The 142,835-nt window shown below is 42.9% G+C and overlaps 10 protein-coding genes across 16 annotated transcripts in view; 1 reads left to right on the forward strand and 9 right to left on the reverse strand.

Moving 5' to 3' along the window:
- Positions 1-1,674: 1,674 nt before the first annotated feature.
- Positions 1,675-114,785, reverse strand: LOC307129486 (collagen alpha-3(VI) chain-like). Of its 3 annotated transcripts, XM_079821938.1 has the most exons (48): positions 114,565-114,731; positions 107,775-107,883; positions 105,333-105,929; positions 104,148-104,741; positions 103,306-103,917; positions 101,184-101,789; positions 20,387-20,992; positions 17,921-18,532; positions 17,153-17,752; positions 16,445-17,059; positions 16,013-16,347; positions 15,804-15,882; positions 15,429-15,574; positions 15,201-15,293; positions 15,031-15,084; positions 14,576-14,647; positions 14,466-14,492; positions 14,286-14,330; positions 14,100-14,153; positions 13,936-13,998; positions 13,754-13,819; positions 13,328-13,381; positions 12,982-13,017; positions 12,791-12,853; positions 12,536-12,598; positions 12,250-12,312; positions 11,855-11,917; positions 11,575-11,625; positions 11,440-11,475; positions 11,235-11,297; positions 11,091-11,153; positions 10,743-10,775; positions 10,596-10,632; positions 10,444-10,455; positions 9,841-10,334; positions 8,672-8,774; positions 7,825-8,526; positions 7,601-7,715; positions 7,400-7,452; positions 7,042-7,302; positions 6,205-6,285; positions 5,942-6,022; positions 5,674-5,754; positions 5,254-5,334; positions 3,883-4,068; positions 3,350-3,412; positions 2,590-2,778; positions 1,675-2,501 (listed from the first exon to the last, which is right to left on the reverse strand). In XM_079821938.1, exons 2-48 carry the CDS (start codon positions 107,869-107,871, stop codon positions 2,461-2,463), a joined length of 9,141 nt encoding a protein of 3,046 aa, XP_079678064.1. In that variant the 5' UTR covers positions 107,872-107,883; positions 114,565-114,731; the 3' UTR covers positions 1,675-2,460. The 3 variants fall into 3 exon arrangements, with proteins under 3 accessions (XP_079678064.1, XP_079678065.1, XP_079678066.1); XM_079821939.1 differs by lacking the exon at positions 105,333-105,929 and having other exon boundaries at positions 114,565-114,785; XM_079821940.1 differs by lacking the exons at positions 20,387-20,992; positions 105,333-105,929 and having other exon boundaries at positions 114,565-114,785.
- Positions 24,910-25,692, reverse strand: LOC307129407 (collagen alpha-3(VI) chain-like; the record flags this gene model as incomplete). Its single annotated transcript, XM_079821803.1, has 1 exon — positions 24,910-25,692. Exon 1 carries the CDS (start codon positions 25,615-25,617, stop codon positions 24,910-24,912), a length of 708 nt encoding a protein of 235 aa, XP_079677929.1. The 5' UTR covers positions 25,618-25,692.
- Positions 25,676-27,619, reverse strand: LOC307129410 (collagen alpha-3(VI) chain-like; the record flags this gene model as incomplete). Its single annotated transcript, XM_079821806.1, has 3 exons — positions 25,676-26,454; positions 26,944-27,521; positions 27,615-27,619. The coding sequence occupies 3 exons, from the start codon at positions 27,617-27,619 to the stop codon at positions 25,799-25,801; spliced, it is 1,239 nt and encodes a 412-aa protein (XP_079677932.1). The 3' UTR covers positions 25,676-25,798.
- Positions 27,615-57,417, reverse strand: LOC307129413 (uncharacterized protein). Its single transcript, XM_079821811.1, has 34 exons — positions 56,724-57,417; positions 55,927-56,526; positions 55,144-55,740; positions 54,055-54,654; positions 53,199-53,798; positions 52,402-53,001; positions 51,619-52,215; positions 50,530-51,129; positions 49,674-50,273; positions 48,877-49,476; positions 48,094-48,690; positions 47,005-47,604; positions 46,149-46,748; positions 45,352-45,951; positions 44,569-45,165; positions 43,480-44,079; positions 42,624-43,223; positions 41,827-42,426; positions 41,044-41,640; positions 39,955-40,554; positions 39,099-39,698; positions 38,302-38,901; positions 37,519-38,115; positions 36,430-37,029; positions 35,574-36,173; positions 34,777-35,376; positions 33,994-34,590; positions 32,905-33,504; positions 32,049-32,648; positions 31,252-31,851; positions 30,469-31,065; positions 29,380-29,979; positions 28,524-29,123; positions 27,615-28,326 (listed from the first exon to the last, which is right to left on the reverse strand). Exons 1-34 carry the CDS (start codon positions 57,340-57,342, stop codon positions 27,638-27,640), a joined length of 20,484 nt encoding a protein of 6,827 aa, XP_079677937.1. The 5' UTR covers positions 57,343-57,417; the 3' UTR covers positions 27,615-27,637.
- Positions 57,401-64,467, reverse strand: LOC307129414 (collagen alpha-3(VI) chain-like). Its single transcript, XM_079821812.1, has 8 exons — positions 63,774-64,467; positions 62,977-63,576; positions 62,194-62,790; positions 61,105-61,704; positions 60,249-60,848; positions 59,452-60,051; positions 58,669-59,265; positions 57,401-58,179 (listed from the first exon to the last, which is right to left on the reverse strand). The coding sequence occupies exons 1-8, from the start codon at positions 64,390-64,392 to the stop codon at positions 57,524-57,526; spliced, it is 4,869 nt and encodes a 1,622-aa protein (XP_079677938.1). The 5' UTR covers positions 64,393-64,467; the 3' UTR covers positions 57,401-57,523.
- On the reverse strand, positions 66,390-72,268 carry LOC307129415 (collagen alpha-3(VI) chain-like; the record flags this gene model as incomplete). The annotated part of the gene is made up of 7 exons (XM_079821813.1): positions 66,390-67,101; positions 67,299-67,898; positions 68,155-68,754; positions 69,244-69,840; positions 70,027-70,626; positions 70,824-71,423; positions 71,680-72,268. The coding sequence occupies 7 exons, from the start codon at positions 72,266-72,268 to the stop codon at positions 66,413-66,415; spliced, it is 4,275 nt and encodes a 1,424-aa protein (XP_079677939.1). The 3' UTR covers positions 66,390-66,412.
- On the reverse strand, positions 72,695-75,041 carry LOC307129419 (collagen alpha-3(VI) chain-like; the record flags this gene model as incomplete). Its single annotated transcript, XM_079821818.1, has 3 exons — positions 74,348-75,041; positions 73,510-74,151; positions 72,695-73,365 (listed from the first exon to the last, which is right to left on the reverse strand). The coding sequence occupies exons 1-3, from the start codon at positions 74,964-74,966 to the stop codon at positions 72,695-72,697; spliced, it is 1,932 nt and encodes a 643-aa protein (XP_079677944.1). The 5' UTR covers positions 74,967-75,041.
- Positions 76,964-82,091, reverse strand: LOC307129420 (collagen alpha-3(VI) chain-like). Its single transcript, XM_079821819.1, has 6 exons — positions 81,398-82,091; positions 80,559-81,200; positions 79,818-80,414; positions 78,703-79,448; positions 77,873-78,467; positions 76,964-77,675 (listed from the first exon to the last, which is right to left on the reverse strand). The coding sequence occupies exons 1-6, from the start codon at positions 82,014-82,016 to the stop codon at positions 76,987-76,989; spliced, it is 3,888 nt and encodes a 1,295-aa protein (XP_079677945.1). The 5' UTR covers positions 82,017-82,091; the 3' UTR covers positions 76,964-76,986.
- LOC307129421 (collagen alpha-3(VI) chain-like) lies at positions 82,198-99,824 on the reverse strand (the record flags this gene model as incomplete). Its single annotated transcript, XM_079821820.1, has 19 exons — positions 82,198-82,853; positions 83,343-83,939; positions 84,084-84,725; positions 84,923-85,522; positions 85,779-86,378; positions 86,868-87,464; positions 87,651-88,250; positions 88,448-89,047; positions 89,304-89,903; positions 90,393-90,989; positions 91,176-91,775; positions 91,973-92,572; positions 95,799-96,389; positions 96,570-96,768; positions 96,958-97,157; positions 97,362-97,649; positions 98,056-98,655; positions 98,802-98,858; positions 99,332-99,824. The coding sequence occupies 19 exons, from the start codon at positions 99,822-99,824 to the stop codon at positions 82,198-82,200; spliced, it is 9,717 nt and encodes a 3,238-aa protein (XP_079677946.1).
- An 11,397-nt stretch (positions 114,786-126,182) lies between the features above and the next one.
- The window catches only part of mlphb (melanophilin b), a 17,774-nt gene continuing 1,121 nt past the window's right edge, over positions 126,183-142,835 (forward strand). Inside the window, exons 1-14 of one of the 5 annotated variants that reach the window (XM_079821180.1) lie at positions 126,185-126,260; positions 127,805-127,947; positions 133,047-133,268; positions 133,991-134,130; positions 135,353-135,394; positions 136,378-136,442; positions 137,781-137,873; positions 138,481-138,649; positions 138,975-139,186; positions 139,387-139,485; positions 141,646-141,885; positions 142,022-142,168; positions 142,282-142,353; positions 142,563-142,602. In XM_079821180.1, coding sequence (XP_079677306.1) covers positions 127,805-127,947; positions 133,047-133,268; positions 133,991-134,130; positions 135,353-135,394; positions 136,378-136,442; positions 137,781-137,873; positions 138,481-138,649; positions 138,975-139,186; positions 139,387-139,485; positions 141,646-141,885; positions 142,022-142,168; positions 142,282-142,353; positions 142,563-142,602 — 1,684 coding nt within the window. In that variant the 5' untranslated portion in view covers positions 126,185-126,260. Of the gene's footprint in view, positions 126,261-127,786; positions 127,948-133,046; positions 133,269-133,990; positions 134,131-135,352; positions 135,395-136,377; positions 136,443-137,780; positions 137,874-138,480; positions 138,650-138,974; positions 139,187-139,386; positions 139,486-141,645; positions 141,886-142,021; positions 142,169-142,281; positions 142,491-142,562; positions 142,603-142,835 lie in introns of those variants that run through there. The other 4 variants (XM_079821179.1, XM_079821182.1, XM_079821181.1 and 1 more) reach the window with 4 other exon arrangements.

Here is a 142,835-nt window from a genome sequence, read left to right on the forward strand (position 1 = left end):
AGCGATACCATTTTGCAGCGTTCGCTATAGTAAAGTTGGCCAAGTGGAGTGTGCTGGTGTGAGTGGAGGCAGGGCTAATTTGCATATTCCGCTTATATGAAGCAAGGGTGTGGTTAGATTCAAGCTATTTTAAGGCATGAATCATTTTTGCCCACAGGAAAAAAATGTCATTTTGGTGATCAAAGATTAGTTTTAAGGGATACAATTATTGACTACAGGGGGACTTTAAAAGCAATTTTTCTTTAAATGGTTACAGATTCAGAGGCACTGTATGAATATAATTCTGTTTTGACAATTCATTTCAGCCCTATTAATAGTAAATTCCTCTTGCTTTTCTTTAAAATGTAAGATGTTTTTTTGCATTTAGTTGACACTTTTATCCAAAGCAACATTGCACTGAAGGCACACATTGTATTCAACAGTGCATTGTGCATTCATTTTGTGTAGTACATAAGAAATAATAACTTCTGTTATAAGAAAAAAAATAACTAAATAGGACCATAGTACTTTATAAAACATAGAGCAACTGAAACATGAGACATTGATGAAGTGCAGAATGACAAACACATTAAATCATTGCATAAAATCAGGATAAAAAAAATTCACAATATAAAAATGGTAAAATACAACAGCGATGAAAATGAAAAACTGGCATTCAGCTCTGCAGGAACCTACTGGAAAGCACTGATGCAATTCTTATCCAGTAAACCTCAGCATGGGAAGGGGGCCAGAGGGACTGCTGCAAAGCCCACAAGGCCACGTGCAGATTGTTCAGGACTGAACATAATGCATATATGCTGTTGTGATGGATTTACAAACAGACTGGCAGAGAAAAATGCAACACATGTGCATAACAAATCAGGCTGAGGTGCTATGTAAAGTGTTTACATGGTGATATAAGACGTGCCGACTGACGCACAGCTTAAGAATGGAAAAACAGATAATAATTCATGCATTATCGCCTCAGCTGTTGATGGAGATTATACACTTTCCCATTTTAAGCAATTTACTAATAACCTTATTTTGTGAATATAAATAACTGGAACCGGTTTCAGATGTTTAATAAGGAAGTGCTCCTATGAAAACAAGCTGCATTTTTAAATTCAGAACTTCTAAAAGTGGGTCACATAGAGTTCAGAGTGAAATGTTCCTAAAGTTCTATGGCAACTGGAGATAACAAACTTTGATTTATAAAACGTCTGTTGATGAAGCTGCCTTTCCTCCCCAAACTGTCTTGATTTGGGATAATTTCCATCGTGATAAAATAAAAATACAACTGTTCAAAGGAGAGAGAGGAAATTGCAGCCTTGGTGCAACAGATGAAATCAGAAGCTTGCCTCTTTTTGACATACACTCAGGTTCCTGAACTTTGAATGCGTTGATTCATTTGATTTGATTTTTCAAAGTCTGAACCATGTATCAAGTTGTGGAAACATGCATGCAGGTTAAAGGAAGGAGACAATCTTGTTCATGGAACTATGAAATATAAGCTGCTAATGCTTACTGCATTAAACACAATGCTCTCCCTTGTGCATGCAAAGGTCACATCTGTCCATTTCATTTCTTGTTCTCTTATCATAAAAAGGACATTTTTCTCAGAATTACTCACAGCATTAAAATCACTTTTAAGCTTCTAATGCATTACAAATAGTAAAGAAAGAAAGGACAAAGTTTTATATAAAGACTCATTTATTTATATCTTCCCTTTCCAAGTGAAACAAAGTTAACAAAAAAAACAAAACAAAAAAAAACACCGACCCAAAAAATACAGTTTGAAAAGTACATTCTGGTTGCTTTTTGAAATCAAAACTTGTGTGTTCAGAACTTGTGCAATGATTCCAAAAATGCAGTTATTTTAAAAAATGACATTTGGATTCAGATGATGGTCATTTTATAATTGCCTAATTTGCAAACATCAACATAGCATTTGCTTGGAGATTCAGTGGAGTCAGTGGAGATCTCCAGCGGTTTGACCAGAAAGAGCAATTAAGATTCTTCCTTCCAAGCCGTAAAAACGTAAAAAGGGGACTGCAGTAGGAGCAGACTTTACTAAATGGAACTAAACATGTGAACCTGTCTCATAACTACACAGATTTATTGATTTGTTTTGATCAAGATATCTCCTCAAACAAACCATGTGATTAAAACAGAAAAACATTCTTTAAAAAATAAAACATAAAAAAGCTATTTTGCCCTGGACATTTACACTGGGTTTCATTCAAACCCATACACACAAATAAAACAATTAAAACAATATTAAAGAAACTGTAGCACCAGTACGAAACAAAGAAACTTGTTCTGCTTTTTTTCTTATGTGGAAAATACTACTTCAAGGTTTTCTTTGGATCAAATCCTTTGGCAGGGTCCAGTGCAGGCATCTTGGCTGTGGTGAAGCTTCTAGTTTTAGGTGCTATTTCCTCTGAGTGTTGTCAGCGGTTAGCTTACAGTCTCCATTAGTTCCTATGTTTTAACTGCAGCGATGATCCCTTGTTTAACAGGTGCTGTTAAAAACAAATGATGTTAAAGTCCTGCCTTAAATCAATCTTTACACTATCACTTTGACATGGAATTTTTTTGAAGTAATCTCACCCGCTTTCCCACAGGCCTTCTCACACTCATCTTGTGTATCAAAGCGATTCTGGTTCCCTCCACAACCTCCGTACCAGAAGCGAGTACAGTTTCCACTAAGTGGGTCATAATGCCATTTAAGCATAAATTTAGCACAGGAGCCTTCTTCTTTTGGTAGCTTGCAGATATCCACGCTGGAGTGCAGGGCAGCTGTTAGAGAGCATAGGGAGGAGGCGAAAATGGCAGAATTTAATTCAATATCTAATTATTAGCAAAATCCTTTCAGATATTCTGGACTTCAGTGAGATTTTGGAAAATTTGCACGTTTGTTTTGTTAACTAGATGGCTTCAAGGTTTGTCCTCTGTGGACGCTGGCATTTTATAAGTTATGTCATCTGCAACATTGTTCACTTGATACAACATTTACACTATGCTTCTTTCGAGAGGTCATCAAAAAGTGTTTTGTGGTAAAGTATTGTTCACTAAGGAAAGTGAGTTGCATAACAAGTGTCTCAACATTTTCAAAGGTCTTTGGCAAAAAGGCCGTTCTTAACCTTCACATGGGGCCATATTCTGCATATATATTATTATCCATGAATTCTGTATCTTGTGTAAAACAATATACATCCATCAGAGATCACTACAAATAATCTGATCTCTTCTGAACTGCAAATGTATTACTCCCAGTACAGCATATTTTTAAATAAGTGGCCTAGAACTTGAACATTTCATCCCTCTTGAAACATTTTCAAGAGGTTTCTAGGTGAACCGGTGAACTGACCTGGAGCTGGTGCTGGGGGGAGAACAGCTTTGACCTGCTCTTCACTTGCTTTATGCTCAGCCACTGTGGTAGTAAGAAAAAAAGAATTGAGTTTTCAATAATTTCCTTCTTTCCTTTCCTAAAAATCTTTCATTTTATTGTACTCCCTTTTAAGAGTACTTGGTAGTAGCCACGAGGGAAAGTCTCTATAGTAATACATACAACAGTTATAGCTGGGGAGTTACTGGGTGAATCATACAATTATATCTGAGTAAGGCACTGCTTTTAGTGTGCTGTAAATTATTTAGATTAAATAAATCATCCTATTGACAAGTAGTCTAATTTTGTAGAAAGAGTTTGTTCTAATTTAATCCTATTTTGGGATTTCAGAGTTTTAGACCTTGACATGAGTACTGCAACCTTTAAACTGCTTTTACAGTCTGATTTTATTAATTCATCATTTCTTTGCTCAATCATGAAGTCTCCTAAATTGAGAGAACAGGGAAAATCGATTGCTGCAGTGTTCGGGTCAAGGGGTTAAAGGGCGCACATACCTGTCTTCATGCAGCGTTTGAGGCAATCTGCCTCAGTCTCAAATCTATTGTCATTTCCTCCACAACCTCCATACCAGAACTGTGTACAGATTCCATTCTTTCTGTCAAAGTACCACTTAGCTTGGTAATCTTTGCATGGCAGTCCAGTGTCAAAGTCAAGTGAGCAAGGGTCCATTAAATTGTTAACTGAAACATGCAAACACAGAAACAAACAAAGAGGGTTTATCATGAAAGGGGAAAGACAAAGACAGTTAGTGTTGTCAGTAAAATGAACATATAGTCTGTAAATATTAGGTGATTGTTATAGCTCATTTAAAGGGATTAGCTAATTATTTGAACGGGTTAGCAAAATCACGACTATGCAAACCATGTGTCAATTTCAAATCAAAGCTTGATTTCAAACGGTAATGTTAAGCCTTTCACTTTAGTATTATCAGCACTGTTGGTCCAAGTACCATGATAAAAAAACAGAGACCCTTTTTGAAAAAGCACTTTGAAACACATATACTGTTGTTTCCAGTTCATTTGATTTATATGCTGTACACCCGCCATCTGCAGGTAATTAGTGTGATGTCAGTCTCATTAACTGTGTCTGTGCTAGGGCCATTTCACAAATGTTAGCTTCATAACCCCTATTGAGTAAACATGCCTTTTATGTGAAACAACCATTGTTTTCCTTCAAAGTAAGTATTGCACTTTGTTAGTGGGTTATCAAGTCAAATGACGTGTAGTTCAATATACTCTAGGTTAGTTTATTTATTTATTTTTTAGATGCATTCATGTTAAAAGTCAAACTGCCCTGAATGAGCAGGGGGTTCCCTATTACCAATTTATGAGACAATTATCTCATTGCTTTGCTATGCCAAATGCCTCCATCAGAACAGAATGAAGAAATAATTCACAGCACAGATTCTCCAATACTTCAACACTACAAAACACCCTTTAACGTGCAGTTTTCTAAGCTGTTCTGACATGTATATTTACAAGTTTAACTGTTATTTCATCCTTTAAACAACCAGTACAAAGAATATTGTATATGCAGACATGTCATTGTTGATCTTGCACTAAGCTGATACACAAGAAACCTCTAATGCCATGGGGTTTTTTTATTATCCCAAAACACCCACAATGTTGCTTTGATGTATGATTTAAACAAGATGTTCACAAAAATCCAAATATAAAACTTGTCTGAGAATCTCACAAACAAGTAAATGAAAAACATTCATTCATTTATGCTGACGCATGTGCTGTTTGTTTGTGGAGCGGAATCACAGAAAATATCACGTTTTACATATTAGGCTAAATTGGACATGTACATTTTTTTTTTCTGGTATACAGTAGACCATAGGGTTAATCGTCTGCATCACTTACCCATTTCTGGTTTACTTAAAGGTGCAGTGGACACTATCCCCATTGCTTCACTCGGAACAAGAACCTTTTGTTCTGCTGTTTCTGTTCAAAATGTCCAATATGAAAATAATTAGATCTCACGGAGAGCATTGTTTTCAGCCAACCATAATGTATTCATATTTAAACAGCAAACTATATAACAGTACTAAAGCAAGGGCCATCAAAATAAACAAAGGGGAATACACTAAGAATGAATTACATCGGTTGATTCCAATTACAATTCTGTCAGGACCACTATCATCAAAGATGATTGACAATTTGCATATAGTTTGGATTGGTGGTATGGTTCTGTTCTGGGCAAGATCCATGCAGCCTAGCTTATCCAACCCTTAAAAAGCCTCTTGTTTATATGTTATAGAGAAAATACTTGGCGTTTCTTACTCATTTCGGATTTACTTAAGGGTGCAGAGGGCCCAATCTCCATTGCTTCACTTGGAGCAATAACCTTCTGTTCTGCTGAATCTGTTCAAAAGAAATTGGAGGTTAGCTAAATCCTGCAGGGATCACAGTTTACAGTAATCATAAATGCATTCATACTTATCAAACTCTGAATTATGTAGGGCACAGTCTATCAAAATACAGTATTCACACCGCGTTCTATGTTACATCATATTCAGGAAAAACTGTAATCTTCTATTCTGTCACTTACTAATTTCTGGTTTACTCAAGGGTGCAGTGGACATCAACTCAATCATTTCACTGGCATTAAGATTTTTCTGTTCTGCTGATTCTGTTAAAAATGACAAATTTGAGGTTTACTTTTAACAGTGCTCAGTTTTCTGGCAAGATTTTAAGCATTCAAAGGGTGATTTAAAAAATATATCTTTCTCTATTTGCTCTTCACATGATACTAATCAAATGTGCAAAAAAAAACAAACATGCAATCTGTGGAGCAAAGTCACTGTCACTTACTTGTTTCTGGTTTACTCAAGGGTGCAGTGGGCACAATCCCCATGACGTCACTTACAGTAAGGACCTTCGGCTGTGCTGATTCTGTTCAAAAGGATGAATATGAGGTTAATATCATCCTGCAGAGCTCAACATTAAAAGAACAGGTCACAAAAAAAAGTAAATTAATTCAACAATTCACTCTACTGACGTTGGAAACCTGTATGATTTTTCATGATCAGGGAACATGAAAGATGCTAATTAGCAGGACATCCAGTCTATTTTTTTTAATGAATTAAAATAAATTAGAACTAGGGCTGACCAATCCCCCAAAAAGCTCTAAAACGTAGTCCATATGTCTTGCACTATATAAGTCAAAGCCACCCAATAAGTTTGTGAGAAACAGACCATAAGTTGCTGTTCATGGAAAATGTTGTCTTCACAGATTGCAAATCAACTTCACTAACCAAATAAAGTTTTAGTGCCGTTTCTTCTCCTTTTGTGGAGTTTAGCATACTGTGTTTATAGCTGTATGCAGATGAGGAAACTCTTGTTTCATCTGTCATAAAAATATACCACAAATAATCTGCAGCATCATTTCTGTATAACAACTCAAATGAATCTAGAAAATCTGTTAAATAACTTAATTTGTGTTCCACTGAAATAGTAAAGAAATCATACTGCTTTTTAGGGGAGTAGATTACAATTAAATGTTTTAACCAACTGGTCCTTTAAGGCATATCTTTTCATGTCATTTCATATCTTTTCATACTTATCATAATCTTAACTACATGACAGTACGTTGCTTTAATTCATGACCACATAAACAGTAATTTATGTGAAAAAACATCATGGGCTTACTTGTGGGAACAATGCCTTTGTATGTGCTGGCAACATGACCATTCACATTGTGAGTGTTGACCACTACGTGATAGGTTTGGGCTGCCTCCAGCTCAGTAATGGAGAGATGGCTGCCGGTCACATTTTTTCTCAGTACCAGGCTATGATCCTTCAGACGAGTCACAGTAACCTCATGGGTTGCCTTAGAATCGCCACTCAACCACTGTAGGGAGAATCCACTGGAGGTGACGTTAACCAGATGCAGTTCCTCCATACCTGTTTCTGGACAAAAACACATTCACACAATGTGACATGACTTAAACCCTAAACATTGTTTTATAAACAAATACACGCAACGTACAGTGCATACTGTCAGTACCTTTATGTTTTCTCTCATGAACCTCCTGCTGTCCATAATGCTTCTGGGGTTTCCTGGAAAAAGACGTAATAGAGATATTCACACAGTATATTAACAAACTTAGTATTAACATGAATGCAATTAATTAGCAACTCATACAGTACTGCCTGTCTATGCAGGAGCAACAGGTTTACAGGGAACACTTCTCATATGTATACTCACTCCTCTGTTTGTGGTAAAGTGAACGGCACTTTGTGTGGCTGGTCACTCTGAGGATCACTATGTGACCACTGGCACTTCTTAGAGACTTCAGGCGACAAGTAGAAAGCATTTTCAACTATAGAGAAAGAATAAAGTAACTGTCAGTAACAGGCTAATACATCATTGGACATAACATGCAACTTTCCTAAACATTTTGAGAACGTTAAATGATTTCTCTAACTTACGGCCGAGGTACTTGGGCAACAGTCTGGCAAATGTCTGAATATGGTCATCATAGAAGCCTGTAGGTCTATCCACCCTCTTAAAAAACACATCTGAAGGCTCGCTTGCCATTTGGGCCAGGACACGGATATCACCTGCACTGAACAGCTTTCCAACTGCCATCACCACTATGAAGTACCCTTTGCATTTAACTTCAGTGGCAGCCCTTATTATCCTCTCCTCATGCAGTTCAACTGGTCCAGTCACCAACAGAACTAATACCTTCAAGTGGCGGGGATGTGGCGCCTTCTCAAACACATGTTCAACGGTGCCTTCAAGAGCAGCTGCAAGGGCACGCCCTCCCTCCAGCTGGTGCATCTTATCCTGTAAGAAGCTTCGGACACTGTCTGGTGACTTGTGATCTGTCAAACCAAAGGCCACGCTGATGGGAATGCCACTACCATTGTGCAAGTATTCATAAGGTGCATGCTGGACAAGTGCCACTCGAGCATGGTGGGTAGTGCTGGTTGGCTCAGGGGACATCTCTAGCTGTTCTATCATTAGAGCCACATATTGCTTTATCTCTAAGAAGACGGAGGGCCAGGTGCTCTCTGAGCTATCGAGAATGAAGGCCATGTCGATGTCCAAGTCAGTGGCGGGATTCCTCCGGTCTCGGATTCCACTTGGAGGAATATAATCACAGATCTGATCTGGGGCACAGAAGTCTAAAAGAATTGTGACAGATGAAATATTACATTCAAAAATTCTCTTTTGCTACTGTTTTGCCAAAGTTTATATTCATATGATTTAAATTAGTTTGGTGGATTTTCTTTTTATGTTCAACGGCCGTAAACATGATAACAGTTTTACCCAGGCAGATATGGCAGGTCATGATCTTCTTGATTACATTGTTGTATTCAGCACTTCCAGGTGAAGGTAGGACAATAATTTGGGCTAATGCAGTGTTGTTAAGCTGAAACAGAGTAAATGTGACAATGATATGCTTTAATTTACACCAAATATCTAATCAGAACATCGGTTATGTCAAGTTTTCACTTTCCTACTGTAGCACTAAAACACTTGAAGGTGAAGGTGTGAAGGACTAAAACACTTCACCGAAGGTGTGAAGTTACTTGATATATTTTTTAAATCACAGTTGTTGAGCATATGATCTGAAATTTTTAAGCTAAGTATTAAAAGATTAGTTCACTTTAAAATGAAAATTACCCCATGATATACTCACCCTCAAGACATCCTGGGTGTATATGACTTTCTTCTTTCTGATGAACACAATCGGAGATATATTAATAAATATCCTGATGTTTCCAAGCTTTATAATGGCAGTGAACGGGGCTCACAATTTTGAAGCTCAAAAAAGTGCATCCATCCATCATAAATGTACTCCGCACGGCTCCGGGGGGTTAATAAATCCTTCTGACGTGAAAACATTTTTAAAGAAAAATATCCATATTTAAAACGTATTAAAGTAAAATATCTAGCTCCCGCCAGACCGCTTTCCGGTATCAACTTACGGAAAAAGCGTAACTGACGTGACATATGATGTAGGACGTAGCGTAAGTGTTTTGAACTTCGAGAGGCGTCACACCCCATTCAGAGCCATTCACTGTCATTATAAAGCTAGGAATCAGGATATTTATTAATATAACTCTGATTGTGTTCATCAGAAAGAAGAAAGTCATATACACTTAGGATGGCTTGAGAGTGAGTAAATCAGGGAGTAATTGTCATTTTAAAGTGAACTAATCCTTTAAGGCAGAGGCCAACACCAAAGTAAAGTTACACAATATATATATTTCAGTACATAGAGGTCAAGCTTATACTGTATACTGAGGCAATAAAACAACTACTCTCACGATGGCCCATCATGGGAACAGAATTCTAAAGTGTAAAGACAGAGGGCATTCATACAAGGACAGCTGATGAAGCCACATAGATGAGTGACTAAATGGAAAAGGAATGAAACTAGTTCTTATTCTTAAAGACACCAATTACAATATTTGCCCTTCTGCTGCTCCTACCTTCAAGGCTCTTGTGAGTTGACGATCTTCGCGGTTAAGAAGGAATACAGAGGAAATTCCTGCATCGTAGAGGCGCAGAGCAGCGTCACTGAATTCTTGTGTGACAGTAACAGGGCCGTTGACAAAGAAAACAGCAACCTTGCGCACAAGGAAGCCACTGCGAACTCTCTTGAAGGTGTTCTGTGCAACAAAGTTCATGGCTGCATCCAAGCTGCGCTTCTTACGGGTCAGCAGAGCCTGGAGCCCTTGAACTCGCTCAACAAGTGCGCGCTTCTTCTGGGTATCTGCAAAGCGTATCTCGGTAGTCACCTCATTGTTGTAGAGTGCTAGAGCAACACGGGCACCTCGGGGACAATTGCTCTCAGCAATAGTGATGTCACTGACCAAGCGAAGAACAGTGTCCCGCATGTTGTTGAAAGCAGGGCGTGATACACCATCTGATGCATCCAGGGCAAAGGCCAACTCAGTGGGGTATAGGGGACATTCCTGAGCACCTAAGGAATTAAATATTCAAAAGCTGAACTGGAAGTTATTATGTAATGAGGGTTTTAAACTCTATCAGCACAGTGCAAATGCAGAATAAATTGTTCAATATTCACTTACCATAACAGCAAGCTAAAAAAAATAAAAAAATAAATAAGAATAAGAAAGATTTCAAAACCTTAAAGGATAACTATAAGAAAGTCAACAACTAGTCAATTAAAACTATAACTCAAACTATAAGAATGGCAATACTGGAGAGTCAATATACTTACGACAGTTATCCCTAATTTTCTTGACCAGATCACATTGCTGTAAGGACAAAAAAAAAAAAAATGTTTTAGCATTAATTTTCCAAAAGTTTAAGTAGGAATAAACAATAAAGACAATTATATAAAGTGAAAGAAAGGAAAAGTACATACCACTGCACCAACTCCTCTGGGTCCTTTAAGACCCTGTTTTTAACAAAAGAAAAAAATCAGGGGTGAAAAAAAAGAAACACTTTCTCAACAGCTGAACGCAGCTGGGTAGAGTAATCTGGATTTATTCCAAAGAGCATTTTTGGCGCCAAACTAATGTCTGTCACTAGTTTTTTCAAAATCAACAGCTTGAGCAAATTGCACACTTTGTAAGAAAGTACATCCCAAGTTTCATGGCTCAACTGAGCTACATTGTTAATTTAAAGTACTCATTCCTGTATTGAAAGATTTTTTAACAGAATTTATCTGAAAACGTCAAAAAACAGTATTGTATCAAAGCGTGGCGCTTACATAGGGCCCAGGGTATCCAATATCTCCCTTTTGACCAGGCCCACCACGTCCTCCTGAGGTACCCTACACAAACATATTATCTGTCATTACTGGCAATATGGACATAATGACCTCATAAAAAACAGTTCAATCAAGATTACTCACCCTCTGGCCATTGTTTCCTCTAGGTCCAGGTCCTCCTTTTGAACCAGGGTCACCTGCCTCACCCTTTCAATCGATTAAGATTTAACATTTAGTTACTTCTATTGTTTTGCACAGCAGAACTTTAAGGGAGTACATTAGTATGAAAACTATTGAATATCCTGTAAAACATTCAAGGCTGCAGTGCAGACAACTTCAGTAATCTCACCTTTAGACCAAGAAAACCAGGGAAACCTTCATCACCCTAAAACAACATTACATTATGTTTAGAGTAAAATACATTTTGAGTAAATAGTACTTAAGCACTATACTAACAAATTGTTATACACAAACACACACTCACCTTTCTTCCTTTAGGACCAGGTACGCCAAACCCATCTCGTCCATCCTCACCCTGTATACACAGGAAATCTAATTTGTATTCTGAATTTAACTACCGACCTAGACCAATCTGCTAATATACAGTAGATTGGTCTGATAAATGTGTTATATGTTTTGAAATTGAAATGCTAATGTTTATAATTATTCTATCTATTCATCAATGTCTCACTACTATGCTAATGTTATTATTTTTGCTATAATGTATTTGGTATGACTGGTGCAGACTGTGACTCCATACTTACAGGCTCCCCACGGGGTCCCTGGGGTCCAACAACACCTTTAGGTCCTGACTCCCCTGGTTCACCCTTTAAAGTGAAGAAATTTTTTTATTTAATATATTTTTATAAATAATAAGGTATAAAAGGTGCAATGGTGATACACAGAGAAGTTAAGATAGCTAAGATAACCCTAGTGTAACAGCTGAAAGAGCACCCTACTTCTCACACTATGCACTGAAAAAAAGTGAGTTAATTTCCTCTGCCCAAATTGTACAAATACAAACTCTCCATAAACTTTGCTTTAGGTCGACAGTGAGATGTTTTCTTTAAAAAATTGCTTAAGCTTGCCAATGGTAACTGGAGTATGAGAGTGTAACTGTTTTGGCAAAGGAATTGCTGATGCTAAAGATGACCAGTACCTTACGGCCAAGAGCACCTCTTCTACCCTTTTCTCCAGCAGGTCCTGGCAGTCCTCCTGGTCCCTAAAAATAAATAGAAAATAAGATGAATGCTTTCCTCATATAAAGCACAATATTTTTCTTTTCATTTGTTAAGTAATAAACTCAAAACATGTTTAGTGAAAGTCTAAAAATGTTAAAGTTATTAAAAATGTTGTCTGCAGCCAAATTCATAATCCTTGTTACAATCACTTTTTTAGTAGCAGAGAAAACAAGGAAAAGAACATGCTTAAACTTCTTCTCTTACCCTTGGACCAGGGTTTCCATCCTCTCCTCTAACACCAGGTGCTCCAATTGGTCCAGCGGGACCCTAAAATAAGTACAGATACGTAATATTTCTATTATGTATTATATATTTTCTATTTGATAATAAAACTGCAGGACAAGTGTGCAAATATGCATGAAAAAAGTAACCAGATTGGAACCATTATGTTTGCATATCTAACATGTCATGGGGTCATTTGTTTTGCACAACTGCTTTTTACAACTTTGAAAAATTTACCCGAGGTCCTCCAATTCCCGTCTCTCCTGCTAAGCCATCACTTCCGGGCCTTCCAGCCGCACCCTAAAGATGCAACAGTGCCATCAATAAAAAAACAACAACAGTTGAAGAAGTTCTTATTGGATTTCTATGGGAGTGTTAAAATAAAGTTTATTTCCATCAATGACATGGAATAGCTTATGTCTACTTACAGCTTGACCAGGAGGTCCCCTTCTACCATTAGAGCCCTTTTTCAAAAGAGAAGGTGAATAATATTATGAACAGAACATCTGTCAATCACCATTTCATGGTCTGATACAAAACATTTCAAATCATGTATTGCGATAGATAATAGGGCTTAAACTTGAGGTAACAAGTACTAATCTGAATGGTTATTAAAGCCAAATGATATATTTAAATTAGTTTATCTCATAATAGTGTACACATTTCTTTGGACTCTTTAGGTTCTAAACATTTGATTGAGCTGAGGGGTTTTAAGAGAATATTTATGAACTGGTTAAGTTAGAAAAGATGATCCCTTTGGTCAAGGAAGCTTACCAGTCTGCCTGGTTCACCAGGACCTCCCTTATTTCCGTCCACCCCTGGCTCTCCCTAAAGAAAACACTTCAATGAACTCCAAAAATTGCATTACAGTTGTGCATTTTATTCACAAAGATACAAACACACATTTTATAGAACACACTGTCACAACGTGCAGAAACTAGTAAGTCTTACAGCTATGACCATGGCCAGAAATTAAAATTACATATAATGAGAAATAATAGTCTAATTGAATGAGTAGTAATTAATATAACAGCTTATTTGACTATAGGGCAGAACTATAAATGAAACTAAGCTGAAGCTTTTTACTTTACTATATTGATGCATGAACATTTTCTATGGTCCTGACCAGGCACAATCAAATAAATAGAAGAATCCACCAGAATGACTGATAAACTAAGTTAAAAAAATAATTGACCATACCGCTGGGCCAGCATCGCCTGGGTCACCTTTTGGTCCCCTCTGGTTGTTGTCTATTCCTGGGGTGCCCTATAACAAAAAGAACAACAACATAACATTTTTTCTTATTGAATGAACTCATTCTGAATTACGACAAATTCTTGAGTAATTAAGACAGAGGACATTTCTGACTATATATAACATACTGGATCACCACGTATTCCAGTCTGACCAACATCTCCTGCCTGGCCTTTGGTCCCTTTAGGCCCCTAGAAACACACACAAAAAATATCAGATAAACTCTTATTTTTTTTATTTTACATTTGTTCTCCACATGACTCTATCCACGACTATATTCTATATGACTTACCCTTTGGCCAGGGTTTCCTCTATCTCCTGGAGGGCCAACAACACCACTTTTTCCCTGAAAGACAACAACAGATTTTAACTGGCATTCACCGAGAACACTGACTGCAAACCATTGTACAATGTATCACTGAAAAAGGTTTTCTGGGGAAAAAAAAGCATTAAACATGTTTACGAGACAGCAGCTAACCTCTTCTCCATTGATTCCATCTAAACCAATCTCTCCAATTTCACCCTAAAAGAAAAATGTTTTATTAATTAAACATATTCTTTTAATGTGATGAAATGTAAATGTTAATGCTAATTACAGTAATATATATTCAATATTCAACACAAGTAATATATATATATATATAAAAGGAGTTCTTACTTTTTCACCATTGTATCCTCGAGATCCCTAGAAAAAAATTGGATAAGTCAATCAATATGTTTTAGCCATAATATGCCTTCTTAAGTGAGATTTACTTGAAGTGTACTCACTTTAACACCTCTTTGACCTGGACATCCTTGGAATCCTTGAGTTCCATTTACACCAGGTGGACCTCTCTCTCCCTGTAAAAATATAGATGATCACAATCATGAGAACAGACCACATGCACAAACATTTGACAACATGTTACCTTCTAATTAAACAATGCACATTGAGTTAATGACAATGGCCAACTTTAAGGTTGCTGATAGATTCATAAATCATCACATTATTTGTAATCTGATTACATAACATGCATTACTTGTAACATGCTACCCCAACACTGTACAAAGATACTGTATGTATAGGATCTGTCTATTTATTCTTTTTATTAGTGTATTCTGGAAAATAGGTTTAAGTGTAGTAAGAAACTGGAAAATTAGAATCAAATGAGAAGCTACATGTGGAATCACACGACAAAAGAGAGTGAAAAAAGATGCCTGGTAGATAACTAATATATGCTCACCGGACCACCTTCATCACCTGGATGTCCACTGAAGCCCTGACCACCAGATTGACCCTATAGACAATAACACATGGACACATGGACATGAGTCAACACTGAGAAAATATCAGAATTTTCACCTTTGTTCTAGCCTAAAATATGTTGTTTCTTAAAAGAAGAATGAATTTGACCTTTGGTCCAGGAACACCAGCAGCTCCTCTGTCCCCTCTCTGGCCATTACACTTGCATGGAACAGAACAGCATTCCCGCTCAGCAATGTTATCCTTAAAAAGAGATTATTATAATTATTTTTTTTACAATTATAATCATATTAGATAAACATATTTATCTATTTTTGCCATTGAGGTAGGTCATCCCTTAGTTTGCCTATTTAACTGAGCAATGAGGATAGTTCTTACCAGTTCTTCTAGAAGCTCATAATCCAAGTCCATGAGGTTGACACGCAGAGGTCGTGTGTACCTGAAGCCACGCCCAAATTCCAGGAGAACAGCTTCTTCAAATCGTGGTACTTTCTCCAGTGCAACAAGAATGAAACTACTAACACCTTAAAAAAAGAAAGAAAAGCAATATTGAAATGTGAGTGGTAACATATTGTGAGATGTCATCTGGTGACATTCTAAAAGTATCAGAGAATAAAGACATAAATAAACTGATACAATAATAATCAATAAAGAAACTTATTGTATTATTAAAATCTACTGATAATTGATTGTGAAGTTACGTAGTTCATCATACATTTTCATATTTACATGTATAATCATGATTATGCTTACCAGCTAAACGCATCTGTTCAACTCGCTCTTTCAGAATGTTGTACTGGGCATCTAATCCATCAGTTAGGTGGATCACAACCTTTATGAATGTAAAACCACAATTAATTTAATTTATAGCACAGATAATTTTTTATAAATATACAGAGATAATACATACATTATGGTTAGATTTTGAGGTTAAAGCTTTGCCTTGAAAGAAAAGGATGTACCTTGATACTGTCTGAAGGCTGATTCTTCAATCTATCAGCATATGCCTTGATTGTGGCACCATTCAGAACAAAAGGTCCACGATTTCGGAGGGCCTTGAAGGGCTCAAGAAGCTCTGTGTGTCTGTTGGTGAAGTCCAGCTGAACAGGCTCTGAGGCAGAGTCCATCGCTAACATGCCCACTTGTATTGAGGGAGCCTGGCCAGAAGTACAGCTGATGGGCTGTATCTGGGTAATGCGTTGAAGAATAGCAGCCACCTTTGACTCTAGTGATCTCTGAGCAAGAAAAATGTTCTGAGCAGCCACATCAAACCCCACAAGAACATCCAACTTGCATGCTGCCAGGGAGTAAAAAGAGATGGGGATTGATGACAATCAAGAGTAAAACTCTGTTCAGAACACTTAAACTGAACATTTAAACTTAAACAAACAAACCTCTTGGAGCATCCTTTACTCCAGTGCACAGTCCTATTCCTTTCACCTCATCATCAAGTGTTTCCAAAATCTGCTCATTCAGCTCAGAGAGCCCTTGGAAGGTGCTGGCCCGGGCCACTGTAGTAGCTTCACTGCCCAAATTATTGATCTCGTCCTCAATATCACCCACCCCAACAGCATAGATGCGCACACCACTGGCTTTGAGACCTAATGCGGCTGTTTTGCTGTCATCCCTTGACCGTCCACCAGTGACTACCATTAGGATCTGTTGAATTCCCTCATCCTTCCGACTGCCTCTTTCTTTTACAAAATGTGTTCTCTGAACATGGCGAATGGCATTGCCTGTTTTAATTTCTCGACCTCCCTTGTACTCTACTAGAGTTATAGCATTGATAATATCATCCTTATTTTTGTAGGTGTTGAGGAAGAATACATCGGTCACATCAGTAGCATAATGTGCTAGACCAATCTGAAGTTTGTCTCTCTCGGTAAAGAACAGGTCAATTAAATTGAGAATGAATTCCATGACCTCTTTGAAATTTTCCTTGCCAAGATTGATTGAGCCATCAACCAAAAAGACAATGTCAGCAGCCTTGGCCTGTGGGAGTCCAGAAGCTACGGGGAAACCAGACAAAATAAAAAAAAATTATAATACACTCATCATGTACAGTATGTCTAACATAACAATAACATTAATGCTCCACTTACTTGGCTCTTCAAACTCAGTGGGAGGTTCCACTGTAATCGTTCCATTAAGTCTGGCAATAAACTTGCTCTCTATGTTTGGAAGATTTGGGAAAGTAGACACTTGCAGGACGTCATCAGAAGTGGTGGCAATTTGTGCGAGCTGTCTTGTGTCTGCATTTTCTGTACCAATTCCTATACAATTGACCTGAGCGCCTTTGAGAATTGAGCCAGAAATGGATACATCAGATGTTGACCTTCCACCAGTGAGCACAACCAAGTGCTGGGAAGCCTGTGCTAGACGTACCCCAGCAGAAGCCTGGAGCTCATTTCGAAGCACATAGTTTATTGCCTCAGCTAGGTCAGCACCACGTCCACCCATGTGACGCAGTCTTTTAATTGCAGAGATGACAGATTGCTTGTTGTCGTGGGAGTTCAAAGAGAATTCAGTTTTAGGTCTTTGACCATACTGTACCAGAGCCACGCGAACTTGGTCAGGTCGTACATCAAGCTGATCAACCACTTTCAAGATAAAGTCGCGAATGTGAGCAACACCACTTTGTCCAACACTGTCGGAGCCATCAATGAGGAAGATGATGTCCTTTCTTCCAAAATTAAGTGTGACTGATAAGAAACAAAAATGAAATTAACTAGTACATTTACTGCATATTCTATTAAAGTTATGTGCTTGTGTAAAAATAAGCATGACATGACTAAATTGGACATGAAATATTTTGATAATGTTGATTAACCGGAAATAACTTTTTAATAAAATCAGAAAAAGCAGAATACCTCTTGGAACAGGGGGGGTCGAAATTTCATCTCTGGTCATGGTACTGACTTTGGTCAAAAGTTGTTGTTCCACACTTGGAAGTTCCCGGAAGTCTCTAATGGTGTATGTTAGTTCTGGACTAAAAGAAATTAATCTTAGCTCCTCTGCATCAGCATTATGAGCTCCAACTGCTAAGGGAGCAACACGGCTTAACTTCAGTTGGTTAGCAGGACCAGATACGTCATCATTCGACTTTCCCCCGGTTACCAGGATGAGAAACTGGGGCACACCCTCTTCTACACGGCTTCCAGCAGATCTTTGATAGATGTTCTTTGATACATATTCCAGAGCTTTGCCAGTGTTAAGCTGATTGCCACCTTTGCTTTTCATTCTTCGTATTGCTTGACGAACTTCCTCCTTGGTGGAGTACTCATTGAGGAGAAATTCCATTTTGGTATCATCACTGTACTGCACAACTGAGACCCTCACATTGTCGAGACCCACATCCAACTTCTCCACCACTCGCTGAACCATGTCTCTTATGGCAGGGAACTCAGCACGCATCTTTGTTGTGCCATCAATAAGGAAAACAACATCCCTCTTATCTCCACGAGGTACTGAAATTGTAACATCTGTTTTGAAATAAAGAGAAAAAAAAACATATATATATATATATAAAATAATTATGACAATAACAATAGCCATAACAATAATAAATATACATTAATTAATACACAAATTAAACTGAGAGTCTGACCTAGTGGTAATTTCATCAGCTATTGTTTTATTTAGTTTTAGACATTCTCTTGATTTGTGCTTATAGCTGAAAGTGCAACAATAAATACATTTCTCAAATGACAACAATCCTTGTGATTATATTTTTGAGCAAAATAATCGGGATTATCAATGCAGCATGACGAAAACATGACTACGTTTTTTCATTGACAAAAACTAGACTAAAATGCTCAGACATTTAGTCGACTAAAACTTGACTAAACAAAAAAAGGACAAGGTTGACTAAATATGATAAAAAACTAAAAAGCACATTTCACACAGAGTTGCACAAATTTAAAGACCCCCTGTGGTGAAAATCAAGTTTTTAATGTTGTTTATATGTCTATGTGGTGTTTTAAATACGCTTTAAGTCAAATCATGCGCAAATTCATAAGTCAACAATATGCTGAGTATTTTCTCCTTAAAACTGCAGTGAAAAGAAGACGCTGGTGTTTCTTATGTCACAAACTAACTTGTAACCAATCGTGTCAACGTGTGGGCGGGCTTTAGCATAACGTTAACTATGCTGCAAAGCAGGGGAATCTCAAGAGAAGCCAGATTATCCTGGTATATTTTTCTATTGATATGAAAAATCTAGTTGATTTAGCAATATAGCAGGTGAATTATGTATATGATGTATATTATGTTATGATGAACTATATTCTCCACCGACGTTCTAAATTGTTCAAGGCATTTCTAAGGATACTGATCTTTAGAAGCCAGCTGTCTGACTCTGAGATGGAAAACAGGAACATGGTTTGTGTAACATTAGCAACACATTATTACCTGTTTGATAACATAGTCAAGCAAAAGGCTAATCATATTAATTACCGTTATGTGTCCGACGTTATAGAGAGCAATACATAAAACTCATTACCATTCTGATACATAGACTTGTAGGCAAGCCTGTATGAGTGAGTGGAGACGGGATCATTTGCATATTCATGGTATTTTCCAAAATGCAAGATGTTAGTCAATCATAACAGTAGTTGAAATCTTAAATGAAAGGCAGCAACAAAACTGAGCTTTTTTATTTAAATAAATATGGTCAGAAATGGGTATAAAATTATCATGTCTTGCTAAATTACGACTGTTTGTTGTGTAAAGAATCTCAGCGACTATATATACTGAAGGGGGTGGATTTACAATCCCTCTTCTTGTATTATATAAAGAACTGGAAATCATAGTTTTCTTGAAACCAATGTATCTATTCTGGTGTTTATGTTATGGGCAATGTCTGTATTTGGCATCAGAGAGGTGACTGAGGGTCTGACCCATGTCAGGAATGCAGTAACAGTGCATACTCATTTAGCCTGCCTTCCAGAGAATAAATATGTGCTTTGTTTTGTCAAAGGTTAACAACACATTACATGTATTCACTAATGCATTTGCATCCTTGCTTGTTTATATTAGAGGCATGTGACCATGCCAAAAGGATAGTCTTCAGAAGAGTTCAACAGCAGCCCTGATGAGAAGAGTCCTTCTTTATGATTCACCTGTGACACTTACCAAACAATGTCAAATATAATGTCTATAAATTATGTTATTTGCATAGGGAACAGAACACCATGTTCATATGCTGCTAGAACTATCTGTACTGTTAATCTATCCGGACCTGTAGAAATGATGTCAACTGATTATACATATGACATAATTATTAGTGTTTCTGTGTCTTAAGTTAGTTAAACCAATTATGAAATGATTGCAATTACCTGTAGGGTATACAGGGCGCAAATTGGCTAACTCCTCACTAGATAGCTCAGTCAGGGTGGTGATGAGCGTGTCCTGAATTGTATAAAGTCCAGGCAAGTCATCAACTGTGTAGGCAAATCTGGGGACATAGGAAGTCACTTGCAATTCCTGAGTGCTCACGTCTCTTGTTCCTATGCTAAGGGGGACAATTCCTGACTGCTTCAGTGCAGTTGCAGATTTTCTTATATTGTCTGTTGCTTTTCCTCCTGAAACCACAACAACAAATTGTGGAACTCCCTCCTGTTTCCTTCCACCACGTCCAGAAGCCAGAACTTCACGTCCAACAAAGTCAATTGCCTGACCAAGGTTGCGCTGTCTCCCACCACGTTGTCGGAGTTCCTTGATGCCATTTAGGACACCTTCTTTGGTCCTATGTGAGTTGAGGTATATGTCTGCATATGGAGAATCTCCATACTGCACGACGCCTACTCGGATCTTGTTCTCACCAACATTGAGGTTCTCCACAACTCTGCGCACAAACTCCTGGATAATTGGGAACTCTCTGCCAACACCTTCAGAGCCATCAATCACAAAGACGATGTCCTTCTTGGGTCCTTCTGACTCCACTAAAATTAAAATAAAAATAAAATAAAAAATTAATATAAAATTATGCTGATTGGATGAGGGACAGTCTGTAAAATTAAAAAATCCTTACAAAAAACAGAGATATGAATATAATTACATAAACAACCCTTTTCCCTAAATCATTGAACATGACTAATTTGCACTTGATTCCAACATCTATTTGTAAGACATCATATCAGCAAGTGAAGTTTGTTCTGTTACTTTTCCTGGAATTGACAGATGTGCCATGTGTAATTTTCAACTGAATTTTTAAAACCAAAATTGTTAAGATGAATTTGTGTAGATAATAAGATGGTATTTTCAAAAAACAATAATAAAAAACAAAAATAACAACAACAACAAAAACAACATCGACAACAACAATAACAACAACAAAAGCAACAAACTAATATTTTAGAACTGAACTTTAGAAGGTGAATATTACTGTGTGAAATGGTTTGCAAATGAAATGTTCACTGCTTAAAAACGCAAACAGGATAAAATTGTAGTCTTGGAAAGAAAAAAAACAACAACAATAACAACAAACTAATATATTGGAACTGAATTTTAGAAGGTGAATATTTATTACTGTGTGAAATGGTTTGCAAATGAAATGTTCACTGCTGAAATATGCAAACAATACAAGATTGTAGTCTTGGAAGGAAAATGTTAAAATTTTTAAAATAAAAACAGTCACTCTGATTTTAATGGGAAAAACAGAAGAATAAATTGAACATTACATATTCACAAAACGTGAAAATAATAATAGAACAATCTGACTGCACCACAGAGATGGTGGAGCATGCAAACATGCATACATACATATAATTTAGCATACCTCATTTAACATACAATGTAAAATATAATTCCTCTCTAAAAAAAGCTTATAAAAATTAAGGTGTATCCATTTCAAAACAGTAATGTTTCGGAAAAAAACACAAAGATGAAACCTCTGTGCTCATTAAATGAAGAAAACATATGAATAAAGAAATATGGGAACAATTTGAAACTCTCTATGCAAAGATGCCAACTGAAAAAAATCATACATTCACTAAGGTGTGCTGTGTGGTTGTCAGCGTGCTGCAAGGTGGTTGAATGATGCTTCGTACTGACCAAAGTATAATACCCATACTACAGGTTCTATGACATTATGGTACATAGATATGTTTTGGGTTCCTCCATCAATACAAGATTGGACATTTTTGCTAATTTTGTTGAACCAGAAGATTGTGAAGGATAATTCACGCAAAGGTGTTTACATACTAGTGGTGATACTTACCTTAGAAAGTACCATAAACAGTGAAAGGCAATACAGCAAGAATGTTTTTTTTTTTCTTACCTATTACAGTAGTAGTGATGGGTGTGTCATCTACAAGTACTACATTAATGTTGGTGAAAAGCTTCTGCTGGAGAGTGGAAAGGTCAGCGAAGTCACCCACTGAGAGTGCATAACTAGGCTTATGGGAGATCTTCTGGAGTTCCCTGCTGTCTGAGCTCCTCGAGCCTATGGCAAAGATAAGCACTCCCAGCTCCTTCAGGGATGAGGCTGGTGTGTCAACATTATCAGACGACTTTCCACCACTCAGCAGAATCAGTAACTGAGGCACACCTTCTGCAAGTCTGCTTCCAGAGGAGGCAGTGAAGACATTGTCCCTCACGTACTGCAGAGCTGCCCCTGTGTTGAGGGGCCTCCCTCCTTTGTGCCTCAGACCCCTGAGCGTGTCAAGCACGTCATCCTTTCTTGAGTATGTGTTCAGATAGAAATGGGCCTCTGGATCTCTGCTGTACTGGATCACAGACACACGGTCTCTATTCTCTGACACATTCAGTCTCTCCACCATCCTCTCAACAAAGGCACGCATTGCAGGGAAAGAGCTCCTTGTGCCATCTGAACCATCCAGCAGGAACACTACATCCCTCCTAGCCATCCTTCGCTCAGCTATGGGTAATGGAATGGAACACAAAGTCACGTGAGCCCTGAGTATCTGATAATTTCTGTGGGCGTATGCGTGCTCTAGTCGGCAACTACAAAAGGGAAACAACGCTCCTGTCCTTTCAGCTATTTTACAGCCAATCTAAGGGTCGAATGTTATTACTGTCTGATAAAATAGCATCTCATTTTGGTCAGAGTAAAACTGCCTAAACTTAGTGAATAGGACATGACAAAATGAGATCTATAATTTAAAGGATCTTTTCATCAAAAGACATAAACTTTGCTCCCAAAACTGATGAACGAGCGAACGAACAAACACTTGAAAATTCAACACTGCTTAACACCCCAAAGAGTTCAAACCCATGGCTTGTTAGGATAATTTCCCACGCCTCTGCTAGCACACATTGCTAACATAAACCGATTAGGGCCTATGGCTCGCTTTGCAAGGAGGGCTCAGTGTGCTGTATTCTAGGGACGTGTGTGAATCTGTCTTACCCGCCAAAGTAGGTGTCATCGGCTTGACTTGTACAAGCACATCGTTGAGGGAGCTGATAAACTGCTGCTGGACACTGGGAAGGTCAGAGAATTCATTGATAGACTGTGCATAGGTAGGATCGGCGGCAATTCTCTGCACCTCTCTGCTCGAATTTCTGGTGCCGATGCCAAAAATCAAGATTCCGCTCTCTTTCAGGGCAGAGGCAGGTGTATCTATGTTATCGCTTGACCTTCCTCCACTGAGGAGGATAAGAATCTGAGGGACACCCTCTTGCTTTCTACTCCCCGCAGAGGCGGTGAAGACACTGTCCCTCACGTACTGGAGAGCTGCCCCCGTGTTGAGGGGTCTCCCTCCTCTATGCCTCAGACCTCTGACAGTGTTCAGGATCTCCCCTTTTGTTGCGTAGGTATTCAGATAGAAATTGACCTCAGCGTCTCTACTGTACTGCATCACAGAGACACGGTCTCTGTTTGCCTCTATGTTGAATTGCTCCACTACTCTTTGCACAAATTCACGCACCGCTGGGAACGTATTTCTAGTGCCATCTGAACCGTCCAGCAGAAACACTACGTCCTTTCTGGGTGTGGCGTCATCAGCTAGGAAAAGAAAACATCGTCATTAACACAGAGTACTTTTAAACATCTTTAGAATGTCACATTAGTTGGACCACCTCATCGACTACCTAAGCTGTGGTTAATGGTCCCACTGCTCACAACTACTTAGGGAGATCAACAAAGCACAGCCTCTGAGCTGGCTGTCGTAAAGTTCTGCTATGCACATACCGGTGAGAGTCGGGGAAGTTGGAGTGATGGGAGTTGCAACCGCCTGGACAGAGGCCAGCAGCTGCTCTTGGACATTTGGAAGCTCACTGAAGTCGGACACGGAAATAGCGTAATTGGGGTCGTATGAGACTCTCTGCAGTTCTCTGCTATCAGATCCCCTCGATCCAATTCCAAAGGTCAAGACGCCAAGCTCTTTCAGAGAGGAGGCTGCTGCATCAACACTGTCGAATGACCTTCCCCCGCTAAGCAGGATAAGTATCTGCGGCACACCCTCCAGCCGTCTGCTGCCGGTGGAGGCAGTAAAGACATTGTCTCTGACGTACTGGAGCGCTGCCCCCGTGTAGAGGGGTCTACCTCCTTTGTGTTTCAGACCTCTGACACGGTCAAGAACGTCTTCCTTCGTCGTGTAGCTATTCAGATAGAAATGGACCTCGGCTTCTCTACTGTACTGCACCACAGAAACACGGTCTCTGTTTGCCTCTATGGTGAATTGCTCCACTACTCTTTGCACAAAATCACGCATAGCTGGGAAAGAATTCCTAGTGCCATCTGAACCGTCCAGCAGAAACACTACGTCCTTTCTGGGTGTGACGTAATCAGCTAGGAGGGGGGAAAAACAGCATCATTAACACCAAGTAATGTCGATTACGTTCACAGACCTTCAGAATGACACATCAGTTCATCGCCCCATTACCGCTCTAAGCCCCATTAACTGTCTAAGCTGTTCGTAAACAAAGTAGGGACATCAAGTAGATAGACAAAACACAGCGTATTGTAAAGTTCTGCCATGCGCGTACCGGTAACAGTCGGTGTAGTTGGAGTGATGGGAATTGAAACAGACTGGACAGAGGCCAGCAGCTGCTCTTGGACATTTGGAAGCTCACTGAAGTCGGACACGGAAAGAGCATAATTGGGGTCGTATGAAATTCTCTGCAATTCTCTGCTGTCAGAGCCCCTCGATCCTATTCCAAAGGTCAAGATGCCAAGCTCTTTCAGAGAGGAGGCTGCTGCCTCAACACTGTCAAATGACCTTCCCCCGCTAAGCAAAACCAGTATCTGCGGCACACCCTCCAACCGCCTGCTGCCGGAGGAGGCAGTAAAGACGTTGTCTCTGACGTACTGGAGCGCTGCCCCCGTGTAGAGGGGTCTGCCTCCTTTGTGCCGCAGACCTCTGACACCGTCAAGAATTTCTTCCTTTGTCGTGTACGTGTTTAGATAGAAATGGGCTTCTGGGTCTCTGCTGTACTGGACCACAGAAACGCGGTCTCTGTTCTCAGCTACTTCCAGTTTCTCCACCATTTTTTGCACAAATTCTTTCATTGCTGGGAACCCATTCCTAGTGGCATCCGATCCATCCAGCAGGAAGACAACATCTCTCCTCTGTCTACGGCCCTCAGCTAAGAAACAGACATTCATGGGTCAGATGGGGGGCATTGTAAGGAGAAAATTAAAACACAATGCATTACACACTTGGTGCTCAACCCTGCTTTTTGTGTTTTCGCTATCGTGTCACCTCCCGTTAAGTTTTATTCTTCAGGAAGAAGTACATTTTCTTCTGCAACTCATTAGAACTACAGGAACAATAAGGCACATGCCTCTACGACCATAATAAAATGGGAGGAATTACAGGGAGGCGGTTAAGCTTTTTCTTACCTATCGTCGTGGTAGTGATAGACGGGCCCTCTACAAAGACCGTGTTAATGTTGCTGAAAAGCTGTTGTTGGACACTGGGAAGGTCAGCGAAGTCACCCACTGAGAGTGCATAACTAGGCTCATGGGAGATCTTCTGGAGTTCCCTGCTGTCTGAGCTCCTCGAGCCTATGGCAAAGATAAGCACTCCCAGCTCCTTCAGGGATGAGGCTGGTGTGTCAACATTATCAGACGACTTTCCACCACTCAGCAGAATCAGTAACTGAGGCACACCTTCTGCAAGTCTGCTTCCAGAGGAGGCAGTGAAGACATTGTCCCTCACGTACTGCAGAGCTGCCCCTGTGTTGAGGGGCCTCCCTCCTTTTTGCCTCAGACCCCTGAGCGTGTCAAGCACGTCCTCCTTTCTTGAGTATGTGTTCAGATAGAAATGGGCCTCTGGATCTCTGCTGTACTGGATCACAGACAAACGGTCTCTATTCTCTGACACATTCAGTCTCTCCACCATCCTCTCAACAAAGGCTCGCATTGCAGGGAAAGAGCTCCTTGTGCCATCTGAACCATCCAGCAGGAACACTACATCCCTCCTAGCCATCCTTCGCTCAGCTATGGGTAATGGAATGGAACACAAAGTCACGTGAGCCCTGAGTATCTGATAATTTCTGTGGGCGTATGCGTGCTCTAGTCGGCAACTACAAAAGGGAAACAACGCTCCTGTCCTTTCAGCTATTTTACAGCCAATCTAAGGGTCGAATGTTATTACTGTCTGCTAAAATAGCATCTCATTTTGGTCAGAGTAAAACTGCCTAAACTTAGTGAATAGGACATGACAAAATGAGGTCTATAATTTAAAGGATCTTTTCATCAAAAGACATAAACTTTGCTCCCAAAACTGATGAACGAGCGAACGAACAAACACTTGAAAATTCAACACTGCTTAACACCCCAAAGAGTTCAAACCCATGGCTTGTTAGGATAATTTCCCACGCCTCTGCTAGCACACATTGCTAACATAAACCGATTAGGGCCTATGGCTCGCTTTGCAAGGAGGGCTCAGTGTGCTGTATTCTAGGGACGTGTGTGAATCTGTCTTACCCGCCACAGTAGGTGTCATCGGCTTGACTTGTACAAGCACATCGTTGAGGGAGCTGATAAACTGCTGCTGGACACTGGGAAGGTCAGAGAATTCATTGATAGACTGTGCATAGGTAGGATCGGCGGCAATTCTCTGCACCTCTCTGCTCGAATTTCTGGTGCCGATGCCAAAAATCAAGATTCCGCTCTCTTTCAGGGCAGAGGCAGGTGTATCTATGTTATCGCTTGACCTTCCTCCACTGAGGAGGATAAGAATCTGAGGGACACCCTCTTGCTTTCTACTCCCCGCAGAGGCGGTGAAGACACTGTCCCTCACGTACTGGAGAGCTGCCCCCGTGTTGAGGGGTCTCCCTCCTCTATGCCTCAGACCTCTGACAGTGTTCAGGATCTCCCCTTTTGTTGCGTAGGTATTCAGATAGAAATTGACCTCAGCGTCTCTACTGTACTGCACCACAGAGACACGGTCTCTGTTTGCCTCTATGTTGAATTGCTCCACTACTCTTTGCACAAATTCACGCACCGCTGGGAACGTATTTCTAGTGCCATCTGAACCGTCCAGCAGAAACACTACGTCCTTTCTGGGTATGGCGTCATCAGCTAGGAAAAGAAAACATCGTCATTAACACCGAGTATTTTTAAACATCTTTAGAATGTCACATTAGTTGGACCACCTCATCGACTACCTAAGCTGTGGTTAATGGTCCCACTGCTCACAACTACTTAGGGAGATCAACAAAGCACAGCCTCTGAGCTGGCTGTCGTAAAGTTCTGCTATGCACATACCGGTGAGAGTCGGGGAAGTTGGAGTGATGGGAGTTGCAACCGCCTGGACAGAGGCCAGCAGCTGCTCTTGGACATTTGGAAGCTCACTGAAGTCGGACACGGAAATAGCGTAATTGGGGTCGTATGAGACTCTCTGCAGTTCTCTGCTATCAGATCCCCTCGATCCAATTCCAAAGGTCAAGACGCCATGCTCTTTCAGAGAGGAGGCTGCTGCATCAACACTGTCGAATGACCTTCCCCCGCTAAGCAGGATAAGTATCTGCGGCACACCCTCCAGCCGTCTGCTGCCGGTGGAGGCAGTAAAGACATTGTCTCTGACGTACTGGAGCGCTGCCCCCGTGTAGAGGGGTCTACCTCCTTTGTGTTTCAGACCTCTGACACGGTCAAGAACGTCTTCCTTCGTCGTGTAGCTATTCAGATAGAAATGGACCTCGGCTTCTCTACTGTACTGCACCACAGAAACACGGTCTCTGTTTGCCTCTATGGTGAATTGCTCCACTACTCTTTGCACAAAATCACGCATAGCTGGGAAAGAATTCCTAGTGCCATCTGAACCGTCCAGCAGAAACACTACGTCCTTTCTGGGTGTGACGTAATCAGCTAGGAGGGGGGAAAAACAGCATCATTAACACCAAGTAATGTCGATTACGTTCACAGACCTTCAGAATGACACATCAGTTCATCGCCCCATTACCACTCTAAGCCCCATTAACTGTCTAAGCTGTTCGTAAACAAAGTAGGGACATCAAGTAGATAGACAAAACACAGCGTATTGTAAAGTTCTGCCATGCACGTACCGGTAACAGTCGGTGTAGTTGGAGTGATGGGAATTGAAACAGACTGGACAGAGGCCAGCAGCTGCTCTTGGACATTTGGAAGCTCACTGAAGTCGGACACGGAAAGAGCATAATTGGGGTCGTATGAAATTCTCTGCAATTCTCTGCTGTCAGAGCCCCTCGATCCTATTCCAAAGGTCAAGATGCCAAGCTCTTTCAGAGAGGAGGCTGCTGCCTCAACACTGTCAAATGACCTTCCCCCGCTAAGCAAAACCAGTATCTGCGGCACACCCTCCAACCGCCTGCTGCCGGAGGAGGCAGTAAAGACGTTGTCTCTGACGTACTGGAGCGCTGCCCCCGTGTAGAGGGGTCTGCCTCCTTTGTGCCGCAGACCTCTGACACCGTCAAGAATTTCTTCTTTTGTCGTGTACGTGTTTAGATAGAAATGGGCTTCTGGGTCTCTGCTGTACTGGACCACAGAAACGCGGTCTCTGTTCTCAGCTACTTCCAGTTTCTCCACCATTTTTTGCACAAATTCTTTCATTGCTGGGAACCCATTCCTAGTGGCATCCGATCCATCCAGCAGGAAGACAACATCTCTCCTCTGTCTACGGCCCTCAGCTAAGAAACAGACATTCATGGGTCAGATGGGGGGCATTGTAAGGAGAAAATTAAAACACAATGCATTACACACTTGGTGCTCAACCCTGCTTTTTGGGTTTTCGCTATCGTGTCACCTCCCGTTAAGTTTTATTCTTCAGGAAGAAGTACATTTTCTTCTGCAACTCATTAGAACTACAGGAACAATAAGGCACATGCCTCTACGACCATAATAAAATGGGAGGAATTACAGGGAGGCGGTTAAGCTTTTTCTTACCTATCGTCGTGGTAGTGATAGACGGGCCCTCTACAAAGACCGTGTTAATGTTGCTGAAAAGCTGTTGTTGGACACTGGGAAGGTCAGCGAAGTCACCCACTGAGAGTGCATAACTAGGCTCATGGGAGATCTTCTGGAGTTCCCTGCTGTCTGAGCTCCTCGAGCCTATGGCAAAGATAAGCACTCCCAGCTCCTTCAGGGATGAGGCTGGTGTGTCAACATTATCAGACGACTTTCCACCACTCAGCAGAATCAGTAACTGAGGCACACCTTCTGCAAGTCTGCTTCCAGAGGAGGCAGTGAAGACATTGTCCCTCACGTACTGCAGAGCTGCCCCTGTGTTGAGGGGCCTCCCTCCTTTGTGCCTCAGACCCCTGAGCGTGTCAAGCACGTCATCCTTTCTTGAGTATGTGTTCAGATAGAAATGGGCCTCTGGATCTCTGCTGTACTGGATCACAGACACACGGTCTCTATTCTCTGACACATTCAGTCTCTCCACCATCCTCTCAACAAAGGCACGCATTGCAGGGAAAGAGCTCCTTGTGCCATCTGAACCATCCAGCAGGAACACTACATCCCTCCTAGCCATCCTTCGCTCAGCTATGGGTAATGGAATGGAACACAAAGTCACATGAGCCCTGAGTATCTGATAATTTCTGTGGGCGTATGCGTGCTCTAGTCGGCAACTACAAAAGGGAAACAACGCTCCTGTCCTTTCAGCTATTTTACAGCCAATCTAAGGGTCGAATGTTATTACTGTCTGCTAAAATAGCATCTCATTTTGGTCAGAGTAAAACTGCCTAAACTTAGTGAATAGGACATGACAAAATGAGGTCTATAATTTAAAGGATCTTTTCATCAAAAGACATAAACTTTGCTCCCAAAACTGATGAACGAGCGAACGAACAAACACTTGAAAATTCAACACTGCTTAACACCCCAAAGAGTTCAAACCCATGGCTTGTTAGGATAATTTCCCACGCCTCTGCTAGCACACATTGCTAACATAAACCGATTAGGGCCTATGGCTCGCTTTGCAAGGAGGGCTCAGTGTGCTGTATTCTAGGGACGTGTGTGAATCTGTCTTACCCGCCACAGTAGGTGTCATCGGCTTGACTTGTACAAGCACATCGTTGAGGGAGCTGATAAACTGCTGCTGGACACTGGGAAGGTCAGAGAATTCATTGATAGACTGTGCATAGGTAGGATCGGCGGCAATTCTCTGCACCTCTCTGCTCGAATTTCTGGTGCCGATGCCAAAAATCAAGATTCCGCTCTCTTTCAGGGCAGAGGCAGGTGTATCTATGTTATCGCTTGACCTTCCTCCACTGAGGAGGATAAGAATCTGAGGGACACCCTCTTGCTTTCTACTCCCCGCAGAGGCGGTGAAGACACTGTCCCTCACGTACTGGAGAGCTGCCCCCGTGTTGAGGGGTCTCCCTCCTCTATGCCTCAGACCTCTGACAGTGTTCAGGATCTCCCCTTTTGTTGCGTAGGTATTCAGATAGAAATTGACCTCAGCGTCTCTACTGTACTGCACCACAGAGACACGGTCTCTGTTTGCCTCTATGTTGAATTGCTCCACTACTCTTTGCACAAATTCACGCACCGCTGGGAACGTATTTCTAGTGCCATCTGAACCGTCCAGCAGAAACACTACGTCCTTTCTGGGTATGGCGTCATCAGCTAGGAAAAGAAAACATCGTCATTAACACCGAGTATTTTTAAACATCTTTAGAATGTCACATTAGTTGGACCACCTCATCGACTACCTAAGCTGTGGTTAATGGTCCCACTGCTCACAACTACTTAGGGAGATCAACAAAGCACAGCCTCTGAGCTGGCTGTCGTAAAGTTCTGCTATGCACATACCGGTGAGAGTCGGGGAAGTTGGAGTGATGGGAGTTGCAACCGCCTGGACAGAGGCCAGCAGCTGCTCTTGGACATTTGGAAGCTCACTGAAGTCGGACACGGAAATAGCGTAATTGGGGTCGTATGAGACTCTCTGCAGTTCTCTGCTATCAGATCCCCTCGATCCAATTCCAAAGGTCAAGACGCCATGCTCTTTCAGAGAGGAGGCTGCTGCATCAACACTGTCGAATGACCTTCCCCCGCTAAGCAGGATAAGTATCTGCGGCACACCCTCCAGCCGTCTGCTGCCGGTGGCGGCAGTAAAGACATTGTCTCTGACGTACTGGAGCGCTGCCCCCGTGTAGAGGGGTCTACCTCCTTTGTGTTTCAGACCTCTGACACGGTCAAGAACGTCTTCCTTCGTCGTGTAGCTATTCAGATAGAAATGGACCTCGGCTTCTCTACTGTACTGCACCACAGAAACACGGTCTCTGTTTGCCTCTATGGTGAATTGCTCCACTACTCTTTGCACAAAATCACGCATAGCTGGGAAAGAATTCCTAGTGCCATCTGAACCGTCCAGCAGAAACACTACGTCCTTTCTGGGTGTGACGTAATCAGCTAGGAGGGGGGAAAAACAGCATCATTAACACCAAGTAATGTCGATTACGTTCACAGACCTTCAGAATGACACATCAGTTCATCGCCCCATTACCGCTCTAAGCCCCATTAACTGTCTAAGCTGTTCGTAAACAAAGTAGGGACATCAAGTAGATAGACAAAACACAGCGTATTGTAAAGTTCTGCCATGCACGTACCGGTAACAGTCGGTGTAGTTGGAGTGATGGGAATTGAAACAGACTGGACAGAGGCCAGCAGCTGCTCTTGGACATTTGGAAGCTCACTGAAGTCGGACACGGAAAGAGCATAATTGGGGTCGTATGAAATTCTCTGCAATTCTCTGCTGTCAGAGCCCCTCGATCCTATTCCAAAGGTCAAGATGCCAAGCTCTTTCAGAGAGGAGGCTGCTGCCTCAACACTGTCAAATGACCTTCCCCCGCTAAGCAAAACCAGTATCTGCGGCACACCCTCCAACCGCCTGCTGCCGGAGGAGGCAGTAAAGACGTTGTCTCTGACGTACTGGAGCGCTGCCCCCGTGTAGAGGGGTCTGCCTCCTTTGTGCCGCAGACCTCTGACACCGTCAAGAATTTCTTCTTTTGTCGTGTACGTGTTTAGATAGAAATGGGCTTCTGGGTCTCTGCTGTACTGGACCACAGAAACGCGGTCTCTGTTCTCAGCTACTTCCAGTTTCTCCACCATTTTTTGCACAAATTCTTTCATTGCTGGGAACCCATTCCTAGTGGCATCCGATCCATCCAGCAGGAAGACAACATCTCTCCTCTGTCTACGGCCCTCAGCTAAGAAACAGACATTCATGGGTCAGATGGGGGGCATTGTAAGGAGAAAATTAAAACACAATGCATTACACACTTGGTGCTCAACCCTGCTTTTTGGGTTTTCGCTATCGTGTCACCTCCCGTTAAGTTTTATTCTTCAGGAAGAAGTACATTTTCTTCTGCAACTCATTAGAACTACAGGAACAATAAGGCACATGCCTCTACGACCATAATAAAATGGGAGGAATTACAGGGAGGCGGTTAAGCTTTTTCTTACCTATCGTCGTGGTAGTGATAGACGGGCCCTCTACAAAGACCGTGTTAATGTTGCTGAAAAGCTGTTGTTGGACACTGGGAAGGTCAGCGAAGTCACCCACTGAGAGTGCATAACTAGGCTCATGGGAGATCTTCTGGAGTTCCCTGCTGTCTGAGCTCCTCGAGCCTATGGCAAAGATAAGCACTCCCAGCTCCTTCAGGGATGAGGCTGGTGTGTCAACATTATCAGACGACTTTCCACCACTCAGCAGAATCAGTAACTGAGGCACACCTTCTGCAAGTCTGCTTCCAGAGGAGGCAGTGAAGACATTGTCCCTCACGTACTGCAGAGCTGCCCCTGTGTTGAGGGGCCTCCCTCCTTTGTGCCTCAGACCCCTGAGCGTGTCAAGCACGTCATCCTTTCTTGAGTATGTGTTCAGATAGAAATGGGCCTCTGGATCTCTGCTGTACTGGATCACAGACACACGGTCTCTATTCTCTGACACATTCAGTCTCTCCACCATCCTCTCAACAAAGGCACGCATTGCAGGGAAAGAGCTCCTTGTGCCATCTGAACCATCCAGCAGGAACACTACATCCCTCCTAGCCATCCTTCGCTCAGCTATGGGTAATGGAATGGAACACAAAGTCACGTGAGCCCTGAGTATCTGATAATTTCTGTGGGCGTATGCGTGCTCTAGTCGGCAACTACAAAAGGGAAACAACGCTCCTGTCCTTTCAGCTATTTTACAGCCAATCTAAGGGTCGAATGTTATTACTGTCTGCTAAAATAGCATCTCATTTTGGTCAGAGTAAAACTGCCTAAACTTAGTGAATAGGACATGACAAAATGAGGTCTATAATTTAAAGGATCTTTTCATCAAAAGACATAAACTTTGCTCCCAAAACTGATGAACGAGCGAACGAACAAACACTTGAAAATTCAACACTGCTTAACACCCCAAAGAGTTCAAACCCATGGCTTGTTAGGATAATTTCCCACGCCTCTGCTAGCACACATTGCTAACATAAACCGATTAGGGCCTATGGCTCGCTTTGCAAGGAGGGCTCAGTGTGCTGTATTCTAGGGACGTGTGTGAATCTGTCTTACCCGCCACAGTAGGTGTCATCGGCTTGACTTGTACAAGCACATCGTTGAGGGAGCTGATAAACTGCTGCTGGACACTGGGAAGGTCAGAGAATTCATTGATAGACTGTGCATAGGTAGGATCGGCGGCAATTCTCTGCACCTCTCTGCTCGAATTTCTGGTGCCGATGCCAAAAATCAAGATTCCGCTCTCTTTCAGGGCAGAGGCAGGTGTATCTATGTTATCGCTTGACCTTCCTCCACTGAGGAGGATAAGAATCTGAGGGACACCCTCTTGCTTTCTACTCCCCGCAGAGGCGGTGAAGACACTGTCCCTCACGTACTGGAGAGCTGCCCCCGTGTTGAGGGGTCTCCCTCCTCTATGCCTCAGACCTCTGACAGTGTTCAGGATCTCCCCTTTTGTTGCGTAGGTATTCAGATAGAAATTGACCTCAGCGTCTCTACTGTACTGCACCACAGAGACACGGTCTCTGTTTGCCTCTATGTTGAATTGCTCCACTACTCTTTGCACAAATTCACGCACCGCTGGGAACGTATTTCTAGTGCCATCTGAACCGTCCAGCAGAAACACTACGTCCTTTCTGGGTATGGCGTCATCAGCTAGGAAAAGAAAACATCGTCATTAACACCGAGTATTTTTAAACATCTTTAGAATGTCACATTAGTTGGACCACCTCATCGACTACCTAAGCTGTGGTTAATGGTCCCACTGCTCACAACTACTTAGGGAGATCAACAAAGCACAGCCTCTGAGCTGGCTGTCGTAAAGTTCTGCTATGCACATACCGGTGAGAGTCGGGGAAGTTGGAGTGATGGGAGTTGCAACCGCCTGGACAGAGGCCAGCAGCTGCTCTTGGACATTTGGAAGCTCACTGAAGTCGGACACGGAAATAGCGTAATTGGGGTCGTATGAGACTCTCTGCAGTTCTCTGCTATCAGATCCCCTCGATCCAATTCCAAAGGTCAAGACGCCATGCTCTTTCAGAGAGGAGGCTGCTGCATCAACACTGTCGAATGACCTTCCCCCGCTAAGCAGGATAAGTATCTGCGGCACACCCTCCAGCCGTCTGCTGCCGGTGGAGGCAGTAAAGACATTGTCTCTGACGTACTGGAGCGCTGCCCCCGTGTAGAGGGGTCTACCTCCTTTGTGTTTCAGACCTCTGACACGGTCAAGAACGTCTTCCTTCGTCGTGTAGCTATTCAGATAGAAATGGACCTCGGCTTCTCTACTGTACTGCACCACAGAAACACGGTCTCTGTTTGCCTCTATGGTGAATTGCTCCACTACTCTTTGCACAAAATCACGCATAGCTGGGAAAGAATTCCTAGTGCCATCTGAACCGTCCAGCAGAAACACTACGTCCTTTCTGGGTGTGACGTAATCAGCTAGGAGGGGGGAAAAACAGCATCATTAACACCAAGTAATGTCGATTACGTTCACAGACCTTCAGAATGACACATCAGTTCATCGCCCCATTACCGCTCTAAGCCCCATTAACTGTCTAAGCTCTTCGTAAACAAAGTAGGGACATCAAGTAGATAGACAAAACACAGCGTATTGTAAAGTTCTGCCATGCACGTACCGGTAACAGTCGGTGTAGTTGGAGTGATGGGAATTGAAACAGACTGGACAGAGGCCAGCAGCTGCTCTTGGACATTTGGAAGCTCACTGAAGTCGGACACGGAAAGAGCATAATTGGGGTCGTATGAAATTCTCTGCAATTCTCTGCTGTCAGAGCCCCTCGATCCTATTCCAAAGGTCAAGATGCCAAGCTCTTTCAGAGAGGAGGCTGCTGCCTCAACACTGTCAAATGACCTTCCCCCGCTAAGCAAAACCAGTATCTGCGGCACACCCTCCAACCGCCTGCTGCCGGAGGAGGCAGTAAAGACGTTGTCTCTGACGTACTGGAGCGCTGCCCCCGTGTAGAGGGGTCTGCCTCCTTTGTGCCGCAGACCTCTGACACCGTCAAGAATTTCTTCTTTTGTCGTGTACGTGTTTAGATAGAAATGGGCTTCTGGGTCTCTGCTGTACTGGACCACAGAAACGCGGTCTCTGTTCTCAGCTACTTCCAGTTTCTCCACCATTTTTTGCACAAATTCTTTCATTGCTGGGAACCCATTCCTAGTGGCATCCGATCCATCCAGCAGGAAGACAACATCTCTCCTCTGTCTACGGCCCTCAGCTAAGAAACAGACATTCATGGGTCAGATGGGGGGCATTGTAAGGAGAAAATTAAAACACAATGCATTACACACTTGGTGCTCAACCCTGCTTTTTGGGTTTTCGCTATCGTGTCACCTCCCGTTAAGTTTTATTCTTCAGGAAGAAGTACATTTTCTTCTGCAACTCATTAGAACTACAGGAACAATAAGGCACATGCCTCTACGACCATAATAAAATGGGAGGAATTACAGGGAGGCGGTTAAGCTTTTTCTTACCTATCGTCGTGGTAGTGATAGACGGGCCCTCTACAAAGACCGTGTTAATGTTGCTGAAAAGCTGTTGTTGGACACTGGGAAGGTCAGCGAAGTCACCCACTGAGAGTGCATAACTAGGCTCATGGGAGATCTTCTGGAGTTCCCTGCTGTCTGAGCTCCTCGAGCCTATGGCAAAGATAAGCACTCCCAGCTCCTTCAGGGATGAGGCTGGTGTGTCAACATTATCAGACGACTTTCCACCACTCAGCAGAATCAGTAACTGAGGCACACCTTCTGCAAGTCTGCTTCCAGAGGAGGCAGTGAAGACATTGTCCCTCACGTACTGCAGAGCTGCCCCTGTGTTGAGGGGCCTCCCTCCTTTGTGCCTCAGACCCCTGAGCGTGTCAAGCACGTCATCCTTTCTTGAGTATGTGTTCAGATAGAAATGGGCCTCTGGATCTCTGCTGTACTGGATCACAGACACACGGTCTCTATTCTCTGACACATTCAGTCTCTCCACCATCCTCTCAACAAAGGCACGCATTGCAGGGAAAGAGCTCCTTGTGCCATCTGAACCATCCAGCAGGAACACTACATCCCTCCTAGCCATCCTTCGCTCAGCTATGGGTAATGGAATGGAACACAAAGTCACATGAGCCCTGAGTATCTGATAATTTCTGTGGGCGTATGCGTGCTCTAGTCGGCAACTACAAAAGGGAAACAACGCTCCTGTCCTTTCAGCTATTTTACAGCCAATCTAAGGGTCGAATGTTATTACTGTCTGCTAAAATAGCATCTCATTTTGGTCAGAGTAAAACTGCCTAAACTTAGTGAATAGGACATGACAAAATGAGGTCTATAATTTAAAGGATCTTTTCATCAAAAGACATAAACTTTGCTCCCAAAACTGATGAACGAGCGAACGAACAAACACTTGAAAATTCAACACTGCTTAACACCCCAAAGAGTTCAAACCCATGGCTTGTTAGGATAATTTCCCACGCCTCTGCTAGCACACATTGCTAACATAAACCGATTAGGGCCTATGGCTCGCTTTGCAAGGAGGGCTCAGTGTGCTGTATTCTAGGGACGTGTGTGAATCTGTCTTACCCGCCACAGTAGGTGTCATCGGCTTGACTTGTACAAGCACATCGTTGAGGGAGCTGATAAACTGCTGCTGGACACTGGGAAGGTCAGAGAATTCATTGATAGACTGTGCATAGGTAGGATCGGCGGCAATTCTCTGCACCTCTCTGCTCGAATTTCTGGTGCCGATGCCAAAAATCAAGATTCCGCTCTCTTTCAGGGCAGAGGCAGGTGTATCTATGTTATCGCTTGACCTTCCTCCACTGAGGAGGATAAGAATCTGAGGGACACCCTCTTGCTTTCTACTCCCCGCAGAGGCGGTGAAGACACTGTCCCTCACGTACTGGAGAGCTGCCCCCGTGTTGAGGGGTCTCCCTCCTCTATGCCTCAGACCTCTGACAGTGTTCAGGATCTCCCCTTTTGTTGCGTAGGTATTCAGATAGAAATTGACCTCAGCGTCTCTACTGTACTGCACCACAGAGACACGGTCTCTGTTTGCCTCTATGTTGAATTGCTCCACTACTCTTTGCACAAATTCACGCACCGCTGGGAACGTATTTCTAGTGCCATCTGAACCGTCCAGCAGAAACACTACGTCCTTTCTGGGTATGGCGTCATCAGCTAGGAAAAGAAAACATCGTCATTAACACCGAGTATTTTTAAACATCTTTAGAATGTCACATTAGTTGGACCACCTCATCGACTACCTAAGCTGTGGTTAATGGTCCCACTGCTCACAACTACTTAGGGAGATCAACAAAGCACAGCCTCTGAGCTGGCTGTCGTAAAGTTCTGCTATGCACATACCGGTGAGAGTCGGGGAAGTTGGAGTGATGGGAGTTGCAACCGCCTGGACAGAGGCCAGCAGCTGCTCTTGGACATTTGGAAGCTCACTGAAGTCGGACACGGAAATAGCGTAATTGGGGTCGTATGAGACTCTCTGCAGTTCTCTGCTATCAGATCCCCTCGATCCAATTCCAAAGGTCAAGACGCCATGCTCTTTCAGAGAGGAGGCTGCTGCATCAACACTGTCGAATGACCTTCCCCCGCTAAGCAGGATAAGTATCTGCGGCACACCCTCCAGCCGTCTGCTGCCGGTGGAGGCAGTAAAGACATTGTCTCTGACGTACTGGAGCGCTGCCCCCGTGTAGAGGGGTCTACCTCCTTTGTGTTTCAGACCTCTGACACGGTCAAGAACGTCTTCCTTCGTCGTGTAGCTATTCAGATAGAAATGGACCTCGGCTTCTCTACTGTACTGCACCACAGAAACACGGTCTCTGTTTGCCTCTATGGTGAATTGCTCCACTACTCTTTGCACAAAATCACGCATAGCTGGGAAAGAATTCCTAGTGCCATCTGAACCGTCCAGCAGAAACACTACGTCCTTTCTGGGTGTGACGTAATCAGCTAGGAGGGGGGAAAAACAGCATCATTAACACCAAGTAATGTCGATTACGTTCACAGACCTTCAGAATGACACATCAGTTCATCGCCCCATTACCGCTCTAAGCCCCATTAACTGTCTAAGCTGTTCGTAAACAAAGTAGGGACATCAAGTAGATAGACAAAACACAGCGTATTGTAAAGTTCTGCCATGCACGTACCGGTAACAGTCGGTGTAGTTGGAGTGATGGGAATTGAAACAGACTGGACAGAGGCCAGCAGCTGCTCTTGGACATTTGGAAGCTCACTGAAGTCGGACACGGAAAGAGCATAATTGGGGTCGTATGAAATTCTCTGCAATTCTCTGCTGTCAGAGCCCCTCGATCCTATTCCAAAGGTCAAGATGCCAAGCTCTTTCAGAGAGGAGGCTGCTGCCTCAACACTGTCAAATGACCTTCCCCCGCTAAGCAAAACCAGTATCTGCGGCACACCCTCCAACCGCCTGCTGCCGGAGGAGGCAGTAAAGACGTTGTCTCTGACGTACTGGAGCGCTGCCCCCGTGTAGAGGGGTCTGCCTCCTTTGTGCCGCAGACCTCTGACACCGTCAAGAATTTCTTCTTTTGTCGTGTACGTGTTTAGATAGAAATGGGCTTCTGGGTCTCTGCTGTACTGGACCACAGAAACGCGGTCTCTGTTCTCAGCTACTTCCAGTTTCTCCACCATTTTTTGCACAAATTCTTTCATTGCTGGGAACCCATTCCTAGTGGCATCCGATCCATCCAGCAGGAAGACAACATCTCTCCTCTGTCTACGGCCCTCAGCTAAGAAACAGACATTCATGGGTCAGATGGGGGGCATTGTAAGGAGAAAATTAAAACACAATGCATTACACACTTGGTGCTCAACCCTGCTTTTTGTGTTTTCGCTATCGTGTCACCTCCCGTTAAGTTTTATTCTTCAGGAAGAAGTACATTTTCTTCTGCAACTCATTAGAACTACAGGAACAATAAGGCACATGCCTCTACGACCATAATAAAATGGGAGGAATTACAGGGAGGCGGTTAAGCTTTTTCTTACCTATCGTCGTGGTAGTGATAGACGGGCCCTCTACAAAGACCGTGTTAATGTTGCTGAAAAGCTGTTGTTGGACACTGGGAAGGTCAGCGAAGTCACCCACTGAGAGTGCATAACTAGGCTCATGGGAGATCTTCTGGAGTTCCCTGCTGTCTGAGCTCCTCGAGCCTATGGCAAAGATAAGCACTCCCAGCTCCTTCAGGGATGAGGCTGGTGTGTCAACATTATCAGACGACTTTCCACCACTCAGCAGAATCAGTAACTGAGGCACACCTTCTGCAAGTCTGCTTCCAGAGGAGGCAGTGAAGACATTGTCCCTCACGTACTGCAGAGCTGCCCCTGTGTTGAGGGGCCTCCCTCCTTTGTGCCTCAGACCCCTGAGCGTGTCAAGCACGTCATCCTTTCTTGAGTATGTGTTCAGATAGAAATGGGCCTCTGGATCTCTGCTGTACTGGATCACAGACACACGGTCTCTATTCTCTGACACATTCAGTCTCTCCACCATCCTCTCAACAAAGGCACGCATTGCAGGGAAAGAGCTCCTTGTGCCATCTGAACCATCCAGCAGGAACACTACATCCCTCCTAGCCATCCTTCGCTCAGCTATGGGTAATGGAATGGAACACAAAGTCACATGAGCCCTGAGTATCTGATAATTTCTGTGGGCGTATGCGTGCTCTAGTCGGCAACTACAAAAGGGAAACAACGCTCCTGTCCTTTCAGCTATTTTACAGCCAATCTAAGGGTCGAATGTTATTACTGTCTGCTAAAATAGCATCTCATTTTGGTCAGAGTAAAACTGCCTAAACTTAGTGAATAGGACATGACAAAATGAGGTCTATAATTTAAAGGATCTTTTCATCAAAAGACATAAACTTTGCTCCCAAAACTGATGAACGAGCGAACGAACAAACACTTGAAAATTCAACACTGCTTAACACCCCAAAGAGTTCAAACCCATGGCTTGTTAGGATAATTTCCCACGCCTCTGCTAGCACACATTGCTAACATAAACCGATTAGGGCCTATGGCTCGCTTTGCAAGGAGGGCTCAGTGTGCTGTATTCTAGGGACGTGTGTGAATCTGTCTTACCCGCCACAGTAGGTGTCATCGGCTTGACTTGTACAAGCACATCGTTGAGGGAGCTGATAAACTGCTGCTGGACACTGGGAAGGTCAGAGAATTCATTGATAGACTGTGCATAGGTAGGATCGGCGGCAATTCTCTGCACCTCTCTGCTCGAATTTCTGGTGCCGATGCCAAAAATCAAGATTCCGCTCTCTTTCAGGGCAGAGGCAGGTGTATCTATGTTATCGCTTGACCTTCCTCCACTGAGGAGGATAAGAATCTGAGGGACACCCTCTTGCTTTCTACTCCCCGCAGAGGCGGTGAAGACACTGTCCCTCACGTACTGGAGAGCTGCCCCCGTGTTGAGGGGTCTCCCTCCTCTATGCCTCAGACCTCTGACAGTGTTCAGGATCTCCCCTTTTGTTGCGTAGGTATTCAGATAGAAATTGACCTCAGCGTCTCTACTGTACTGCACCACAGAGACACGGTCTCTGTTTGCCTCTATGTTGAATTGCTCCACTACTCTTTGCACAAATTCACGCACCGCTGGGAACGTATTTCTAGTGCCATCTGAACCGTCCAGCAGAAACACTACGTCCTTTCTGGGTATGGCGTCATCAGCTAGGAAAAGAAAACATCGTCATTAACACCGAGTATTTTTAAACATCTTTAGAATGTCACATTAGTTGGACCACCTCATCGACTACCTAAGCTGTGGTTAATGGTCCCACTGCTCACAACTACTTAGGGAGATCAACAAAGCACAGCCTCTGAGCTGGCTGTCGTAAAGTTCTGCTATGCACATACCGGTGAGAGTCGGGGAAGTTGGAGTGATGGGAGTTGCAACCGCCTGGACAGAGGCCAGCAGCTGCTCTTGGACATTTGGAAGCTCACTGAAGTCGGACACGGAAATAGCGTAATTGGGGTCGTATGAGACTCTCTGCAGTTCTCTGCTATCAGATCCCCTCGATCCAATTCCAAAGGTCAAGACGCCATGCTCTTTCAGAGAGGAGGCTGCTGCATCAACACTGTCGAATGACCTTCCCCCGCTAAGCAGGATAAGTATCTGCGGCACACCCTCCAGCCGTCTGCTGCCGGTGGAGGCAGTAAAGACATTGTCTCTGACGTACTGGAGCGCTGCCCCCGTGTAGAGGGGTCTACCTCCTTTGTGTTTCAGACCTCTGACACGGTCAAGAACGTCTTCCTTCGTCGTGTAGCTATTCAGATAGAAATGGACCTCGGCTTCTCTACTGTACTGCACCACAGAAACACGGTCTCTGTTTGCCTCTATGGTGAATTGCTCCACTACTCTTTGCACAAAATCACGCATAGCTGGGAAAGAATTCCTAGTGCCATCTGAACCGTCCAGCAGAAACACTACGTCCTTTCTGGGTGTGACGTAATCAGCTAGGAGGGGGGAAAAACAGCATCATTAACACCAAGTAATGTCGATTACGTTCACAGACCTTCAGAATGACACATCAGTTCATCGCCCCATTACCGCTCTAAGCCCCATTAACTGTCTAAGCTGTTCGTAAACAAAGTAGGGACATCAAGTAGATAGACAAAACACAGCGTATTGTAAAGTTCTGCCATGCACGTACCGGTAACAGTCGGTGTAGTTGGAGTGATGGGAATTGAAACAGACTGGACAGAGGCCAGCAGCTGCTCTTGGACATTTGGAAGCTCACTGAAGTCGGACACGGAAAGAGCATAATTGGGGTCGTATGAAATTCTCTGCAATTCTCTGCTGTCAGAGCCCCTCGATCCTATTCCAAAGGTCAAGATGCCAAGCTCTTTCAGAGAGGAGGCTGCTGCCTCAACACTGTCAAATGACCTTCCCCCGCTAAGCAAAACCAGTATCTGCGGCACACCCTCCAACCGCCTGCTGCCGGAGGAGGCAGTAAAGACGTTGTCTCTGACGTACTGGAGCGCTGCCCCCGTGTAGAGGGGTCTGCCTCCTTTGTGCCGCAGACCTCTGACACCGTCAAGAATTTCTTCTTTTGTCGTGTACGTGTTTAGATAGAAATGGGCTTCTGGGTCTCTGCTGTACTGGACCACAGAAACGCGGTCTCTGTTCTCAGCTACTTCCAGTTTCTCCACCATTTTTTGCACAAATTCTTTCATTGCTGGGAACCCATTCCTAGTGGCATCCGATCCATCCAGCAGGAAGACAACATCTCTCCTCTGTCTACGGCCCTCAGCTAAGAAACAGACATTCATGGGTCAGATGGGGGGCATTGTAAGGAGAAAATTAAAACACAATGCATTACACACTTGGTGCTCAACCCTGCTTTTTGTGTTTTCGCTATCGTGTCACCTCCCGTTAAGTTTTATTCTTCAGGAAGAAGTACATTTTCTTCTGCAACTCATTAGAACTACAGGAACAATAAGGCACATGCCTCTACGACCATAATAAAATGGGAGGAATTACAGGGAGGCGGTTAAGCTTTTTCTTACCTATCGTCGTGGTAGTGATAGACGGGCCCTCTACAAAGACCGTGTTAATGTTGCTGAAAAGCTGTTGTTGGACACTGGGAAGGTCAGCAAAGTCACCCACTGAGAGTGCATAACTAGGCTCATGGGAGATCTTCTGGAGTTCCCTGCTGTCTGAGCTCCTCGAGCCTATGGCAAAGATAAGCACTCCCAGCTCCTTCAGGGATGAGGCTGGTGTGTCAACATTATCAGACGACTTTCCACCACTCAGCAGAATCAGTAACTGAGGCACACCTTCTGCAAGTCTGCTTCCAGAGGAGGCAGTGAAGACATTGTCCCTCACGTACTGCAGAGCTGCCCCTGTGTTGAGGGGCCTCCCTCCTTTGTGCCTCAGACCCCTGAGCGTGTCAAGCACGTCATCCTTTCTTGAGTATGTGTTCAGATAGAAATGGGCCTCTGGATCTCTGCTGTACTGGATCACAGACACACGGTCTCTATTCTCTGACACATTCAGTCTCTCCACCATCCTCTCAACAAAGGCACGCATTGCAGGGAAAGAGCTCCTTCTGCCATCTGAACCATCCAGCAGGAACACTACATCCCTCCTAGCCATCCTTCGCTCAGCTATGGGTAATGGAATGGAACACAAAGTCACATGAGCCCTGAGTATCTGATAATTTCTGTGGGCGTATGCGTGCTCTAGTCGGCAACTACAAAAGGGAAACAACGCTCCTGTCCTTTCAGCTATTTTACAGCCAATCTAAGGGTCGAATGTTATTACTGTCTGCTAAAATAGCATCTCATTTTGGTCAGAGTAAAACTGCCTAAACTTAGTGAATAGGACATGACAAAATGAGGTCTATAATTTAAAGGATCTTTTCATCAAAAGACATAAACTTTGCTCCCAAAACTGATGAACGAGCGAACGAACAAACACTTGAAAATTCAACACTGCTTAACACCCCAAAGAGTTCAAACCCATGGCTTGTTAGGATAATTTCCCACGCCTCTGCTAGCACACATTGCTAACATAAACCGATTAGGGCCTATGGCTCGCTTTGCAAGGAGGGCTCAGTGTGCTGTATTCTAGGGACGTGTGTGAATCTGTCTTACCCGCCACAGTAGGTGTCATCGGCTTGACTTGTACAAGCACATCGTTGAGGGAGCTGATAAACTGCTGCTGGACACTGGGAAGGTCAGAGAATTCATTGATAGACTGTGCATAGGTAGGATCGGCGGCAATTCTCTGCACCTCTCTGCTCGAATTTCTGGTGCCGATGCCAAAAATCAAGATTCCGCTCTCTTTCAGGGCAGAGGCAGGTGTATCTATGTTATCGCTTGACCTTCCTCCACTGAGGAGGATAAGAATCTGAGGGACACCCTCTTGCTTTCTACTCCCCGCAGAGGCGGTGAAGACACTGTCCCTCACGTACTGGAGAGCTGCCCCCGTGTTGAGGGGTCTCCCTCCTCTATGCCTCAGACCTCTGACAGTGTTCAGGATCTCCCCTTTTGTTGCGTAGGTATTCAGATAGAAATTGACCTCAGCGTCTCTACTGTACTGCACCACAGAGACACGGTCTCTGTTTGCCTCTATGTTGAATTGCTCCACTACTCTTTGCACAAATTCACGCACCGCTGGGAACGTATTTCTAGTGCCATCTGAACCGTCCAGCAGAAACACTACGTCCTTTCTGGGTATGGCGTCATCAGCTAGGAAAAGAAAACATCGTCATTAACACCGAGTATTTTTAAACATCTTTAGAATGTCACATTAGTTGGACCACCTCATCGACTACCTAAGCTGTGGTTAATGGTCCCACTGCTCACAACTACTTAGGGAGATCAACAAAGCACAGCCTCTGAGCTGGCTGTCGTAAAGTTCTGCTATGCACATACCGGTGAGAGTCGGGGAAGTTGGAGTGATGGGAGTTGCAACCGCCTGGACAGAGGCCAGCAGCTGCTCTTGGACATTTGGAAGCTCACTGAAGTCGGACACGGAAATAGCGTAATTGGGGTCGTATGAGACTCTCTGCAGTTCTCTGCTATCAGATCCCCTCGATCCAATTCCAAAGGTCAAGACGCCATGCTCTTTCAGAGAGGAGGCTGCTGCATCAACACTGTCGAATGACCTTCCCCCGCTAAGCAGGATAAGTATCTGCGGCACACCCTCCAGCCGTCTGCTGCCGGTGGAGGCAGTAAAGACATTGTCTCTGACGTACTGGAGCGCTGCCCCCGTGTAGAGGGGTCTACCTCCTTTGTGTTTCAGACCTCTGACACGGTCAAGAACGTCTTCCTTCGTCGTGTAGCTATTCAGATAGAAATGGACCTCGGCTTCTCTACTGTACTGCACCACAGAAACACGGTCTCTGTTTGCCTCTATGGTGAATTGCTCCACTACTCTTTGCACAAAATCACGCATAGCTGGGAAAGAATTCCTAGTGCCATCTGAACCGTCCAGCAGAAACACTACGTCCTTTCTGGGTGTGACGTAATCAGCTAGGAGGGGGGAAAAACAGCATCATTAACACCAAGTAATGTCGATTACGTTCACAGACCTTCAGAATGACACATCAGTTCATCGCCCCATTACCGCTCTAAGCCCCATTAACTGTCTAAGCTCTTCGTAAACAAAGTAGGGACATCAAGTAGATAGACAAAACACAGCGTATTGTAAAGTTCTGCCATGCACGTACCGGTAACAGTCGGTGTAGTTGGAGTGATGGGAATTGAAACAGACTGGACAGAGGCCAGCAGCTGCTCTTGGACATTTGGAAGCTCACTGAAGTCGGACACGGAAAGAGCATAATTGGGGTCGTATGAAATTCTCTGCAATTCTCTGCTGTCAGAGCCCCTCGATCCTATTCCAAAGGTCAAGATGCCAAGCTCTTTCAGAGAGGAGGCTGCTGCCTCAACACTGTCAAATGACCTTCCCCCGCTAAGCAAAACCAGTATCTGCGGCACACCCTCCAACCGCCTGCTGCCGGAGGAGGCAGTAAAGACGTTGTCTCTGACGTACTGGAGCGCTGCCCCCGTGTAGAGGGGTCTGCCTCCTTTGTGCCGCAGACCTCTGACACCGTCAAGAATTTCTTCTTTTGTCGTGTACGTGTTTAGATAGAAATGGGCTTCTGGGTCTCTGCTGTACTGGACCACAGAAACGCGGTCTCTGTTCTCAGCTACTTCCAGTTTCTCCACCATTTTTTGCACAAATTCTTTCATTGCTGGGAACCCATTCCTAGTGGCATCCGATCCATCCAGCAGGAAGACAACATCTCTCCTCTGTCTACGGCCCTCAGCTAAGAAACAGACATTCATGGGTCAGATGGGGGGCATTGTAAGGAGAAAATTAAAACACAATGCATTACACACTTGGTGCTCAACCCTGCTTTTTGGGTTTTCGCTATCGTGTCACCTCCCGTTAAGTTTTATTCTTCAGGAAGAAGTACATTTTCTTCTGCAACTCATTAGAACTACAGGAACAATAAGGCACATGCCTCTACGACCATAATAAAATGGGAGGAATTACAGGGAGGCGGTTAAGCTTTTTCTTACCTATCGTCGTGGTAGTGATAGACGGGCCCTCTACAAAGACCGTGTTAATGTTGCTGAAAAGCTGTTGTTGGACACTGGGAAGGTCAGCGAAGTCACCCACTGAGAGTGCATAACTAGGCTCATGGGAGATCTTCTGGAGTTCCCTGCTGTCTGAGCTCCTCGAGCCTATGGCAAAGATAAGCACTCCCAGCTCCTTCAGGGATGAGGCTGGTGTGTCAACATTATCAGACGACTTTCCACCACTCAGCAGAATCAGTAACTGAGGCACACCTTCTGCAAGTCTGCTTCCAGAGGAGGCAGTGAAGACATTGTCCCTCACGTACTGCAGAGCTGCCCCTGTGTTGAGGGGCCTCCCTCCTTTGTGCCTCAGACCCCTGAGCGTGTCAAGCACGTCATCCTTTCTTGAGTATGTGTTCAGATAGAAATGGGCCTCTGGATCTCTGCTGTACTGGATCACAGACACACGGTCTCTATTCTCTGACACATTCAGTCTCTCCACCATCCTCTCAACAAAGGCACGCATTGCAGGGAAAGAGCTCCTTGTGCCATCTGAACCATCCAGCAGGAACACTACATCCCTCCTAGCCATCCTTCGCTCAGCTATGGGTAATGGAATGGAACACAAAGTCACATGAGCCCTGAGTATCTGATAATTTCTGTGGGCGTATGCGTGCTCTAGTCGGCAACTACAAAAGGGAAACAACGCTCCTGTCCTTTCAGCTATTTTACAGCCAATCTAAGGGTCGAATGTTATTACTGTCTGCTAAAATAGCATCTCATTTTGGTCAGAGTAAAACTGCCTAAACTTAGTGAATAGGACATGACAAAATGAGGTCTATAATTTAAAGGATCTTTTCATCAAAAGACATAAACTTTGCTCCCAAAACTGATGAACGAGCGAACGAACAAACACTTGAAAATTCAACACTGCTTAACACCCCAAAGAGTTCAAACCCATGGCTTGTTAGGATAATTTCCCACGCCTCTGCTAGCACACATTGCTAACATAAACCGATTAGGGCCTATGGCTCGCTTTGCAAGGAGGGCTCAGTGTGCTGTATTCTAGGGACGTGTGTGAATCTGTCTTACCCGCCACAGTAGGTGTCATCGGCTTGACTTGTACAAGCACATCGTTGAGGGAGCTGATAAACTGCTGCTGGACACTGGGAAGGTCAGAGAATTCATTGATAGACTGTGCATAGGTAGGATCGGCGGCAATTCTCTGCACCTCTCTGCTCGAATTTCTGGTGCCGATGCCAAAAATCAAGATTCCGCTCTCTTTCAGGGCAGAGGCAGGTGTATCTATGTTATCGCTTGACCTTCCTCCACTGAGGAGGATAAGAATCTGAGGGACACCCTCTTGCTTTCTACTCCCCGCAGAGGCGGTGAAGACACTGTCCCTCACGTACTGGAGAGCTGCCCCCGTGTTGAGGGGTCTCCCTCCTCTATGCCTCAGACCTCTGACAGTGTTCAGGATCTCCCCTTTTGTTGCGTAGGTATTCAGATAGAAATTGACCTCAGCGTCTCTACTGTACTGCACCACAGAGACACGGTCTCTGTTTGCCTCTATGTTGAATTGCTCCACTACTCTTTGCACAAATTCACGCACCGCTGGGAACGTATTTCTAGTGCCATCTGAACCGTCCAGCAGAAACACTACGTCCTTTCTGGGTATGGCGTCATCAGCTAGGAAAAGAAAACATCGTCATTAACACCGAGTATTTTTAAACATCTTTAGAATGTCACATTAGTTGGACCACCTCATCGACTACCTAAGCTGTGGTTAATGGTCCCACTGCTCACAACTACTTAGGGAGATCAACAAAGCACAGCCTCTGAGCTGGCTGTCGTAAAGTTCTGCTATGCACATACCGGTGAGAGTCGGGGAAGTTGGAGTGATGGGAGTTGCAACCGCCTGGACAGAGGCCAGCAGCTGCTCTTGGACATTTGGAAGCTCACTGAAGTCGGACACGGAAATAGCGTAATTGGGGTCGTATGAGACTCTCTGCAGTTCTCTGCTATCAGATCCCCTCGATCCAATTCCAAAGGTCAAGACGCCATGCTCTTTCAGAGAGGAGGCTGCTGCATCAACACTGTCGAATGACCTTCCCCCGCTAAGCAGGATAAGTATCTGCGGCACACCCTCCAGCCGTCTGCTGCCGGTGGAGGCAGTAAAGACATTGTCTCTGACGTACTGGAGCGCTGCCCCCGTGTAGAGGGGTCTACCTCCTTTGTGTTTCAGACCTCTGACACGGTCAAGAACGTCTTCCTTCGTCGTGTAGCTATTCAGATAGAAATGGACCTCGGCTTCTCTACTGTACTGCACCACAGAAACACGGTCTCTGTTTGCCTCTATGGTGAATTGCTCCACTACTCTTTGCACAAAATCACGCATAGCTGGGAAAGAATTCCTAGTGCCATCTGAACCGTCCAGCAGAAACACTACGTCCTTTCTGGGTGTGACGTAATCAGCTAGGAGGGGGGAAAAACAGCATCATTAACACCAAGTAATGTCGATTACGTTCACAGACCTTCAGAATGACACATCAGTTCATCGCCCCATTACCGCTCTAAGCCCCATTAACTGTCTAAGCTGTTCGTAAACAAAGTAGGGACATCAAGTAGATAGACAAAACACAGCGTATTGTAAAGTTCTGCCATGCACGTACCGGTAACAGTCGGTGTAGTTGGAGTGATGGGAATTGAAACAGACTGGACAGAGGCCAGCAGCTGCTCTTGGACATTTGGAAGCTCACTGAAGTCGGACACGGAAAGAGCATAATTGGGGTCGTATGAAATTCTCTGCAATTCTCTGCTGTCAGAGCCCCTCGATCCTATTCCAAAGGTCAAGATGCCAAGCTCTTTCAGAGAGGAGGCTGCTGCCTCAACACTGTCAAATGACCTTCCCCCGCTAAGCAAAACCAGTATCTGCGGCACACCCTCCAACCGCCTGCTGCCGGAGGAGGCAGTAAAGACGTTGTCTCTGACGTACTGGAGCGCTGCCCCCGTGTAGAGGGGTCTGCCTCCTTTGTGCCGCAGACCTCTGACACCGTCAAGAATTTCTTCTTTTGTCGTGTACGTGTTTAGATAGAAATGGGCTTCTGGGTCTCTGCTGTACTGGACCACAGAAACGCGGTCTCTGTTCTCAGCTACTTCCAGTTTCTCCACCATTTTTTGCACAAATTCTTTCATTGCTGGGAACCCATTCCTAGTGGCATCCGATCCATCCAGCAGGAAGACAACATCTCTCCTCTGTCTACGGCCCTCAGCTAAGAAACAGACATTCATGGGTCAGATGGGGGGCATTGTAAGGAGAAAATTAAAACACAATGCATTACACACTTGGTGCTCAACCCTGCTTTTTGTGTTTTCGCTATCGTGTCACCTCCCGTTAAGTTTTATTCTTCAGGAAGAAGTACATTTTCTTCTGCAACTCATTAGAACTACAGGAACAATAAGGCACATGCCTCTACGACCATAATAAAATGGGAGGAATTACAGGGAGGCGGTTAAGCTTTTTCTTACCTATCGTCGTGGTAGTGATAGACGGGCCCTCTACAAAGACCGTGTTAATGTTGCTGAAAAGCTGTTGTTGGACACTGGGAAGGTCAGCGAAGTCACCCACTGAGAGTGCATAACTAGGCTCATGGGAGATCTTCTGGAGTTCCCTGCTGTCTGAGCTCCTCGAGCCTATGGCAAAGATAAGCACTCCCAGCTCCTTCAGGGATGAGGCTGGTGTGTCAACATTATCAGACGACTTTCCACCACTCAGCAGAATCAGTAACTGAGGCACACCTTCTGCAAGTCTGCTTCCAGAGGAGGCAGTGAAGACATTGTCCCTCACGTACTGCAGAGCTGCCCCTGTGTTGAGGGGCCTCCCTCCTTTGTGCCTCAGACCCCTGAGCGTGTCAAGCACGTCATCCTTTCTTGAGTATGTGTTCAGATAGAAATGGGCCTCTGGATCTCTGCTGTACTGGATCACAGACACACGGTCTCTATTCTCTGACACATTCAGTCTCTCCACCATCCTCTCAACAAAGGCACGCATTGCAGGGAAAGAGCTCCTTGTGCCATCTGAACCATCCAGCAGGAACACTACATCCCTCCTAGCCATCCTTCGCTCAGCTATGGGTAATGGAATGGAACACAAAGTCACATGAGCCCTGAGTATCTGATAATTTCTGTGGGCGTATGCGTGCTCTAGTCGGCAACTACAAAAGGGAAACAACGCTCCTGTCCTTTCAGCTATTTTACAGCCAATCTAAGGGTCGAATGTTATTACTGTCTGCTAAAATAGCATCTCATTTTGGTCAGAGTAAAACTGCCTAAACTTAGTGAATAGGACATGACAAAATGAGGTCTATAATTTAAAGGATCTTTTCATCAAAAGACATAAACTTTGCTCCCAAAACTGATGAACGAGCGAACGAACAAACACTTGAAAATTCAACACTGCTTAACACCCCAAAGAGTTCAAACCCATGGCTTGTTAGGATAATTTCCCACGCCTCTGCTAGCACACATTGCTAACATAAACCGATTAGGGCCTATGGCTCGCTTTGCAAGGAGGGCTCAGTGTGCTGTATTCTAGGGACGTGTGTGAATCTGTCTTACCCGCCACAGTAGGTGTCATCGGCTTGACTTGTACAAGCACATCGTTGAGGGAGCTGATAAACTGCTGCTGGACACTGGGAAGGTCAGAGAATTCATTGATAGACTGTGCATAGGTAGGATCGGCGGCAATTCTCTGCACCTCTCTGCTCGAATTTCTGGTGCCGATGCCAAAAATCAAGATTCCGCTCTCTTTCAGGGCAGAGGCAGGTGTATCTATGTTATCGCTTGACCTTCCTCCACTGAGGAGGATAAGAATCTGAGGGACACCCTCTTGCTTTCTACTCCCCGCAGAGGCGGTGAAGACACTGTCCCTCACGTACTGGAGAGCTGCCCCCGTGTTGAGGGGTCTCCCTCCTCTATGCCTCAGACCTCTGACAGTGTTCAGGATCTCCCCTTTTGTTGCGTAGGTATTCAGATAGAAATTGACCTCAGCGTCTCTACTGTACTGCACCACAGAGACACGGTCTCTGTTTGCCTCTATGTTGAATTGCTCCACTACTCTTTGCACAAATTCACGCACCGCTGGGAACGTATTTCTAGTGCCATCTGAACCGTCCAGCAGAAACACTACGTCCTTTCTGGGTATGGCGTCATCAGCTAGGAAAAGAAAACATCGTCATTAACACCGAGTATTTTTAAACATCTTTAGAATGTCACATTAGTTGGACCACCTCATCGACTACCTAAGCTGTGGTTAATGGTCCCACTGCTCACAACTACTTAGGGAGATCAACAAAGCACAGCCTCTGAGCTGGCTGTCGTAAAGTTCTGCTATGCACATACCGGTGAGAGTCGGGGAAGTTGGAGTGATGGGAGTTGCAACCGCCTGGACAGAGGCCAGCAGCTGCTCTTGGACATTTGGAAGCTCACTGAAGTCGGACACGGAAATAGCGTAATTGGGGTCGTATGAGACTCTCTGCAGTTCTCTGCTATCAGATCCCCTCGATCCAATTCCAAAGGTCAAGACGCCATGCTCTTTCAGAGAGGAGGCTGCTGCATCAACACTGTCGAATGACCTTCCCCCGCTAAGCAGGATAAGTATCTGCGGCACACCCTCCAGCCGTCTGCTGCCGGTGGAGGCAGTAAAGACATTGTCTCTGACGTACTGGAGCGCTGCCCCCGTGTAGAGGGGTCTACCTCCTTTGTGTTTCAGACCTCTGACACGGTCAAGAACGTCTTCCTTCGTCGTGTAGCTATTCAGATAGAAATGGACCTCGGCTTCTCTACTGTACTGCACCACAGAAACACGGTCTCTGTTTGCCTCTATGGTGAATTGCTCCACTACTCTTTGCACAAAATCACGCATAGCTGGGAAAGAATTCCTAGTGCCATCTGAACCGTCCAGCAGAAACACTACGTCCTTTCTGGGTGTGACGTAATCAGCTAGGAGGGGGGAAAAACAGCATCATTAACACCAAGTAATGTCGATTACGTTCACAGACCTTCAGAATGACACATCAGTTCATCGCCCCATTACCGCTCTAAGCCCCATTAACTGTCTAAGCTGTTCGTAAACAAAGTAGGGACATCAAGTAGATAGACAAAACACAGCGTATTGTAAAGTTCTGCCATGCACGTACCGGTAACAGTCGGTGTAGTTGGAGTGATGGGAATTGAAACAGACTGGACAGAGGCCAGCAGCTGCTCTTGGACATTTGGAAGCTCACTGAAGTCGGACACGGAAAGAGCATAATTGGGGTCGTATGAAATTCTCTGCAATTCTCTGCTGTCAGAGCCCCTCGATCCTATTCCAAAGGTCAAGATGCCAAGCTCTTTCAGAGAGGAGGCTGCTGCCTCAACACTGTCAAATGACCTTCCCCCGCTAAGCAAAACCAGTATCTGCGGCACACCCTCCAACCGCCTGCTGCCGGAGGAGGCAGTAAAGACGTTGTCTCTGACGTACTGGAGCGCTGCCCCCGTGTAGAGGGGTCTGCCTCCTTTGTGCCGCAGACCTCTGACACCGTCAAGAATTTCTTCCTTTGTCGTGTACGTGTTTAGATAGAAATGGGCTTCTGGGTCTCTGCTGTACTGGACCACAGAAACGCGGTCTCTGTTCTCAGCTACTTCCAGTTTCTCCACCATTTTTTGCACAAATTCTTTCATTGCTGGGAACCCATTCCTAGTGGCATCCGATCCATCCAGCAGGAAGACAACATCTCTCCTCTGTCTACGGCCCTCAGCTAAGAAACAGACATTCATGGGTCAGATGGGGGGCATTGTAAGGAGAAAATTAAAACACAATGCATTACACACTTGGTGCTCAACCCTGCTTTTTGTGTTTTCGCTATCGTGTCACCTCCCGTTAAGTTTTATTCTTCAGGAAGAAGTACATTTTCTTCTGCAACTCATTAGAACTACAGGAACAATAAGGCACATGCCTCTACGACCATAATAAAATGGGAGGAATTACAGGGAGGCGGTTAAGCTTTTTCTTACCTATCGTCGTGGTAGTGATAGACGGGCCCTCTACAAAGACCGTGTTAATGTTGCTGAAAAGCTGTTGTTGGACACTGGGAAGGTCAGCGAAGTCACCCACTGAGAGTGCATAACTAGGCTCATGGGAGATCTTCTGGAGTTCCCTGCTGTCTGAGCTCCTCGAGCCTATGGCAAAGATAAGCACTCCCAGCTCCTTCAGGGATGAGGCTGGTGTGTCAACATTATCAGACGACTTTCCACCACTCAGCAGAATCAGTAACTGAGGCACACCTTCTGCAAGTCTGCTTCCAGAGGAGGCAGTGAAGACATTGTCCCTCACGTACTGCAGAGCTGCCCCTGTGTTGAGGGGCCTCCCTCCTTTGTGCCTCAGACCCCTGAGCGTGTCAAGCACGTCATCCTTTCTTGAGTATGTGTTCAGATAGAAATGGGCCTCTGGATCTCTGCTGTACTGGATCACAGACACACGGTCTCTATTCTCTGACACATTCAGTCTCTCCACCATCCTCTCAACAAAGGCACGCATTGCAGGGAAAGAGCTCCTTGTGCCATCTGAACCATCCAGCAGGAACACTACATCCCTCCTAGCCATCCTTCGCTCAGCTATGGGTAATGGAATGGAACACAAAGTCACATGAGCCCTGAGTATCTGATAATTTCTGTGGGCGTATGCGTGCTCTAGTCGGCAACTACAAAAGGGAAACAACGCTCCTGTCCTTTCAGCTATTTTACAGCCAATCTAAGGGTCGAATGTTATTACTGTCTGATAAAATAGCATCTCATTTTGGTCAGAGTAAAACTGCCTAAACTTAGTGAATAGGACATGACAAAATGAGGTCTATAATTTAAAGGATCTTTTCATCAAAAGACATAAACTTTGCTCCCAAAACTGATGAACGAGCGAACGAACAAACACTTGAAAATTCAACACTGCTTAACACCCCAAAGAGTTCAAACCCATGGCTTGTTAGGATAATTTCCCACGCCTCTGCTAGCACACATTGCTAACATAAACCGATTAGGGCCTATGGCTCGCTTTGCAAGGAGGGCTCAGTGTGCTGTATTCTAGGGACGTGTGTGAATCTGTCTTACCCGCCACAGTAGGTGTCATCGGCTTGACTTGTACAAGCACATCGTTGAGGGAGCTGATAAACTGCTGCTGGACACTGGGAAGGTCAGAGAATTCATTGATAGACTGTGCATAGGTAGGATCGGCGGCAATTCTCTGCACCTCTCTGCTCGAATTTCTGGTGCCGATGCCAAAAATCAAGATTCCGCTCTCTTTCAGGGCAGAGGCAGGTGTATCTATGTTATCGCTTGACCTTCCTCCACTGAGGAGGATAAGAATCTGAGGGACACCCTCTTGCTTTCTACTCCCCGCAGAGGCGGTGAAGACACTGTCCCTCACGTACTGGAGAGCTGCCCCCGTGTTGAGGGGTCTCCCTCCTCTATGCCTCAGACCTCTGACAGTGTTCAGGATCTCCCCTTTTGTTGCGTAGGTATTCAGATAGAAATTGACCTCAGCGTCTCTACTGTACTGCACCACAGAGACACGGTCTCTGTTTGCCTCTATGTTGAATTGCTCCACTACTCTTTGCACTAATTCACGCACCGCTGGGAACGTATTTCTAGTGCCATCTGAACCGTCCAGCAGAAACACTACGTCCTTTCTGGGTATGGCGTCATCAGCTAGGAAAAGAAAACATCGTCATTAACACCGAGTATTTTTAAACATCTTTAGAATGTCACATTAGTTGGACCACCTCATCGACTACCTAAGCTGTGGTTAATGGTCCCACTGCTCACAACTACTTAGGGAGATCAACAAAGCACAGCCTCTGAGCTGGCTGTCGTAAAGTTCTGCTATGCACATACCGGTGAGAGTCGGGGAAGTTGGAGTGATTGGAGTTGCAACCGCCTGGACAGAGGCCAGCAGCTGCTCTTGGACATTTGGAAGCTCACTGAAGTCGGACACGGAAATAGCGTAATTGGGGTCGTATGAGACTCTCTGCAGTTCTCTGCTATCAGATCCCCTCGATCCAATTCCAAAGGTCAAGACGCCAAGCTCTTTCAGAGAGGAGGCTGCTGCATCAACACTGTCGAATGACCTTCCCCCGCTAAGCAGGATAAGTATCTGCGGCACACCCTCCAGCCGTCTGCTGCCGGTGGAGGCAGTAAAGACATTGTCTCTGACGTACTGGAGCGCTGCCCCCGTGTAGAGGGGTCTACCTCCTTTGTGTTTCAGACCTCTGACACGGTCAAGAACGTCTTCCTTCGTCGTGTAGCTATTCAGATAGAAATGGACCTCGGCTTCTCTACTGTACTGCACCACAGAAACACGGTCTCTGTTTGCCTCTATGGTGAATTGCTCCACTACTCTTTGCACAAAATCACGCATAGCTGGGAAAGAATTCCTAGTGCCATCTGAACCGTCCAGCAGAAACACTACGTCCTTTCTGGGTGTGACGTAATCAGCTAGGAGGGGGGAAAAACAGCATCATTAACACCAAGTAATGTCGATTACGTTCACAGACCTTCAGAATGACACATCAGTTCATCGCCCCATTACCGCTCTAAGCCCCATTAACTGTCTAAGCTGTTCGTAAACAAAGTAGGGACATCAAGTAGATAGACAAAACACAGCGTATTGTAAAGTTCTGCCATGCACGTACCGGTAACAGTCGGTGTAGTTGGAGTGATGGGAATTGAAACAGACTGGACAGAGGCCAGCAGCTGCTCTTGGACATTTGGAAGCTCACTGAAGTCGGACACGGAAAGAGCATAATTGGGGTCGTATGAAATTCTCTGCAATTCTCTGCTGTCAGAGCCCCTCGATCCTATTCCAAAGGTCAAGATGCCAAGCTCTTTCAGAGAGGAGGCTGCTGCCTCAACACTGTCAAATGACCTTCCCCCGCTAAGCAAAACCAGTATCTGCGGCACACCCTCCAACCGCCTGCTGCCGGAGGAGGCAGTAAAGACGTTGTCTCTGACGTACTGGAGCGCTGCCCCCGTGTAGAGGGGTCTGCCTCCTTTGTGCCGCAGACCTCTGACACCGTCAAGAATTTCTTCCTTTGTCGTGTACGTGTTTAGATAGAAATGGGCTTCTGGGTCTCTGCTGTACTGGACCACAGAAACGCGGTCTCTGTTCTCAGCTACTTCCAGTTTCTCCACCATTTTTTGCACAAATTCTTTCATTGCTGGGAACCCATTCCTAGTGGCATCCGATCCATCCAGCAGGAAGACAACATCTCTCCTCTGTCTACGGCCCTCAGCTAAGAAACAGACATTCATGGGTCAGATGGGGGGCATTGTAAGGAGAAAATTAAAACACAATGCATTACACACTTGGTGCTCAACCCTGCTTTTTGTGTTTTCGCTATCGTGTCACCTCCCGTTAAGTTTTATTCTTCAGGAAGAAGTACATTTTCTTCTGCAACTCATTAGAACTACAGGAACAATAAGGCACATGCCTCTACGACCATAATAAAATGGGAGGAATTACAGGGAGGCGGTTAAGCTTTTTCTTACCTATCGTCGTGGTAGTGATAGACGGGCCCTCTACAAAGACCGTGTTAATGTTGCTGAAAAGCTGTTGTTGGACACTGGGAAGGTCAGCGAAGTCACCCACTGAGAGTGCATAACTAGGCTCATGGGAGATCTTCTGGAGTTCCCTGCTGTCTGAGCTCCTCGAGCCTATGGCAAAGATAAGCACTCCCAGCTCCTTCAGGGATGAGGCTGGTGTGTCAACATTATCAGACGACTTTCCACCACTCAGCAGAATCAGTAACTGAGGCACACCTTCTGCAAGTCTGCTTCCAGAGGAGGCAGTGAAGACATTGTCCCTCACGTACTGCAGAGCTGCCCCTGTGTTGAGGGGCCTCCCTCCTTTGTGCCTCAGACCCCTGAGCGTGTCAAGCACGTCATCCTTTCTTGAGTATGTGTTCAGATAGAAATGGGCCTCTGGATCTCTGCTGTACTGGATCACAGACACACGGTCTCTATTCTCTGACACATTCAGTCTCTCCACCATCCTCTCAACAAAGGCACGCATTGCAGGGAAAGAGCTCCTTGTGCCATCTGAACCATCCAGCAGGAACACTACATCCCTCCTAGCCATCCTTCGCTCAGCTATGGGTAATGGAATGGAACACAAAGTCACATGAGCCCTGAGTATCTGATAATTTCTGTGGGCGTATGCGTGCTCTAGTCGGCAACTACAAAAGGGAAACAACGCTCCTGTCCTTTCAGCTATTTTACAGCCAATCTAAGGGTCGAATGTTATTACTGTCTGATAAAATAGCATCTCATTTTGGTCAGAGTAAAACTGCCTAAACTTAGTGAATAGGACATGACAAAATGAGGTCTATAATTTAAAGGATCTTTTCATCAAAAGACATAAACTTTGCTCCCAAAACTGATGAACGAGCGAACGAACAAACACTTGAAAATTCAACACTGCTTAACACCCCAAAGAGTTCAAACCCATGGCTTGTTAGGATAATTTCCCACGCCTCTGCTAGCACACATTGCTAACATAAACCGATTAGGGCCTATGGCTCGCTTTGCAAGGAGGGCTCAGTGTGCTGTATTCTAGGGACGTGTGTGAATCTGTCTTACCCGCCACAGTAGGTGTCATCGGCTTGACTTGTACAAGCACATCGTTGAGGGAGCTGATAAACTGCTGCTGGACACTGGGAAGGTCAGAGAATTCATTGATAGACTGTGCATAGGTAGGATCGGCGGCAATTCTCTGCACCTCTCTGCTCGAATTTCTGGTGCCGATGCCAAAAATCAAGATTCCGCTCTCTTTCAGGGCAGAGGCAGGTGTATCTATGTTATCGCTTGACCTTCCTCCACTGAGGAGGATAAGAATCTGAGGGACACCCTCTTGCTTTCTACTCCCCGCAGAGGCGGTGAAGACACTGTCCCTCACGTACTGGAGAGCTGCCCCCGTGTTGAGGGGTCTCCCTCCTCTATGCCTCAGACCTCTGACAGTGTTCAGGATCTCCCCTTTTGTTGCGTAGGTATTCAGATAGAAATTGACCTCAGCGTCTCTACTGTACTGCACCACAGAGACACGGTCTCTGTTTGCCTCTATGTTGAATTGCTCCACTACTCTTTGCACTAATTCACGCACCGCTGGGAACGTATTTCTAGTGCCATCTGAACCGTCCAGCAGAAACACTACGTCCTTTCTGGGTATGGCGTCATCAGCTAGGAAAAGAAAACATCGTCATTAACACCGAGTATTTTTAAACATCTTTAGAATGTCACATTAGTTGGACCACCTCATCGACTACCTAAGCTGTGGTTAATGGTCCCACTGCTCACAACTACTTAGGGAGATCAACAAAGCACAGCCTCTGAGCTGGCTGTCGTAAAGTTCTGCTATGCACATACCGGTGAGAGTCGGGGAAGTTGGAGTGATTGGAGTTGCAACCGCCTGGACAGAGGCCAGCAGCTGCTCTTGGACATTTGGAAGCTCACTGAAGTCGGACACGGAAATAGCGTAATTGGGGTCGTATGAGACTCTCTGCAGTTCTCTGCTATCAGATCCCCTCGATCCAATTCCAAAGGTCAAGACGCCAAGCTCTTTCAGAGAGGAGGCTGCTGCATCAACACTGTCGAATGACCTTCCCCCGCTAAGCAGGATAAGTATCTGCGGCACACCCTCCAGCCGTCTGCTGCCGGTGGAGGCAGTAAAGACATTGTCTCTGACGTACTGGAGCGCTGCCCCCGTGTAGAGGGGTCTACCTCCTTTGTGTTTCAGACCTCTGACACGGTCAAGAACGTCTTCCTTCGTCGTGTAGCTATTCAGATAGAAATGGACCTCGGCTTCTCTACTGTACTGCACCACAGAAACACGGTCTCTGTTTGCCTCTATGGTGAATTGCTCCACTACTCTTTGCACAAAATCACGCATAGCTGGGAAAGAATTCCTAGTGCCATCTGAACCGTCCAGCAGAAACACTACGTCCTTTCTGGGTGTGACGTAATCAGCTAGGAGGGGGGAAAAACAGCATCATTAACACCAAGTAATGTCGATTACGTTCACAGACCTTCAGAATGACACATCAGTTCATCGCCCCATTACCGCTCTAAGCCCCATTAACTGTCTAAGCTGTTCGTAAACAAAGTAGGGACATCAAGTAGATAGACAAAACACAGCGTATTGTAAAGTTCTGCCATGCATGTACCGGTAACAGTCGGTGTAGTTGGAGTGATGGGAATTGAAACAGACTGGACAGAGGCCAGCAGCTGCTCTTGGACATTTGGAAGCTCACTGAAGTCGGACACGGAAAGAGCATAATTGGGGTCGTATGAAATTCTCTGCAATTCTCTGCTGTCAGAGCCCCTCGATCCTATTCCAAAGGTCAAGATGCCAAGCTCTTTCAGAGAGGAGGCTGCTGCCTCAACACTGTCAAATGACCTTCCCCCGCTAAGCAAAACCAGTATCTGCGGCACACCCTCCAACCGCCTGCTGCCGGAGGAGGCAGTAAAGACGTTGTCTCTGACGTACTGGAGCGCTGCCCCCGTGTAGAGGGGTCTGCCTCCTTTGTGCCGCAGACCTCTGACACCGTCAAGAATTTCTTCCTTTGTCGTGTACGTGTTTAGATAGAAATGGGCTTCTGGGTCTCTGCTGTACTGGACCACAGAAACGCGGTCTCTGTTCTCAGCTACTTCCAGTTTCTCCACCATTTTTTGCACAAATTCTTTCATTGCTGGGAACCCATTCCTAGTGGCATCCGATCCATCCAGCAGGAAGACAACATCTCTCCTCTGTCTACGGCCCTCAGCTAAGAAACAGACATTCATGGGTCAGATGGGGGGCATTGTAAGGAGAAAATTAAAACACAATGCATTACACACTTGGTGCTCAACCCTGCTTTTTGTGTTTTCGCTATCGTGTCACCTCCCGTTAAGTTTTATTCTTCAGGAAGAAGTACATTTTCTTCTGCAACTCATTAGAACTACAGGAACAATAAGGCACATGCCTCTACGACCATAATAAAATGGGAGGAATTACAGGGAGGCGGTTAAGCTTTTTCTTACCTATCGTCGTGGTAGTGATAGACGGGCCCTCTACAAAGACCGTGTTAATGTTGCTGAAAAGCTGTTGTTGGACACTGGGAAGGTCAGCGAAGTCACCCACTGAGAGTGCATAACTAGGCTCATGGGAGATCTTCTGGAGTTCCCTGCTGTCTGAGCTCCTCGAGCCTATGGCAAAGATAAGCACTCCCAGCTCCTTCAGGGATGAGGCTGGTGTGTCAACATTATCAGACGACTTTCCACCACTCAGCAGAATCAGTAACTGAGGCACACCTTCTGCAAGTCTGCTTCCAGAGGAGGCAGTGAAGACATTGTCCCTCACGTACTGCAGAGCTGCCCCTGTGTTGAGGGGCCTCCCTCCTTTGTGCCTCAGACCCCTGAGCGTGTCAAGCACGTCATCCTTTCTTGAGTATGTGTTCAGATAGAAATGGGCCTCTGGATCTCTGCTGTACTGGATCACAGACACACGGTCTCTATTCTCTGACACATTCAGTCTCTCCACCATCCTCTCAACAAAGGCACGCATTGCAGGGAAAGAGCTCCTTGTGCCATCTGAACCATCCAGCAGGAACACTACATCCCTCCTAGCCATCCTTCGCTCAGCTATGGGTAATGGAATGGAACACAAAGTCACATGAGCCCTGAGTATCTGATAATTTCTGTGGGCGTATGCGTGCTCTAGTCGGCAACTACAAAAGGGAAACAACGCTCCTGTCCTTTCAGCTATTTTACAGCCAATCTAAGGGTCGAATGTTATTACTGTCTGATAAAATAGCATCTCATTTTGGTCAGAGTAAAACTGCCTAAACTTAGTGAATAGGACATGACAAAATGAGGTCTATAATTTAAAGGATCTTTTCATCAAAAGACATAAACTTTGCTCCCAAAACTGATGAACGAGCGAACGAACAAACACTTGAAAATTCAACACTGCTTAACACCCCAAAGAGTTCAAACCCATGGCTTGTTAGGATAATTTCCCACGCCTCTGCTAGCACACATTGCTAACATAAACCGATTAGGGCCTATGGCTCGCTTTGCAAGGAGGGCTCAGTGTGCTGTATTCTAGGGACGTGTGTGAATCTGTCTTACCCGCCACAGTAGGTGTCATCGGCTTGACTTGTACAAGCACATCGTTGAGGGAGCTGATAAACTGCTGCTGGACACTGGGAAGGTCAGAGAATTCATTGATAGACTGTGCATAGGTAGGATCGGCGGCAATTCTCTGCACCTCTCTGCTCGAATTTCTGGTGCCGATGCCAAAAATCAAGATTCCACTCTCTTTCAGGGCAGAGGCAGGTGTATCTATGTTATCGCTTGACCTTCCTCCACTGAGGAGGATAAGAATCTGAGGGACACCCTCTTGCTTTCTACTCCCCGCAGAGGCGGTGAAGACACTGTCCCTCACGTACTGGAGAGCTGCCCCCGTGTTGAGGGGTCTCCCTCCTCTATGCCTCAGACCTCTGACAGTGTTCAGGATCTCCCCTTTTGTTGCGTAGGTATTCAGATAGAAATTGACCTCAGCGTCTCTACTGTACTGCACCACAGAGACACGGTCTCTGTTTGCCTCTATGTTGAATTGCTCCACTACTCTTTGCACAAATTCACGCACCGCTGGGAACGTATTTCTAGTGCCATCTGAACCGTCCAGCAGAAACACTACGTCCTTTCTGGGTATGGCGTCATCAGCTAGGAAAAGAAAACATCGTCATTAACACCGAGTATTTTTAAACATCTTTAGAATGTCACATTAGTTGGACCACCTCATCGACTACCTAAGCTGTGGTTAATGGTCCCACTGCTCACAACTACTTAGGGAGATCAACAAAGCACAGCCTCTGAGCTGGCTGTCGTAAAGTTCTGCTATGCACATACCGGTGAGAGTCGGGGAAGTTGGAGTGATGGGAGTTGCAACCGCCTGGACAGAGGCCAGCAGCTGCTCTTGGACATTTGGAAGCTCACTGAAGTCGGACACGGAAATAGCGTAATTGGGGTCGTATGAGACTCTCTGCAGTTCTCTGCTATCAGATCCCCTTGATCCAATTCCAAAGGTCAAGACGCCAAGCTCTTTCAGAGAGGAGGCTGCTGCATCAACACTGTCGAATGACCTTCCCCCACTAAGCAGGATAAGTATCTGCGGCACACCCTCCAGCCGTCTGCTGCCGGTGGAGGCAGTAAAGACATTGTCTCTGACGTACTGGAGTGCTGCCCCCGTGTAGAGGGGTCTACCTCCTTTGTGTTTCAGACCTCTGACACGGTCAAGAACGTCTTCCTTCGTCGTGTAGCTATTCAGATAGAAATGGACCTCGGCTTCTCTACTGTACTGCACCACAGAAACACGGTCTCTGTTTGCCTCTATGGTGAATTGCTCCACTACTCTTTGCACAAAATCACGCATAGCTGGGAAAGAATTCCTAGTGCCATCTGAACCGTCCAGCAGAAACACTACGTCCTTTCTGGGTGTGACGTAATCAGCTAGGAGGGGGGAAAAACAGCATCATTAACACCAAGTAATGTCGATTACGTTCACAGACCTTCAGAATGACACATCAGTTCATCGCCCCATTACCGCTCTAAGCCCCATTAACTGTCTAAGCTGTTCGTAAACAAAGTAGGGACATCAAGTAGATAGACAAAACACAGCGTATTGTAAAGTTCTGCCATGCACGTACCGGTAACAGTCGGTGTAGTTGGAGTGATGGGAATTGAAACAGACTGGACAGAGGCCAGCAGCTGCTCTTGGACATTTGGAAGCTCACTGAAGTCGGAAACGGAAAGAGCATAATTGGGGTCGTATGAAATTCTCTGCAATTCTCTGCTGTCAGAGCCCCTCGATCCTATTCCAAAGGTCAAGATGCCAAGCTCTTTCAGAGAGGAGGCTGCTGCCTCAACACTGTCAAATGACCTTCCCCCGCTAAGCAAAACCAGTATCTGCGGCACACCCTCCAACCGCCTGCTGCCGGAGGAGGCAGTAAAGACGTTGTCTCTGACGTACTGGAGCGCTGCCCCCGTGTAGAGGGGTCTGCCTCCTTTGTGCCGCAGACCTCTGACACCGTCAAGAATTTCTTCCTTTGTCGTGTACGTGTTTAGATAGAAATGGGCTTCTGGGTCTCTGCTGTACTGGACCACAGAAACGCGGTCTCTGTTCTCAGCTACTTCCAGTTTCTCCACCATTTTTTGCACAAATTCTTTCATTGCTGGGAACCCATTCCTAGTGGCATCCGATCCATCCAGCAGGAAGACAACATCTCTCCTCTGTCTACGGCCCTCAGCTAAGAAACAGACATTCATGGGTCAGATGGGGGGCATTGTAAGGAGAAAATTAAAACACAATGCATTACACACTTGGTGCTCAACCCTGCTTTTTGTGTTTTCGCTATCGTGTCACCTCCCGTTAAGTTTTATTCTTCAGGAAGAAGTACATTTTCTTCTGCAACTCATTAGAACTACAGGAACAATAAGGCACATGCCTCTACGACCATAATAAAATGGGAGGAATTACAGGGAGGCGGTTAAGCTTTTTCTTACCTATCGTCGTGGTAGTGATAGACGGGCCCTCTACAAAGACCGTGTTAATGTTGCTGAAAAGCTGTTGTTGGACACTGGGAAGGTCAGCGAAGTCACCCACTGAGAGTGCATAACTAGGCTCATGGGAGATCTTCTGGAGTTCCCTGCTGTCTGAGCTCCTCGAGCCTATGGCAAAGATAAGCACTCCCAGCTCCTTCAGGGATGAGGCTGGTGTGTCAACATTATCAGACGACTTTCCACCACTCAGCAGAATCAGTAACTGAGGCACACCTTCTGCAAGTCTGCTTCCAGAGGAGGCAGTGAAGACATTGTCCCTCACGTACTGCAGAGCTGCCCCTGTGTTGAGGGGCCTCCCTCCTTTTTGCCTCAGACCCCTGAGCGTGTCAAGCACGTCCTCCTTTCTTGAGTATGTGTTCAGATAGAAATGGGCCTCTGGATCTCTGCTGTACTGGATCACAGACACACGGTCTCTATTCTCTGACACATTCAGTCTCTCCACCATCCTCTCAACAAAGGCACGCATTGCAGGGAAAGAGCTCCTTGTGCCATCTGAACCATCCAGCAGGAACACTACATCCCTCCTAGCCATCCTTCGCTCAGCTATGGGTAATGGAATGGAACACAAAGTCACGTGAGCCCTGAGTATCTGATAATTTCTGTGGGCGTATGCGTGCTCTAGTCGGCAACTACAAAAGGGAAACAACGCTCCTGTCCTTTCAGCTATTTTACAGCCAATCTAAGGGTCGAATGTTATTACTGTCTGCTAAAATAGCATCTCATTTTGGTCAGAGTAAAACTGCCTAAACTTAGTGAATAGGACATGACAAAATGAGGTCTATAATTTAAAGGATCTTTTCATCAAAAGACATAAACTTTGCTCCCAAAACTGATGAACGAGCGAACGAACAAACACTTGAAAATTCAACACTGCTTAACACCCCAAAGAGTTCAAACCCATGGCTTGTTAGGATAATTTCCCACGCCTCTGCTAGCACACATTGCTAACATAAACCGATTAGGGCCTATGGCTCGCTTTGCAAGGAGGGCTCAGTGTGCTGTATTCTAGGGACGTGTGTGAATCTGTCTTACCCGCCACAGTAGGTGTCATCGGCTTGACTTGTACAAGCACATCGTTGAGGGAGCTGATAAACTGCTGCTGGACACTGGGAAGGTCAGAGAATTCATTGATAGACTGTGCATAGGTAGGATCGGCGGCAATTCTCTGCACCTCTCTGCTCGAATTTCTGGTGCCGATGCCAAAAATCAAGATTCCGCTCTCTTTCAGGGCAGAGGCAGGTGTATCTATGTTATCGCTTGACCTTCCTCCACTGAGGAGGATAAGAATCTGAGGGACACCCTCTTGCTTTCTACTCCCCGCAGAGGCGGTGAAGACACTGTCCCTCACGTACTGGAGAGCTGCCCCCGTGTTGAGGGGTCTCCCTCCTCTATGCCTCAGACCTCTGACAGTGTTCAGGATCTCCCCTTTTGTTGCGTAGGTATTCAGATAGAAATTGACCTCAGCGTCTCTACTGTACTGCACCACAGAGACACGGTCTCTGTTTGCCTCTATGTTGAATTGCTCCACTACTCTTTGCACTAATTCACGCACCGCTGGGAACGTATTTCTAGTGCCATCTGAACCGTCCAGCAGAAACACTACGTCCTTTCTGGGTATGGCGTCATCAGCTAGGAAAAGAAAACATCGTCATTAACACCGAGTATTTTTAAACATCTTTAGAATGTCACATTAGTTGGACCACCTCATCGACTACCTAAGCTGTGGTTAATGGTCCCACTGCTCACAACTACTTAGGGAGATCAACAAAGCACAGCCTCTGAGCTGGCTGTCGTAAAGTTCTGCTATGCACATACCGGTGAGAGTCGGGGAAGTTGGAGTGATGGGAGTTGCAACCGCCTGGACAGAGGCCAGCAGCTGCTCTTGGACATTTGGAAGCTCACTGAAGTCGGACACGGAAATAGCGTAATTGGGGTCGTATGAGACTCTCTGCAGTTCTCTGCTATCAGATCCCCTCGATCCAATTCCAAAGGTCAAGACGCCAAGCTCTTTCAGAGAGGAGGCTGCTGCATCAACACTGTCGAATGACCTTCCCCCACTAAGCAGGATAAGTATCTGCGGCACACCCTCCAGCCGTCTGCTGCCGGTGGAGGCAGTAAAGACATTGTCTCTGACGTACTGGAGCGCTGCCCCCGTGTAGAGGGGTCTACCTCCTTTGTGTTTCAGACCTCTGACACGGTCAAGAACGTCTTCCTTCGTCGTGTAGCTATTCAGATAGAAATGGACCTCGGCTTCTCTACTGTACTGCACCACAGAAACACGGTCTCTGTTTGCCTCTATGGTGAATTGCTCCACTACTCTTTGCACAAAATCACGCATTGCTGGGAAAGAATTCCTAGTGCCATCTGAACCGTCCAGCAGAAACACTACGTCCTTTCTGGGTGTGACGTAATCAGCTAGGAGGGGGGAAAAACAGCATCATTAACACCAAGTAATGTCGATTTCGTTCACAGACCTTCAGAATGACACATCAGTTCATCGCCCCATTACCGCTCTAAGCCCCATTAACTGTCTAAGCTGTTCGTAAACAAAGTAGGGACATCAAGTAGATAGACAAAACACAGCGTATTGTAAAGTTCTGCCATGCACGTACCGGTAACAGTCGGTGTAGTTGGAGTGATGGGAATTGAAACAGACTGGACAGAGGCCAGCAGCTGCTCTTGGACATTTGGAAGCTCACTGAAGTCGGACACGGAAAGAGCATAATTGGGGTCGTATGAAATTCTCTGCAATTCTCTGCTGTCAGAGCCCCTCGATCCTATTCCAAAGGTCAAGATGCCAAGCTCTTTCAGAGAGGAGGCTGCTGCCTCAACACTGTCAAATGACCTTCCCCCGCTAAGCAAAACCAGTATCTGCGGCACACCCTCCAACCGCCTGCTGCCGGAGGAGGCAGTAAAGACGTTGTCTCTGACGTACTGGAGCGCTGCCCCCGTGTAGAGGGGTCTGCCTCCTTTGTGCCGCAGACCTCTGACACCGTCAAGAATTTCTTCCTTTGTCGTGTACGTGTTTAGATAGAAATGGGCTTCTGGGTCTCTGCTGTACTGGACCACAGAAACGCGGTCTCTGTTCTCAGCTACTTCCAGTTTCTCCACCATTTTTTGCACAAATTCTTTCATTGCTGGGAACCCATTCCTAGTGGCATCCGATCCATCCAGCAGGAAGACAACATCTCTCCTCTGTCTACGGCCCTCAGCTAAGAAACAGACATTCATGGGTCAGATGGGGGGCATTGTAAGGAGAAAATTAAAACACAATGCATTACACACTTGGTGCTCAACCCTGCTTTTTGTGTTTTCGCTATCGTGTCACCTCCCGTTAAGTTTTATTCTTCAGGAAGAAGTACATTTTCTTCTGCAACTCATTAGAACTACAGGAACAATAAGGCACATGCCTCTACGACCATAATAAAATGGGAGGAATTACAGGGAGGCGGTTAAGCTTTTTCTTACCTATCGTCGTGGTAGTGATAGACGGGCCCTCTACAAAGACCGTGTTAATGTTGCTGAAAAGCTGTTGTTGGACACTGGGAAGGTCAGCGAAGTCACCCACTGAGAGTGCATAACTAGGCTCATGGGAGATCTTCTGGAGTTCCCTGCTGTCTGAGCTCCTCGAGCCTATGGCAAAGATAAGCACTCCCAGCTCCTTCAGGGAAGAGGCTGGTGTGTCAACATTATCAGACGACTTTCCACCACTCAGCAGAATCAGTAACTGAGGCACACCTTCTGCAAGTCTGCTTCCAGAGGAGGCAGTGAAGACATTGTCCCTCACGTACTGCAGAGCTGCCCCTGTGTTGAGGGGCCTCCCTCCTTTTTGCCTCAGACCCCTGAGCGTGTCAAGCACGTCCTCCTTTCTTGAGTATGTGTTCAGATAGAAATGGGCCTCTGGATCTCTGCTGTACTGGATCACAGACACACGGTCTCTATTCTCTGACACATTCAGTCTCTCCACCATCCTCTCAACAAAGGCACGCATTGCAGGGAAAGAGCTCCTTGTGCCATCTGAACCATCCAGCAGGAACACTACATCCCTCCTAGCCATCCTTCGCTCAGCTATGGGTAATGGAATGGAACACAAAGTCACGTGAGCCCTGAGTATCTGATAATTTCTGTGGGCGTATGCGTGCTCTAGTCGGCAACTACAAAAGGGAAATAACGCTCCTGTCCTTTCAGCTATTTTACAGCCAATCTAAGGGTCGAATGTTATTACTGTCTGCTAAAATAGCATCTAATTTTGGTCAGAGTAAAACTGCCTAAACTTAGTGAATAGGACATGACAAAATGAGGTCTATAATTTAAAGGATCTTTTCATCAAAAGACATAAACTTTGCTCCCAAAACTGATGAACGAGCGAACGAACAAACACTTGAAAATTCAACACTGCTTAACACCCCAAAGAGTTCAAACCCATGGCTTGTTAGGATAATTTCCCACGCCTCTGCTAGCACACATTGCTAACATAAACCGATTAGGGCCTATGGCTCGCTTTGCAAGGAGGGCTCAGTGTGCTGTATTCTAGGGACGTGTGTGAATCTGTCTTACCCGCCACAGTAGGTGTCATCGGCTTGACTTGTACAAGCACATCGTTGAGGGAGCTGATAAACTGCTGCTGGACACTGGGAAGGTCAGAGAATTCATTGATAGACTGTGCATAGGTAGGATCGGCGGCAATTCTCTGCACCTCTCTGCTCGAATTTCTGGTGCCGATGCCAAAAATCAAGATTCCGCTCTCTTTCAGGGCAGAGGCATGTGTATCTATGTTATCGCTTGACCTTCCTCCACTGAGGAGGATAAGAATCTGAGGGACACCCTCTTGCTTTCTACTCCCCGCAGAGGCGGTGAAGACACTGTCCCTCACGTACTGGAGAGCTGCCCCCGTGTTGAGGGGTCTCCCTCCTCTATGCCTCAGACCTCTGACAGTGTTCAGGATCTCCCCTTTTGTTGCGTAGGTATTCAGATAGAAATTGACCTCAGCGTCTCTACTGTACTGCACCACAGAGACACGGTCTCTGTTTGCCTCTATGTTGAATTGCTCCACTACTCTTTGCACAAATTCACGCACCGCTGGGAACGTATTTCTAGTGCCATCTGAACCGTCCAGCAGAAACACTACGTCCTTTATGGGTATGGCGTCATCAGCTAGGAAAAGAAAACATCGTCATTAACACTGAGTATTTTTAAACATCTTTAGAATGTCACATTAGTTGGACCACCTCATCGACTACCTAAGCTGTGGTTAATGGTCCCACTGCTCACAACTACTAAGGGAGATCAACAAAGCACAGCCTCTGAGCTGGCTGTCGTAAAGTTCTGCTATGCACATACCGGTGAGAGTCGGGGAAGTTGGAGTGATGGGAGTTGCAACCGCCTGGACAGAGGCCAGCAGCTGCTCTTGGACATTTGGAAGCTCACTGAAGTCGGACACGGAAATAGCGTAATTGGGGTCGTATGAGACTCTCTGCAGTTCTCTGCTATCAGATCCCCTCGATCCAATTCCAAAGGTCAAGACGCCAAGCTCTTTCAGAGAGGAGGCTGCTGCATCAACACTGTCGAATGACCTTCCCCCGCTAAGCAGGATAAGTATCTGCGGCACACCCTCCAGCCGTCTGCTGCCGGTGGAGGCAGTAAAGACATTGTCTCTGACGTACTGGAGCGCTGCCCCCGTGTAGAGGGGTCTACCTCCTTTGTGTTTCAGACCTCTGACACGGTCAAGAACGTCTTCCTTCGTCGTGTAGCTATTCAGATAGAAATGGACCTCGGCTTCTCTACTGTACTGCACCACAGAAACACGGTCTCTGTTTGCCTCTATGGTGAATTGCTCCACTACTCTTTGCACAAAATCACGCATAGCTGGGAAAGAATTCCTAGTGCCATCTGAACCGTCCAGCAGAAACACTACGTCCTTTCTGGGTGTGACGTAATCAGCTAGGAAGGGGGAAAAACAGCATCATTAACACCAAGTAATGTCGATTACGTTCACAGACCTTCAGAATGACACATCAGTTCATCGCCCCATTACCGCTCTAAGCCCCATTAACTGTCTAAGCTGTTCGTAAACAAAGTAGGGACATCAAGTAGATAGACAAAACACAGCGTATTGTAAAGTTCTGCCATGCACGTACCGGTAACAGTCGGTGTAGTTGGAGTGATGGGAATTGAAACAGACTGGACAGAGGCCAGCAGCTGCTCTTGGACATTTGGAAGCTCACTGAAGTCGGACACGGAAAGAGCATAATTGGGGTCGTATGAAATTCTCTGCAATTCTCTGCTGTCAGAGCCCCTCGATCCTATTCCAAAGGTCAAGATGCCAAGCTCTTTCAGAGAGGAGGCTGCTGCCTCAACACTGTCAAATGACCTTCCCCCGCTAAGCAAAACCAGTATCTGCGGCACACCCTCCAACCGCCTGCTGCCGGAGGAGGCAGTAAAGACGTTGTCTCTGACGTACTGGAGCGCTGCCCCCGTGTAGAGGGGTCTGCCTCCTTTGTGCCGCAGACCTCTGACACCGTCAAGAATTTCTTCCTTTGTCGTGTACGTGTTTAGATAGAAATGGGCTTCTTGGTCTCTGCTGTACTGGACCACAGAAACGCGGTCTCTGTTCTCAGCTACTTCCAGTTTCTCCACCATTTTTTGCACAAATTCTTTCATTGCTGGGAACCCATTCCTAGTGGCATCCGATCCATCCAGCAGGAAGACAACATCTCTCCTCTGTCTACGGCCCTCAGCTAAGAAACAGACATTCATGGGTCAGATGGGGGGCATTGTAAGGAGAAAATTAAAACACAATGCATTACACACTTGGTGCTCAACCCTGCTTTTTGTGTTTTCGCTATCATGTCACCTCCCGTTAAGTTTTATTCTTCAGGAAGAAGTACATTTTCTTCTGCAACTCATTAGAACTACAGGAACAATAAGGCACATGCCTCTACGACCATAATAAAATGGGAGGAATTACAGGGAGGCGGTTAAGCTTTTTCTTACCTATCGTCGTGGTAGTGATAGACGGGCCCTCTACAAAGACCGTGTTAATGTTGCTGAAAAGCTGTTGTTGGACACTGGGAAGGTCAGCGAAGTCACCCACTGAGAGTGCATAACTAGGCTCATGGGAGATCTTCTGGAGTTCCCTGCTGTCTGAGCTCCTCGAGCCTATGGCAAAGATAAGCACTCCCAGCTCCTTCAGGGATGAGGCTGGTGTGTCAACATTATCAGACGACTTTCCACCACTCAGCAGAATCAGTAACTGAGGCACACCTTCTGCAAGTCTGCTTCCAGAGGAGGCAGTGAAGACATTGTCCCTCACGTACTGCAGAGCTGCCCCTGTGTTGAGGGGCCTCCCTCCTTTTTGCCTCAGACCCCTGAGCGTGTCAAGCACGTCCTCCTTTCTTGAGTATGTGTTCAGATAGAAATGGGCCTCTGGATCTCTGCTGTACTGGATCACAGACACACGGTCTCTATTCTCTGACACATTCAGTCTCTCCACCATCCTCTCAACAAAGGCACGCATTGCAGGGAAAGAGCTCCTTGTGCCATCTGAACCATCCAGCAGGAACACTACATCCCTCCTAGCCATCCTTCGCTCAGCTATGGGTAATGGAATGGAACACAAAGTCACGTGAGCCCTGAGTATCTGATAATTTCTGTGGGCGTATGCGTGCTCTAGTCGGCAACTACAAAAGGGAAATAACGCTCCTGTCCTTTCAGCTATTTTACAGCCAATCTAAGGGTCGAATGTTATTACTGTCTGCTAAAATAGCATCTAATTTTGGTCAGAGTAAAACTGCCTAAACTTAGTGAATAGGACATGACAAAATGAGGTCTATAATTTAAAGGATCTTTTCATCAAAAGACATAAACTTTGCTCCCAAAACTGATGAACGAGCGAACGAACAAACACTTGAAAATTCAACACTGCTTAACACCCCAAAGAGTTCAAACCCATGGCTTGTTAGGATAATTTCCCACGCCTCTGCTAGCACACATTGCTAACATAAACCGATTAGGGCCTATGGCTCGCTTTGCAAGGAGGGCTCAGTGTGCTGTATTCTAGGGACGTGTGTGAATCTGTCTTACCCGCCACAGTAGGTGTCATCGGCTTGACTTGTACAAGCACATCGTTGAGGGAGCTGATAAACTGCTGCTGGACACTGGGAAGGTCAGAGAATTCATTGATAGACTGTGCATAGGTAGGATCGGCGGCAATTCTCTGCACCTCTCTGCTCGAATTTCTGGTGCCGATGCCAAAAATCAAGATTCCGCTCTCTTTCAGGGCAGAGGCATGTGTATCTATGTTATCGCTTGACCTTCCTCCACTGAGGAGGATAAGAATCTGAGGGACACCCTCTTGCTTTCTACTCCCCGCAGAGGCGGTGAAGACACTGTCCCTCACGTACTGGAGAGCTGCCCCCGTGTTGAGGGGTCTCCCTCCTCTATGCCTCAGACCTCTGACAGTGTTCAGGATCTCCCCTTTTGTTGCGTAGGTATTCAGATAGAAATTGACCTCAGCGTCTCTACTGTACTGCACCACAGAGACACGGTCTCTGTTTGCCTCTATGTTGAATTGCTCCACTACTCTTTGCACAAATTCACGCACCGCTGGGAACGTATTTCTAGTGCCATCTGAACCGTCCAGCAGAAACACTACGTCCTTTATGGGTATGGCGTCATCAGCTAGGAAAAGAAAACATCGTCATTAACACTGAGTATTTTTAAACATCTTTAGAATGTCACATTAGTTGGACCACCTCATCGACTACCTAAGCTGTGGTTAATGGTCCCACTGCTCACAACTACTTAGGGAGATCAACAAAGCACAGCCTCTGAGCTGGCTGTCGTAAAGTTCTGCTATGCACATACCGGTGAGAGTCGGGGAAGTTGGAGTGATGGGAGTTGCAACCGCCTGGACAGAGGCCAGCAGCTGCTCTTGGACATTTGGAAGCTCACTGAAGTCGGACACGGAAATAGCGTAATTGGGGTCGTATGAGACTCTCTGCAGTTCTCTGCTATCAGATCCCCTCGATCCAATTCCAAAGGTCAAGACGCCAAGCTCTTTCAGAGAGGAGGCTGCTGCATCAACACTGTCGAATGACCTTCCCCCGCTAAGCAGGATAAGTATCTGCGGCACACCCTCCAGCCGTCTGCTGCCGGTGGAGGCAGTAAAGACATTGTCTCTGACGTACTGGAGCGCTGCCCCCGTGTAGAGGGGTCTACCTCCTTTGTGTTTCAGACCTCTGACACGGTCAAGAACGTCTTCCTTCGTCGTGTAGCTATTCAGATAGAAATGGACCTCGGCTTCTCTACTGTACTGCACCACAGAAACACGGTCTCTGTTTGCCTCTATGGTGAATTGCTCCACTACTCTTTGCACAAAATCACGCATAGCTGGGAAAGAATTCCTAGTGCCATCTGAACCGTCCAGCAGAAACACTACGTCCTTTCTGGGTGTGACGTAATCAGCTAGGAAGGGGAAAAACAGCATCATTAACACCAAGTAATGTCGATTACGTTCACAGACCTTCAGAATGACACATCAGTTCATCGCCCCATTACCGCTCTAAGCCCCATTAACTGTCTAAGCTGTTCGTAAACAAAGTAGGGACATCAAGTAGATAGACAAAACACAGCGTATTGTAAAGTTCTGCCATGCACGTACCGGTAACAGTCGGTGTAGTTGGAGTGATGGGAATTGAAACAGACTGGACAGAGGCCAGCAGCTGCTCTTGGACATTTGGAAGCTCACTGAAGTCGGACACGGAAAGAGCATAATTGGGGTCGTATGAAATTCTCTGCAATTCTCTGCTGTCAGAGCCCCTCGATCCTATTCCAAAGGTCAAGATGCCAAGCTCTTTCAGAGAGGAGGCTGCTGCCTCAACACTGTCAAATGACCTTCCCCCGCTAAGCAAAACCAGTATCTGCGGCACACCCTCCAACCGCCTGCTGCCGGAGGAGGCAGTAAAGACGTTGTCTCTGACGTACTGGAGCGCTGCCCCCGTGTAGAGGGGTCTGCCTCCTTTGTGCCGCAGACCTCTGACACCGTCAAGAATTTCTTCCTTTGTCGTGTACGTGTTTAGATAGAAATGGGCTTCTTGGTCTCTGCTGTACTGGACCACAGAAACGCGGTCTCTGTTCTCAGCTACTTCCAGTTTCTCCACCATTTTTTGCACAAATTCTTTCATTGCTGGGAACCCATTCCTAGTGGCATCCGATCCATCCAGCAGGAAGACAACATCTCTCCTCTGTCTACGGCCCTCAGCTAAGAAACAGACATTCATGGGTCAGATGGGGGGCATTGTAAGGAGAAAATTAAAACACAATGCATTACACACTTGGTGCTCAACCCTGCTTTTTGTGTTTTCGCTATCGTGTCACCTCCCGTTAAGTTTTATTCTTCAGGAAGAAGTACATTTTCTTCTGCAACTCATTAGAACTACAGGAACAATAAGGCACATGCCTCTACGACCATAATAAAATGGGAGGAATTACAGGGAGGCGGTTAAGCTTTTTCTTACCTATCGTCGTGGTAGTGATAGACGGGCCCTCTACAAAGACCGTGTTAATGTTGCTGAAAAGCTGTTGTTGGACACTGGGAAGGTCAGCAAAGTCACCCACTGAGAGTGCATAACTAGGCTCATGGGAGATCTTCTGGAGTTCCCTGCTGTCTGAGCTCCTCGAGCCTATGGCAAAGATAAGCACTCCCAGCTCCTTCAGGGATGAGGCTGGTGTGTCAACATTATCAGACGACTTTCCACCACTCAGCAGAATCAGTAACTGAGGCACACCTTCTGCAAGTCTGCTTCCAGAGGAGGCAGTGAAGACATTGTACCTCACGTACTGCAGAGCTGCCCCTGTGTTGAGGGGCCTCCCTCCTTTGTGCCTCAGACCCCTGAGCGTGTCAAGCACGTCCTCCTTTCTTGAGTATGTGTTCAGATAGAAATGGGCCTCTGGATCTCTGCTGTACTGGATCACAGACACACGGTCTCTATTCTCTGACACATTCAGTCTCTCCACCATCCTCTCAACAAAGGCACGCATTGCAGGGAAAGAGCTCCTTGTGCCATCTGAACCATCCAGCAGGAACACTACATCCCTCCTAGCCATCCTTCGCTCAGCTATGGGTAATGGAATGGAACACAAAGTCACGTGAGCCCTGAGTATCTGATAATTTCTGTGGGCGTATGCGTGCTCTAGTCGGCAACTACAAAAGGGAAACAACGCTCCTGTCCTTTCAGCTATTTTACAGCCAATCTAAGGGTCGAATGTTATTACTGTCTGCTAAAATAGCATCTCATTTTGGTCAGAGTAAAACTGTCTAAACTTAGTGAATAGGACATGACAAAATGAGGTCTATAATTTAAAGGATCTTTTCATCAAAAGACATAAACTTTGCTCCCAAAACTGATGAACGAGCGAACGAACAAACACTTGAAAATTCAACACTGCTTAACACCCCAAAGAGTTCAAACCCATGGCTTGTTAGGATAATTTCCCACGCCTCTGCTAGCACACATTGCTAACATAAACCGATTAGGGCCTATGGCTCGCTTTGCAAGGAGGGCTCAGTGTGCTGTATTCTAGGGACGTGTGTGAATCTGTCTTACCCGCCACAGTAGGTGTCATCGGCTTGACTTGTACAAGCACATCGTTGAGGGAGCTGATAAACTGCTGCTGGACACTGGGAAGGTCAGAGAATTCATTGATAGACTGTGCATAGGTAGGATCGGCGGCAAATCTCTGCACCTCTCTGCTCGAATTTCTGGTGCCGATGCCAAAAATCAAGATTCCGCTCTCTTTCAGGGCAGAGGCAGGTGTATCTATGTTATCGCTTGACCTTCCTCCACTGAGGAGGATAAGAATCTGAGGGACACCCTCTTGCTTTCTACTCCCCGCAGAGGCGGTGAAGACACTGTCCCTCACGTACTGGAGAGCTGCCCCCGTGTTGAGGGGTCTCCCTCCTCTATGCCTCAGACCTCTGACAGTGTTCAGGATCTCCCCTTTTGTTGCGTAGGTATTCAGATAGAAATTGACCTCAGCGTCTCTACTGTACTGCACCACAGAGACACGGTCTCTGTTTGCCTCTATGTTGAATTGCTCCACTACTCTTTGCACAAATTCACGCACCGCTGGGAACGTATTTCTAGTGCCATCTGAACCGTCCAGCAGAAACACTACGTCCTTTCTGGGTATGGCGTCATCAGCTAGGAAAAGAAAACATCGTCATTAACACCGAGTATTTTTAAACATCTTTAGAATGTCACATTAGTTGGACCACCTCATCGACTACCTAAGCTGTGGTTAATGGTCCCACTGCTCACAACTACTTAGGGAGATCAACAAAGCACAGCCTCTGAGCTGGCTGTCGTAAAGTTCTGCTATGCACATACCGGTGAGAGTCGGGGAAGTTGGAGTGATGGGAGTTGCAACCGCCTGGACAGAGGCCAGCAGCTGCTCTTGGACATTTGGAAGCTCACTGAAGTCGGACACGGAAATAGCGTAATTGGGGTCGTATGAGACTCTCTGCAGTTCTCTGCTATCAGATCCCCTCGATCCAATTCCAAAGGTCAAGACGCCATGCTCTTTCAGAGAGGAGGCTGCTGCATCAACACTGTCGAATGACCTTCCCCCGCTAAGCAGGATAAGTATCTGCGGCACACCCTCCAGCCGTCTGCTGCCGGTGGAGGCAGTAAAGACATTGTCTCTGACGTACTGGAGCGCTGCCCCCGTGTAGAGGGGTCTACCTCCTTTGTGTTTCAGACCTCTGACACGGTCAAGAACGTCTTCCTTCGTCGTGTAGCTATTCAGATAGAAATGGACCTCGGCTTCTCTACTGTACTGCACCACAGAAACACGGTCTCTGTTTGCCTCTATGGTGAATTGCTCCACTACTCTTTGCACAAAATCACGCATAGCTGGGAAAGAATTCCTAGTGCCATCTGAACCGTCCAGCAGAAACACTACGTCCTTTCTGGGTGTGACGTAATCAGCTAGGAGGGGGGAAAAACAGCATCATTAACACCAAGTAATGTCGATTACGTTCACAGACCTTCAGAATGACACATCAGTTCATCGCCCCATTACCGCTCTAAGCCCCATTAACTGTCTAAGCTGTTCGTAAACAAAGTAGGGACATCAAGTAGATAGACAAAACACAGCGTATTGTAAAGTTCTGCCATGCACGTACCGGTAACAGTCGGTGTAGTTGGAGTGATGGGAATTGAAACAGACTGGACAGAGGCCAGCAGCTGCTCTTGGACATTTGGAAGCTCACTGAAGTCGGACACGGAAAGAGCATAATTGGGGTCGTATGAAATTCTCTGCAATTCTCTGCTGTCAGAGCCCCTCGATCCTATTCCAAAGGTCAAGATGCCAAGCTCTTTCAGAGAGGAGGCTGCTGCCTCAACACTGTCAAATGACCTTCCCCCGCTAAGCAAAACCAGTATCTGCGGCACACCCTCCAACCGCCTGCTGCCGGAGGAGGCAGTAAAGACGTTGTCTCTGACGTACTGGAGCGCTGCCCCCGTGTAGAGGGGTCTGCCTCCTTTGTGCCGCAGACCTCTGACACCGTCAAGAATTTCTTCCTTTGTCGTGTACGTGTTTAGATAGAAATGGGCTTCTGGGTCTCTGCTGTACTGGACCACAGAAACGCGGTCTCTGTTCTCAGCTACTTCCAGTTTCTCCACCATTTTTTGCACAAATTCTTTCATTGCTGGGAACCCATTCCTAGTGGCATCCGATCCATCCAGCAGGAAGACAACATCTCTTCTCTGTCTACGGCCCTCAGCTAAGAAACAGACATTCATGGGTCAGATGGGGGGCATTGTAAGGAGAAAATTAAAACACAATGCATTACACACTTGGTGCTCAACCCTGCTTTTTGTGTTTTCGCTATCGTGTCACCTCCCGTTAAGTTTTATTCTTCAGGAAGAAGTACATTTTCTTCTGCAACTCATTAGAACTACAGGAACAATAAGGCACATGCCTCTATGACCATAATAAAATGGGAGGAATTACAGGGAGGCGGTTAAGCTTTTTCTTACCTATCGTCGTGGTAGTGATAGACGGGCCCTCTACAAAGACCGTGTTAATGTTGCTGAAAAGCTGTTGTTGGACACTGGGAAGGTCAGCGAAGTCACCCACTGAGAGTGCATAACTAGGCTCATGGGAGATCTTCTGGAGTTCCCTGCTGTCTGAGCTCCTCGAGCCTATGGCAAAGATAAGCACTCCCAGCTCCTTCAGGGATGAGGCTGGTGTGTCAACATTATCAGACGACTTTCCACCACTCAGCAGAATCAGTAACTGAGGCACACCTTCTGCAAGTCTGCTTCCAGAGGAGGCAGTGAAGACATTGTCCCTCACGTACTGCAGAGCTGCCCCTGTGTTGAGGGGCCTCCCTCCTTTGTGCCTCAGACCCCTGAGCGTGTCAAGCACGTCCTCCTTTCTTGAGTATGTGTTCAGATAGAAATGGGCCTCTGGATCTCTGCTGTACTGGATCACAGACACACGGTCTCTATTCTCTGACACATTCAGTCTCTCCACCATCCTCTCAACAAAGGCACGCATTGCAGGGAAAGAGCTCCTTGTGCCATCTGAACCATCCAGCAGGAACACTACATCCCTCCTAGCCATCCTTCGCTCAGCTATGGGTAATGGAATGGAACACAAAGTCACGTGAGCCCTGAGTATCTGATAATTTCTGTGGGCGTATGCGTGCTCTAGTCGGCAACTACAAAAGGGAAACAACGCTCCTGTCCTTTCAGCTATTTTACAGCCAATCTAAGGGTCGAATGTTATTACTGTCTGCTAAAATAGCATCTCATTTTGGTCAGAGTAAAACTGCCTAAACTTAGTGAATAGGACATGACAAAATGAGGTCTATAATTTAAAGGATCTTTTCATCAAAAGACATAAACTTTGCTCCCAAAACTGATGAACGAGCGAACGAACAAACACTTGAAAATTCAACACTGCTTAACACCCCAAAGAGTTCAAACCCATGGCTTGTTAGGATAATTTCCCACGCCTCTGCTAGCACACATTGCTAACATAAACCGATTAGGGCCTATGGCTCGCTTTGCAAGGAGGGCTCAGTGTGCTGTATTCTAGGGACGTGTGTGAATCTGTCTTACCCGCCACAGTAGGTGTCATCGGCTTGACTTGTACAAGCACATCGTTGAGGGAGCTGATAAACTGCTGCTGGACACTGGGAAGGTCAGAGAATTCATTGATAGACTGTGCATAGGTAGGATCGGCGGCAATTCTCTGCACCTCTCTGCTCGAATTTCTGGTGCCGATGCCAAAAATCAAGATTCCGCTCTCTTTCAGGGCAGAGGCAGGTGTATCTATGTTATCGCTTGACCTTCCTCCACTGAGGAGGATAAGAATCTGAGGGACACCCTCTTGCTTTCTACTCCCCGCAGAGGCGGTGAAGACACTGTCCCTCACGTACTGGAGAGCTGCCCCCGTGTTGAGGGGTCTCCCTCCTCTATGCCTCAGACCTCTGACAGTGTTCAGGATCTCCCCTTTTGTTGCGTAGGTATTCAGATAGAAATTGACCTCAGCGTCTCTACTGTACTGCACCACAGAGACACGGTCTCTGTTTGCCTCTATGTTGAATTGCTCCACTACTCTTTGCACAAATTCACGCACCGCTGGGAACGTATTTCTAGTGCCATCTGAACCGTCCAGCAGAAACACTACGTCCTTTCTGGGTATGGCGTCATCAGCTAGGAAAAGAAAACATCGTCATTAACACCGAGTATTTTTAAACATCTTTAGAATGTCACATTAGTTGGACCACCTCATCGACTACCTAAGCTGTGGTTAATGGTCCCACTGCTCACAACTACTTAGGGAGATCAACAAAGCACAGCCTCTGAGCTGGCTGTCGTAAAGTTCTGCTATGCACATACCGGTGAGAGTCGGGGAAGTTGGAGTGATGGGAGTTGCAACCGCCTGGACAGAGGCCAGCAGCTGCTCTTGGACATTTGGAAGCTCACTGAAGTCGGACACGGAAATAGCGTAATTGGGGTCGTATGAGACTCTCTGCAGTTCTCTGCTATCAGATCCCCTCGATCCAATTCCAAAGGTCAAGACGCCAAGCTCTTTCAGAGAGGAGGCTGCTGCATCAACACTGTCGAATGACCTTCCCCCGCTAAGCAGGATAAGTATCTGCGGCACACCCTCCAGCCGTCTGCTGCCGGTGGAGGCAGTAAAGACATTGTCTCTGACGTACTGGAGCGCTGCCCCCGTGTAGAGGGGTCTACCTCCTTTGTGTTTCAGACCTCTGACACGGTCAAGAACGTCTTCCTTCGTCGTGTAGCTATTCAGATAGAAATGGACCTCGGCTTCTCTACTGTACTGCACCACAGAAACACGGTCTCTGTTTGCCTCTATGGTGAATTGCTCCACTACTCTTTGCATAAAATCACGCATAGCTGGGAAAGAATTCCTAGTGCCATCTGAACCGTCCAGCAGAAACACTACGTCCTTTCTGGGTGTGACGTAATCAGCTAGGAGGGGGGAAAAACAGCATCATTAACACCAAGTAATGTCTATTACGTTCACAGACCTTCAGAATGACACATCAGTTCATCGCCCCATTACCGCTCTTAGCCCCATTAACTGTCTAAGCTGTTCGTAAACAAAGTAGGGACATCAAGTAGATAGACAAAACACAGCGTATTGTAAAGTTCTGCCATGCACGTACCGGTAACAGTCGGTGTAGTTGGAGTGATGGGAATTGAAACAGACTGCACAGAGGCCAGCAGCTGCTCTTGGACATTTGGAAGCTCACTGAAGTCGGACACGGAAAGAGCATAATTGGGGTCGTATGAAATTCTCTGCAATTCTCTGCTGTCAGAGCCCCTCGATCCTATTCCAAAGGTCAAGATGCCAAGCTCTTTCAGAGAGGAGGCTGCTGCCTCAACACTGTCAAATGACCTTCCCCCGCTAAGCAAAACCAGTATCTGCGGCACACCCTCCAACCGCCTGCTGCCGGAGGAGGCAGTAAAGACGTTGTCTCTGACGTACTGGAGCGCTGCCCCCGTGTAGAGGGGTCTGCCTCCTTTGTGCCGCAGACCTCTGACACCATCAAGAATTTCTTCCTTTGTCGTGTACGTGTTTAGATAGAAATGGGCTTCTGGGTCTCTGCTGTACTGGACCACAGAAACGCGGTCTCTGTTCTCAGCTACTTCCAGTTTCTCCACCATTTTTTGCACAAATTCTTTCATTGCTGGGAACCCATTCCTAGTGGCATCCGATCCATCCAGCAGGAAGACAACATCTCTCCTCTGTCTACGGCCCTCAGCTAAGAAACAGACATTCATGGGTCAGATGGGGGGCATTGTAAGGAGAAAATTAAAACACAATGCATTACACACTTGGTGCTCAACCCTGCTTTTTGTGTTTTCGCTATCGTGTCACCTCCCGTTAAGTTTTATTCTTCAGGAAGAAGTACATTTTCTTCTGCAACTCATTAGAACTACAGGAACAATAAGGCACATGCCTCTACGACCATAATAAAATGGGAGGAATTACAGGGAGGCGGTTAAGCTTTTTCTTACCTATCGTCGTGGTAGTGATAGACGGGCCCTCTACAAAGACCGTGTTAATGTTGCTGAAAAGCTGTTGTTGGACACTGGGAAGGTCAGCGAAGTCACCCACTGAGAGTGCATAACTAGGCTCATGGGAGATCTTCTGGAGTTCCCTGCTGTCTGAGCTCCTCGAGCCTATGGCAAAGATAAGCACTCCCAGCTCCTTCAGGGATGAGGCTGGTGTGTCAACATTATCAGAGGACTTTCCACCACTCAGCAGAATCAGTAACTGAGGCACACCTTCTGCAAGTCTGCTTCCAGAGGAGGCAGTGAAGACATTGTCCCTCACGTACTGCAGAGCTGCCCCTGTGTTGAGGGGCCTCCCTCCTTTGTGCCTCAGACCCCTGAGCGTGTCAAGCACGTCCTCCTTTCTTGAGTATGTGTTCAGATAGAAATGGGCCTCTGGATCTCTGCTGTACTGGATCACAGACACACGGTCTCTATTCTCTGACACATTCAGTCTCTCCACCATCCTCTCAACAAAGGCACGCATTGCAGGGAAAGAGCTCCTTGTGCCATCTGAACCATCCAGCAGGAACACTACATCCCTCCTAGCCATCCTTCGCTCAGCTATGGGTAATGGAATGGAACACAAAGTCACGTGAGCCCTGAGTATCTGATAATTTCTGTGGGCGTATGCGTGCTCTAGTCGGCAACTACAAAAGGGAAACAACGCTCCTGTCCTTTCAGCTATTTTACAGCCAATCTAAGGGTCGAATGTTATTACTGTCTGATAAAATAGCATCTCATTTTGGTCAGAGTAAAAATGCCTAAACTTAGTGAATAGGACATGAAAAAATGAGGTCTATAATTTAAAGGATCTTTTCATCAAAAGACATAAACTTTGCTCCCAAAACTGATGAACGAGCGAACGAACAAACACTTGAAAATTCAACACTGCTTACCACCCGAAAGAGTTCAAACCCATGGCTTGTTAGGATAATTTCCCACGCCTTTGCTAGCACACATTGCTAACATAAACCGATTAGGGCCTATGGCTCGCTTTGCAAGGAGGGCTCAGTGTGCTGTATTCTAGGGACGTGTGTGAATCTGTCTTACCCGCCACAGTAGGTGTCATCGGCTTGACTTGTACAAGCACATCGTTGAGGGAGCTGATAAACTGCTGCTGGACACTGGGAAGGTCAGAGAATTCATTGATAGACTGTGCATAGGTAGGATCGGCGGCAATTCTCTGCACCTCTCTGCTCGAATTTCTGGTGCCGATGCCAAAAATCAAGATTCCGCTCTCTTTCAGGGCAGAGGCAGGTGTATCTATGTTATCGCTTGACCTTCCTCCACTGAGGAGGATAAGAATCTGAGGGACACCCTCTTGCTTTCTACTCCCCGCAGAGGCGGTGAAGACACTGTCCCTCACGTACTGGAGAGCTGCCCCCGTGTTGAGGGGTCTCCCTCCTCTATGCCTCAGACCTCTGACAGTGTTCAGGATCTCCCCTTTTGTTGCGTAGGTATTCAGATAGAAATTGACCTCAGCGTCTCTACTGAACTGCACCACAGAGACACGGTCTCTGTTTGCCTCTATGTTGAATTGCTCCACTACTCTTTGCACAAATTCACGCACTGCTGGGAATGTATTTCTAGTGCCATCTGAACCGTCCAGCAGAAACACTACGTCCTTTCTGGGTATGGCGTCATCAGCTAGGAAAAGAAAACATTGTCATTAACACCGAGTATTTTTAAACATCTTTAGAATGTCACATTAGTTGGACCACCTCATCGACTACCTAAGCTGTGGTTAATGGTCCCACTGCTCACAACTACTTAGGGAGATCAACAAAGCACAGCCTCTGAGCTGGCTGTCGTAAAGTTCTGCTATGCACATACCGGTGAGAGTCGGGGAAGTTGGAGTGATGGGAGTTGCAACCGCCTGGACAGAGGCCAGCAGCTGCTCTTGGACATTTGGAAGCTCACTGAAGTCGGACACGGAAATAGCGTAATTGGGGTCGTATGAGACTCTCTGCAGTTCTCTGCTATCAGATCCCCTCGATCCAATTCCAAAGGTCAAGACGCCAAGCTCTTTCAGAGAGGAGGCTGCTGCATCAACACTGTCGAATGACCTTCCCCCGCTAAGCAGGATAAGTATCTGCGGCACACCCTCCAGCCGTCTGCTGCCGGTGGAGGCAGTAAAGACATTGTCTCTGACGTACTGGAGCGCTGCCCCCGTGTAGAGGGGTCTACCTCCTTTGTGTTTCAGACCTCTGACACGGTCAAGAACGTCTTCCTTCGTCGTGTAGCTATTCAGATAGAAATGGACCTCGGCTTCTCTACTGTACTGCACCACAGAAACACGGTCTCTGTTTGCCTCTATGGTGAATTGCTCCACTACTCTTTGCACAAAATCACGCATAGCTGGGAAAGAATTCCTAGTGCCATCTGAACCGTCCAGCAGAAACACTACGTCCTTTCTGGGTGTGACGTAATCAGCTAGGAGGGGGGAAAAACAGCATCATTAACACCAAGTAATGTCGATTACGTTCACAGACCTTCAGAATGACACATCAGTTCATCGCCCCATTACCGCTCTAAGCCCCATTAACTGTCTAAGCTGTTCGTAAACAAAGTAGGGACATCAAGTAGATAGACAAAACACAGCGTATTGTAAAGTTCTGCCATGCACGTACCGGTAACAGTCGGTGTAGTTGGAGTGATGGGAATTGAAACAGACTGGACAGAGGCCAGCAGCTGCTCTTGGACATTTGGAAGCTCACTGAAGTCGGACACGGAAAGAGCATAATTGGGGTCGTATGAAATTCTCTGCAATTCTCTGCTGTCAGAGCCCCTCGATCCTATTCCAAAGGTCAAGATGCCAAGCTCTTTCAGAGAGGAGGCTGCTGCCTCAACACTGTCAAATGACCTTCCCCCGCTAAGCAAAACCAGTATCTGCGGCACACCCTCCAACCGCCTGCTGCCGGAGGAGGCAGTAAAGACGTTGTCTCTGACGTACTGGAGCGCTGCCCCCGTGTAGAGGGGTCTGCCTCCTTTGTGCCGCAGACCTCTGACACCGTCAAGAATTTCTTCCTTTGTCGTGTACGTGTTTAGATAGAAATGGGCTTCTGGGTCTCTGCTGTACTGGACCACAGAAACGCGGTCTCTGTTCTCAGCTACTTCCAGTTTCTCCACCATTTTTTGCACAAATTCTTTCATTGCTGGGAACCCATTCCTAGTGGCATCCGATCCATCCAGCAGGAAGACAACATCTCTCCTCTGTCTACGGCCCTCAGCTAAGAAACAGACATTCATGGGTCAGATGGGGGGCATTGTAAGGAGAAAATTAAAACACAATGCATTACACACTTGGTGCTCAACCCTGCTTTTTGTGTTTTCGCTATCGTGTCACCTCCCGTTAAGTTTTATTCTTCAGGAAGAAGTACATTTTCTTCTGCAACTCATTAGAACTACAGGAACAATAAGGCACATGCCTCTACGACCATAATAAAATGGGAGGAATTACAGGGAGGCGGTTAAGCTTTTTCTTACCTATCGTCGTGGTAGTGATAGACGGGCCCTCTACAAAGACCGTGTTAATGTTGCTGAAAAGCTGTTGTTGGACACTGGGAAGGTCAGCGAAGTCACCCACTGAGAGTGCATAACTAGGCTCATGGGAGATCTTCTGGAGTTCCCTGCTGTCTGAGCTCCTCGAGCCTATGGCAAAGATAAGCACTCCCAGCTCCTTCAGGGATGAGGCTGGTGTGTCAACATTATCAGAGGACTTTCCACCACTCAGCAGAATCAGTAACTGAGGCACACCTTCTGCAAGTCTGCTTCCAGAGGAGGCAGTGAAGACATTGTCCCTCACGTACTGCAGAGCTGCCCCTGTGTTGAGGGGCCTCCCTCCTTTGTGCCTCAGACCCCTGAGCGTGTCAAGCACGTCCTCCTTTCTTGAGTATGTGTTCAGATAGAAATGGGCCTCTGGATCTCTGCTGTACTGGATCACAGACACACGGTCTCTATTCTCTGACACATTCAGTCTCTCCACCATCCTCTCAACAAAGGCACGCATTGCAGGGAAAGAGCTCCTTGTGCCATCTGAACCATCCAGCAGGAACACTACATCCCTCCTAGCCATCCTTCGCTCAGCTATGGGTAATGGAATGGAACACAAAGTCACGTGAGCCCTGAGTATCTGATAATTTCTGTGGGCGTATGCGTGCTCTAGTCGGCAACTACAAAAGGGAAACAACGCTCTTGTCCTTTCAGCTATTTTACAGCCAATCTAAGGGTCGAATGTTATTACTGTCTGATAAAATAGCATCTCATTTTGGTCAGAGTAAAAATGCCTAAACTTAGTGAATAGGACATGACAAAATGAGGTCTATAATTTAAAGGATCTTTTCATCAAAAGACATAAACTTTGCTCCCAAAACTGATGAACGAGCGAACGAACAAACACTTGAAAATTCAACACTGCTTAACACCCCAAAGAGTTCAAACCCATGGCTTGTTAGGATAATTTCCCACGCCTCTGCTAGCACACATTGCTAACATAAACCGATTAGGGCCTATGGCTCGCTTTGCAAGGAGGGCTCAGTGTGCTGTATTCTAGGGACGTGTGTGAATCTGTCTTACCCGCCACAGTAGGTGTCATCGGCTTGACTTGTACAAGCACATCGTTGAGGGAGCTGATAAACTGCTGCTGGACACTGGGAAGGTCAGAGAATTCATTGATAGACTGTGCATAGGTAGGATCGGCGGCAATTCTCTGCACCTCTCTGCTCGAATTTCTGGTGCCGATGCCAAAAATCAAGATTCCGCTCTCTTTCAGGGCAGAGGCAGGTGTATCTATGTTATCGCTTGACCTTCCTCCACTGAGGAGGATAAGAATCTGAGGGACACCCTCTTGCTTTCTACTCCCCGCAGAGGCGGTGAAGACACTGTCCCTCACGTACTGGAGAGCTGCCCCCGTGTTGAGGGGTCTCCCTCCTCTATGCCTCAGACCTCTGACAGTGTTCAGGATCTCCCCTTTTGTTGCGTAGGTATTCAGATAGAAATTGACCTCAGCGTCTCTACTGTACTGCACCACAGAGACACGGTCTCTGTTTGCCTCTATGTTGAATTGCTCCACTACTCTTTGCACAAATTCACGCACCGCTGGGAACGTATTTCTAGTGCCATCTGAACCGTCCAGCAGAAACACTACGTCCTTTCTGGGTATGGCGTCATCAGCTAGGAAAAGAAAACATCGTCATTAACACAGAGTATTTTTAAACATCTTTAGAATGTCACATTAGTTGGACCACCTCATCGACTACCTAAGCTGTGGTTAATGGTCCCACTGCTCACAACTACTTAGGGAGATCAACAAAGCACAGCCTCTGAGCTGGCTGTCGTAACGTTCTGCTATGCACATACCGGTGAGAGTCGGGGAAGTTGGAGTGATGGGAGTTGCAACCGCCTGGACAGAGGCCAGCAGCTGCTCTTGGACATTTGGAAGCTCACTGAAGTCGGACACGGAAATAGCGTAATTGGGGTCGTATGAGACTCTCTGCAGTTCTCTGCTATCAGATCCCCTCGATCCAATTCCAAAGGTCAAGACGCCAAGCTCTTTCAGAGAGGAGGCTGCTGCATCAACACTGTCGAATGACCTTCCCCCGCTAAGCAGGATAAGTATCTGCGGCACACCCTCCAGCCGTCTGCTGCCGGTGGAGGCAGTAAAGACATTGTCTCTGACGTACTGCAGCGCTGCCCCCGTGTAGAGGGGTCTACCTCCTTTGTGTTTCAGACCTCTGACACGGTCAAGAACGTCTTCCTTCGTCGTGTAGCTATTCAGATAGAAATGGACCTCGGCTTCTCTACTGTACTGCACCACAGAAACACGGTCTCTGTTTGCCTCTATGGTGAATTGCTTCACTACTCTTTGCACAAAATCACGCATAGCTGGGAAAGAATTCCTAGTGCCATCTGAACCGTCCAGCAGAAACACTACGTCCTTTCTGGGTGTGACGTAATCAGCTAGGAGGGGGGAAAAACAGCATCATTAACACCAAGTAATGTCGATTACGTTCACAGACCTTCAGAATGACACATCAGTTCATCGCCCCATTACCGCTCTAAGCCCCATTAACTGTCTAAGCTGTTCGTAAACAAAGTAGGGACATCAAGTAGATAGACAAAACACAGCGTATTGTAAAGTTCTGCCATGCACGTACCGGTAACAGTCGGTGTAGTTGGAGTGATGGGAATTGAAACAGACTGGACAGAGGCCAGCAGCTGCTCTTGGACATTTGGAAGCTCACTGAAGTCGGACACGGAAAGAGCATAATTGGGGTCGTATGAAATTCTCTGCAATTCTCTGCTGTCAGAGCCCCTCGATCCTATTCCAAAGGTCAAGATGCCAAGCTCTTTCAGAGAGGAGGCTGCTGCCTCAACACTGTCAAATGACCTTCCCCCGCTAAGCAAAACCAGTATCTGCGGCACACCCTCCAACCGCCTGCTGCCGGAGGAGGCAGTAAAGACGTTGTCTCTGACGTACTGGAGCGCTGCCCCCGTGTAGAGGGGTCTGCCTCCTTTGTGCCGCAGACCTCTGACACCGTCAAGAATTTCTTCCTTTGTCGTGTACGTGTTTAGATAGAAATGGGCTTCTGGGTCTCTGCTGTACTGGACCACAGAAACGCGGTCTCTGTTCTCAGCTACTTCCAGTTTCTCCACCATTTTTTGCACAAATTCTTTCATTGCTGGGAACCCATTCCTAGTGGCATCCGATCCATCCAGCAGGAAGACAACATCTCTCCTCTGTCTACGGCCCTCAGCTAAGAAACAGACATTCATGGGTCAGATGGGGGGCATTGTAAGGAGAAAATTAAAACACAATGCATTACACACTTGGTGCTCAACCCTGCTTTTTGTGTTTTCGCTATCGTGTCACCTCCCGTTAAGTTTTATTCTTCAGGAAGAAGTACATTTTCTTCTGCAACTCATTAGAACTACAGGAACAATAAGGCACATGCCTCTACGACCATAATAAAATGGGAGGAATTACAGGGAGGCGGTTAAGCTTTTTCTTACCTATCGTCGTGGTAGTGATAGACGGGCCCTCTACAAAGACCGTGTTAATGTTGCTGAAAAGCTGTTGTTGGACACTGGGAAGGTCAGCGAAGTCACCCACTGAGAGTGCATAACTAGGCTCATGGGAGATCTTCTGGAGTTCCCTGCTGTCTGAGCTCCTCGAGCCTATGGCAAAGATAAGCACTCCCAGCTCCTTCAGGGATGAGGCTGGTGTGTCAACATTATCAGACGACTTTCCACCACTCAGCAGAATCAGTAACTGAGGCACACCTTCTGCAAGTCTGCTTCCAGAGGAGGCAGTGAAGACATTGTCCCTCACGTACTGCAGAGCTGCCCCTGTGTTGAGGGGCCTCCCTCCTTTGTGCCTCAGACCCCTGAGCGTGTCAAGCACGTCATCCTTTCTTGAGTATGTGTTCAGATAGAAATGGGCCTCTGGATCTCTGCTGTACTGGATCACAGACACACGGTCTCTATTCTCTGACACATTCAGTCTCTCCACCATCCTCTCAACAAAGGCACGCATTGCAGGGAAAGAGCTCCTTGTGCCATCTGAACCATCCAGCAGGAACACTACATCCCTCCTAGCCATCCTTCGCTCAGCTATGGGTAATGGAATGGAACACAAAGTCACGTGAGCCCTGAGTATCTGATAATTTCTGTGGGCGTATGCGTGCTCTAGTCGGCAACTACAAAAGGGAAACAATGCTCCTGTCCTTTCAGCTATTTTACAGCCAATCTAAGGGTCGAATGTTATTACTGTCTGCTAAAATAGCATCTCATTTTGGTCAGAGTAAAACTGCCTAAACTTAGTGAATATGACATGACAAAATGAGGTCTATAATTTAAAGGATCTTTTCATCAAAAGACATAAACTTTGCTCCCAAAACTGATGAACGAGCGAACGAACAAACACTTGAAAATTCAACACTGCTTAACACCCCAAAGAGTTCAAACCCATGGCTTGTTAGGATAATTTCCCACGCCTCTGCTAGCACACATTGCTAACATAAACCGATTAGGGCCTATGGCTCGCTTTGCAAGGAGGGCTCAGTGTGCTGTATTCTAGGGACGTGTGCGAATCTGTCTTACCCGCCACAGTAGGTGTCATCGGCTTGACTTGTACAAGCACATCGTTGAGGGAGCTGATAAACTGCTGCTGGACACTGGGAAGGTCAGAGAATTCATTGATAGACTGTGCATAGGTAGGATCGGCGGCAATTCTCTGCACCTCTCTGCTCGAATTTCTGGTGCTGATGCCAAAAATCAAGATTCCGCTCTCTTTCAGGGCAGAGGCAGGTGTATCTATGTTATCGCTTGACCTTCCTCCACTGAGGAGGATAAGAATCTGAGGGACACCCTCTTGCTTTCTACTCCCCGCAGAGGCGGTGAAGACACTGTCCCTCACGTACTGGAGAGCTGCCCCCGTGTTGAGGGGTCTCCCTCCTCTATGCCTCAGACCTCTGACAGTGTTCAGGATCTCCCCTTTTGTTGCGTAGGTATTCAGATAGAAATTGACCTCAGCGTCTCTACTGTACTGCACCACAGAGACACGGTCTCTGTTTGCCTCTATGTTGAATTGCTCCACTACTCTTTGCACAAATTCACGCACCGCTGGGAACGTATTTCTAGTGCCATCTGAACCGTCCAGCAGAAACACTACGTCCTTTCTGGGTATGGCGTCATCAGCTAGGAAAAGAAAACATCGTCATTAACACCGAGTATTTTTAAACATCTTTAGAATGTCACATTAGTTGGACCACCTCATCGACTACCTAAGCTGTGGTTAATGGTCCCACTGCTCACAACTACTTAGGGAGATCAACAAAGCACAGCCTCTGAGCTGGCTGTCGTAAAGTTCTGCTATGCACATACCGGTGAGAGTCGGGGAAGTTGGAGTGATGGGAGTTGCAACCGCCTGGACAGAGGCCAGCAGCTGCTCTTGGACATTTGGAAGCTCACTGAAGTCGGACACGGAAATAGCGTAATTGGGGTCGTATGAGACTCTCTGCAGTTCTCTGCTATCAGATCCCCTCGATCCAATTCCAAAGGTCAAGACGCCAAGCTCTTTCAGAGAGGAGGCTGCTGCATCAACACTGTCGAATGACCTTCCCCCGCTAAGCAGGATAAGTATCTGCGGCACACCCTCCAGCCGTCTGCTGCCGGTGGAGGCAGTAAAGACATTGTCTCTGACGTACTGGAGCGCTGCCCCCGTGTAGAGGGGTCTACCTCCTTTGTGTTTCAGACCTCTGACACGGTCAAGAACGTCTTCCTTCGTCGTGTAGCTATTCAGATAGAAATGGACCTCGGCTTCTCTACTGTACTGCACCACAGAAACACGGTCTCTGTTTGCCTCTATGGTGAATTGCTCCACTACTCTTTGCACAAAATCACGCATAGCTGGGAAAGAATTCCTAGTGCCATCTGAACCGTCCAGCAGAAACACTACGTCCTTTCTGGGTGTGACGTAATCAGCTAGGAGGGGGGAAAAACAGCATCATTAACACCAAGTAATGTCGATTACGTTCACAGACCTTCAGAATGACACATCAGTTCATCGCCCCATTACCGCTCTAAGCCCCATTAACTGTCTTAGCTGTTCGTAAACAAAGTAGGGACATCAAGTAGATAGACAAAACACAGCGTATTGTAAAGTTCTGCCATGCACGTACCGGTAACAGTCGGTGTAGTTGGAGTGATGGGAATTGAAACAGACTGGACAGAGGCCAGCAGCTGCTCTTGGACATTTGGAAGCTCACTGAAGTCGGACACGGAAAGAGCATAATTGGGGTCGTATGAAATTCTCTGCAATTCTCTGCTGTCAGAGCCCCTCGATCCTATTCCAAAGGTCAAGATGCCAAGCTCTTTCAGAGAGGAGGCTGCTGCCTCAACACTGTCAAATGACCTTCCCCCGCTAAGCAAAACCAGTATCTGCGGCACACCCTCCAACCGCCTGCTGCCGGAGGAGGCAGTAAAGACGTTGTCTCTGACGTACTGGAGCGCTGCCCCCGTGTAGAGGGGTCTGCCTCCTTTGTGCCGCAGACCTCTGACACCGTCAAGAATTTCTTCCTTTGTCGTGTACGTGTTTAGATAGAAATGGGCTTCTGGGTCTCTGCTGTACTGAACCAAAGAAACATGATCTCTGTTCTCAGCTACTTCCAATTTCTCCACAATTTTTTGCACAAATTCTTTCATTGCTGGGAACCCATTCCTAGTGGCATCCGATCCATCCAGTAGGAAGACAAAATCTCTTCTCTTTCTATCACCCTCAGCTATGAAACAAACATTGAACAGTGAAATAGGCTCATTACATTACCTTTGATTTCATCCTAATAGCATGTTACAATACATACACATTATTAATAAGATGTAGTTTAATGTAGTTTAATTATTTTAATTAGAAATACAAATGTTTTTCATTTCTATTTTTGAAATATATCATATCATAATAGCCAGATTTTTAACTCAATAATAATAATACATTTCTGTATATTAAAGAAGCAATGGTAACACTTTACAATACAATGGTAACACTTTACAATACACTAATATGCATTTGATTAATGCTTAGCTAATGCACAAATAATCTTGAGTTAATGTATGAATATTTTTACTATGATATTTATTAATGATTGCCGCATCAACAACTAATAAAGAATCTGATTAATAGATTAAGTCATATATTAATTGCGATTCTCATCATTGATTAGTCGGGTCTGCCCTCTGTGCACGATAAGCTTCCATTAGTCGCGCCAAATTATAGCGCTAAATAACGCATTCTAATGGACAAAATGCATGGTTGCCAACTCTAACGCCTTCGGTGGGAGACACTTGCCTTCAGGCTCTGTCTCACGGTCTCATTCTGCCCAAATAAATCTCACGCCAAATTGCCAAACCTGCTTTTGATATGAAACATTTTATTAAGTTTTAATACGAAATTCAAGGTTACCTATTCGATAGCTATGGTCCGATCGTCGAGCACGACTTGACTGCTCACACTATACGTAATATCCATGATAAACCCCTTGTGCCAGGTTGCGCTGATACCATGATATGTTGTAGCCTACTATAGAGAGATAGCCTATGGCAAAATGCATCAGCTATCGATATCAAGATGATTTAGCATTAGCAATTTATGTATTCAATTATTATTATTATTAGTAGTAGTAGTAGTAGTATTAGTATTATTAGGGTAGGCCTATTTTTATTATTAAATTGATAGCCTATAACATTTAATTTGCCCCGCAACAATTTCATAACACATCACTGCATAACCAACATGCTGCATAATAAAAGATTAGATAGATTAGCTTACTCCTCACTAAAATCAAAATATTTAAAAACATTTAGGCCGATTATACAATGAATTATAGACCTATAATTAAAATGATTAACAGTCTATAATATGTCAGAACACTGCAATAATATCAGTCAAAAGTAAGAGCAGCTTTATTTAAAAAAAAAACTTTAACACGAAATAGGCCTACTTCTCTTCTCATTTTATTCACTAAGCTAGGCTACATGGGCCACAAGAGAAATATTACGAAAATAAAATAAGACAGTTATATGTTATCAGCATATGTTGAAGTAGTTTATTTCTCGTTGTCTCATTAAAATTAAGTAAATATTAAATAATGATTAAATCAAGCGTGAAAGTGAAACAAGTAGCTAAATAAATAAAAGAGGCGCTGGATAGGCTACACAGTGGTTTGGAAGACTTGGGCTGATTCCGAAATCGCCCTCTAAACCCTGATTCATTATTCCCTACTTCAGTAATATAGTTCACTTGAAGGAGTGAATGAAAATTAGTGCATGAATTCGGACAGCCGTTGTGTGTACATCGACTGTAGCCTAAACTCGTTATTGCTGTGCAATGTGGGATTCAATGAGTGCACTCAATAACATCCACTATGGTTTCGGGCACCACTACAAATGGCTGTCCCCTCAAATAATACCCTAATTGAGGGTATAGAGGGCGATTTCGGATTCAGCCTTGGATTATCCATTTTACAACACAAACTAGAGGTAAGCAACAGTTTGCTAAATTGCTGCTATTTTATAGCTGCCCATAGAACTTAAAGATCTCCCTCTTTTCGTGTTCTTTCTTGCTGCATTACAATGGTGCAACTTCTGCTTTTGTGCAGGCACAGTGAGGGGAAAATAGTGCAGTCCGTAGCTCTGCTTCAGCTGTGAAATTCTGACATGCCAGAAATTCATCTGACCATCCGATTGCCGATTGGGAGAGGTTTATCCCCTCTCGTTTCCCTCTGTACACTGCACGAACACCTCACGACACGACGCACAATTAGCTGAAAATCGGACCGACCAAAAAATGAGTCACACGAGTCAGAATTCGGCTCGAAGTTGGGCGAAAAACGCAGTGTATCCCCAGCATTAGTTAATACTATGTTCATAGGGTATTTATCCATGATGACATATTTAATTTATAATAATTCATATATGAATAAAAAAAAATTATCAAATGGTTTGTTAGTTGCTGATGTGGCAATCATTAATGAATGGTTTATTTATTCATGAGTCCTACATATACTCAGAATTATCTGTGCATTCATTAAGCATGAATGAATGCATATTAACTTGTATTGTAAAGTGTTACAAAACCATTTCACTCATTATTTTAAGGAAGCAGTATTACACTTACCTATCAATTCATTTTTGTTGTAACTTGGATTGGCTTTCATTGCTTCCAGTAGCTGTACTTGGATTTTTGGTAATTCACTGAATTCAGCCAATGAGAACACATTATTTTCAGAAGAAATTGTTTGTAAGTCTGAGTATTTTCCTCCTATTCCATATATTAATACCCCATTTTTTTTAAGAGCAAATGCTGCTTCAGAAATGCTGTCCCTTGATTTCCCACTAGTCAGGAGAATTAATATTTGAGGGGTGCCTTCTTTGTGCCTGCTCCCTGAGGCACTTATAAAGATATTTTCCTTTACGTATAGAAGGGCAGATCCTGTGTTTAAAGGCCTTCCACCTTTATGGCTAAGCCCTTTTACTGCATTCAATACATCTTCCTTTCTTAAGAATGAATTTAAATAAAAATTTGCCACAGCCACATTGCTGTATTGAATTATTGAGATTCTATCATTATCAATTCCCACATTAAGATTTGTGATTATATTGTACAGAAAATCACGTATTTCTGGAAATCCTCTTCTTGTACTGTCCGAACCATCCACAAGAAACGCAATATCCCTTTTAAATCCTGTGCCTAGAATTGAAATAGTTAGGATTAGAGAGATTTAAAGTATTCAGCTTTAAAGTATTGATCCAATCAGAATTTGTTTGCTTAGTTGCATCAATAATTACATACAATGGCAGGAGACACATACATAAAATGTGAAACTTACAATAAAATATTCTGTATTTAATTCAAATTTCAATAAGCCCATAAGCCTCAACATGTATTCTAAGAACTTCTATAAACTTCTTTAAATATTTCAAGTTTTACCATGTATTATTTTTTTTTCTTACCATCAACTTCAGTGTCTCCTTTTTGTCTTACACCCATAAGTTTTGTCAGGAGGCTTTGACGGACTTTTGTTAAGTCATGAAAATCATAAACAGGTATGGCATAATCTGTCCGAGAAGAAATGGCTTCCATTTCAATGGGATCTGTCAGCTTTGACCCAATGGAGAAAATGGCTACTCCCATACTCTTTAGTGCTTTAGCTGGTCCATAAGGAGAATCTCTTGATCTGCCACCAGCCACAAGCACAAGATTTTGGCTAACACTGTCTATTTGCTGACTTCCAACTCTAGGGGTAAAAATGTTGTCTCTAACAAATTGTAGAGCTTGGCCAATATATTGTGGCCTTCCCCCTTTTGGTTTGAGGTTGCGTACAGCATCTGCCACCTCAGAAGAGGATGAGTATGTACTGAGATTAAAGCTTGTTGCTGCAGTATTACTGAACTGCACAACAGCAATTTGATCTTTTTCTTGACCAACATCAAATGTTTCTGACAAACTGGCCACAAATTCTCGTATAGCTGTGAATCTATCACTAGCATCATCAGATCCGTCAATAAGAAACACAATATTTCTTCCAGCACCCAAAGCCTGGCCTAAAATAAATAAAGGGAAGAATATTTCCATGAAGGAAAGACAACAGTATTTTAACAGCAATTATATACAAGCCAGAATTACAGTACATACAGTAGCTAATTTGTCTGCATCTGACAGTCTCTTCTTCATTTAACATAACAGCATGTTTAAGAAAAGTCATCAGTTATTAAAATTCTTACCCTCAGGAGTTGGAAATTGTTCGGGAATTTCCCCCCCACTTATCAAAACAGAGGCAACTTTTTGGACAATGCTGTTGATGGAGGTGAAGTCAGGAACAGAAAAGGCATAGGCTGGTGTTGAAGACATTGTCTGTAACTCAAGTGTATCAGCATTTCTTGTGCCGATTGCAAAGACTTTTATGTTGTTTTCTCTTAAATTCTGTGAAATGATTCTGACATCATCACCAGATCTACCACCGCTAAATAAGTACAGAATCTGCTGTACACCCTCATCACGTCTGCTTCCAGAAGATGGTGTAAATATATTTTCTTTAATAAACAGTAGACCAGCTCCAGTGTTCAGTGGCCTTCCACTTTTGTGCCTCATAGAACGTATGGAATTTAGTACCTCTTTTTTGGTTGAGTATGAGCTGAGATAAAAATTAGCTGTGGGATCCCGACTGTACTGAACAACCGCCACCCTATCGAGATCTTCCTCCACACTTAGACTCTCAACTACTCTCTGGATAAAACTGCGAATTGCCTCAAAACCAATTTTAGAATCATCAGACCCATCAATAAGAAATGCAACATCCCTTTTAACAGATTCTGTAATAAAGAAATGAGATACAAATATTTACTATAATAGTGGACTTTAACAGCACTTTCTGCAACACTAGATCATGTAGATCTAAAGATTATGTAAAAATGTATGATGGCATTCTTTATGCTATAATGTGCTATAATAAATAAAACCCTGCTGTCAGTGACTGGTGTACACATATACATTAAGAAATTAAAGAAATCTCTTACCAGAGACCTGAGAAGTAATTGTTGGTAGTCGTTGGGAAGATACCCCTTTTATTAACTCTAAGATATTCTCTTGAAAATCAAGGATGTTCTCAAATTCAGAAATGAAAAAGTAGTTTGGTTGATGGGATATTGTTTGTAACTCAAGTGTATCAGCATTTGTGGTGCCAATGCTTAATGAAATGACTCCAATGTCTTTCAAAGCTTTGACTGGACCACGTATGTCATCATTAGACCTTCCAGAACTCAGCAGAATTAGAAACTGTGGCACACCCTCCAAATGTCTACTCCCTGCAGAAGCAGTAAACAGGTTGTCCTTCACATACTGTAAGGCTGCCCCAGTGTGACGCAGCCTTCCTCCTTTATGAATTAGACGTTTCACATGATTTATAACATCGTCTGATGATGAATGTGTATTCAAAAGAAAATCAAAAGCTGCGTCATCACTATACTGGACCACTGAAACACGATCTTTATTTGGTGCCACATTCAGTTTCTGAACCAGGCTCTGAACAAAGTTTTGCATTCCTAAGAATCTTCCCTTTGTGCCATCAGAGGCATCGATTAAAAAAACAACATCTCTTTTTCCAGCATCTGTTGCAACGGAGCATAAATATACATAAAGTTATGTCACTAGTCCATAACACCTTTAAATCCACCACATTCAAAAAAACAACGACAACAAAAACATCCTTACCTGTTGTAGTTGGTGGAATCCTCCTGGGCTGACGAGGAACTCTTTTTACATATGATAAAAGTTTCTGCTCAATGGTTTGAAGATCATCAAACTGAGGAACAGTAAGGGTATGAACAGGAGTATACGAGATTGCCTGGAGTTGAATAACATCTGCATTTTGATTGCCAATACTGAATGGTACAATTTGGTCCTGTTTCAGAGCAGCAGCTGGAGCTCTAACATCATCCTGAGACCTTCCTCCAGTCACAAGCACAAGAATCTGAGGAACCCCATCCAGGAGTCTGCTCCCAGAAGAGGCAATGAACATGTTATTTTTTGTATAATCAAGGGCTCTTCCTGTGTTTAGGGGACTTCCTCCCTGGTGTTGCAGATTCTCAATTGAATCGAGAACTTCTTGCTTTGTGGCATGTGTGTTCAGGTAAAAATGAACACGTGGCTCTCTGCTGTATTGGACTAAAGACACTCTGTCTTCACTGAGCCCGATATTGAGTTTGTCCACCACTCTTTGAACAAACTGACACATTTGTTTAAACACATCCCTGGTGTCATCAGACCCATCCAGGATAAAGACAATGTCTCTTTGAGCTGCATCCAATTCAACTGGGATGAAAATTAAATGGCTTTAGTAAAATGGCCTTAACTTTTATAAAAAAAAGGTTAAGACAAAACATCATGAAACAGAAATATTTCCCATGATATTAACAAAAAACTTAAATGTGAACAAAGTTTTTTTTAATCAAATTTACATTCCAAATACACTTTGCTATATTTCAGTTCTGTCTTTGAGAATATGCTGACAATATCTGAAAATAAAAAAAAATCCATTATGAGAGAATATCACTAGTGTATTTTCACACTCACATGAATAAGATCAATCAAGCAACAAGAATAGAAAAAGGGAAGAACAAGGAGTTGCTATTGATGAAACACCAACAATGATTAAGAAATCATTGGCTCAAACAAGAGCTTAAACTGAAGAGGAATCTCCGCAAGTAAGACTCTTCCATGGTTGAGAGAACCAGTGGAAAATCATGAAAGTTCTCTGATGGACAGAGCAAAAGATGAACAGAACAGGAAAATTGTAAATATTTAGTGGCAAAGGCCATTAATTGCCAGTCTTTAACATATGTTAAGCTGAATCAATCAATAAATGACCTCATGGTTAAGCGAGCAGTTTAGTGAAGAAAGTAGATTTTCATGTCCAAACTACCATATGCCTAAAGTCATAAGAAAAAGCTTGAATTTTAGGAAAATGCCAAAATGTAGTTATTCTTACCAATGATAGTAGGAGGTTCTATTTCCATTGTGGATTTGATAAAGGAGAGGATATCAGGCTGTATATGTAAAAGTTCACCAAAGACTGGAAGATTAAAAAGAAATCTAGGTGAAAATGCTATGCTTTGGAGCTCTGCCTCTACAGCATTCTTTAATCCAATGGCAATGGACAGGACTCCAAAATTTTTGAGATCTTCAGCGGGGCCTGCCACATCATCACTGGACCCTCCACCAGTCATAAAAATCAACAGCTGAGGGACTCCTAGCTGATGTCTACTTCCAGAAGAAGTAGTGAAAACATGGTCCCTGACATACTGTAACGCTGCCCCAGTGTTAAGGTTTCTTCCACCTTTTGCTGTGAGGTTATTAATGGCATAAATTACAGCTTTCTTACTATTGTAAGTATTAAGTAGGAAATGAATCAAAGCATCTTCACTGTACTGTATTACAGCAACTCGAACAATGTCCTGGTCAATATCAAGATCCTCTGTCATTCTCCGAATAAACTCACGGACGGCAAGAAGTCCATTTCTGGAGTCATCTGAGCCATCAAGGAGAAAAACTATATCCCGTTTGTTAATTCCTGTATCAGGCAAGTTACCAAGAAAAGAAAAGGAAAAGGATATTGGAATACATCTGAATCATTCAATGTTTAAATTGAATAGCAAAAGCTTTAAAAGTGTACAAGAGTAAAACATTATGCAAGTAAATCAAAGAATATCAGTGACATCGACCCCTCAAAAATTATTTTGTGGGTCAGGATGTGAACAGCGTTGAATAAGAAAAAGCTCTTGCAAGTATAGTTAAAAATACTCCCATAGAATGAACATCTTTGTGTGCAAAAGATGTCAACTAAAGACATGGAAGACATGAGAAAATACGTAAGAAGAAAGATTGAAGTAAATTTCTATGATTTACAATTTCTATGACATTTACATTTAAGGCTTGTATCAGACTCAGTGCCTAAATTTAAACAAAATAATTGTTTATTTATTGCTTATAGTGAAAGCTTTTACCAGCTGAGTCTAGAACTTCTGTTTTAAGAATTTCTCCAGATTCTTTTGGGATATTCTTTAGAGCTGAAACAATATGTGGCTCTACTGAAGGAAGGTCATCAAATCGATCAATATAATGTGTAAATTGAGACTGGATTGATACAGTTTTCAGCTCATTAGATCTGCATTTTTCACACCAATGCTCACTATCAATATTTCAAGATCTTTCAGGGCCATGGCAGGTCCTATTATTTCATCACTAGATGGTCTGCTACTCAACAATATTAGTATTTGAGGAATTCCATGAAGTCTTCTACTCCCAGATGAAGAAGTGAAAACCTGGTGCCTCACAAACTGGAGGGCTGCACCAGTGTTAGTTATTTGTTCACCTTTGTGTTCCAGGACCTTTATGGCATTTAGAACCTCTGTCTTTGTTGAGTAAGTTTTGAGATAGAAGTCAACCACTGGATTGTCACTGAACTGAACCACAGATAATCTGTATTTGCTTTCCTCCACATTAAGTTTCTCAACAACTCTTTGAACGAAATCACACACTGCACCAAATCCCCTTTTAGTTCCATCAGAACCATCCAAAAGGAACACAATATGTTTTGCAACATATTTGGCATAAACTAAGATACAGTACACCACTGAGAAATATTTAGAAACAAAGAATAGCACAGCACCCAAAAATAATAAATAAATAAATACATAAATAAATAAATAAATACATAAATAAATAAATAAATAAATAAATAAATAAATAAATAAATAAATAAATAAATAAATAAATAAATAAATAAATAAAGCACCAACATATAGAAAGCCACAGCAAAATTAAAGCTAAAATGTTCTTACCTTTCTCTAGAAAGACCTTCAGTTCTTGATCTGGAAGGTTCACATAGTTCTTGAGCCTTTCCTGGACCGTGTTGAGCTGGCTGAATTCCTTCACATTGAAAGCAAATGATGGATTGTGAGAGATGGCCTCAATCTGTTTAGGGTCTGCATTTTTCACTCCAACACCAAAAGGTACAACTCCCTCAGTCTTTAGGGCAACCGCAGGTTCTCTGACACTATCTCTTGATCTTCCTCCCGTCAAAACGATCAAAAATTGGGGAACATTTTCACCAGCTCGACTGCCATATTCTGGTGACAAGATGGTGTTTTTCATGAAAGTCAAGGCAGCCCCAGTATTCAAACTTCTGCCACCTGCCAGAGTGAGTCCTTTTACAGCTCTCAGCACCTCATCTTTGGTTTGGTAAGTGTTCAGGTAGAAGTTAGGACTAGGTCTCTCACTATGCTGGACCACAGAAACTCGTACTTTGTTCCTGCCAATATCCAGAGGCTCAATTACTTTGGAAATGAAGTCACGGATATAGGGAAAGTCACCTCTGACATCATCAGAGCCATCGATCAAGAATGCAACATCCCTTTCTCCACCAGAGGGAGCAGGTGTTGGAATCACTGTGAAAGATTAAATATATATATATTAATGAAATACAATAAAGTTCTTAAATATGTACAATATACAACAAGTTACATTGTATATTTCTGAATACAAGAGCGAAACAATGTTAAGTGTTAAAAAATAGAGAGGTGCAAAAAGTCATTTGTTTATGTTTACCAATACTACAGTGTTCTCAGACTATTTTTATATTATATTAATACCCTTATTTGGTAACACTTTATAAGAACTGTATAAATCATTAGTTAAGCATTAGTAAATAGTTAATTCATCATTTAGGCTACACTCTAAAAAAAAAAAGGTTCTATATTGCACCAAAAATGGTTCTTGGCTCGTAATCATAGGGGAACCTTTTTTAGTGCTATATAGCACCAATTTTGGTGCTTCAGTGGTTCTTCAGCGGTTCTTCAGAGGTTCTTCAGCGGTTCTTCAGAGGTTCTTCACCGGTTCTTTGACTAAGGTGCTATATAGCACCTCTGAAGAACCGCTGAAGAACCACTGAAGCACCAAAATTGGTGCTATATAGCACTAAAAAAGGTTCCCCTATGATTACGAGCCTTTTTTTTTTAGAGTAAACCATTAATAGACATTAATAAGCAGTTTATAATACAGCTATAAATGCTTTATTCTTGATTTATAAGCAAATCTATAATGTTTAATAATTGTATTTTTATATTGTATAAATAATCAATTCATAATTTCTAAATTATGTATTGCATTATTTACAAACCAGTTTTTAGGAGTTGGTGGTTCAAAAGAACATTTAAAAAGTAAGTAAATGAATAATAAACTATTTAAATGTACATTTATACATCTTATTGTTTGGACAGTAATAGTTACTCAGTGTTTTAATAAATGCTTTATTGACATGTATTCCTACCATAATTCATGATTAATTCAGGTAGTTATAAAACATTTAGTAGTTGTCAGTTAACTATTTTTGTGAGCTCATCTAAAGAGAGGACTTGTTATGCCTTGTAAATTTTTTTACAAAGGAGATTTAAAGGAGATGGAGTCTAAATAATATGTATAAATGTACATTTAAATAGTTTATTAATCGTTTACTTACACTTTCTAAATGATCTTATGAACCACTGACAACTCAAGTACGAAAATACAATTATTAAACACATTATATATATGCTTATAAATCAAGAATAAAGCATTTATAACTGTATTTATAAACTGCTTATTAATGTTTATTAATGCTTTATAAATGATGATTAACCATTAACTAATGATAGCTTGCTACTTTATTATAAAGTTATTATAAAGTATTACCATTTTGGGAAGTTTTTCCGAGAACTGTCAATTTAGAAAGAGTGAGGTGCTAATGGAGGATGCCATTTATATATGTATTTATTTTTTGGCGACATTCCACTTTTAACATGGAATTATATAAGAAAATAAATGTTGTCTTTTCCACATTTGGGATAACCACCATTATGTAAATGGCCCTTTAATAATAAAATTGAAAGATAATTTAGGAAGTCATGTCAGCATGCTTAAGCTCACCTGCTATTGTTGTATCAGTCTCCCCAACAACAGTGACCAGTGGTGTCATAATCTCGTCAACAACACTTGACAAGTCAGCAAAATTTCTTCGGTAGTATGCCAAATTCTCAACAAAAGCAACAGTTTTCAGGAAACGCTCTTCCACCTGGCCAGCTCCAACAGCAAAAGTTAAAACACCCTCTATAGCTACACTGTCAGCAACCCTCTTGACTTCATCTTGAGATGGTCCTCCTGTTATTAGCACTAGTACCTGCTGGATCCCCTGTCTCCTACGAGACCCAGCTGAGGGCTGGAAGTGGTTGGCTAGGGCATACTGTAGGGCTGCACCAGTGTTTAATGCACGTCCTCCCATCAAACGCAGCTGAGAAATAGCAGAGAGAACATCCTGTTTGGTGTTGTGAGTGTTCAGAAAAAACTCAGTTTTCTGCCCCTCAGCAAACTGCATTAGTCCGATGCGCACTCGCTCAGGTCGAACATCTAGTCTGTCCACCACGGCAGTGATGAATTGCAGCACAGATTGAAAGTTATTTCCAACATAGCTAGATCCATCCACCAAGAAGACAAAGTCTCGGACAACTCTTTGGGTGCGCACTGTAGTTACATCCACACGGCCTAGAAGATTTTAAATGACCACAATTTTAGATACCTAAATACCTTTTAAATGAAGTTCAAGAATCTCAATTTGAATAAGACAGCATCAATGGGCAAAAGTGGATAAAAAAGATATAGTTTTGTACAGTATTTCATTTATCTATATTTATCTTTAAATTAAATTAATAACTTACGAGCAACACAATCTGCATGTTTTTATAAACAAAATTAGTATGTTTGTAGAATATTACCAGTTTCAGTTGGACCCTCTGTCACAACAACACCAGACAATGTAGAGAGAGGGGAGAAAATTTCAGTGGAGCTGCGCAGAAACACCCTGAAGTCCTTCTTCATGAATACCACACTATCATCAAAAGCTATTTGTCTGAGTTCAGCCTCATCAGCAGCTCTGGAGCCTGCAGCCAAAGTCAGAACACCCATTTGACGAAGAGCTTCAGCTGGCTGTTCAACACTGTCTTTAGATTTTTTACTGGTCAGGAGGAACACAAGCTGTGGTACTAGATCTTGAATGCGGCTCCCACTCTCAGCTCTGAGCATGTTGGTTCTCACAAAATCCAGGGCAGCTCCAATGTTGACTTCAGCTGAAGGTCTGGGTTTTATTCTTGCGAGAGCAGAGCTTAGGGATTCTTTTGAACTGAATGAGTTGAGGTTGATCTCTGATTTTGGGGTGGTGGAAAACATGGCCACTCCGACCTGCACCTGATCAGGCCCAATTGGCATGCCGTCAATAAACTTTTTGATTAATTCTCGCATTGCATTGATTATGGTAGCACCCATGCTACTGTCAATGAGGAAAATGATATCTCTCTTCCCAACAGCCAAAACTAAAAGGGGAAAAAAAGAAGAATTCTGCTTAGTCCTTCTGCAAATTTGAACCAAAATCAGGTAACCTACTAAGCAGTTAGCTATCATCATTTATTTAAAATGTATAATGTTTTACAGATACAGTGTATTAACTATAACCATGTTTAACTTGCCATAAAGCCAAATATATAAATCATGTAAATAGTAAAAATAATGGAAATCAATTAGCATAAAATGAACATTTATTACAAAGCATGGAATTGGATACCAAAGTTATGACCTAAATTTAATAATATCCTGAATATAAACACAAGAAGTGTTAATGGTTGCATATATATTAGAGAAAACACAAACCATGAAAAGAACAGTGAACTACAAAAATGGTTATGTACGGTTTGCAAACACAGCATGCTTATGTTGTTTACAGAACTCAAAATATGGTGGATAAGTGTTGCCACTAAAAAAACAGGAAGAAAAAATAAATTTTTGGGGAAAAACACTAAAATCTTTACACGTTCACCTAAAAATGTCCACACCCATGATAATGTACTGTTATTATTTCCTTTTCTTTAGTTTCTCTATTGAATCCCTCGCGTACGGTAATTACATACCTTCTGTGATATCTGTTTCAATCACAATGGTGCGCATGGCGACCCCATTAATGTATGGGAGTATCAGGTCACCCATGCTTGCCACTGTTCTGACATCAGGAGCGGACAGAACAAAGCTTTTGTCTGTAGCAATAGCTTCCAGTTGGGCAGTAGCAGAATCACCCGCAGCAATACCAAAGGTGTACACACCGGCCTGCTTTAGGGCCCTCTCGCCCTGACTGACATCATCAGTGGACTCCCCAGCACTGATTACCACCAGTACCTGGGGCACCCCTTCCTCTGCCCTGCCTCCTGCATCTTGGCCCAGCAGACTGTCTGCCACCTCCTCCAAGGCGCCCCCCAGATTTGCCTCACTCTCGCCAGGGTACTTAAGCCCCCGGATAGCACTGATGACGCTCTCTTTGTTGTCATAGCTATTGAGATAGAATTGAATGTCGGGATCGGCACCATAAAGCATGAGGGCTACACGGATTGCGTCACTGCCCACGGTAAGCCCCTCAATCACTTGGACAGCCAAATCATTGACGAGGGGGAAGTTGGCAGCTCCAACGTTCTCCGATCCGTCAATTAAGAGTACAAGGTCGGCTGGCCCGGGGGCTTTGAAGGAGAAGTAGAGAGAGGACAGGGAGACAGACAAAATATAATGCAAAATGTGTGTGTTAAAAAAACGGAAAGAGGGAGACAGGGGAAGGGTGCAAGCAAAAAACATAACCATGGATAATTACAATCCATCATAAAAACACAACACAAACACATTATACTGCATGTCTGCTGAACCAAGGAAGATGCTCTGTAACTTTCTCATTTTCATACTCTAAAATTGTGTAGAATTATGTTGTGGGGTTTTAATTTACAGTGTATTTAAAGTAACTGTTTGTACATTGCATGTCCCTGTGTACGTGTTTGGGCACCTCTAAAGGCTGCTTTGGCAATGGAATCTTTCCATCTTCTTGTGTCCAGTCAGACCATGCAGACTCATGTTACAGTATTCAGTGATAACAGCACCAGTCATGACCCTTCTGTCTCATCTTTGGACTTCTTTAAAATCTCTTTTACTGTTAATTTTTCACATATTTGATTATTAAAGACTCCATGAAATCACTCAATGAGCACAGTTTTGTCTCTTGTGATAACATAATTCCCGTTGAAACAAAAGGTTTTGCCAGGATATACAGGATGTTATACACTGTATAGAACTGAATTTAATAGAATTTTTAAATAGTCAATAATCTTTAGTTATATCACAGACATGAGCCATGATTTACTGCTTGATAAGAGAGAGACTGTAAATGTAAAAAAAACATACAGTTCTCCCAAAAGTGAAGAATATTCATCATGGCTAAAATGAAAGAGCACATTAACTAAAAGGGACAATACTATTATTTTTTATTTTATTTATGGGGTCTTTAATGTTTTAATTAGGTGAAAAATGCTCTTTTGTTTAGTGAATAAGTCAAAGATGAAAACATATGGGTTCATCACTGTATCAATTGTGGAGGAACATTTGTTTATTTATATGGTTACACAGTGAAGACACACACATAAGAATCAGACATTAAGCTCTCAAGACATAAGCTGTGCTGGGTGGTTAGCCATCATCAACTGCTGATGATCTCTAAAGTCTCAAAGACATAAATCAGTGACACCTTGTCATACTTTAAAGAATTTAGGCATCAAATTTGAAGTGAATATAATTGTTTTATTTTTCAAGAATTTAGTACAGAAATTATGGACAAATTAGTGAATGGATGATGAGAGACAGAAAGACAGTTGGATGGATGTTGGTGGTTATGAAATTCTGCTACACCTAAAATCCATTATCTCACGTCTCTTTGCGCAAAGGCACTAAAAACAGAGGAGTCACAGCATGCAGAAAATGTAACTGTGACAATAGTCATGTTATCAGTGAGTGGGAATGGTTAATTGGGTTATTTTTGGAAAAATGTTCAATGAATTACCCATAGTCAATATTAACTGGCTGTGGCCGTTCCCGATGTTGACAGTAGCTCTTGAGACCCTTAAGGATTAGTGGTGTAGACCTAAACTTAATGTTCCGTTTTCTGTAGAATTGTTTACCACAGCACATCACTCTGAATGGCTTCACGGTTATTTAAATACGTGCTCAACTCCCTTTACTGAAACTGTAAATGATTCTCTTCACTGTCTTTAACATAAGATTTCGAAGTGACCAACATTAATGGGGTTTTTCTAAAAATCACACTGTAATGCTCCAATATTGTTACTTTCTGTTACAAAATAGATGTAATAAAAGTGAATATTTAACAAAAGCTTTGCAAAGAAAAACATACCTAGTTTTAAGCTCTCTTTTCAATTGTCTGCAGCACAGTAAAATTACCATGTTTTCACCTTTAACAGAAAGTTTACTGCTCACAGAAAGGTGAAGAGACAAAAAAAAAAAAAAAAATGCTGGACTAAACTTACCATCCTGAGCTTCAAGTTTTGGGAATAGACCAAAAGCCATTATACCCAAGAGGGCATACAGTAACAACCGGTTCTTCCCCATTGTCCACAAAAGCATCGGAATAGACAGCTGGGAAAAAAGACAACAAAACTGCTTTTAAGTTTTTGAGAATAATTTTTTACACCATAATTTTTACACCTCTGAAGCTTTGTTACTCTCACACATCATAACGTTACATCAGAACTTATACTCACTTACAACGGCAAAAACACATATGACTGTTGTTCATCCACAGTTCTGTTATAACTTTGGACAGTTTGATAATGTTTTTCTATTAAATTATAGGTATCAAAAGATCAATATTCTAAACATAGTCACTTATTGGGTTGTTTGTGTTCTCGTCTTTTCTCATAAAATATGACATAAACATTCTCTGAAATACCTCAGAACTGTTTATGCTTATTTTTAGGAGGAGAGGAAAGGTTTTGGCAGCACAGTGAGATTTATGTGACCTGTTTCCACCCCATGAGCCAAATCCACACAGCTGTCAGATTTCAGGATTTTAAAAGGATTTCTTCCCACATCAACTCTCCTCACTTGCCAGTAAAAACCACAAAGCACTAAGATGTCCACATTCAGATGAAAAGCATCAGAGTATTGGACACAAACAAAAATGCAATGACACAGAACATCCCCTCCTTGCTGAGCTCAGAATCGCACTGAAAGGAACTGTTGTAAAAACTTTTAGACTGGAGGACTAGGAAAATGACATGCTTTCCATCACATCAGTCTCAGAGTTGCTGAACTTGGAATCCTTGAGTCATGGTACAAATTCATTTATTTCGGTGGTTGGTTGCTATGTTACTATACATGCAAATGACAGAAAAAAGGAATACTACATAAGATAAATACTACATAATCATTTATAGAGACAAATTTGCATGTACTCTCACAGTTATACATATTGTTTTTTGTTGTTGTTGTTGTATCTATCTATCTATCTATCTATCTATCTATCTATCTATCTATCTATCTATCTATCTATCTATCTATCTATCTATCTATCTATCTATCTATCTATCTATCTATCTATCTGTCTGTCTGTCTGTCTGTCTGTCTGTCTGTCTGTCTGTCTGTCTATCTATCTATCTATCTATCTATCTATCTATCTATCTATCTATCTATCTATCTATCTATCAGGAACATGAATTAAGAAAATAAATGTAAATAAATAGCATCAATTGCAACATACATTTCTACCAAATCAATGCTGACAGAACAGAACAAAACTGATTGATCATGTCTATCACAGCTAGAACCTAAAATAAGATAGGTTCATAAGGTCCATAAGATTACTTTGTGAGTTTTTTCAGTTGGCATTTAGTTCATCTGGATGCAGAATAATAAAAAATATTTTCAGACTTCAGCACACAATGGCGTTACATGGAAATGTACACTATATAACATTGTGAACTGCATGTGCTAACTGGTGTGTCTGAGAAGTAATAACTGCAAGTACAGCAGTATAAAAAACTTGGTGTCACTGTACAAAGAAAGAAATAAACAAATAAAAATACAATTAATTACTTAATTAATTAATACAAACACTAGGGATCAGAGGCAAAAACAACAATAAAGCCAATGCACACTCCAAACATATTTCAGAGAACTTTCTAGGGCTGTAATCTTCCAGTCGATTTTTAGTCGATACGTTCTGGACCAAAATTCTGATTGGTCGATTTTTTTGCCGCATTCATTTCAACAGTTTGGCCGCGTTCAATTCATCAGTTTGGCCGCGTTCATTTCAACAGTTTGGCCGCGTTCAGTTCATCAGTTTGGCCGCGTTCATTTCATCAGTTTGGCCGCGTTCATTTCAACAGTTTGGCCGCGTTCATTTCATCAGTTTGGCCGCGTTCATTTCATCAGTTTTGCCGCGTTCATTTCATCAGTTTTGCCGCATTCATTTCAACAGTTTAGCCGCGTTCATTTCAACAGTTTGGCCGCGTTCAATTCATCAGTTTTGCCGCGTTCATTTCATCAGTTTGGCCGCGTTCATTTCAACAGTTTGGCCGCGTTCATTTCATCAGTTTGGCCGCGTTCATTTCATCAGTTTTGCCGCGTTAATTTCATCAGTTTTGCCGCATTCATTTCAACAGTTTAGCCGCGTTCATTTCAACAGTTTGGCCGCGTTCAATTCATCAGTTTTGCCGCGTTCATTTCATCAGTTTGGCCGCGTTCATTTCAACAGTTTGGCCGCGTTCAATTCATCAGGTGGAAAGCACTAATTGCTAATGGGGGTGTTTTCAGAGCACCCTTGTTTCACAGGTAACAGTCTGTCTTCAGAACACCCCCTTGTTTTTATTGTTTTATTTTGGATTAGCCCAACCCACTGTCGAAGAGAGACAGATTGAAGTAACGTATGCTAATTTGCTGTACGTTATAGGCCTATTATTTATTTAATTGTGAGAGCGTTTTCCTAGTCAGTCCTCTTCTACCATGTCAACAAAGACATCGGCAGTGTGGCAGCATTTTTTTTTTATAGAAAATGGGAAAAAAAGTCGAATGCAAATTTTGCAAGCAACAGTTTGCATATCACAGCTCGACACCAACATGTCATATCACCTAAAAACGGTAAGCTAACTTGTCTGCGTTAGGTTGCCCCGTCTGTTTTGAATTGCCCCATCCCTTTTATTATTGTGCAAACTGCAAATTTATTTCTAGTATTATTTATTGGATTTGGGCACTTTGTTATTTTATTTTTTATTTGGAGCCTGTTTGTATTAGTTTTGAGCCTATGCTTTATTTTTCAGTTATGCACTTTATTTCGTTTCTGCTCTTGATCTGGCTTGTTTAATACATATTCATTTTTTATTAAAGTGGATGTGCCTTTTGTGTTTAAGAGTAAAAGCTTTAAGTTAGTAGTCTATTCGTGTCTCAGCCGCGAAGCTGAGCTGGGCTGAGCTCCTATATGTTCGAGCTGCACCGAGCGGCTGAAATGATAGTGTCTGTCAGTTATTATAATAGCCTACATATGACAAAAACAATTGTCTAAATTATGTTGCATATTCCTCAAAAGTTTTTGTGATGATATCACTAGTTGACAACATAGTAGCCTACTATTTCTAAAATCATAGGCCATAGCCGTCAACCCTCCCGTTTTTTCCGGGTTTCTCATGTATTTTAGCTCTTTTCCCGCTGTCTTCCCGTTTTAGTATTTTCCTGTAAAATATCCCGTATTTTTGTGCTCTGATTGTGTTAATTCAGAACACGCAACTAGTGGTTTGCACTTGCACCAGTCCAGCAGGTGGCAGTACACAGACAGTAGCTTAGGCCAGTGTTTCCCAACCGGGGTGCCGTCTGACGAGAGCAGGGGTGCCGTGTAAAAGCCTTTATAAACTTTGTTCAATGCATGCTAGTGCTGCCGTATGTTCGAATATGATCAGTCATTTTCGCCGTCATCACCCGGGTGTAGAGCCAGAAGACGCGAATGAGAAGCGCGCAAATATTGAGTTCTCTTTCAAGTCTTGCTCTTGAACGGACAAACTCACACAAAAAGTATGTCAACATGTCCATCTTGATGAGTATTCTAGCAGACATAGTCTGTATATGCCTAAAGTAAACTTTATACAGTCGAGAAAGACAACGCATATCCATGCATTAGGCCTTAAAGGGGCAGTAGCCTTAACTGCTGTCTGTTTAATGTCAAACAACAAAAGACAAGGACATCACTCACTGCTCTTGATTGAATAGCTTTTGTAAGCTTAATAGGATTAATCTTTAATTTATACAGTCAAACATGCAATGTTATTTTACATTTGATCAATTTCTGTACCTGAAAACTAACGTTAGACAAACCTGAAAAGCATAGTTTATTTAATTAGTATCTTTGCTCAATAGTATTTATTTGTGCTGCTGCTTGTATTTAAATGATGGATTCCGGGAAATCTCCCTTATTTCCAATGTTCAGTGTTGACAGCTATGTCATAGGCTATGATATTGCGCAGGTGCACGTGATGCAACGCTGTCAGAGCCAATAGTATCCAGTTTCAGAACCCCATCCACAGAACCGGAAGTGAGGGGCGGGGCTTAAACAGTCATAGTTGCGCTATCCATATGTAATTTTCTTTTGTTAAATATAAGCTGTTTTCACATGGATTATGATCGGATTGATGTCTACAATATATAACAACAATACTTTTAAATAGTCACTTTTCTGTTCATATAATATGCATGTCATGATGTAGCCAACAATGATCAACATTTTAATACAAAGACAGTAGTTTATACTTCATGGAAACAGGCTAAAACTATACAGTTTTTATTTTATAAATGTATAACGTGTTGTAAAGTGTTTCCCATTTGACTAGATATATTAGTAGAAATATTAGTATTATTTTGTTCACATTCATGTTGTTACAAATAATACTGACAGAAAATAGCCTATGAGATTTAATGTTAATGGACACAAACACTGCAGTTTATCGTTACTTCAACAATCCTTTTTGTATTATTTAAAAAATATATTAGGCCTAATACATTTGTAACATGTTATAAAGTGTTTCCCATTTGACTCTATATTCAATCGTATTATTTCTATTTTTCAAATGTCAAATAAAAATACCCATTTAATACTAAAAGTGAAACATGTTTCTCTGAAAGAAAACAAATAGGACACATATACAATATTTCTAAAATAATAGGTTTAAAACGAATTTAAACGGCACATAATAAAAAATAAAAACATGCAAAAAAGTGATCTTAAAACACAAAAACTTGGGACTCTTAAGCCCATATCATGGCATTTCTGCATAAATACTTCAAAGATGAAAGTGTTTTCATCCCTAAAAACGAAATGAATACTTTTTATTAATGAATAATTATTTAATATTAAGACAAATAAAATCTTTTGACAAATGCAAAAAAGCTTTAATGATAAAACGTGAAAGACGTGAACAGATTCAATATTCGTTCACCACCACATGCATCATGACAGAAATATCACACACAACTCAACATATTCTCCGTCATGCTTCTGTTCACATCTCACTGGCTTAAATACATGTTTCTCTTGTTCAAGGATATGAACAGAAAAGTAACTTTTTTTAAAAGTATTGATGTTAAATATTGTAGACATCGATCCGATTAAAATCCATATGAAAACAACGTGTATAGCGCTGCTCACTTCCGGTTCTGTGGATGGTGTTCTGAAACTGGTGTTCTGAAACTGGTGTGCTGCGGGGCTGCAGCTGGATATATCTCGTCAGAGCCGACAGACTCGTGTGTCTGACTCATTTCAGTGCAAAATAATTAGGTCAAAAACGATTTAATATACTGCAAATAGCCTACAAGTTTTTATGTTTATTTATAATTAATTTAGGCAGACAACAAGGCTACCAAGTAGGTAGGCCTACTGCGCACAGTGCACAGCTAATTAATTTAACGGGTTTTTTTCCTAACGTCATTTTTAGTCGATTTTTAGTCGAAAATTTCAGGACTTCAGTCGACCAAGATTTTCTTTGTTTGATTACAGCCCTAGAACTTTCAAATCATGGAAATCTCTTACAGGATTTTCTAGCATGATTTTGCTGCCTCATTCATTAAAGGTTTTCAAGGTTTCAATGCCCAAGGAACAGTAATGAGATGAAAAACATGTGTTTGAACCAAATTCAATTCCTGCCCCCTTAAACTCAGTCCTAAAAACCAAAGCACCAAATGAGTATTACAATGTGTCTAAACATTGTCCTCTAGTGGTTTAAGTGGGGATAACAGACTCTCCCTGTTGGTCTTTCTTAAAGCTGACCCAACATTGGAAATTCAAGGCCCACACTTCTGGAAAAACAAAATTGTACCCTTAGCTTGTCACTGGGGCAGTACTATGAAAGGTAAATCTTTATACTTTATCTATTCCTAAATGGTTCATATCAGTACCTTACAGTTCTGTGTGACAATTATGTTTGTATTCCTATATATGTCAATGGAAAATAACTGTAATTAATCTAATTTTTCTGGTGTTTTCAAGGGTCCACATCTGGTTCTGCTTCACTTAAGTTTAATGTCTGAGCTCTAACTCTCCCAGCATTCTTTGTCCATCTGGCAGGGACAGTGGAAAAAGTGTTTCACATCACCCTGTCTTTACAGTGGTAGAAAAGTGCAACCGAGCTTCCTGACTTGTTCTGCTTCTTGCTTCTGTTTAAACAAGCTCATAATCAGTATTATCCTCATCCAGGTATGTTAGATATCATCTTTATACACAAAAAGCCGCATAACAACTCAACCAGACTGTTATTGTGATAATTCTGCAAAACATCCTTTTACTAAAATATGGATTTAATCAATTAGGTTATGTGCAACCATACCACACACACTTGATTACATATCGTATCAGTTGTCTCAAAAACTTTCTAGCTGAAGTTCTCACTCTTAACACACCCTTAGCACAGAGCCCCTCCTCATGTATTATCAGAGCACTTCTGCCTCTTCTGCAATGCCTCTTCCTGTGGTGCAAGAAACATTCCCTCTTTCTCCCAAAGCTTTGGAATTGGCTGTACCCAGTAAATTCTTAACACTAAAACTATATAATTAAGAAGTAAAGCTGCCTACATATTGCGTGCATTGGAATAGCCATGCAAACAAACCAAGCTTTTATAGGGTAAAAAAGGGTGTATGGCAGATTTGAGTAAAATGGATTTTAGCACATTTTTATAATGCATGCATCAAAACACCCTAAAAACCACATCATCTTGCACAGTCTCACTTATGCACTTAAAAGCTCCTTTTACAAAGATGTATTTGGACAATTAAGTTACTTACCTCTGGAATACAGAATTCAGAGCGCTGTATTCCGCAGTCTTTCTATGGAATTTCAAATATCTGCAAAAAGACAACTCTTAGGTCATTATTTTCCTGGTATCTCCCTTCTGTGAACTGTTCTGGATGAGTCAGGCAGAGATGATCCTCGTCCGTTGAGCTAACTGTGTGCTCTCCAGAGGAGTAGTGCCATTCACTCCAGCCTGGGACAGGACACACAACTCAGAGAATCCTGGAGAAAAGCCACACAATGTTTCCACGCCTCCTACTTTCCTCTGCAGAGAGAAGAAGGAAAAAGCACAAAGAGGAGAAAAAAGAGAGTGAGAGAGTCATAAATGAGAAACAGACCCAAGGCCGTATTTGGTATGGCTGTTGTTGGGCAGGTGATGTAACAAACCAAAGCAAGTTTTTATTTCTCCTTACATTGTTCCATCTCAACTTGTATCCTTGGCTACCCGCTGAAGGACTAATCACAAACACAATATATGAACTTTCTTGCAAGTCTCTGTATTGGACTTGTTAGGTTTACTGTGACAAACAGAGCTCTGGATGGGAGCGTTTGTTTCTGATTCTTAAGAAATTAACCCTGTCACATCAGCTTCAATAGTAACACGACCGGAAAACACATCCAAATAATGAATAACATGTTTAAATGTAATGTGATACATCGGATGTGTCAAACCGATGTAACAAAAGTTCAATAACAATAACGTATTCCACACAATGAAGTTATTTTCTAGCAGATGTCAGTACGAGCTGACCTAAGGTGGGTGGATCAAAGTATGGGGTCGTCCTGAGCGATCAGACACATACTGCTGTGTTTAATCTAAAAAGTAATTTTAGAATACACATCTAATTGAGCCCAGATAACACCTGTTTCTGTTGCTGGTAATCCAACTGTATCTCAGTGTTGAATTAACTAGTCTCACTGTGCGAATTATGTCAGAATCCTAGAGAATGAAGGAGTCTTGCACAACTGCCAGCGATTACCTAATACAATAAGTAATGTGTTGACAAATTCAGCTCCACTATGTGCAAGATCATCAGATCATCAATGTCAAAATCAAGAAATTAAAAAGGCAAGTTATGGAAAAATGACAGCTAACAATTTTGAGATGAACAAGAGTTTCCCAAGAAAAACACTTCACAGGAGCATGTGTGCTCATTTTGTAGTATTTAAAAGAGCAGTCCATTTATAAAAAATACAGCCTAGCTCGATTCCCATATGTGGGGCCTTTTACTGCTTTCCTCTTACCCCTGTACATCTGTCCTTTACGTCCAGCAGAATGGCAACTGTATACTAAAAAGTTAATGCTTAAAGAAACAGTTCATAAACAAACAAAATCCCTAATATATATTATATTATTTTACTATATTTATGGGTTCAGGTCAGGGGACTAGGGCGGCCATGGCAGAAGCTTCATTTTGTGCTCAGGGACACATGTTTGTGTCGATTTTGATGTTTGTTTTGGATCATTGCCCTGATGGAAGATCCAACCACGGCACATAATAAGATTTCTAGCAGAGGCCAACAGGCTAGTATTTCTAGTATTCGCTAGAATCCATGATACCATGTATCTGAACAAGATGTCCAGGACCTCCAGCTAAAAAATAGGCCCACAGCATTAAAGATCCAGCGGTATATTTAACTGTATTTGGTACTTTTTATCCCTGTTTGCACCAAACCTATCTGGTGGGTTTGCTGCCAAATAGCATTTTTTTTTTGTGTGTCATCTGACCATGGAACCAGGTCCCTTTTGAAGTTCCAGTCATGTCTGACATCTAAATATGCTGGAGTTTTTGGATGAGCGAGAAGAATTTTTCTTGAAACCCTCCCAAACAACTTGTGGTGATGTAGGTGCTGTTTGATAAATTAGTTTTAGGCTTTCTGACCCCAAGACTTAACTAATCTCTGCAATTCAACATCTGTGATCCTTGGAGAGTCTTTGGCCACGCAAACTCTCCTCCTTACTGTGGATTAGGACAGTATAGACACACGTCCTCTTCGAGGTAGATTCATAACATCTTCAGTACATTGGAAGTTCTTAATTATTGCCCTGATGCCACCATGGGAACTTTCCATGCTTTAGCTATTTTCTTACAACCACTTTCTATTTTGTGAAGCTCAACAATCTTTTGCTGCACATCAGAACTTTTTTGTTTTTGTTTTTACTCATTGTGATGAATGATTAAGTGAAATTGGCCTTTGTATTTCCTCATATTTATACTCCTGTGAAACAAGAAGTCATAGCCAAGAAGTCATAGCCAATTCCATGTACCTAGTCACCCTGGTATGCTAAAAAATGTAAATATTAACGGGAATATACTTCAGAGATATTTTACACATAAAAAAATCTAGGGGTGGCAGTAATTGTTGTCAACGTGTTTTGGAGAAAAACAATTACTTCATAATGTGTAGAATCAGCAACTCAGCCACAAAGTGGTAGGCCACGTAAAATCACAGAGTGAGGTCAGCGCATGCTGAGGCGCACAGTGTGCAGAAGTCAATAGCTACAGACCACCAAACTTTGTGTGACCTTCATATTAGCTCAAGAACAGTGTGTAGAGAGCTTCATGGATTGGGTTTCCATAGTCGAGCAGCTGCATCCAAGCCTTAAATCACCAAGTGCAATGCAAAGCGTCGGATGCAGGGGTGTAAAGCACGTCGCCACTTGACTCTACAGCAGTGGAGATGTGTTCTCTGGAGTGACGAATCATGCTTCTCTGTCTGGCAATCCGATGGACAAGTCTGGGTTTGGCGGTTGCCAAGAGAACAGTACTTGCCTGACTGCATTGTGCCAAGTGTAAAGTTTGGTGGAGGGGGGTTATGGTGTGTGGTTGTTTTTCAGGGATTGGGCTTGGCCCCTTAGTTCCAGTGAAAGGAACTCTTAATGCTTCAGCATACCAAGACATTTTGGACAATTTCATGCTCCCAACTTTGTGGGAACAGTTTAGGGATGATCCAACATGACTGCGCACCAGTGCACAAAGCAAGGTCCATAAAGACATGGATGAGCGAGTTTGGTGTGGTAGAGCCTGACTGGCCGGCACAGAGTCATAACCCCAACCCGATAGAACACCTTTGGGATGAATTAGAGCGGAGACTGTGAGCCAGGCCTTCTTGTCCAACATCAACGACTGACCTCACAAATGCGCTTGTAGAAGAATGGTCAAAATTTCCCATAAACACACTCCTAAACCTTGAGGAAAGCCTTCCCAGAAGAGTTGAAGCTGTTATACTGTAGCTGCAAAGGGTGGGCCAATTCCATATGTAACCCTACAGATTAAGGCCCCGTCCACACGAAGCCAGAACTTTCCCTATCCGATCGTTTTTTTTTTTCCTTGTTTCAAGAAATATCTGCGTACACACGAGAGCATGAAAACGGCTCAAAACGATGTAGTATACATGCCAGGTCAGTATGTGGCACTGTAATTCTGCAACAGAAATACACTAAAAACGGAGAAGAAGAGTTGTGGCTAGAAGGGGTACGGCAACAGTCGGAGGTGAGGTAAAATCTCACAATAAAAAAACAATAAATAAATTTGCTACTTACCAGATGTGTTTTATTAACGCATACACCTACCCCGACCCTAAACATACCCTTACAATAATGCAAATACAGTAATTAAACAACGCAGTATTGATGTGCGCATGCCCAGTGCCCATAGTTGTATCCCTTCTATTCTTCCCCGCGCAGGACGTGGTGTGATGACATCACCGTTTCACAAAATATACGGATTGGCTGTATACACGAAACCGCAAGGGTGTCGTTTTCAGATTTATCCACTTTAGGACCGGAAAATAAGCGGTTTCAGTCTCCCAAAACGCCGGATCCATGTGGACGAAATGCCAATACGATAAAAAATGTATACGTATATAGTGATACGCGTCTCCATGTGGACGGGCCCTAAGAATGGGATGCCATTAAAGTTAATGTGCATGTAAAGGCAGACGTCCCAAAACTTATGGCAATATAGAGGCTTCATATTTTGTGCTGGTAGGCTCAGTTTAAATAGCAGATATCAGTCCATTAGAAATAGCAGATATTGAGCCGCAGAATGGCATGTAAAGTTAAAGCAAACAATGGTTTGGGTTTTATCACGATTTTGATACACTGGACTATCCGAATGTTGGAATTATTGCTTGACTTACATTCTTGTACAGTAACAAAATTTAAATGGTGGGTTTAAACCTCTGTTTACCTTTTCATGGAAAAGTGATGTGTTGTTCAAAATTTTCCATGGGTAACAGGATGGATAGTGTGGGGTTGGGTTCGGAGTTCTGTGAAATTCCCTGATCAGAGTTTCCTCTGCTTAGTCATGGACCATGCTGAATCACAGGTCTACAAACCAGCCTGCAAGAGGTAAAACTAGATACAATTATGATTGATGTATGGTTTACTTTGAGGCCTTTTTCTCAACTTTTATTACAAAAACAAAAACGATTAAACAGAGATAGGACTGGAGAATTGGAAATGATATGAGTCAGACCCAAAAATCACATATCTTGCATGAACACATGCAGGGACTCAATATGTTAGTACATGTGCTCTAACCGCTAGGCCATTACATTCTTTGAGTTTGATTCAGCATGTTTGCGTGCACATGCTTTTTTGCCAGTACCACATCAAATGGCAAGAATCAAATGACTCCCTTTACTTCCTAGTCTGTCAGTTATTCTCTGCTCCTTTATATCATACAAATACATTCAAGCTAAATCTTTAATCAGCAATATGCATGTTTTGATATGCGCATTCTGTTTTTGAGAAAGTAATAAAATACATACACAATTGCAATGACAATGTTACACTTATTATTAGTTAACTGTCATTTTCATAATATTATTACAAAATGTTTATTAATTATAGCAGTTTTCTGTCCGTTCTGCTGCTACACTGACAAGGAACCAGGTGGAATTCAGTTTTTGGTTCTGAATTACCATAGCCTTCTAGATCCAGTGGCAATAAAAAGTAAATAGGTGCAAACATTTGCAAATACCTAGCTTGTTTACTAAGAAGTGTTGGCTTGCACTATAAAATTCACAAATGTTCATCCAGCTATATTAGAACTAGCAAAGATTTTGAACAAAGGTGTCAGTGTACTCCGAAATCAACAAACTCTTTTGAATGCCAAATATTCTGATGTTAAAACAGCAAATCTGTTTCAAAGCAAAAATATAAAGCTGCAAGTTCAGCATTAACTAGACTTTGAGAGTCTAAATCCTTTTCTCTTCAACATGAGCTGCAGTGTTCTCTGGTTTTACACAAGGCCAGGTGGGCACAGACCATCAATAAAGATGATTCACAGACTGCAGATTAGTTCCAGCTGGACACAGGCTGGGTCTGAGCAACACAAACTAAACTGAGTAAGGACGTTTGGTCTAAAAGGAACTGCAAGACCTAAAATGAAAGCAAAATCATCATAAATGACATAGACTTTCAGTTATTATGTATCCATTCCTTTATAGAATATTTGTCAACACTTTTGGTGAACCAAAACATCCAAATGAATTTGCAATTGAGACTGAGGTTCAAAAAGGCACCATCTGTCCTCAGACCCTGTAGGATTGTAAGCAAAGGGTCTACAAGGCAGAATGTTCATGTAGATTGCAGCTGATCATCTGATTGTGCTGGTTTCCAAACTCCCTCTCTCGCTCTCTTTAATTTCTGTGAGAAGCTAAATCAGATGAAATGGATTTTCAGAGATGGCTGGCAGCTGTGCACACCATGTGCAAAACACATTTCTAAAATCCTCCTTTCACCATAATCTTTTCCTTTTTCTCTCTCTGGACAGTTTGAGGGGTATATCTGTTTTGAATTTGACTCCAGCATTTTAAGATTCTTTCTGTGGTGTTGCAGCCTAAAGACAAAAAAGCTGGCACCAAACAAATCTGCACATCCAAAGCTTTAGGGGGTAAAAATATGCATATACTGAGTCAGGATTACACTTTAGTGACCAAAAGCTGTGGTCGCATGCTGTGTCCAGATTTGCTCCGGCTAGCTAAAGTTGCGACCATTGGTATTTCAGCAAATCATCAACAATAAATCAATAACAGCACTTACGCTATATAATTAAAAAACTGGTGTTATGATTAACAAGTTCTTGCTTCTTTTTCTCCATCAAAGATAACCTACTACAACCAGGCCTTCCTTTACCTGTTTGCTGATTACATTTTAGAATAGGTTTTTGCAACATGAACAATTAATTTTATGCACACTAACAGACTAACGATCTGGAATAAAAACCCCTATGCTAAAGTCCTTGGCCCTCAGAATGGTCTAAGTGCTTAGTATGTATCAAATCCCCCGTTCCAGCTGCCAGCAGCAGCCACAGTTTAACCCTCCCTTGTTGCTTCATTGACTCACCAATCTATGAACAATGAAGTCGATTGAAATCTCACTGGGTGTCCTGTACCAGCAGCTGCTGTTTTAAAATTCTGAACCTAGTAACCATGACTACAATGCCGCAATGACTAAAGCCTCATAATGCATACAGTATTCAGGGCTGGAAATGTAGTGAAACTGGGTGTGATGGAACTTTTAGAATATACTGCAGAACATAGGTCCTGAAAATGTGCCTTTGAAAATCACACTCATTTTTTCCATGGTGTACATATGTACTGAGGCTGGAAACTAGAATTTCCATGATTAAAATGAATCATGCCTAATGTTTGTTTGGGAAGCATCACAATCGTTAGGCATAACATTTCCCTCAACTCACATCCAGCTCAAACGGAAAGGTTTTTGTGTAAACTGAGAGAGTAATGAGGAAAGAGTGGTGTAGTGCAGGAAAGAAAATAGATTGGAGGAGTTGTGTACTACTAATGGTTAATTAAACATGAATTGCAGGCACAGTCCTACAGAGGCAGCTTAGAAAATGGAGAGCAATAGAGAGCATGATTCTGTTCTACTCTGTGCTCTTGAATCAGATGAGCAAGCTAAGATTTATCAATTAAAACGGTTTGTCTTGATTTAGGCCTAATAAAGGTTCAGAACCCTATGGAAAAATCACAAAAGTTTAGAACCTGAGGGCCATCATGAATAGAGCTCCATACATATAATTTTTCAAGCAATTCTATGCAGTATTAGTATTTTGTGTTCATTACAAGATACATGTTTATAAGTTAAATGTTATTGTATGGTCATATACTAATCTACAAAACTCCATTAGCAAATATGACCTCAAAATAAAGTTATGAGCTCATTTGGTTCGGTACTTCATTGCTCCTTTCTCATGTTTTGTCTAAAACTGATAGGCGTCCCTTTCTTGTCTGTGCCAAGTAAATCAAAAACATACAATTTCCTGCTTTAAAGGTCCCATGGCATGAAATTTTCATTTTATGAGGTTTTTCAACATTAATATGAGTTCCCCTATATATAGCCTGAATATTGTCCCCAAGTGGATAGAAATGTTGATCGGTGTAAACCGAGTTCTGGCTGTCTTTCACCGCCCTTGAGTAAATGACAGGCCAGACTATAGCCAATCTTGAAGTCTCCTGTTATGAAGTCAAAACAGGAAAGGTTACCTTCTTTTCCTCCGCCCAGAGAATTTGGCACGCCCAAGCGAGCGCTATATTTGTTTGTCCTCGAGAGATCATGGCTTTTAAACGAGCGAGGCATGCCAGTTGCTCAGTGTTTGGATGTACAAATGAAAACAGAAGTCTTTTTTCAGTTCCTTCTGATCTGTGATCAGTGATTTCTGATGCTAATTATTTATTATTCGTGCACACGCAGTGGCTTCTCTCTCTCCCGACAGAATGGTGTTTTCGTGTTTTCTATCTTGTGAGTCAGTGATTTTGTACGTCCTCGTCGTGTCTATCTGTTCTAAAATGTGCATACAGTCGTTTCTGCTCAACATCAGCAGAGTAACATCTTTAGAGATAAACCTCACGCACGCCGAGGCTCGGGCTGCACTGACCGGTCGGCCTTCAACATCACCGACCCCCAGTACTGCATCTGACCCACAGCGGAGGCGCCATACGCGGCGCGAGATTAAGCAGAAGGGGGGTAAGCGTGAGCGTATCCGGGCTAGCCAGCCTAGCCCCACAATAAACTGTATTACATTCAATTACTGCTGTTGTATCTTTGTTTGTGCTGTGTACTCAATGCGCGTCACTGACAATTTTCATATGATAGGAACATATCTAAAAATAATGCTATAATCAACACTTACTCGTAACTTGTTCATCTCGACAGCTGTAATGGTACATTGCGTGTGTTACAAAGTTAGTAATAAGGATGAAGACGGACTCGGCAGAGTCCTGCACGGGTCCGATTTTGTAAATCCGCACCCGCCCGTACCCGCAGTGCTTAAAACCGCATCCAACCCGTTTTCCGACATAAAAATAGAACCGACACCCGACCCGACCCGCACCCGCAATAAAATCAGTTTAGCATATTACATTATAGACACACTTACAAAAATGTTTATTGCCAGCCTACAGAAGTTATTACACAACCATTAACTTAAGGACAACTTCGGGACATTCTAAAACACTTAACGTGGCTTAATGTAGGTAAGACACTGTTATTAAGAGACCAAACTCAGTAAACATAATACTAATAACGTATACTATGTACAAAAAATCAGATGAGCCCAAAATTTGAACGCAACGCATTTAATTACACGTTAAGCGTTTTCCTCCCATAGAAACCCATTATAAGAAAACGCTTAACGTGGCTTAATGTAGGTGTAACGCGGTTCGTAGTTCTCTCGGGCAGGAAGGAAGAAGACGGGGTCGGCATGACTGGGACTTGCAACTTTATTAAGCAAGGCTTCTCATATACAAACATAAATAACGCACGAGGGCGTATCAAAACACAAAGGTTCACTCTTGACTTGCACAGTTGATCACTCCGGTTCAGAACAGTCTCTCTCTCAGTTTGGCAGCTCACACGGCAAGTCCCAGTCCAACTCTCTCTCTCATCTCTCTCCCAGCAGCCGCTTATATGCGGTCTCTCCACGCCAATTACTGCAATCAGAGACAGGTGTTCGTCATTTGCACTTGACCTACTAACCGACCGCTCGGCTCCGCCCTCTCTCTCCCGCTACAGATCTCGCGGGACCACGCCCACCCCGCCACAGTAGGATACTAAGACAGTGTTATTAAGAGACTAAACTCAGGAACCATAACAAAAATACTGCAAACTGCGTGTGCTTGGTTTTGTTACCACAGTTAGCTGCGTGCTTCCTCAGCGATGAACTTCCACATTTGCGGCTATCTTTTCTCCTCATGATCCATCTCGACGAGTGCAGGCAGAGCGCGCGCGGTTGTGTTTCTCCTGGGAGGGCACGCGCCGCGCGGCCACAAATAAACTGATATGGATTTGAAATTATTTTATCAACTTGAAATACAAGCAAGGCATATTTTTGTATATGCATATTTTTAGGAACACATCTACAATATACATGCATATATTTTTATATATAGGCCTATATTCGTTTGCACGTGACTGTTTAAAACCCGTGTTTAGACCCGTGTTCTCCCTTGTCCGACCCGACCCGCACCCGTATCCGACACAGTAGGATGTTTTTCACCCGTTTCCTCTGGGACTCGGTGTGACTGGGACTCGTGTTTATTCAGAACTCTCAGATACAAACACAATAAACTCGCGCTGACAGCTCTCTCATAACTCAGTAGTTACTATAAATCACTTTGTTAGCAATCGCTCCGTCTCTGGTACATTAGTGATGTCCGGTTCGCAAACTTATCATTCTTTTGAACCGGTTCTTTTTAGTGAACCGAATCCGTTCACCAAATCGGACTGAATCGTTCTAAACGGTTACTAACTTTCTGACATGAGTGACAGCCCCTCCGACTAGAAATAAACTAATAACCTGAAGTATATGCTGTAACTACAACAGTTCACTGAACTGAGACATGCTGAGAACTGATGAGAAGTGAACTCAGGTCCATCCGTCTCTCTGGCAGCAGCTCGTGTCTGCTCGTGCCTGGTAGACCTTGTTAAACCACGCCCCCTCCGCTCATTTCAAATGCAAAGATGTCAGCCAATCACAACAGTGGGCGTTTTTACTGAAGTCTCACAGCAGACACGCCTCTTGAAACAGGGCATTCAGCCAAAGGGCAAACATCAGTATTTAAAAAATGTCTTTTATTTCTAAATTATGACATTTTATGATGTAAAAATCATACTAACAATATAAGTACACCTCAGGAATCATTATAAAATAATAGAAAAATGCCATGCCATAGGACCTTTAACATCCTAGAGCAGAATTCATTCCACATGATGCAAGATTGTTTCTTAAAGACAGTAAGGAAATACGGATGTGAATGTGATGTATAATTAAATACAAATTGAGGTAGAGGCTTTGGAACTTAGCCTGAGTAGCCATATTCAATGTCATGGTAGATTAAAATTTTACATTTAACAAAAACAAGGCTGTGATGGATAGACATACAGTCATTTCATTGGGTTACATATCTTTTCAAAACATTTCCAGAGGAAATTATGGGTTGTGAAAATTAAATGCAATCTTTAAAAAAACAATAAAACCCATTGAACAGACTATATGTCTATACACCACAAAGCATCAAATGTAAAATGAAAAAAAAAAAAAAAAAAAAAAAACATCTACCCTGAATAAGGACATTTCAGAACCCGTTAGAGATGCTATTTCTTTTCTTGACGGCAGAGGGGGCTGTTCTTGCTAACAACCTCTTCCAAATAGAGCTGCATTCTGCTGACAGTTCATTATATATTTCTATTTCTTAGGTTCCTTAGCACATGTACCTGATTTTTTCTATATCTATGTGTTTATATGCATTTATCTGATACAAAATAGTATGATTTAACACTGCTTTAACAGTATCAGTCTACAGATTGCATAAATCTTATAGATCATCAATTCAACTCAATCTTGGAAAAGTCTGCACTTTTATATTGCTCACTATTCAATATTTATCCTCACAACAGGGAACAAACCAAGCTTCAGGAAGTTTAGTATTTTAGAAACTTATAGGTAGATCTTTCTGAACGTAGTTAGGGATTGGGATTTGTCATTTTCCCACAATCATGAATAGAAGCCCCTGTATAAAGAAAATGCACATGGTTGAAACGTTTTACATGCATTGCAAAAGAATCTAACTTGGGCAAACTTAATCAGAGTCACCAGCCTAGAATGAATATTTTTTCCGGTTGAAATGAAGTCATGCGATAGGCACTTTTTCTTCCATGGTCAGGCAAAGGCAATAACTTTTCAAACTTGCTTTGAATAGAAACAGTATAAACACTTATTCTGTAGAAAATCAATTAAAATGGATGAATTTTAACCACTACTGGGGGGTCTGTAAAATGAATAATTATATGGAATTTTGCTAATCTTTGTTCACGAGATGAACAGAATATAAATAGAGCATTTTATGGATCTATGGATCTGCTAATATAAAATAATTTCAATAAAAATGTATCACCCAAAACACTATGTTATGCTATGTGTTCAAATAGTTATTTAAAAATGGTGACCATTATGCTGATTTAAGCTGTAACAAAGCAAATTAAAAAGATTAAATCAGATGCTGTTTCAAAGAGAACTCTGAGGTGGGGTTTAAATATCTCACTGGCCCTTCCCAACCCCAGTTAATTGGGCATGTGATAAACACAGTAGTTTGATTTCCTGCCTGAAATTGGTCAGCTGAAATCCCACTGGACTACTACAGGCTGCTGAATCAAGTTCAGGTAAACTTTTTTTTTACTACATAGTTGTTATTAGGCTATATAAAGAGAAAATAAAGAAAAAAAATAATTTGTTGATGATTTTGCAACATTCCTCTAAATCCTTAAGTGTCTTACTTGAAGCAGGTAGTCTTCTCCTGTTATATATGAGTGAAATAACATTCCTAGAGGGCTGCAGCATTATTTCCTATTGCTTAACAATAAACCAGTTTCCATTGTATAAAGACCTTAAGGGCGAGCGGTAGGATATAAGAGCTTAAGCGCAGATGTTGAGTGGAATGGCAGATACAGCGTGAACCTACTATAAATTTGGTTTGTACAATGTTACAAAATTATTCAACATCACCTCTTTTTTTATCATTTTAATAATTTTCCTTAAAATTATTTGATGCAATAGACTGGATAATAATTATTTTTTTCTACAATATGTGTTTGAAACTGCGCTTTGTATGCAAAATGTCAACAACCCCTTTCCTTTAGCAGAATGGCAAATCAGGTTGAAAGACTCCTTGTTGCTTTAATGTCATGAACTATTCAGGAAAGGCAGAGAACTTCAAAACAGTATAACTTGAGCACCGCTGATTTGTTGCCCTTTTGCAGCTGTGAAGGAATTAATGCATCTTTGAATAAAGATTGTCTTTTCCTCATTGTAAAGGGAAGATGGAAACATTGCATTGGAAAACATGTCATTGGATTTAAAAGTCCTTTTCAGGGCTTACAAATCATGGTCAGCTGCTCGTGAACAGCCAGTCACATGGCTACATGGTTATTCAAGTGTTAAAAAGAAGGACTAATTAAATTACTGATTCTAATTGGCTGATTTGTTTATACCATTAAACACATTGATGTTGTTTTCTTTAAGGAACTAAAAAACATCCCATTATCTGCAAATAAACCATGGCTTAAACTTTTCTGCAATCTGCATATGATGCTATGGTCCTATGGGGTGGAAAATGGTAATAAAAAAAAAAAAAACATTTAAAAAAACGCATGGAAAAAAAGCACACAAAAAATATTTTTTAGACTAACATAAGTGGAAAATAAGAAGCAAAATACGATGATTAAAAAAGGGTAAAAAAAAAGTGTAATCATTTTTTTTTTTTAAGTGAAATTATTTTAAGCAGGAATTTATTTTAACATATATATATATATATATATATATATATATATATATATATATATATATATATATATATATATATATATATATATATTTCATATAAATAAAGTTTTTATAAGTAGATTCAGCCCAAGTATGAATGGATGCCAGTCTAATGACACAATGGAAAATGCAATACAACCATTTAGTTTACAAATAAGCTCACTTCCAAATGTTGTTTTCTATTAAACCTTTGAAGCGTCAATACTTTCTCAAGAAAATTAGCTGAAATAAACGGTTCAACCTGTGAGAAGTAAATTACTTGTTTAGATGAACTGGGTGCTAGCATGCAATTAACGAGGCAGAATCATTATTTGTTCTGTCTCTGGACACGTTTGGTAACAAAAGAGCACTGTGATTTGGTTCACAGGCTTCCTCATTCTACCAGATGAGATTCAAGATGATGCCCATCAGCAGCAGCAATGGGAAGAGTTTGGATCTCTCCAGGTTGACAGATGACGAAGCCAAGCATGTTTGGCAGGTGATCCAGAGAGATTTCCACCTGCGACAGAAAGAAGAGGACAGACTGGGGTGAGACACCCATAATCACATTTATATGACATTAACTGCCAGTATATACACTCAACCGTACATACTTGTACTGTGCACGTTGTACTGTATCATTATTTAAGAAACAGAATCATTGATCTCATCTTCAGATATTTCTTGATTGTTTCCTCTGACTATCCCATCATTGGCCCGATCTGAACGATTGCTTACTCATGTTGTGGATCTGGTAAAGCTTAAGTGGTTTGCTGTTTTTTGCTTACTAAAAGTCTTCTGTAGTCTGCTCATCTGGGATTTATCATTTAACTAGAATCTGAATGTCTGTCATTAATTTATTCTGCTTGAAAATATGGATCTCAGGAACAGTTCCACAGCACTTAGCCATATGTGAATCCATTTGAAATAAATCTGAAATAATTTTCAGCAGAGAACTTATGAAGAGAATTTCTTTAAGTAGGTTACTTTACCATTGATACTTTTTGAAAGAACCTTCAAACCACCAAAAACATGTCTATTGGTGCAATACTCGTCTAAAGATAGTATTATTATGTTTATATGAGGCTGACAACAGATTAACATATGGCTGTACTTTATGTTTTCTGGAAGATTCATATTATAGTAGGAAAAGTGTCAAATTTTCACTAAAGTTCAGATAATTGGCCTCTTTTTAAAATCTATTTTAAGGAGTGGCTTAATGACTCAGCTAGCCAAGAAAAGGTCTTGTGAATGCAGTAAATCGAGGTTATATAATGCACATCATATCTTGTGAGCCTACTGTCTGGACCATAACCATCCGATTTTTTAAATTCTTTTACAATAAGGTCACGGATGTGGCCCACAGTCACATTTATAGACATGTGGCACTACTTGTTCACGCCACCTGCATGTCTGTCAAGTATTAACTTTATAGGAATGTTGAAGGAAAAAAGCCATTCATGTGACAGGCCTGATATTCATTCTTATGCTGTCTTTAATTAGTTGTGATTATTTTACTTTAAGTTTGTTAAAAAAATACACACAAAAAAAAACTGCAGAATTTTTAAGCTTTAGACTCCTCAGACACTTTATCAACAGGCTGAGCCCATGTATGTCTAAATTCCAGTCATTTTAAAAGAGGTAATAGGATTTGTCTCAGAATATTGAATAACATCACATGACTGACATTTTTCTCTCAATTCTCTCACAGTTGGAAGGCAAAAGCTAGCTCGAAATAGTCCTGTGGAGACTTTGTTGTAATGGGGTGATGATAAAAAACCCTTGGGAATATGATGTGGTAATGCAATGCTACATTCACTCATGCATTGCAAACTTAAATTTTATTAAATGCAAGAAGAAAAAAAAGTGCTAATCTAAGCAGATCTGGATAAGTCAAATTAATTGTTTAAGGCAATTCAAACTTTGAATAATATGTAGTCTGCTACTGTTCTTTTTTCATGTTCAAGCACTATGGCTTAATTAGATCTAATTTAACACTGTTATGAAATATGGGGAAATGGGGTGAAATATGCATGGGGGGAAATATTATTACTTCTCTAATCTTCTCTTGTTGTATGTGTCTTTGATGAATTGATTATGCTGTAATGTAAGATATTTGACTTACACTTGGTCTTATGCTGAAGTGCTTTCAACTTTTGCCACATAAAAGTTGAAAGAGCCACAGGCACATAACCACTCAACATGTGGAGGAAAGCTCTTAGCTGGTTTCTCCTGAGAGGAGCAGATTTAGCAGAAATTACTTAAATATCCCATTTTTAATGCTACACAGCTGTGATACAGAGAGGTCATTGTGCTAGAAGGCCATTACTTTGGCCATAAAGCTTGAGAAACTGGCACATTAAGAATGGAGGTTTTCAAAAGAAGACTAGAGACCATGGGATAGATGTGGGATAGTCATTTCCTCTCTCTATTATGCCGACTTGTGCTGATGATCTAAAGCAATCTGGGCCTATTGTTCAGAAGACATTCAATCAGATTGATTTCAGCTATCGAATTGAATCACATGTTTTTTGGAAATCTGATTCATAATCCAGACTTTGTATCTGAATAAAAACTTTCAAAATGTATTATAAACAGTTTACTAGGATTTGGATACCTTTGATGTAGGTAAATGATTTGGGTTGATTCAGAGTGGATTTCCAGCACAAAATGTAATAGTAAAACATTAAAATTGGTCAAATACAACAACATTTGTATCATGTAGTAGCCTATATATATATATACACTTTTACATTTTGCACTTGATTTGTTATACAGTGATAAAGTAGATAAAGCAGAGATTGTGGGACCTTTTAAGCCTTTCGGTGTAGTAAAGTATCAAACAAACAAAAAAATATTTAACAGTCTTTTTTTACTGTGTATTAGTTTATAAAGACAAAATCATCAGAGATGAACCAATTAAAAGTAGCTTCTAACAACTGCATCCCTTTCTGTTTGCTTTTATTTATCTGTTGTGTCAGATGAGGTTCTGACTGTTAAGCCTAATAAGAAATTGGAAGGGAATATTGATGTTGCTTTGAAAAACCAGCAACAAAACTAAAAACCTGATCCTGGATAGCAAAACAGGCCTATTATTGGCCCAGTGGCTCTACAGATTTCCAGCTCTGTATCATTCTGAGATTACACTTTTTAAATAACTGAGCCATGATCAGCTGAAACCCCACTTTGCCCATTTGCAATTCTAACTTAAAAATTCTTTATTTGTTTCCCAGCTAAATATTCCATGGCTGTTGTGCTGAATTTACAGCGGCATTGCTAAATATTTGGCATGTGAATATTTTAGTCAACTGTGCTGAACATTTAAAAAAAAAAAAAATTATAATGTTATGACTTTCAATTAATGTAAAGTTAAAACTTAAGTCATATTCGATTATATAACAGATTTTTAGATACTTAAAGTGAGTATAGTGAGTGACTCCTTGATTGTTGGCTGATTGATCGATCAAATGAAAAATCAATCGATCGATACCGTAACCATTAAATCCATAGATATCCATAATAAAGGCTAGATGTCTTACGGCGGAGTCTCTAACGTCATCACCGGCGGCCATCTTGTCACAGGCAGGGCTCTGTGGTACCTGATGATCTGCATGAACACAAATACTCTTATCTCACTGAAATCTTGACGGATTTACAAATGGTTTGGTTTCTTACAAAAGTTATTAACGTGGCTATAATTATGGATGCTTGAACAAATTATGAATAATTTTTCATAAGTATGCAGTGTCATAACTACATCTCTGATGTTTATAACAAACCAAACAGTTTGAAAATTGGTTGAAAATTGAACAAGCGAGCGAGCTGCCTGTGACAAGATGGCCGCCAGGTGCAGACGTCGACCTCCATTGGCCAGCAGCGCGGACGAGACATCTAGCCTTTATTACTTAGACAGTAAAAGAAATGGACAGAGCGACTCCATAGACTTCAACGGGGAGAATTGAAAGGCGTTTCTCAATGTCAAGGAAGGATCCTCGGAAACCAGAATTCCGAGGATGCTACGTCATCGACATCCGTCGAAGGACTGTTCCAATGTCGAGGATCCAAGGTCCTTCAACCAAGGTCTGAGTCCTTCGTTCAAAAAATATGCCATATACAGGAAAGGATGCATACAAGTAGACTTTGAGCTCTTCGCGCTCTCAAATCACCCACAATCCTATGCGCGCAGCTTTGCTATCTTGTTCAAAAAATACAAAATGTCGGAGCGTTAACGGGGCAATATGCTTTCAAGTGTAAGTATTTACGTTACCAAACATTTGTTATAACCGTAGTAAATATAAGTAAAGTTTAACGTTTAAATGCCAGTACAAATTACTACCGTATTGATATTATACAAATTACGTTATTGATGGCTAACGGACCTTTTCTACTGACTTAATGACGCAATGACGTGCACTTGCTAGCCTGTTCAATTTACGTGTTCTCCGAATGCTAAAGAGGAGCCTCGCCTAGCCTCTGAAGGAAGTGACTTGGAAGGACCAGTCCTGCAGAGGAAGGATCCTTGACATTGAGAAACACCTGAAGTCAGGTAGAAGCACTCACTTCCTGATGGCTGAGCGTACTGCGCAGCCTCAGACTGAGCTTGACGACGTAGATGTGACGTGATAAGCCTGTCCGACAGTGGCAAGTCTTCTAGTAGTTGTGCAACGTAAAATCTGAATCACCGAATCTTGCAGAGACAGAGTGAGTGAGCAGGAGCAACTTTTTAAGAATGAAGCAAGATCTGCAACATCTCTATCTGCGTTTATGCCTTCACGTCCCCCCGATTGCCTCATAGACAGTAAAAGATTGCCTACGAGCTTCTCCTTAGGGTCTATACGGTAATTTGCTCAACAGCGCGACACAGTCGCGTGGTTATGACGCAATCGTTAGCCTATATTTTAGAAAAACAGCTTAAACGGGGCGATAATGTAAGATACAAGGTAATGGAGCCTTTTTTACATTGTCGTGTTTGTTTAGAAATAAACAATGGACGAATGGAGTCTTTAAACGCCTCAGATGTAAAGATATTCACTGTCAAAGTGAGGCCAAAATGAATGGGAGTCAATGGAATGCTAACAACAGGTGATGGCTTGGTTAGCAATGGCCGCGCCTATGGGTGGTACACTTTCCGGGGGCTGGGCTACCCCCTTGGTCGCACCTGTGTTGTGTGACGCCATCAAACGGTGCCGCTAATAAAATATGCATTGGCCACTAGAGGGCTGCAAACTATTTTTTTACGGTCTATGGCTGCGAACGATACGAAACTAGAAGTGACAAACTAAAAAAGTTATTTTTTTTTTAATAATAACTTAAGACACCTGTTATTACTGCTATTATTACGTTCCTAAAAAAAATTAGGAAACCAAGATTTTTTTGCTTACATTTTTAGCCTACATCATTCATGGTGGTCGTGCGCTGCAACGGGGGATGTGCTGTCCAGCGCTGACTGAAGCCAGGGTGTCTAATATAAGTGATCATTCTAGCAGTTTTGTCAAATTATATTTAATTTCATATTTAAAATACGTCGTTTTACTTCGTTGACGTTGACTACCATTTACCATTTGGACAAGAGGCCTCATTTTTACACATCACAATGAAAAGAATCAGCATGTAAGACAGTAAATCTCTCATACTTGTTATTTATGCAGGGAACTCAAGACCAAAATAATGAAAGAGGATACAAAGAAAGAGCTGCTGGAATATCAGCCTAAACTCAGCGATTCCCTCTGCATCCGCTGCCTGCAACCCTTCAAATTCCTTGTCAACAGCAAGCGCCAGTGTCTGGACTGCAAACTATTTGTCTGCAAGTCCTGCAGCCGTTTCAGCAAGAAGGACCGCGGGTGGGTGTGTGATCCATGCCACATGTCCAGGTGAGCACCTGACACATGCGTGGGATTTCTGATTTGTACACAGGGCTATAGTTTGGACATACAATACAATCAGTACGAATGCGTAAAACCATGTTTACCGTATGTAAATTATCACGTTCAATTCAATTGGACAATTTATGTAAGTATGTTTTTTTCCTTATAACTATAATTAAGTTTTAGACTGTATTGTGTGAATGCTTTGGATTGATGACTCATCTTCACCACTTCTGCTAGCATTTAACTAAACCACAACCATAAACAAAGTTCACTTCCCGTAAAAAAATAGAGCATACTCTATTGAAACAATGTGGAAGTGTGAATATTGTTAGCCATTGTTAACAACGCTCTTTAGTCTTACATTAACATTATTAGTTCTTATTGCTGATGCTTAAGTAAATTATGTTGTATGGAGAAGAAACATAAGAACCAAGTAGATTTCTTTTAAACGGTGATGGTGGTATTATGAAATGACAATTTTTTTGATTGGCCAACACACTCTCATGGCAGTTTGTAACCATTTTTGAATACGATCACATTGTACCTTTTTGTACAATCTTCTTATACCCCACTGACGTTAGTTTTAGTGGTGATTTCTAAAAATCTAACATTTCCATACAAATCACATTGTACAAATTCATGTTATCACCACCTCATAGTTATGTTTTCTCATAAAATCGGGTTGGACTGACTGAAAAAAAATATTCTTTTCTTTGTTCCTGTAGGATCCTTAAGATTGGAACTCTGGAGTGGTTCCATGAGAATGTACGCTCTCGCTTCAAGCGTTTTGGCAGTGCAAAGGTCATGAATTCACTTTTCAAGAGGCTACACAGTGACCGGGCCTGCTCTCAAACTGACCTCAGAGGTAGCCTGTTTAGGGTCATTCCATGAGACTCAAATATTTCCCATTATAAACTGACCATAAAAGTGGAACCCTGAGCAGTGAGCAATCTTGATGATCACATTTGGACCTAAATCTTTAATCTAAGGAACAAGAATTGAAAAAAAGTGTTATGCTTGTACATGTACCTTGAAATGTTTGCTAGGAATCAGTTTTTGTTTCATGGAGCTAGGACCATCCTGAGCTGAGATATAGAGGTTTCCATAAACGTCTGTATAACCCAAAAATGTGTTGTGGTCCATGACACAAAGACAGTCACTGTGGTTAAACCAAGTCATATAAAAATGCTCGTTTTGCAATACCACTACATAGAGGCAATCACTCCTAAAAAAGGAAAATTAAAAGCAGCTTTATCCTCTCATTGTAAAGAGCATCTTGTAGGACCCTGTTCCAACTACTCAAGTTAGCATGCTGAGAATTCTACTGAATTCTAATTGGAAAACTATCCGTTTAGAAAGTCAGTAAGTAATTACAAAATTGTTCAAGATTCTTACTGTGTCATCTGTTAATGGAATTTTTTTAAAGCAGTATCTGACAGATGACTTGCAGCAGGAACACTGAAGGCAGAGCTTAGAGGAGAGAGGCCCTCATAACTTTGAGGGATTTAGTGAGGGATCCAGAGGGAGAGAGAGAGAGAGAATTGGCTGGGCTGAATCATCCATGTGATTTACTTCTTAACACAGTCACATGTCGTCTTTCTCTCAGTGCCTGGACTCGAGTGTCTCTCTTTTATCCAATTTTCTTGCTCTATCTGTCCTGAATACAGAGGTCAGCGAGAGAACGTAGCTGTTTGGGTGAAATGAGATTAAAAATGTTCCAGACAAAAATGTAACAAAAAGATGTCTTGAATAATAAAAGGTGGGGCACACTGGCAAATAAGGCCAACAAACACCAACACTATAAAGTTTGCTTTTGCAATTGAAATGCTGGGAAAAGTAGGCTAAATGTTGTGTTCATACTGCCCCATAAAAACACCAACATGGTTAACGTATCAATCCAGCAAATTCCCAACAGCCATTGATATTTGGTGTTTCCTGAGGCAGAGTGTGAACTAGCTTAAATTGAAGCCACTATTTAATTCCTGTTTTGCTGTTTTCAACAGTGGTTGCCGTCTGTAACCAATCACAACTCATTTTCTGTCTCTTGTCTCTCGCTCTTCCTCCCTAACCCCCACCCCATCACATAGAGCCTCGAGACGATGATACGCACAGCATGCCTGAAGTTCACAGTGAGTTAAAAAACATCCTCTTTCTTTGTGATATAGACATTATGAACGCTGATGTCATGCAAGAATCTAAAGTAATCTGTGAATGTCTTTCATCTGTCCAAACAATACAGCAGCCATCTGCTCTCACATTATCTTTGATTTAATAAGGCAGGGAACATAGAGAACAAAACGTCTGTGGAAGAAAAACACCTTACATAGCCATGAAAATAACTGAACTCAGAAGCATTGGCTATTTTACAGCGATCAACAATTAAATATATTTTCTGTCCTGGTCAAGCCAGTCGTTCAGATTTGGCATTCCCTGTGAATATTTTCTCTTGTGCCATACAAAAATTATGCTTTTTAGCAAGAAAGTTTTTTATATATCAAGGGGAAAAAAATATAATTTTACATTCAATTTTCTTTCAAAATATTTTATTATATTATTATTGTTTTATCTACTTTTTTTTGTTGATGTTTTTTATAACAAAAATAAAAAAATGGCTTATACAAATATACAATATCATTCAAAATAAATGTATTATGTTTTTAAATAATAGCAGTAAAGAATACAGTTTTGTAACTCCATGACTACAGCTATATGGGACTTTAAATTATAATTTTTTTCTGAAAGAAATGCCAGAACATTTTTTTTATTTAATTTATAATTTACAGCCCATTCTAAAGGATGCTTCTATGATTTACTTGAAGTATAGGTACATTTCATAAATGTTAGCCAGCAATAACAGTACCTGAAAATATATTTAATAATTCCATAATTTTGGGCCATACTCCTCTATCTGACAACTTGTACTTTTGGAGATGTAAAAGAGAAAATAAATTATTTCATAATTTTTTTATGACAAATCCAAGAGAAAGTGTTTAACCTACACAAAATGAAAAACAGTTTTTAATATATTATTTAAAATGTGTTTGAACAGTCAGACTTGATAATCACTAGTGTTTCTTGTCTGAGATCAAAGAATCACTCTTGTCATCCACAGCTGGCTCTCTGTTTAACCAGGAAGATGAGCAATCTGAGAGGGCTGACAGACGCCACTTCAGCCTGGTACTGTACCATCCCTTAAACATCAGAAATGATGTTATTAGAATCCAGGGGGAAACCAGAGGCAGGACCAGGACCATTATAGCGTGTTAGAAGTTCTGTCAGTTAAACCAGGGGTTTTAAAATTGTATGATGCCAAGGACCCCCAAATATGATGAACCTTTATGGGGGACCCCCTTCCTAAAATCCATCTATATATATTTGTATGAAAAAACATTTGAACTGTTAGATAAATAGTAAGTGTGACATTATAAATACAACAAATTGGCTATACTTAATGTTGGATAAACCTGAAGAAGCATTTCAATGAAAAATTTCTTGTATGAGCAACTTTCACAATAAATGTATGTAAGCGTACTTACTGCGTTAAGGAAACTGCCTTACAACCCTAGTGAACAAGATAAAGGGGAAGCAGAAGTAGAAAGATGCAAACATATACAATTCTGGAAAGTATGTATACAGCAAACAATGAGAGAGTCCCCAGACCCCAGTTTGAAAACCCCTGAGTAAAACAGTAGTGCAAGATCGCCCTCTGCTGCTCAAATCTTATTGTAGTTTTAACAGACTCATTTAGTTCAGTTATGGTCTGAATTTTCCTGTGTTCTCATTATATGATTTTGACTCCTCGTATTGTCACCTGGAGGTGGTTTTGAAGATCACATGAACAGCTGTAATTCTAAAGACAGAATGCCAGTTTGAAGGCTATGCTCTAAATCTGTCTATCACAATCCCTTTGTTTAGTTTTATGGGTCTTTGAGAATAGACCGGAAAATAAAGCGAGAACAGAATTTGGGCATGACACAAGCCAGATTCAAACCTTAATGAGCACATTCACTATCCACTCTGTCAGACAGTAAAACCTTTTGTATAACCCTTCTGTACTAATCTTTCCTAACAACTGTTGCTTATATATTTAACTTAAAATGTATTTATTGTGAGAAAGTTAGTATGAGATTCTGTAGATGCCTTTATTTACAGATAGATAGACAGACAGACAGACAGACAGATAGACAGATAGATAGATAGATAGATAGATAGATAGATAGATAGATAGATAGATAGATAGATAGATAGATAGATAGATAGATAGATAGATAGATAGATAGATAGATAGATAGATAGATAGATAGATAGATAGATAGATAGATAGATAGATAGATAGATAGATAGATAGATAGATAGATAGATAGATTAGATAGAAAGATAGAAAGATAGAAAGATAGATAGATATAGGTTGGTGGGTAGGTAGGTAGGTAGGTAGGTAGGTAGGAACTACACTATTACTGTTTTGATGTTTGGGTTCTAGAAAATTAAAAATAACCATTTTCTTTCTCCCCTAAGATGAGAAAAGGCAGACGGCTGCTTCCTGTTGATCCTCTTGAATTTAATATTGGCAATGAGAACTCCACTAATTCCCAGCCTCCATTACTTCTGGTTTGTATGCTCTGTTCTTGCACATCTGATGTCAGAAATAATAAGCAAATGTTGTGAACACATCATACAGCAAACACTGAAATAAGTGTGCAAAGAAACATTACCACACTTTGTTGCCACAAAAAGTACCTTAAATGGCAGAGCAAACTGCTTTGAATTTTAAATTGTTATGAAAAATACATTCGATTGACAAATAAAGAATAAACGCTATAGCAGTGGTGTGAAAAATTTGTGATTTGTCCAAACAGTCTGCTAAACAAATGCTGTAAAGTGCACCCGCTGAGCATTTTTTGACTGTTAACAGTGATAAGACTGTGTGTTTAAATCTTGACTGTTTCCCCACTGAAGCAAATCATCACAAAATTAGTCAAGCCTAGGTTAAAATGACAGGGTTTGTTTCCTTATCTCAGTACAGACTCTTACTGAATTGGTATACTAGAAAATATTTAGTTTATAAATGGCACATGTAATTTTATTTGGTAAAATATGCTAACATTTTTTAAGCACATGATTTCCGGTAAGGTCAATGCTACGTGGGACCATAACCTGTTTAATAGAAATATTTTTTTTCTTTTATTATAATTATTTATTTATTTCATTTTTAAAGTATTCAAGTAGCCAAGAGAAAGTGACCCAGAGTAAGGACTCAGTATATGAAGACAACTGGTCCACAACCTTTAAGCAGATTCAAGAAAATGGAACACATGGCAAAGGTGATGAGATGAAGGACATGATGCAAATCAGCCAGAGAAGTCTGGACAAACCCTCTCATTTTGGTAAGATGTGCTGTCCGCTTCAATTTCCCTTACAGATTTCTGAGGATTTATATTTTTCCAAGACTCTGTAGAGGTGAATGGGTTTCCCCTTCAGGCCATCCAATGTTTTTTTTTTCTACTGTCAGGGAGATTTAGGCTACTTTCTGCTGGGAATATAAACCTAAGATACTATTTGTTAAAAACACTACAAAAAGGAATTACAGGAATTAAACTGACAGGACAAAATTCTTGCCAGGCTTGTCGGATAGACTCATAAATTCCTCTTTATTTCATTTCAGTATTTACATCATAAAATAACTTAAAGTGTGTTGTTTGCTCTCTGTAGATGACTGCACGACACACCTAGAACAGAGGATGACAAAATCTCGTTCCCTCTCCAAGATGAGCCTCTCTTCAGCTGGCAGTGCTAACTATCATCTCCACCGTGAACTTTCTTACAGCCTGGAAGACTCAGAGGATGATGATGAATCTGAGATGCATGTCATATACAGTCCTGCCCTACTTAGGGAGCCCTCACCAGATGAGGTTCCTCCACAGGTAAAGTAAAAAAAAAAAAAACATGACAAAAACTGTAAAGATTACCTGTCAAACTGAGTGTACATCTTTGTTCAAATGCAAAGCTATAGAGACTAAAATACATTATATTTCTATTACCCCATGGGACTTCATAGCTTCCTTTAAAAACAGTGTAAGTGTTGTTGGCACATGCAGTACATTTTGTATCTGTATCACACTAGATTATTGAGCTCAACAAGCGTATGTCAGCAATCGAGACTCTTCTGAGCCGTTTGGAGCAGAAAATGACCTTCCCGGTAATTGGGGGATCAGCGGAACTGGTAAGTTTGATGTAAATATTTGCAACCAACAGGTTATTATTTTAGGTTTATGAAGTGTCAAAAATACAGTGAAAAGAATAATTTTAATATTACAAATAATTCATTCTTTGATGAATGTAAAGTTCAAAACAGTATCTATTTTAAAGGGGTGGTAAACCACGATTTCACTATTCTAACTTTAGCTAGCGTGTAATGTTGCTGCTTGAGCATAAACAACATCTGCAAAGTAACAACATTCAAAGTTTACAGCAAAGGGAAATATTTGCTTTTAAAGAAATCAGTTTCTAAGGACTACAGCAAACGGCCAGTAGGCGACTACAGACATTCCTCCAGGGTTGGTGACATCACCAGCCTCAATATTTAAATAAACCCCTCCTCCGAGAATATTAAATAAGGGGGGGCGAGGCCATTTTGTATCGCTGTTGTTGTGGTATAGTTAGGCTGGAGTGGTGTTGCTGCAATGCCGACGAAACGCTGTTATTTTCATCCGGATTGCAGGTCTCGGGTACTTGCTTTGTTCAGCCTTCCTAGGGACGGGGGTGCGTTGCAGTGCGTTTAACATACAGCATGTTATATGCACGTGTGTATTAGACAGAGGGGCCCATCATAAAGCACGAGACAGACAGGGTCGGAGGAGAAGACTGGAAAATGTGACATAATGGACAATATTCGTCAATTGCAATTCATGAGCAGCGGTTCAGCGAGACGAACACTGCCAGTGTGAATCATGCACGACGGGCGCGCCTCCCGCTGCACATTTCACGGAGGAAAACATCCACAATCTTCGCGAGTTCAATGCCGGATTTGCACAACGTCAGCTGCGCGAGACAAACACTGCCAGTGTGTGATTCATGCACGACGGGCGCGCGGCTCCCGCTGCACATTTCACAGAGGAAAACTTCCACCATCTTCACGAGTTCAATACAGGATTCGCACAACGGCTTGTCCTGAAAGCTGGATTTACAAACAGAAGCTGTTTACGGGCCACAACCTCTAAGTCTGATTTATTTTTCATCAATGTGTTTTCCTGTAATACGTTAATTGTACGTTGTAGCAAGGAAGTAAACATGACAACGCTGTTCTGCAAACCAGTCTGTTAAATGCTCATTCATACTTAACGTTATCCAACGAACACCTAACGTTACAAACACTAACGTTAAAATCTCAACAGCGAACTTGGCATTAGTGTAAATGATTCTTTGATTAGAGCTTTTATGTATTATTTATCTACAGGCATGCTAAACATGGTTCTGTGTGTGATTTGGCTAACTTACTAGTAAAGCCAGTGTTTAGTGTTCGTTTTTGGTTAATAGTTCTTGCGACAGATATTTGGCTATAATCGTTCTAAAAATACAAAAGTGCCATTCAGTAGCGATCACTATAGATCCGCAGTCTTTACTCTTGAGGACTGAACAGGTTCTGCTCGATCATCTTCACTAAAATGTTCTGGGTCTGATTCGGGCTCAAATTTGTATTGTTTTATTGACGCCATTGTTTCTAATACTGACCAAAGCACAGCCTTCAGGTAAGGGGCGTGGCGTTTCCGACAAACGTGCACTGCGGTTAGCGAATCACAACACACTGGGCCAGCTAACCAATCTGAGCCCATCGCGTATTTTTGAGGGACTGGCTTCATACAACCCGGAAACCATCAGACCGTTTTACAAGGAGGGACAGAGCAGTGTAGAATAAAGGTCAAATATATGAAAAATAATGAATTTTTTTTTAAAACGAAGCATGAACACGTTACAGTGCACCCCACAAACACAATCAAGCCTTCAAAAGAATGTGTTTTACCACCCCTTTAAATAGAAACTTTTGTAACATTATAAATGTCTTTAATGTCACTTTTGATCAATTAAATACATCCTTGGTGAATAAATGTATTAATTTCTTTAAAACGCAAAAAAACAATTTGACCCCAAAATTTGAATGGTAGTGTACATTTATACATTACTATTTTGAAAAATTATTTAGTAGCATCCTATATTGGTTTCACCCACAGAAGGAGAAACATGTCATTAACATATTTGGATAAGTCCATGAAATATTATCAAAACACTTTTATCACTTAAACACTTTTACTTTTATCAAAACACTTTTATCAAAAGGACACTCCTGACATTAAGTCCTCATGTAGTTCTTCTGCTCTACCTTTAGGTTGAGCAGAAAGAGGAGGATCTGTCTCCAGCTGACTTGGAGGAGCTTGAGCTCAGAAAAAAGCTGGATGAGCTTACTGAAAAAATAAGTGACAAAGGCCTATCGTCTGATGAGGAGGAAGCAACAAAATCTTCAGAGGACTCTCCAAAGAAAGGAGCCCTTTACCATGCTTCAGCTATGAAAAGAGCTTCAGCTGGACTTGGAAATGTCAGACATGAGTGGCCTCTTGAGGTTGAGTGGGTAAGAGTTTGTAAACTATCAGCACTAAAAACCTGTTATGATGTGTATTTTTGCTTACAAATGCTTTAGTTCAGTGGTGCTTTGACTTGAACCCACTCTGCTGTTCTTAAGATATGTTTCTAATTGTATACACCAGAAAGCAAAGCCGACTGTACATAAATCCTTAAAAAAGAAGAAGCGGGTGAGTTCCTTTGAGTTTAGCAACACAACCAGCTGCGAACTGTTGCAACTGGAGGGTAAAGTTGCAATGGCAGCCGCCAGTGTCCAGAGCACTCAAAGTGGGGTACGCCACTCAGTCTAAACATCAAAATGTACTCCAAAATGCACTCCAAATCATAAACTTCCCATATCTTGCTATAGTTGTCTGTTAAAAGTTGTTTTTTTGCTTATTTAAAGGTTACAGACATTCAGAAAAGAATCGCTGCTTTGAGTGCTGCAGGAATGACAGTGGAGACATCCCATAGACGGGTATGTGGAGATCCAGATGCTCACAGAGTCACATATTCATGTTTAGATTTCCATGACCATGGCAGTACAGAAGCATGTACTGAAACTCTCACCGAAAAGAAAAAATAAATATATATATATAATTTCGACACATTATATAGAGCAATATATACATAGCAAGTTTAGAAAGAGGCTAAATATAGTTTTCTGTTCTTCCCTTTTCCATTCAGGCTCCTCAGCCATCAAGGATGTTGCATGAATTTCCAATTAGTAAGAGCAGTTTTATGCTGCATTTTCGATAATATGTAATCTGTCATTTACATTAATTTAACTCAATCATCTTTGTGTTGTATAAAATGCAGAGAGCTATGGTTTTCCTCTTCTCTTGCTACACAAAGGGAAAGTTCACCCAAAAATGAAAATTCGGTCATCATTTACTCAATCTTTTACAAGTTGTTCCAAACCTGTATGAATTTTGTCTGCTGAACACAAAAGAATATATT

Source organism: Gobio gobio (genome assembly GCF_949357685.1).
Source record: "Gobio gobio genome assembly, chromosome: 7".
Classification (NCBI taxonomy): domain Eukaryota; kingdom Metazoa; phylum Chordata; class Actinopteri; order Cypriniformes; family Gobionidae; genus Gobio; species Gobio gobio.

Bases quoted from the DNA above. Each gene is read 5' to 3' on its own strand.
- LOC307129413 (XM_079821811.1), bottom strand. From the start codon at position 57,342: ATGAATGTCTGTTTCTTAGCTGAGGGCCGTAGACAGAGGAGAGATGTT. The intron at 47,605-48,093 runs GTAAGACAGATT...CATTACCCATAG, and splicing joins GATGACACCTACTGTGGCGG to CTGAGCGAAGGATGGCTAGG. The intron at 45,952-46,148 runs GTACGTGCATGG...CCCCCCTCCTAG, and splicing joins AACTACACCGACTGTTACCG to CTGATTACGTCACACCCAGA.
- LOC307129414 (XM_079821812.1), bottom strand. From the start codon at position 64,392: ATGAATGTCTGTTTCTTAGCTGAGGGCCGTAGACAGAGGAGAGATGTT. The intron at 63,577-63,773 runs GTACGTGCATGG...CCCCCCTCCTAG, and splicing joins AACTACACCGACTGTTACCG to CTGATTACGTCACACCCAGA. The intron at 61,705-62,193 runs GTAAGACAGATT...CATTACCCATAG, and splicing joins GATGACACCTACTGTGGCGG to CTGAGCGAAGGATGGCTAGG.
- LOC307129420 (XM_079821819.1), bottom strand. From the start codon at position 82,016: ATGAATGTCTGTTTCTTAGCTGAGGGCCGTAGACAGAGGAGAGATGTT. The intron at 81,201-81,397 runs GTACGTGCATGG...CCCCCCTCCTAG, and splicing joins AACTACACCGACTGTTACCG to CTGATTACGTCACACCCAGA. The intron at 79,449-79,817 runs GTAAGACAGATT...GCTGTAAAATAG, and splicing joins GATGACACCTACTGTGGCGG to CTGAAAGGACAGGAGCGTTG.
- LOC307129486 (XM_079821938.1), bottom strand. From the start codon at position 107,871: ATGCTTTTGTGGACAATGGGGAAGAACCGGTTGTTACTGTATGCCCTC. The intron at 7,303-7,399 runs GTACTGACAGTA...GTTTTTGTCCAG, and splicing joins TCATGAGAGAAAACATAAAG to AAACAGGTATGGAGGAACTG. The intron at 6,286-7,041 runs GTAAGCCCATGA...CCTTTTGAACAG, and splicing joins CAAAGGCATTGTTCCCACAA to AATCAGCACAGCCGAAGGTC.